The sequence below is a fragment of the Prionailurus bengalensis genome, chromosome A3 (assembly GCF_016509475.1).
Source record: "Prionailurus bengalensis isolate Pbe53 chromosome A3, Fcat_Pben_1.1_paternal_pri, whole genome shotgun sequence".
Lineage (NCBI taxonomy): Eukaryota > Metazoa > Chordata > Mammalia > Carnivora > Felidae > Prionailurus > Prionailurus bengalensis.
The window spans coordinates 140,512,865-140,657,043 of NC_057354.1; the positions used below are offsets into that span (position 1 = coordinate 140,512,865).

At 44.9% G+C, this 144,179-nt stretch overlaps 3 protein-coding genes across 5 annotated transcripts; 2 read left to right on the forward strand and 1 right to left on the reverse strand.

Moving 5' to 3' along the window:
- Positions 1–18,950: 18,950 nt before the first annotated feature.
- Positions 18,951–27,401, forward strand: ALKAL2 (ALK and LTK ligand 2). The gene is made up of 5 exons (XM_043604664.1): positions 18,951–19,417; positions 20,756–20,809; positions 20,891–20,971; positions 23,713–23,778; positions 26,778–27,401. Exons 1-4 carry the CDS (start codon positions 19,186–19,188, stop codon positions 23,775–23,777), a joined length of 432 nt encoding a protein of 143 aa, XP_043460599.1. The 5' UTR covers positions 18,951–19,185; the 3' UTR covers position 23,778; positions 26,778–27,401.
- A 1,328-nt stretch (positions 27,402–28,729) lies between these two features.
- On the reverse strand, positions 28,730–43,740 carry ACP1 (acid phosphatase 1). 3 transcript variants are annotated; one of them, XM_043604666.1, is made up of 6 exons: positions 42,559–42,741; positions 38,351–38,424; positions 37,989–38,102; positions 32,001–32,062; positions 29,853–29,958; positions 28,730–29,667 (listed from the first exon to the last, which is right to left on the reverse strand). In XM_043604666.1, exons 1-6 carry the CDS (start codon positions 42,599–42,601, stop codon positions 29,590–29,592), a joined length of 477 nt encoding a protein of 158 aa, XP_043460601.1. In that variant the 5' UTR covers positions 42,602–42,741; the 3' UTR covers positions 28,730–29,589. The 3 variants fall into 3 exon arrangements, with proteins under 3 accessions (XP_043460601.1, XP_043460600.1, XP_043460602.1); XM_043604665.1 differs by lacking the exon at positions 37,989–38,102 and adding an exon at positions 38,150–38,263 and having other exon boundaries at positions 42,559–42,738; XM_043604667.1 differs by lacking the exons at positions 28,730–29,667; positions 29,853–29,958 and adding exons at positions 42,912–43,063; positions 43,635–43,740 and having other exon boundaries at positions 32,011–32,062; positions 37,989–38,263; positions 42,559–42,767.
- SH3YL1 (SH3 and SYLF domain containing 1) lies at positions 43,128–83,895 on the forward strand. The gene is made up of 10 exons (XM_043604662.1): positions 43,128–43,766; positions 56,629–56,739; positions 59,558–59,671; positions 61,387–61,451; positions 66,241–66,353; positions 67,264–67,392; positions 69,694–69,862; positions 70,523–70,601; positions 76,503–76,559; positions 83,036–83,895. The coding sequence occupies exons 1-10, from the start codon at positions 43,583–43,585 to the stop codon at positions 83,224–83,226; spliced, it is 1,212 nt and encodes a 403-aa protein (XP_043460597.1). The 5' UTR covers positions 43,128–43,582; the 3' UTR covers positions 83,227–83,895.
- Positions 83,896–144,179: the final 60,284 nt, after the last annotated feature.

Here is a 144,179-nt window from a genome sequence, read left to right on the forward strand (position 1 = left end):
GGCTGGTGAAGGCACATACTCCTTGAACACCGACCACTCCCACCGTGTGAATATCTGTTCAGTGAGGAGTCAGAAGCCCATTTGAAGTCTATTAGATAATATGCAAAGCATAAGCCATCATTTAGACTCTCAGTATTCATTCAGTATCGGTGCAGGGTACAGTGACAAATACAAAAATCGGGGCATATAGTATCTTTTGAGTAAGCACTTTCTGGTAGTCCCAAACAGAGAGACCCCCTCCTCTTGGCATACTAACTGCTAATTTGATTACTTAGGCCAGTTGGATAACCTTTCTGTGATAACCATTATGATGCTATTTAAATAGCTTCTTGTATTGGGGTAGCACTTTCAATATCACCTATGCAAGTGGTTTTGATTTGAAAAGAATTAAAAGTCTAAAAATGTCTACGTTGGTGCAGACATTGATCCAATCATTCAGAAATAGTTATGGCGTGTCTCTTACGCTCCAGTATCCAGCCAAACACGGAGCCTACAGAAAACAAAACAGATACACTCTTGCTCTTGACGTGCACAGTCTAGAAAGAGTAACCGGAAGGCTTTTCCGAGTGCATGCCTCATCAGAGGTCTTCACCAGGCAACCCCAAGCTGTGGGCACTTGCGTGTGCAAGCTGAATTGAACACGGCGTCCTTTGTAACACACGTGCACACCTGGGGTGAAACCTGAGGGGCCGGGAATACGAACAAAGAGGTGCTCTGATGTTTTGGACCTGCTCCCTGCACACCCCAAAGGGTCACTCTGCTCTTCAGAGATTACTGGCCTAGGGAAGCATACCTTGTACCTGCTCACTAAATTGAACAGCAGGAAGGGGCCATTTTCTGCCATGCGTTGACTGCGTCCGCACGAGCTACTTGGGGCAGAAACTGACAATGAGATTCGCATTGGATGACCTCACTTTTATGTGCGAAAAATAGTTATTTGTCCTTCTTTCTCCTCCCCTAAATTCAAAAACATCCTTTTCATAAAACACAAGGGGAAAACTCAAGTAAATGCTAAACAAATGCACTTAGGAATAAAAGCTGTAAATGGAAACCAAAGTGACATCTGTGCGAGATTCAGGTAGCCATCCTGGGGAAGCAGCAGGCTCGGCGTCAGAGAGGCCTCTGCGGGGGAAGGAAGGGGCCGGGTGGTGGGAAGAGGAGAGTGGGACCCCCCCCCCCCCCCCGCCGGGTGGGCTGCCAGGCTGCAGACAGACTGGTGTTTTTCAGTGTGAGGGACGGACACTCGCGGGAAAGCTGGGAGTACGTACTTCCCTGGCCACGCAGCGAACCCGCCTCTGGACACCCTTCAGGGCGAGAAGAGGTTCTGAGGGAGAAGCAGGTTCCAGCCTGGCTGCAGCCCCCGCCTGAGGGCTGGCTCACCCAGACCTGGTCACAGAGGAGGGAGGTGTCACCGGGACCTGGTCACAGAGGAGGGAGGGGTCACCGGGACCTGGTCACAGAGGAGGGAGGGGGTCACCGGGACCTGGTCACAGAGGAGGGAGGGGTCACCGGGACCTGGTCACAGAGGAGGGAGGGGTCACCGGGACCTGGTCACAGAGGAGGGAGGGGTCACCGGGACCTGGTCACAGAGGAGAGAGGGGTCACCCAGACCTGGTCACAGAGGAGGGAGGGGGTCACCGGGACCTGGTCACAGAGGAGGGAGGGGTCACCGGGACCTGGTCACAGAGGAGGGAGGGGTCACCGGGACCTGGTCACAGAGGAGGGAGGGGTCACCGGGACCTGGTCACAGAGGAGGGAGGCGTCACCGGGACCTGGTCACAGAGGAGGGAGGGGTCACCGGGACCTGGTCACAGAGGAGGGAGGCATCACCGGGACCTGGTCACAGACAAGGGAGGGGCTCACCCACAGCCCTGCCCAGAGGAACAAAAACAGATTGTCTTTCTCCTCCTGACCCTGGGCCTCAGCTGTACTTTGTGCTTTTTCTGTTTTCTCTGGACTCATTTAAGTGGAGGGGCATCAGGCAGTTTTGAACTGCACTAAACGCTACTTTCAGTCAAATTCTCCACGAGGAGCTGAGGCTCAGCAGCTGACTGTCCAACAAGCCCCTAAACTGAATGTGGCCTAAATGTGTGTCTTCTCCATGTGAATTAAATTCCAGATGTTCTACAAGCACAAAAGATCTGTGTTGTCCCCGGGTCAGAAAAGGGGCAGAGCTGGCAGTGAGGACGCAGGAGCCCTGTGGCGCCCGTGCGCTGACCCCCTACAAGCACTCGCCAGCTCACTTTCTGACCCCGGGGGCGACATAGCTGGAGTGTGGACTGTGTCACCCTCCAGTCCCTGTGACATCTTCCTGGACAAACTCACCGCGTCGCTCCCAAGTGATACATCTCTTGTTAAGACTCACAGAAGGAAGTTTCAGTCCTGCTACTGGCTCCTTAAGGCAGCAAGAAGATGTCATTAAGGCTCCAGGACCGGATCTTCATGTCTGCAAAGACAGAAAATCATTACACACGTGACTTGAGCTGTGACGGAGACCCTGTGACCCCATGTCAAATTGCACACACCCCTCCGTTTCTGTGCTCACGGCATTTCACCGTCTGACACATTTTGTATTTACCTGTTTATCATCGTTCCTTCTCATTAGCACGCCAGTCCCCAGAACAGGGCACCACATAAGTGTTTGCTGAATGAAGGAGCATCTGTCTCTAGCTCAGCACAGCCATTTGTGTGTAGCACACACCTGTGAGTGTTCATGGCTGGGGAACTGGCAGTGGGGCTCAGTCCCCGGCAGGCCCCGCAGCGGGGCTCGGTCCCCGGCAGGCCCAGCATTGGGGCTCAGCCCCCGGCAGGCCCCGCAGTGGGGCTCAGTCCCTCCAGGTGCCTTCAGACTTCGACTGCACCATTCACCTTTCTCGTTACGTCCTGACGTACATCATCGTTGTCTGGCTGGAATGTTACACTTGTAATCGTTCTCCGGATCCAGGTAACCCTCCTGCATCAGTCACAGAGCCCGGCTGGCTTAACGGGGCCCAGGTCACTGGACGAGGCGGCTTGCCTGAGGCTCTCTGTCCAGGGCCGTCGGAGGAAGCAGGGACTTTAGTGCCGAGATGAGGGGCCTTCAGGCAGGAGCTGACGCCCACATGTGCCGTTCCTGCTCCCCAACATGCAGCAAGATTGGCCGGGCCTTTCCTCACACGCAGAAGGACAGGCTGGAGGGAGGTCTGTCCGCTCAGACCTCCAGTCTGTCCCTGCCCAGCTTCCTGCTTCTGTGTCCTCCGCCCCCAGGGCTGCTCTGCTTGGGACCAGCTGCTGTCTTGCTAGGGCCCTGGGGCACCCATGTGGCCAGCCCTCCCCAGGCACACCCCTTGCTGCTGCCCCACCCCTGTGTCTCCCGGGCGTCTGACCAAACAGCCTGCTCTCTGCGGTTGGAGGTTTATCCTAAGTGTATTCCTCAACTATCATTTCAGGGGAAACCAAAAAGAAAAGAAGATAAGTACCCATGTTCATCTGGCCGTCTTAAACCAAAGCCACACCGTTCATTTCTCTAAACTGTATTATCGGTATAAAAATAATTATCTCGGGGCGCCTGGGTGGCTCAGTCGGTTGGGCGGCCGACTTCAGCTCAGATCATGATCTCGCAGTCAGTGAGTTTGAGCCCCGCGTCGGGCTCTGTGCTGACAGCTCGGAGCCTGGAGCCTGCTTCGGATTCTGTGTCTCTCCCTCTCTCTGCTCCTCCCCTGCTTGCTCTCTGTCTGTCTCTCCCTCTCTCAAAAATAATAAACATTAAAGAAAATTTAAAAAAATAATTCTCTCTTCTCATATTCTCTCGTTCTCTCGAGATAGATAGAGACAGAGATGTAGATATGTAGATCCTTCTGTCTGTCCAGCAGGGAAGAGTGCATATAACTGAATTCACTGTTGATAAGAAAGCTATCTTATCCCCTTTCATATCATTTTCAGTTTACATGGGAAGCAACTGGCACACTTATTTGAAAAATACAGAGTTCTGGGCTGCACCCAGACCCTGACTCAGGGGTTCTGGGAAGGCCTGGAAATCTGCATTTTAAACCTCTGCCAATTCATCTGACACTAACGTTTCACAGGGCACATTTTGCAAAATAAGCTCCAATGTTTTGCGCAGAAGATAATAAATACAGGTTAACTGTTTCACATTTAAAAATACCATTCCTTGTTCCTATTTACAAACAAGAGAATAGAATGTAATTAGTTGAAGCAGAAAAGTAGCTCTTCGAAAGGTGTGAGATTGTAGAAATATCTCCCAGACAGCCAGGGTCAGACGCTAAGCTGCGCATCAAGCCGTCTTGAGGCTCTTGAAAAGGTTGCACTGCCTGCAGCCGCTTGGCATCCGGGAGGCTGGGCCTGGGTGCCACCCCCGGTGGGTCGTGTGGGGTCTCACTGACACACAGGAGACAGAGGGAGGCGTCGTAAGACGCCTCACAACCGCAAGCAGTGAATGTCTGCCACAGGGTCTAAAATTACCCCAGTGACGTTTTCCTCACTTTGGAGAGATCATGAGGCACCTCACGCTATTGACACGTGTTCAAAATGGCGATCGCAATCGCTGCCTTCTTACAAGGCACCTGGTTCTCCAGTAGATTCCATCCGTATTCACAGCCAGAATGTATCATCAAACAGCCGGCCACTGGCCATAATATTACATGTGTACTGGGAAATCTAAGGAAAAAAATCATCCCAGTAAATTATAGTAACTATTTGCTGCTAAGGTATGGCAAGAGGTATCTGCTTCCCAGCAAGACTGGCCATCCCCTCAGTGGGACTGAAGGAAATAAAGCTGAACACTTTGGGGGCGCCTGGGTGGCTCAGTCAGTTAAGCATCCAACTTGGGCTCAGGTCATGATCTCACGGTCTGTGGGTTCGAGCCCCTGTGGGGCTCTGTGGTGACAGCTCAGAGCCTGGAGCCTGCTTCGAAATCTGTGTCTCCCTCTCTCTCTGCCCCTCCCCTGCTCGTGCTCGTGTGCTCTCTCTCTGTCAAAAATAGGTAAACATTAAAAAGAATTTAAAGCTGAACACTTTGGGGTGGTTAGAACTTTAATAAAAATGTAAAGAATTTTTAAAAATATGTTTTTAGAGGGGATGTCTGGGTGGCTCAGTTGGTAAGTGTCTGGCTCTTGATCTCAGCTCAGGGCTTGATATCAGGGTCGTGAGTTCAAGCCCTGGGTTGGGCTTGGTGCTGGGCGTGAAGCCTACTTAAAAAAAATTAAAATATCTTTTTAGAGGCATATTTACTTTCATGTTTGCAATAATATTAGGTCTTTAATAACTATGAGCATTGGATTAAAAGTATCATGGGGTGACTGGTGGCCTCTGGTTGGTTATGCCTCTGACTGTTGATTTCAACTCAGGTCATGATCTCATGGTCATGAGATCGAGCCCCTCGTCAGGCCCTGTGCTGAGTGTGGAGCCTGCTTGGGATTCTCTCTCTCCCTCTCTCTCTGCCCCTTTCCTGATTTCTCTCTCTCTCAAGAAAAATAATCTATGATAAAAACAGAGAGGTAGTCCATAAGAGGCCCTTTTTTTAATTTATTTTTTTAATGTTTATTCTTTTCTGAGAGAGAGAGAGAGAGAGCACAAGCAGGGGAAGAGCAGAGACAGAGAAAGAGAGGGAGACACAGAATCCGAGGCAGGCTCCAGGTCCTGAGCTGTCAGCACAGAGCCCATTGCAGGGCTCAAACTCACAAACCGCAAGATCGTGACCTGAGCTGAAGTTGGATGCTTGACCGATTAAGCCACTCAGGCGCCCCCATAAGAGACTCTTAAATACAGAAAACAAACTGAGGGCTGCTGGAGGGGAGGAGGCTGGGGGATGGGCTGGATGGGTGATGGGCATTAGGAGGGCACTTGTTGGGATGAGCACTGGGTGTTATATGTAAGTGATGGATCACTACATTCTACTCCCGAAACCAATACTACACTATATGTTAACTAACTAGAATTTAAATAAATTTTAAAAGGAATACACACACACATAAAAAGTACCCAAGCCATAGCATAGAGACTACCCCGGTCAGTGTGGCCACACAGTGCTGTGGACTCAGGAAGGCAGAGATCTAGTTTAAATACGTGGTACTTAGATACAGTAATGCAACCCGTTCTCTAGATAGAGATGTTACATCACAGGCTCAAGGTTTCCATAGTTGAACTGATATGGATACTGCTGATGTGTACCTAGCAGGTCAAGTCTTAAGACTAACACTGGCAGGTTCTAATCCACTTTAAGGAAAACATTCTCTTCTCTCATCATTTGGGGGAAGAAGGCTGACGTTTCTGTTGAGACCAAACTGCTTTCTGTAACTATTGACAGTCTGAAATAAATTGAGATGTGAAGCAAAGCCTACTAGACCCTTGAACATCATCGTGTTTTTCAAAGGAATCAATTCACTTTGTCAAACCCATGGAATTATATCAAATCAACTATTAGTATAAAGTAATTCATTTAATACACGTTTCATTTTATTATTTTGAAACTGTTATGGAATTATTTAAAGAGATGTTTTAGCCTCTAGTAGAGGAAAATCTTGTACATCGAAGACATATTCTTCAATTAAATGGCCAATCTCATTCAACATGGATTTCAATCAGACTCTGAGTGACCGCCTGCCAAGGAAATATACTGATCTCTGGATAAGCAAGAAATTTTCAGGAGAAACCCTTAGGCAAAATAAAGGATCTGTGTTTTATTTAAAAATGTATAAAGATTCAAGAATCTATACTAGAGACAGCAGCAGAGAGAGCCAGGGACAGAGAGCAAGAGAGCTGTGTCTGCCTCTCAGTTTATATGAAGTGTGTCAAAACAATCGGGGGCTCTCCAAACTATTTCAGAGGCCAAGTGGAACAGGGAGGGGCTCCTGATTTATTCTATATAAACACAAACTGTGTTTTTTTCACAGTGAAGAGCAAAAACAGATACTATATCATACTGTACTTTTAGATGGATATTAGTGGATGTTAGCCATTCATACTGTAAAATAAATGTTTATCTTGAAAAAAAAAAAGAATCAGGAGGAAAAATGCTAAACAGAGGAATGCCTGGTGATAAAAGCCCAGACTGAAGCCTCCTGGCCAGCAGAAAGACTGAAACTGAATGCTAATTAAAGCTCCATTTAAAGGGAGGATAAATTAACAGAGTGGTTACCATAGCAACGGAGGGAATCTAAGGATCAGTGTACCCGCATAAAAACAGGTAACGTTGTGGTTGGTACACTTGGCGAGTGAATTTATCTTGACAGTTCACTGGACAGACTCTCACCTGATCACGTATCACTCTGTCTGGCTAAGACTGGGCCACACAGGACCAATGCATTTTTCGCCAATTACATTGAGAAATAAACTAAAATAAAATGGTCAATATGTGTAAGACAGATTAATTTTGTTGGCCACCCATGGGCACTGAGATTTCCCAGGCAACCTCAGCCCAAAGATTCATTCACTTCACTGAACGTCAGCGACACCAGTAGGCCCTGGGGCCTTGGGTGACCTTGCTCCTGACCAGCCTCCTTCACTTCCCAGACGCTGGGTCTCGGACGGCCCTGCTCAGGCCCCAGCAGTGGCTCAACCCGGGTGGCTTCAGCTTTTACCTTTGCCTTAGTGGTCCTGTGGATGGCACAGCCCCTCCTCTGTCTTTACCCAGTTGGTTCCCCAGGAATGCTGTTAACCACTCAGATACCCAACTCTTGTTTTTGTTTCTTTTTTTTGTTTTTGTTTTTGTTTTTTTTTTTATAAAATAAGTCTATTTATGTGGTTACCTTTAAAAATTAGCATAAGAAACTATGGAGCCTAGTGGAAGAGGCCCTGGACTGCACATCAAAAGCCTGAACCTTGGCTTGATTCTGCTACTTGATAAGCTGTGTGATCTTAAGAGACTTAACCTGTCTAAAGAAACCCTACAAAGGGGACAGCATGAGAAGAGATCAGTAATTTTCAACTTTTATTAAGCAGTGAAACTTCTACATTTTTTTGCTAAATGTAAAATCAAGCAGAAGCCCAATTTGAAAATGAAAGCAGAGTTGTTCTAACTTAAGTGAGGGGGATTGGGGCCCTAATACCAGAAGATGCAGACTTCCCTGGAAATCATGTGGTTCCTTGGGGCACTCGAGACACGGGCACCAGCTGCACGCAGTGCCCTATGATGATCAGTTAACTCAAAACCACGAGTGATAAATGGAGGTTTTCACACAAAGACACGTCAAGCACAAAAACCCCGGTTTCTGTAAAATGGAGGTGCCTCGGTTCTTGATGAAAGACGTAAAAAGACAAGAGTAAGCTGTGATCTGTGTGCAGAATAACCTAGATTCACATCCACAGTATCAGCCCCCAACCACCCCAATTGATTGGCTGGCAGGTTGGTTCACTGATGCATTAAAGTAATCTCTGGTAAGGCCAAGTTTGAATGAAGGGACCAGGAAGGCCAGTGGAGAGGTGGGGAAGTATTTTTGCGTACACAGGCTGGCCACGGCTGTGCCACCACTCAGACGGCAAGCCCACACCACCACCAGGGTCCTGCTACTTTTCTGCTTCACACATTCCAGGTTTCACTTTTGCCTTAATGGCGTCCACATGGCTTTGCTTGGAGCATAAGAAACCGTGTGCGTAGCTGATCCACAAGGCACCACCTCCCTCACATCTCAGTGTCATTTACTGAAGATGCACAGGAGATGTGTCCTGCGGGTAGAAAACAGCTTCTCTTTGGCCTTCTGATAGGCTCTGCATACTTTCCCCATGTCTGCTCCAGTGGATTGAACATAATCCACCTTATGGTCCCTTCCTTCCAGCCTCTGGTGCCGTCCAGCCATCGGGAAGCCCAGTAGGACATCAGACGGAGGAGGAAAATTCGGGTAGGTTACTGTTCCCCTGCTCCCTCCCCTTGAAGTCCCCTCGGGCTGATTTGCCTCTCACCTAAGTTCATACCCTTCTCATTGTTGTCACCCTCAGCCTTTGGGGTGCAGGGGTGGGAGAAGGCCCTGGGTACTGCAATCACCCTGTGATTTCCCTATAGCCTGTCCATAACTTGGTAAATAATCATGTCATCAAACTCTCCCCTCCTTATTCTTTTTTTTAATACTTAAAAAAAAAATGTTTATCTGTTTGTTTTTGAGAGAAAGAAAGAGCATGTGCACGTGTGGGAGGAGGGGCAGAGAGAGAGGGAGACACAGAATCCGAAGCAGGCTCCAGGATCCGAGCTGTCAGCACAGAGCTGATGCAGGGCTCGAACCCATGAACCCTGAGATCATGACCTGAGCCAAAGTCTGAGCCACCCAGGTACCCCTCCCCTCCTATTCTAATGGTAAATAAGAGAGTAAGTAAATAGGCATCTCTAGCATAGTGCCCCCTATTGACTGACCAACTGGCCCTCATGAGCATTGCTCTCCAAAACCTTTACCAAATTCTCACCTGCATGTTGCTTTCAGTTCAAAGTCCTCCTGAAGACCGTGGGGCTCCACCAACCCACTAACCTTTTAGCTTAAAGGGCAAAACTGCCCTGGAAACGTATCCAATACGCACTGGGGGCAGGGGCAGGAAGTGCGAAAGCACACAGTGAGCTCCCAGTCTACGGAGGGGCTGGCCACATGTTACAGACACTCACCAGTACCCCATATCAGATCTCGCTTGAGACGATTCTCTACCTGAGAACGGGGAGAAAACAAGAAAACACCGTCAGTCTGAGGCAGCCAGCTTGTGGCCATGATGAAATGCCCAAGGGAATGACACCCTTGAGCCACTGACTAAGGCCAGAAGCTGCTAACCTAACATCTGCGGGTGTCGAAGTGGGTGTGTCTGTAATCGTATGTAAACATAGGTGTAGAAGTGTATGCATGTGTGTATATGTGTTTCACATATGTACTTTCACGCTGCTTTTGAGTTTTCTATAACTTACTACAAAAATCATTGCTAAATCGTTCACTGTCAACTTTTGGGTCAGCTCGAGCCAGACACGATAGACTCGTTGGTGGTTTGATCAGAGCGTATAAGTTGCCAACTTTGAAAGTAAAAAGTGGAGGCCTGGACGCCGAAGTGGGGAGGAGAGGGACAGGGTGGAAGGTTGGGTGTGATCTGTACCGAATGTGAGATCAAGGCGCACGTGTTGTGGAATTTCCAGTGGCCAACGGAGGAGAAAAGACAAAGAAACACTATGTTTGCCTTGAACAGAAGGGAGGCGAGTTGGTGAGGATCTTTTGCACACCTAGAAATCAGCAGACAATATTTAACATGGTCTAATGTCCTGAAAACAAGGTCGATTGGTGCTTCTAACCTTTCATGTGAATGAGATGTTACTAAAACACAGACTCAGACTCTCCAGGTGGGTGGGGTTGGGAGGTTTCCCAGAGGATGCCAAGCTGGTCCAGGACTGTGAGGAAGCAAGGTCCCGACTGGTGTCAGCAGCAGCCACAGGAGAGGGGTCTCAAGAACTGAACAGCCTCTAAGTCACGTGCGGAACGTAAACTGAATCAGGGTATGTGTGTGTTGGCTTAGGTCTCTTTGAGACTCGTTGATTTGATCTGACTGATACAAGTCAACAGTTTCTGCAAAGGGCAGCGTATAGACAATGTGTGCATGATGTGGACGGGGTCCCTCCTCCAGAGAGGATGTTACAGAAAATGATGGTGATGATGATGATGGTACGGGTGCATCTTTCTCGAGCAGCAGAAAGGAGGTACAGTAGACTTTTGCATATTTTTCCCAAACCCCTTACCCTCACTGTCCTAGTCAAGTCTAGCTAGAGTCTGCTTGTGGTGAGGAGGCTCGAAAATGCAGAATTCCACAGCAGTGAACACAACATCCTTGTTCATCTGCAAATATCACAATGTTCTTATACAGCTTATTATAGCTTAAATACTAGCTTTTAAATAACTACTATTGAAATGTCAAGACATTATCAAAATAATTCTAAAGCGTCCACAAGTGTTTTAAAAATCCATTTCTACAGTGACATAAATTTAAATTTACCAAAAAAAATGAACAGTGATTTTCCTTATGAAGTGTTTATTTGCTTTAAAAATTAGCCACAGATTCTTTAAATGACCAACATCCTCAGCATAGTTAAGATTCAAGTCAACTTAAATTTCACCCATATTCTCAGGAATATACATTAGCAATTACAAGCATATTCTCAGGGTCAGCCCCACAAAAACACTTTATAAAAAATTGAACCAGACATTCAGATGGAATTTCTGCAGATGCCAAACATTTGGAAGCATCTGAGTGATTGACTCCATTTTTCACTTTTCATCTAAATGTTTTTGCCTTTTGCAGAGCAGATATTACCATAGCATATATCAGTTTCTCAAAATTAAATGCATTTTAAAAGATGGAGGGAATTATAATCGCCAAAACCTACACGTGGGACTGTTCTTTGACAAAGCTGCTAACGTAAAGGTTCAAATAAAAGTCAAAACTGTAAAGAGCTCTTTTACTTCTTGTACATGCAGATTATACTAGAAAACAGCGGGACCCAGGCAAGGCCTTGGGATTGGCTTATTTTGTACCCACTGTATTCCATCAGTCTGATTTCAGTGTGCTGACAATGAAACAGCGGTAACAGCAGTCATGAGGTCTAAGACCTGCCCACTACTTCAGCATCTATATGCTAGTTTTAGCAAAACAGATCCCTTGAAACTGTGTACTGCTAACACTCCAACTAGAAGTGCCTTTAAAATGACAGCAATCGAGCCCAGGAGTGGCTGTGTCAACCTAGACCTTCATTGGATCGGTTATATCTTCAGGAACATTATGGTTATTGATAACATTTGATAACATTTAGTGAGGGCCCCATCTGAAGAAAGTCAGATATCAAAGATTCTAAATAATGACAATTACATTTGCTTTCTGCTATATATACATTCAGCTTTTATTTTATAATATAAATGAGATACAATATCAATTATTAAAATGTGCAAGGTTTTGATCTTAGTAAAGTCAAAGCAATTTAAAGACCCGAAAATAAAGTGCCCTTTTTAAAGATGGGATCTCTTGTCAAACTCAAATGTTCCCACTCTGTGGGGAGAAAATAATCACCCATTGCCATCTGCCAAAACCCTGTTGTACAAGATAGTGTTTAAATTTTTGCTGGAACACTATTAGAATAGGCCCTTCTTACCCTACTCTGTTTAATGGGCGCTTTTATAAACAGGTACTAACAGTTACGTGCGAAATGACAACAGTATAATACATTGTGTTGCATACATAGCAGCAAGAGTCATTATCCCAGCATTCGGCTTCTCAGTAAAACTTAACAAGAAAGTCAGGACGCCAGTGAAAGCGCATCACGCCCAACTCATGAACCAGGCGTCCACTAAAGATGGGGGGGAAAACCTGTTGGCCTTTCGACCCTTTGGATCTTAAAGCCTTCGAAAAGGATCCATCACAGGTACTGTAACTACCATCTGACTGAGGTCGTTTGTTCATACAGAGGAGAACAGGGTCTTTTCTGAACACCCGAACGCGAGCTGAGTGGGGCCACAGCACACCAGTTACCAAGATTTCGGATCCACGTGACGGCAGAAGTTCCAAGGACTTAGGAAGACCTCTCTGTCTTCACTCCTCTCTGACACCCGGGTGTTGGAAATGTGCCACGTATGCCTGCCGGGCCCCTTCCCATCCGCACTGCCCTCCGCCCTGGGCTCACCGAGAGGCAGCAGCACCCACACGTTTGTCACCCCGATGACACGGAGTCTTAGAAGACACGGATTCTCCCTCTACAGCCTGCACATCTAGGAATGCAAACCAGCGGCAGCTGAATGTGTGAGCGAATCGAAGGTTCTCAGCACCCTGCTTGGCAGAGAATAGAGCTGCTTCTGTTTGACGCCCATTGAAACTCGAAGTTCGGTCAGCAACAGAGCTTCACCTGTGTCTGAGGGCTGCTGAGTGTCCTGAATCCACTTTGCCTACTGGATCCCACGGCGACAGTGGCAAAAAGAGTCAAACGTTTCCATGATCGTCAGAGGTTCTTACGAGTTCACATCCCTAACCAGCCATACATATATCACTTCACCCAGAAGCAGGTTGTGTTCTGCCTCAATTCCAGCAGTAACCAACCCCCCTCACTGGTGTGAGCCCCCACATGCTGCTCTGAGCCCTCACACTGGTGTAACCCCCTTCACTGGTGGGAGCCCTCACACTGGTGAGAATCCACACTCACTGGTGTGAACCCTTACCACTGGTGCTCTGAGATCTCACTACTCTGATCGCCAGGTCTGTGGAAAAGCATATTTTTCTTACTCACACCGATTCCAACCTACCTGTTGTGATAGAACGTGCTTGCTGAGGGGCACTTGGCTGGATGCTGACCAGGGGAGCACAGGTCTGGGTGACACGGGCCATCCCCAGCCTTGGCCTCCAGGCCTTAAATAATTTTAATTTAATTTAATTTAATTTAATTTAATTTAATTTAATTTAATTTAATTTAAATAACCTTCCCCCCCAGGCCAGCTGCAGAGGACCCATGGGGACCTCCAGGCTCTTAGAAAGGGCAGAGCCTGAGCGACAGCACAAATAGACCCCTCCCCACCACTAACTTAAGGGAAATTAAGTTTTATTTCATGAAGATGTATGAATTGGTTGATAGAGTAGTTTTCTCACCCCCAAACAACTATGACTTGCTTTGAGAGTATCTTTGGAATACAGCACTTTTATGGCACTTTGAGAGTGCCTACATGACACCAGTCATTACATATGTCACTTTTGATCAGGATATTAGATGCACAGAGAAAAAAATATGGAAGTGGGTACATTGGTGTGTTCCTCGGCATATATGACTCCATTTTGGTCATATATTCCCAGAGACCATTTGGTCATGAATTTGAGATGGGCTGTTACCAAATAGGATGCTCTGTTTTCCCATGCTGGTGTAGGGTGTGGACATTTAAATGTACTCCTGTTGTTGCCACCAGAAGGTGTGATATTGGAGCCTCAAATGGCAGGTAAGTGTCACTAAGCTTTAACACCTCTTCTCTAGCTGGGTTTCGTGACTAAACCAGCTCCAGGAACAGTCAAGGCCGTGCTCCCTTAAAGCCTCCCCGCTAATAGTCTCTTCCTCTTGGCCATGGGACAGGAAAACTGAGCAAGAGTAAGCCAGTCAAGTTATAGAGCACCCCAAGCCTTCATACAAGACCTTTGGCTCATCTCTTGTGGACTTGCACTGCAGTGTGGCTTTGCAGACGCAAAAACGTGCATCGGAAAATGAAAAGGGGGGGGGGTGTGCTTCCTCTAGGTACGAGGGAAAGAATTTAGTAAAGGGCTGAATTCCATTCATCCAGAATAAATTGCTAGAGAGCACGCACACACCATAACTGACTAGAGATGACACTGGTTACACTTGCACCAGAAGGATAGGTCCTGTTAGAGATCTTGTCTTCCGAAATGCTTCATATGCTTTCTAGCACATTCCTAGCACACTAATAATGTATTCTATAGCAGCAATAATAGAACACATGACAGTTAAGCATTAAGTTACATTTCTTTATAGCACATAAAGTTAGCCTTTATTAAAGATAATTGTTTTTCTATCTAATGGTCTTAGTTAGATTGTTAAATGATCAACATAATAGTTCAATTCATGTAATAGTTCATTTAAAAACATGTGGTTAATATATATCTATTTTATCAGTTTTGAAGGCAGTTAACGGTCATCTCAAATAAATGTTATACCTTTTCAGGAAGAGAGAAAAGTCATTGTGTTGAAACATTGGAGCTTTTTACTGTTTATAAACTGAAAATGTAACTTGCCCCTCTCACAACATAGATCTACAATAAAAGTAGGTTAAACACAACTCTTCCCTCTCTTGTTAGTTTTCTTTCTAGGATCCAACATACTTTTGTCAAAAAGGAAACAAAACTAAATCAAATGTAGCAAGAGTTACTTTGCCAATGATGCTTAGAATACAGCGTTGCTGTCTTGTCTTTTGGCTCCTTCATGATGGAAAGTTGTTCACCTGCTGAAGTAGGGAATTAAATTATTTAATATGAATATATCACCTATTCTTGCACAGAAGCAAATGATAAAACTCATAGTGAATATTTCAGTGAATTGTCTTTAACTCTTTGTAGGAACACTGAATTTTTTGTTTTCAGACTATTTTTGGTAACAATCATAGAATTTTACAGCTTCAGACTCCGGAGACCATCCAGTCCAACCACTTGATTTTACAGGAAAGAAGTAGAGAGACTAAGCCATTTTTCAAATACAACTTCATATTTTCTTCTTCTTCTTTTTTTTTTGTGTAATTTTGATGTTTTTATTTTATTGTTGAGAGAGAAAGTGGATGTGCACAAGTGAGGGAGGGGCAGAGGTGGGGTACAGAGGATCTGAAGCAGGTTCTGTGCTGACCTCAGAGAGCCCGAAGTGGGGCTCAAACTCAGGAACCAGGAGATCATAACCTGAGCTCAACCAACTGAGCCACCCAGGAACCTCACAGCTTAGCATTTTCGTGTAAATCAGTTTACATGTATTTTGCCTTAAACAGCACAATTAATTTAGCCAATCAGCATGTGTTAACAACGGCTATAATACCCATAATTCTGGTGAGTGAACTCCAAGGAGTTCTTACTGACAACACCATAAATTGAACAGTTCAGTAGACCTTATAAATCAGTGCACTTTTTTATTAAGTTGAGAAAGTCTGTAGAAGCGATTTATACAAAATCAGTGGTTCCTGGAGTCATTTCAGCACAGAGCTTTGCAAAAATGAATGAATTAAAACATGATTGTCTGATTCTTAATTGCCAGATCTCACGAAACTAAACACCAACCAGGCACCAGTTCTCCTGCTGTGGTTTATGCACGTAAGTATCTACTGAGATGGGCTGAAGTGTTGGTGCATACAGTTGGGCAGTAGAATTGAGTCATTCAGGAAATCCATTTGTCCCATTGCAAACCACAAAGAAAAAAGGATAATATTAATTGCTAGCAAGGCCTCCTTGGTTGGATGGTCGGTTGGGGAGGGGGAAATAATCCTAACAGGAATTATTTAGAAAAATCTTAATTTTAAAAATTAATTTTAAAATTATTTTTTATTTCTAGAAGTGTAGTCGACATATAATATTAGTTTCAGGTGCACAACACAGTGATTTAACAATGACATACATTAGAAAATGTTCACCTTGATAAGTGTAGCCACCATCACAATATAAAATTTTTACAATATGATTGGCGGCATTTCCTGTGTTGTACCCTTTCATCCCCAGGACTTATTTATTTTATAACAGGAACTTGTATCTTTTAATTCTCTTCATCGATTTCACCTGATTTTGTAAAATGGTATTTAAAAGGAAAGACGCTGTATAGATTTAAAATAATATGTGACTGAGCTAATTTCTTGTTTTTTTTTACCATAGCATTTTTTTTTTTCCAAAAGCAGTTTTACACCAAAATATTTTACAACAGAGGCTTCACGCGCTCCTGCTGTTAGGCGGGTCTGGGCTCCTGCAGCCCGGGCCAGTGCTGAGTGCCCACAGAGGGAATTTTTGTCACTAGGCGGCGCTCCTGCAAGAGAGTCACCCCCACTCCAAGGGAAAGGCAACAAGGAAACAAAATCCCATTTTATCTGCCTAAGAACTGTTTGGTATGAGTTCTCTCTCTCTCTCTCTCTCTCTCTCTCTCTCTCCTCTCTCTCTCTCTCTCTCGTATATCTTAAAAGAAACGTTCACATTTTAGTCATAGTGCTTGCCAAAAACAACAACACCCTATTTCCTTTTAAAGAGAGAATATAAACGCATCCCCCCAAGAGATGCGGGTGGGGGGGTGGGGTTTAGGTGATCACATTTTAGTATCTTCTGCGTCTATTCTATTTACCCGGGGCTCACTTGTGTTCCGGAGGAAACAGAACTAGTGAAGGGAGACAGAGACAGAGACAGACGGAGAGATAGAGACAGAGACACACGGAGACAGAGACAGGGAGATAGTGACACAGAGAGACAGAGACAGACAGAGAGCCAGAGAGAGCAGAGACACAGAGAGACATGGACACAGAGAGACAGAGAGACGTGCCCGGAGACCCGGACGCAGGCAGAGTTCTGGGGGGCCCGCCCCCGCGACGCCCCAGGCCGGCCAGGAGTCCGCCCCCGGTGCCCCTCTGCCCCCACCCCCCGCCTCATTCCCCCCCCGCCCCGCGCGGCATCTGTGCGCAGCGTCCCAGGGCGCGGCCCCGCGGGTGGTGGGGGCCCTTAATCCCTGCGCTCCCTGCCTTCGGGTTCGTGCAGAGAACACCTTCCCGGTCGCATCGCCGACTTGGAGGGCGTCCAGCTCTTGCCCAGAAAGCGCCAATAAAATGGGAAAGCGCGCAATTGATTGATAATACATTTTACAAGAAAAATATTACATTGTTGAAGCCTCCCCAAAGCGCCTGCCTGTCCCCAAAGAACCCGAACTTTCGGAACGACCTGGCCTGGGGGGGGGCGGTGCCCCGGGGGCTCCTGCGGGCGTGCGCGAGGGAGGGGGCGCGCGGCGCTGTCCCCCGAGGGAGGGTCCGGGCAGGTGCGAGGCGGGGAGGGGGCCCCGCGCGTCCCGCCAGGTGCACCCCGAGATTCCTTGCCCCCGGGGCTGCCCCGCCTGGGACGGCGCAGGCCTGCGGGGTCCCGAGAGTGGAGCCCCCATAGAGGGCAGACGCTAATCGACTTATTAAATGTGAAGCGATCAGGCAGCTCGTGTTTTAAGCCCAAGATCCACATTTAGACAAAAACAGAGCCGAGTTCCTGGTAAAGGCGTTTCTTCTCATCCTGTGACAAGTGACAGGAACGGAGGGGAACAGACTGGGGAGGGAGGGGGGCCGAGGGGCGGGGGAGGGGCTAGGGAGGGGCGGGGGAGAGGGGAGAGGCGGGGAGGGAGTGCAGGGTGGAGGGAGAGGGGAGGAGAGGGGCCTGGGGAGGGGGGGGGCCCGGACGCGGGGGGAGACAGGAGGGGGCGGCAGGGAGGAGGGGGGGCGGGAGGGAGGGGGGTATCTGACGAAGATCCGCACGGGGGTTCGAACACTCGAGCGGCTTCTAATTAAAGACCCGCGCGGAGCCCTCGGGGACCCGCCTGACGTCGGCGCGGGGATAAGAGGCGGCGGGTCCAGCGCCCGGGGCGGCCGAGCCACCGCGTCTGCGCCCCGCGCGTCTGTGCGCTCCGCCCGCCAGGTCTGCGCGGGGCATGGAGTAGCGGGGCGCGGGGACAGACGCGGGGACAGACGCGGGGACAGGCGCGGGGACAGACGCCGGGACAGTCGCGGGGACAGACGCGGGGACAGGTAATCCGGCCGTGCTCCGACGCGCAGGTGGACCCCCGGGCGGCGCCGGCAGGTGTGGGCCGGGGGTTTCCCGAACCCGACCCTGCGGGCGGCTGGAGCGGGGGTCCCTGTCGGGGACTCCTCGTCGGGGTTCGGGGACGTCCGGCCGGGAGGAGGGGGCGACGACACACAAAGGCGCCGCTGGGAACTCGGGCGCGGCCCCCACTCGCCGGAGGGCGCGGCGCTGCCCCGGCGGGAGGACCCCAGTCCACGGGCCGAGTCCTCCCAGGATCACCCCTCACTCCCCGCGGGCCGGGGTCCTCCCGGGGTCCTCCCGTCTCCCGTGGGCCGGGCCCTCCCGGGGACCCCTCGCTCCCCGGGCCGGGCCTTCCCGGGGTACCCCCGTCTCCCGTGGGCCGAACCTTCCCGGGGTCCCCCTCGATGCCCTCGGGCCAGGCCCTCCTGGGGTCCCCCCGTCTCCCGTGGGCCGAACCCTCCCGAGGTCCCCCTCGCTCCCCGCGGGCCGGGCCTTCCCGGGGTCCCTTCGTCTCCTCGTGGGCCGAGCCCTCCCGGGGTCCCCCTCGCTCCCTGCGGGCCGAGCCCTCCGGGGTCTCCCCCCCCCCCCCCCGGTCTCCCCACGGTCTCAGAGGTTAAGAAAGTTGCGCCGATGTCTCCCGCAGCCAAGTGCAAGCGGAGGTGCCATTTCTCCCGAAAGTTGGGAGGGCGGGGGCAGGACCCGGGGCGGGGGGCGGGGGCGGCGCCCCGAGTCTCAGCTCCCAGCATCTCCGCGCCAGGGCCTCCGCGGGTCCCGGGGACACCGCGTCCCAGCCGCCGCCGCGGGCTCCCATCCGCTCGGGGTCCCAGGGGTCCGCGGCCTCGGGCTCTGCCTGCCCCCCCCCCAAACCCCCGCCGACTTTCTTTCCCGCCCCCGCCCCCCACGCCCTGCCCCTGTAGCGCGCGGATCTCCCTGCGGCCGAGCGAGCGCACGATGCGCGGGCCGGGACGCCCCCTGCTCCTGGGGCTGCTGCTGGTGCTGGGGGCGGCGGGGCCCGGGGTCGCTGCGCCCCGGGAGGCGGCCGACGGACAGACCCTGCTGCGGCTCATCGCGGAGATCCTGCAGGAGCTCCGGAAGGGCCAGGCGGGCGAGGCCAAGAGGCTGCAGCTCGCGGGCCGCAGGGAGGCCTCGGACTCCGCGCTGGACCCCGAGGAGCAGCGAGTGGGTGAGTGCGCTCCCGGGGTGTGCGCGGGGCCCGGAGGGCCCGGGGGTCCGGGGCGGGGCCCGGGGGGATCCGGGGCGGGGTCTGGGGGGGGGGTCCCGGGAGCCCCGGGTCGGGGTGGGGACCTTCCGCACGTGTGCGGGTCCGCCGCGTCTCCGGAGACACTGAGTCGTGTTTGCTGGGAAATACGGTCCTGGAGAAAACGTGTATTTTAACAGGATAAACCCATTTCTGTTGTTTGGGGGGAAACAACTAGACAATGTGTTTTCATAAAGAGAAGCAAATGGGACTTGGGTGACCGACAGCCCTGCTCCGCTCCGCTCCAGGCGCGGGACCTGTTGCCCAGGTCGGAGCTTGGCACAGAACTGTCATGTGTCACTTCGGAAATGGAAATACTTTCAGCAGAGCGCTTTCAACTGAGGCAGAAGTGCTGCAGAGCGGCCCCCCCGCACCCCCGCCAGAGGCACAGCCTTCCCAGAGTGCCTGCCCCGTGGGAAATTTCCAAAGAAAGCTTGCGAGCTTTTAATGCTTTCATGACACAATTAGGTCAAGTGTGATAAGGTCAGTTTGATAGAGGCTGACGTTCAGACCAAGTGGGCAGGGTCCGCAGGGAACGTCCCCCCCGACCAGGAGTATCTGTGAGAAGACAAAGTGCAACCACACGCCCTCCTAGCAAAAGTTACTACCCAGAGCGGACGAGTGAAAAAGCAGAAACCAAGCCTGGAGTCAGAAAGAGTGTCAATGGGGCACTGCCTGTTCCCCCAGTGAAAACTGACAGCTGTCTTTCCCCGGGAACTTTACCTTTTATCTTATAAACGAGTAAATGGCTATTTCCATGCATGTACATCAGCCTTGGCAACAGGTGGTTTTGAAAGCATTTAGTCCTTTTCCTAAATACATACCTAGAAAAAGAGAAGTTTCATGACATTGTTTTTGGTTGCTGTTTGAGGGACTGGGTTTTCGTTTTAGAACTTTGAGAGCTTGTGGGATTTGATTCCCAAGCTCTCCCAAATGAGAATGTCTAAAGCGATTTGCTGCGGGAAACTAACCGCCACCCACACACATTTCTTCACCCTGTAACTTTGCCGTCACTGTCTTTTCCATCAGGGCAGAGACCAGACAAATAATATTGAAGCTTTGTGAACAGTTAATAGTTTATCTGGAGAAAAACATGTCCCTGATTACAAGGCTTCACACAGCCATCAAGGGGGCTCCGATCGGCTTTATCTAGTGCAGGGTAACCTGCACTTTCCAGCAACTTTCCTCAACTTTCGCTTAGATCACGTGACAAAAATGCTTCTCTCAAGCGATGCAATAATTACCTCCTTTCCCTTCAAACAGAAATCGTCCCTCGAGATCTGAGAATGAAGGACAAGTTCCTAAAACATCTCACAGGTAAGTGTCCTCACCTCTCCCCTGCGCCCCATCCCTGGCGCCCTGCGAGCCTCATGACATGCTTCTCCTTCCATGTTCCAGGTCCTCTTTATTTCAGTCCAAAGTGCAGCAAACACTTTCACAGACTGTACCACAACACCAGAGACTGCACCGTCCCTGCATGTAAGTGACAGCATCCGGACGGCTTTGGGAAAACAGCACATGTAGATACGATTCTCATGTCCTTCTGTGTATACAGTCCCCTCCTTCTAAATCTCCTGTGTGCGAAGATATTTCCCCCTATTAACTGTGGAGTTAGGGCGAGCAGACCATAGAAGAAGGTAACTGCGTTCTGTAGCAGCTAGTGCCAAATGGAAAATTATTTACATTCGCTGGAATTAATCACCTCTTGGAACCGGCTGAGCTCTTCCATTCACATTCTTGTTTTGTATATGAATTCTGGCATGATGTCTGTGTTTGTGTCCACTCAGTATGACAAACGAGCGCTAAGAACGAGTTGCTCAGATGACTAGGCTGTAGTTCTGTGCCCTGGGGCATAAAGAATGTGTGTGGGGCCCCCTACCCTGACCAGAGACTTCCTTGTTTCCGTTAGGGATTATAACCTCATTATCTAAGGAAGGACTTCATCGCTGTTTCAAACTTCTGCTCTTCTGGCTGGTCTGTCACTAACCCACAAATGCAGAGTTCACGCCTCAATCTAGTGCTCAGCCGCAGCTCTCTGATCATTCGTCTGTAACAAAATGTATTCTATTTCTCCCAAAGTGGCTGCTAGTGCTCCTCACAAAACATAGAGTGATGACAAGTGACTTAGGAGCTAGTGACGTCTTCGTTTGCAGGGACTGCACCTTGATTTCATGTAAGGCTCTCGGGAGGGAAGTGTGCAGACACCAGGTGTCTTACTGGCTGCTTTCGGAGACTGTCCGACCAGACTTTCCCGCCCTGCCTTCAAAAGACAAAATGTAAACACATAAGCCACTTTACAGGCAGTGGAAGTTTTTTTCTGCTTAGGCAGCAAAGTTTGCCCCAACAACAGAGCTGCCAGCATGGAGGTCCCCGTCTAGGCACGCGTGACGCGGCCAGTAAGACCAGGAGCATCACCTGATGCGGGAGGCTCCCTGTTGAGGCGGCGGGTGGCGCCCGGGGCCTCACGGGCTCAGCCGAGGCAAGCAGCACGTGGGCACGCAGCTCGACTTACTTTCCAGCTCTGTCTCAGCCCACCCATCGTCCAGGCCATTCGCAGCTGGCACGCGTTCTTTTCCCAGTTCCTTCCTCTGAAACGGCATCACCTTCCGTTTGAGAGTAGTTAAGTACTCCAGGGACCAGAAAACCTTCTCGTTTTTATTGTTTAAATGTGTGTATATTTTTATATTAAATCCCATCTTAAAATCACAGGGTCACAGGTTCTAAATTTGCAGATGGCCTCTGGGGCGGTCACTCCTGATCTTTCTTTCATTTATGGACGCGCAAGCAGACGACCTGCTTCAGTTGCTTGCGCCCTGACACAGAGACGCCACCGCTTGACCTGAGGACACAGTGTGTGTCCACACCCACTGCCTCCTTCGGCTCAGAGCAACTCACCCGTTCTGCGAGGTGGCCGTCAGGGTTCATCACAGCTCCTCTGGGAGGCGGGGGCGGGAGGCGCGAAGCCCACAGACGCGTGCACTGGGCGAGCAGCTGCTTGTGCCGATGTGGCTTGCACCTCTCTCTGCCCACACAGAGCTGGAGAAACGAATCCTGGGAGGTCAGGACTGAAAGGAACCAGAGCCTTCTTACTCAAAGTGTGGTCCCAAGGGGGCGGGGGCTCTTTGGAAGAGCAGAACATGAAGTTTCTCCAGACTGCACCCTCATAGGACCCCCAGATTATTTTAGGGTTGGAGAACATGTGGGTTGGTGGGAGGCGGGGGTGGTGGTCCACCTCATGGCCTCTAGATGTGCTGCAAACGGGAGCCCTTACCTTGAGCGCACACAACACTGCGCGCACGTGTGCTGTATTTGGGAATACTGCACCGGAGATGACTTGGTGTGCGAGGGAAGAGGAAAAGAATGCCAGGAACCCAGATGCCCCAGCCTCCAGCTGTTAGACCTTTCTTTTTTTCCCCCCTTTGAGCACAAACTATCATGTCCTCTAAATATTTAAGAGCGTATTTTTGGGGGTAGGTTAACCGCTTGTCCAACAAGTTGTGTAAATTCATTGTTGTCAGTTCACTTGTTTATCAGAATTTCAGTTAAGAGTATGAATTCCTCCATTTCTAAGTAGGATTTTGAGACTCTTGAGAAGTAATTTATAAACTGCTGTAGCTTTTCCACAGAACTTCAAGCTGAGGAAAGCCCTTTACGGCCATGGTCACTAAACCTCACTTGGTCCTTCTGAGGTAGCACCTATGGAATAATTTAATAGGAAATTAAGTGAGATATTATGGAAAATCAGCCTGTACTCAGAAATTAGCTCACTGCTTCCTTCTGTTATCCAGCCCAGGTCTTTCTGCTCTGTTACTTGAGTTTTGACCCACTGTCTTTAAGTAAGAGGGTTTTGTGTATGATGAACCCAGGTGGGGACCCAGCCTGCACATGCCCTGGAAGGAAGCTGCACAAAACCAAAGCCATTTTGAGGAGCTTGGGAGCCACCGCGGGAAGAAAATGGGCAGAAGACTCTGCATCTGGCCTCCCACACGGCTTCCCGTTCCACTGATCTCCTGCCCTGTGATGCTAAAGCCCCTGAAATACCATAAAAGATGAAATCAATGACTTAGAGCCCATGATTTCACATGACAGTCTCCGCATCGCTTCCAGGGAATTCAAAATATTTAAAGAAATGGCTTTAGCAGCTGATATTCTTGTTAAAAAAAATGCTGTAAGGGTTGTTGACGTAACTGACAAGGGTCTGTGATTTATTTTCACTACAGACTATAAAAGATGTGCCAGGCTTCTTACCCGGCTGGCTGTCAGTCCTATGTGCTTGGAGGGATAAGGTAAGCCGACCACAGAGTCACTGGCACACACACCAAGGACCGGAGTCCGGTTTGCGATGTGAGAAATTCATGGGTGTTTAGAAACACCCCCCCCCCCCTTTGGCCTAAGTAGCCTTACTTTGAGTCCAGTGACACTCAGAATATCTCCAAATAACGGCCATCAGTGTAAGGTACCCGGCCACCTGCACACAGTACCCCAGGCAGCTGTTGTGAATTTTTCCCGTGAGGGCTCCGTTGGCAGAGTGCTAACTGGAAACAAAACCCATTAGTGGACTAGTTTCAGCACGTTAGTGCATAAAACAGGAGGCATGTCTAAAATCACGCCTGTTCACTTTTCGGCTTTCACTCATTCACTTACACTCATAAATGAGTGTATGACTAACCATATCCGTGCAACTTTTATAGACATTATCTGGCAAATGTTTGAGTTGGAGTCTACCATCATGCCAGTTAGCTTATAAGGAATAGCCAAGAATAACTATTCTCTTCATATGTTTCTTTCATAGGCTCCAACGGTAAAAATATAAATGCACATCAAGAGCTTATGAACTAAATTTTTTACCTTGGCCTCTTGAGGGCTGATGTGCAACCTGTAACACCAGCGGTCAGCCACACAGATGGCTGAAAGGGCTTATTTTCCTGATGCAAATACCGTGGGTTTCAGTCGCAGAATCTTACATTCACCGTGTGTCTTGTGGGTGACTTCTGAAGCCAAGTCTACCCGCACCAGACATGCTTCTGGTCCTCACATGGCTGTTCCCAGACAATTTATCTGCTGTCCAGAAGCATTAATAAAAAGGGGGTAGGATGCTGTGTTTGTCCAGGGTTACCCTCATTTGTCTCGTGTGAGGGGAGAGAAGTCCTGACGCTCGCTGTGGAAAAGCCGGTGGTGATAAGTTAACGTCCAGACAGTGCGGAGTGGCTGAGCCAAACCTGGGAGCCGGGACTGGCCAGGCAGGCACAGTCAGCCCCGTCCCCAGCACCACGTTGTCCCCGCCAAACGCCCACGGTAACCAGAGGAGCAACATGGGGGTCGGGTGGAGCATGGGGTTGAGCGGGGGATTACGAGGCCACGTTTTGTGCCGGTTCACTGACACTTGTGTGGCACTCTGCACTTGGGGCGAAGGAAAAGCATGGTTTTGAATGCCAGAGCTGAGAAATGTCGTGCCCTAACTTGACCTCACCTTCACTTCCATCTGAGTCCTATCTGGTTTCTTCCACTGCCCACAAGGCACACAGAAAAGGCTTCTTTTTTAAAGCAGTGGATGCACTCTCCTGTCTCTGCAGGCGATATGCTCGGGAAGAGGATGTTGTTGTTCGTATTAGGCCTTGCTTCATAGTGAGACCACCAGTGTTTGCAGAGATGAGCCAGGCACGTCCTTGGAAAACAACTTCCATTCACTTAGGGGCAGGGAGACCAAATGCCCTGTGGCCATCTAATCAGGAACATGCTCCCGGTCTCTACACCCATTAACTGTGCCCCCCCACAGTTGGTTGCTCCTAGAGGGGCAGCAGGGTGTCCTTACTCGAGCAAGAATGACTGTCGCGACCTAAGGAATGACGTGGGTGTGGAACTAGAACCGAGCGTGGTTCGACCCCTGCATCAGTCTCGGGATGGGCACGTCAGGGTTTGGATACTCATGGCAACACCGAAGAGGGAGGGAGTCCTGGCGGGAGGAGATGTGGTCTCGGGAAAGGTGCTGATAGTTGGTGCACTTCCCCACCCTGACCCACCGAGTCAGGGTCCGGCTGGATGGTGGGACAAGGGAGACGAGGATGGTGTGTGCCCACAGGCCACTGCACCCACTGTCACACTTGTCACGGCTGTAACTGTGTTCATTTTGGTCAAGAAATGGGTAAAGCTGGAAAAACACAGACATTTCTGCTAACTATAATAATTTCCTAATATTTTTTAAAGATTAATTTCTGCTAATTCCAGAAGTTTTAAACTGCAAGAACAACGTTGGTCACAACAACGTAGACAGGCAGGGCCCTGCGGGTTGGGTGAGGACATCAGTGAGACACAGGAGGGCACTCGCAGGACACACACTCCTGGTCAACACAGCTGCTCTGGCGTGGAGGAAGCGGGGCTCAAACACCTGTCTTCTGCTGCCCTGGCAGCTGCACGGGACGGACACGGCTGCAAAACAGGGTTCCTCGTCCGGCTCCAGACCGAAGCCTCGTCTTCTCTGAGGCTGAGCCTGGAAGCAGCCAGTGTGTACGGGGTCCGAGCACAGGGACTCTTCACGTTTGTGAGCTGAGCACAAACCCCCTTGCCTCTTTCTTTCTGAAGCTCATTAACTAACTGATCCCCTCCAGCCAAAGGGAAACCACAGGCTCCCAGCCACTCTCCCTCATAGAGACCCACTCGAGACCCTCCCACACACACTTCATCACCTGGTGCTGCAGCTCAGGGAAGCTAGAACCCTGAGCTCTGGAGTGTTTCCAAAGAAATGTAGTTCTGAGCAACAAGGACCTAGTTCAGTCTACAAAATGCAGCCTACTTTCAGTAACCCTGAAGCTTACCATTATTTTTTAAATTAACGAATGATACACCAGTGGTTCGGGTACACTGCATGGAGTGCTAGAATAAAGAGTTTATTCTTGGTTATCGGTTTTGCAAATGCTCATGAAGATGGAAGTGTGAAGGCCAATCGACCGTGTCTCAGGACTGCCACCAACTGTCAATCGGTGTGGTGGCCCCAGTTACCGAGGACTTGACAACACACACATCAGGAGTAAGGACTGTCTTCAGACTTTAACAAGCGTTTGGTCGTATTTAGGGAGGTTTTCACCCCTTAGCACAGTGAGCCTGTAACAACTGTAGGACCCGGTTATTTTCCACAATAAATGGACTATGCTTTTTGGAACAGCGAAATATACATACATGCAGCCCTTGATCCTTTGTGTTTATAAACACATTATGTTACATAATTCAACATCTAGGTCTTCTAGAAGCGCTAAATGTGGATGGTTATATCTGAAACTATGTTTTTCAGCCGTGAGCATAGGACAGAGGGACGGCAGCCCGTGAACCATGAGAAGTGCCTTGGGAACCAACAGGGGACAGAACCTACTACCTTCACGAACACATCCCCTTGTGAACAAGAGATTTATTTTTGCAGACAGACTCTTCCATAATTCCTTTAACTTGAGTTGTGTATGTCGACACTGTTGGCGGATATGTATTCAGCAAGTCAGCGTACCTGACGTTAATACTGGCCACTTGTGATTTTGGAGAAAAAGAAGGAAGGATCCACGTTTGATGAGCAGGGCTACAAAGTGACAGAGAAAGCGATTTCCTTTTCCTAATTAGGTGAAATCTCAAAGAATATTTCTTTAGAAACATAAACAGAATCCGAAACTATATTTTCATACAGCATATGGTATGATTTAATATTTTTATTACTTTTACAATTAAATTCCCAGAGTATTATTTGGAATTGCATGAACACCCACAAAAAAATGTGCCACGTTTTGGAGACAGTGGAGTGTAAATCTGTGAACATACCCAGGCTCATTTCATTTGTCCTTTGTACAATAAATGTAAGATAGTATCAGATATTGTGCAATATGTAAATACTGTAAAGGCTGAAACAAGTAATAAACAGTGTTTATTATAATGAAGTCTTAAAAGTGACTCTTTACCTCTGATGAGTTCACTGGTGAGAATTCATGATTTACAGACCTATGAAGAGATTGCAACACTGGCAAGAATGTCATGGAATACAAAAGCCATGAATACATGAAGTGGGAAGGCTATGGATTCTTGGAGGGGACAATTGACTTTTTTTTTAAGGAGATGCTACTATGGAATCGTGGTATGTCTTAAGATAGAGCCTGATATGGTGATGAGTATTTAATAAATATTTAAGTAAGAATGCATTTCCCGCGTGACATGGTAATCATGAAAACACTAAGAAGTAAGACTTCCAAGTGGCTCTAGATTTTACAGGTGATCTATTTTGAACAAATGGTCGCATCCAATTTAACACAACTGAAATCAGCAGGAGTTTCTCTGTTCACATGACTTCTCGCCTGGATACAGCCGTAAGGACAAAGTAGACCTGAGTTGTGGGATGTGTCTGAGGTTCATATTTAAGATACGTATTCAAACGGTAAAGAAACAAACTTGTAGGGATTCATTCATGATCACGAAGGCACAGAGTATGACATTACTTTGAGATTATTCAGCAACTACTGACTGATGAGGGCAGAGTGTAACTCTGAAGTGCTCTTTCTTATTCCTATTTTCTAATGGTGGTGAATTACCTGATCTTTCCATCTCAATTCTTTACTTTTTAGGGTATCATCACCAATTTCTCAATACATTTAACCTTGAGAGGTTCCTACTTGTCTGAGGAAAAGTTTTCAGGCAGGACTCTCTTTGGGTGACTCCACAGGGAGGCGGACACACGTCCTGCCAGGGTGGTGGGAGAGGCGGCCTGCACATCCTCCAGGTGGGAGGAGACTCCAGAACTAAATGCCCCCCGCTCTGCCCCCAACCCTCAGGGCACCCTGATGGGGCAGCTGTTCCTCTACACTTGTTCTACTGCTGAGCAGTGATCCACTCAGACTCTGGGTGAAGACCGATCGGTGAGTGGTGTTTCTCCCAGGACTCCGGACCACCAGCTACGAATCAGGGTAGAGGCCGGCTGTAGAGCAAGCTGTCACCCATCTAGCCATGCCACCCAGGAGGGCTCCAAGGAGCAGACGGTCTCACTCCACAGGTGGTGGGGTCAGGCAAGGACATTTATGGCTGCAGGGGCCTCCTATTTCTTTCACAAACACTTTATCATAAGTGGAAGCAATACACTTATTTTTGTCATTTTACTTCCTAACACTGAAGATAAACATGCATAGATAGCATCATAGACCATCTGAAAGGGACAATAAAAGCACTGTTTTCTAATTCTTCACTTATCAATAAAAAAGCAGGCAGACTTCTATCTTAGTTGTATTTTTATAATCTCCCCAGTTTATTTTGAAAACAATCTTTTCTGCCACAAATCCATATGAATTTTAGATTAGTTACCTCAAAGTGCACAGAAGTTACCTGTATTTGTCTATAAATCAAACAACAAAGAAAGAATACTTGACGTATCAATATTTAAGCATTCCAACATAAAAGAACTTTTCCCAACTTTTTAATAATTTTTTCCCCACCTGAGCTCATCTACATTTGACATTTGGGTCACATAGCATTTAAAAGGAAAACCAGCATACAGTGACTTTCCTTCTGGATGGAATTAAATTTCCAGAGGCAAAATGGTTCAAATGGAAAGAAGCTGACTTCCCTGTGAAATAAACCGGACAGACAGACAGACAAAAACTAGCAAGCATTAAATATCCTAAAGATGGACACCTAACTCTCTTTCCCACTTTCTACGTCAACGGTGTGCACTGTGAGCTGGGGTGAGCTCCCACGGATGGCCCGCTGGGCTGGATGGGGGCCCTGGCGAGAAGGGGTCATGAGACAGCGGAGGGCATCGTCCCCGTCGGTGGTCCGCAAACTCAGGGAGGAAGAGGCGGAGCTCGTGTGCCCACACGGCCTGAAGGGGATGCTGGAGGTCTCTGTGCTCTGGGGGTCGTGTCCCACGATTTTTGTAACCGGGGCAAAGTGGGAGTTCAACTCGTCAGGAACGCTTTGTGTACCCCACAAACTGGATGAAACATTTCTATTTATTTGCCAAATACAGTAACTGATTTCCATCTACAAGCATTTAAGAAACAGGGTCAACCGAAGAAGCAGCTGCGGCCTCACTGTGGCTCCTGTGGGGCTCGCCGGGGGCCGGGGGCACGGGTGCGACATCAGCAGGCCTTCTCCAGGAAAGCTCTGCAGCACCTCACACACTGCTGGTAGACGGTCTCAAAGTCGGACTCGTTCCCCTGGAAGCACAGGGGGAAGAACAAGTGAAAGCCGCATGACAAAACGCCCTTAGGAGAGCCTCATCTGGTGCGGCACACGGCAGGGCAGGGCACGGCAGGGCAGGGCAGGGCAGGGCGTGCACAGGGGCTCATCTCTGTGCCACCGCCACACAGCAGCGTCACAACGGAAGGAGAGGTGTACTTACATAATAGGGGTCTTCAATAATAAGCTGTTTCTGTGGATCATAGCTCCCGAGGAGTTCAATTTTAGCTTTGCAGTTTTTAATTTGATTACTCTTTCTATTCAAGTCTCTGTAAAATTGAAACATGAACTTAGTTTTCTGATCTATGGTTTCAAGTTAAACAGGGACATCTGCTAGGGTTTTATGAAACATCCGTATCAAACCCCAGCAAGAGTGACCTGATTTAGAAAGGAAACCAAACCCTCGGTCGACCCGAGTGACCCTCCATATGCCAGGGTTTCTGACTCAGGCGAGAGGGTTTGCAACAGCAGCACATTCTCACGAACACTCTGACGCACGATATGCGCTGCGAGCCGGGCAACAACTACATATGCCCTGTGAAACACATGTTGGAACGATTGAATCAAAAAGCTCCTACTTCAGAGACTAAACAAGGGTGGCAGAACGGACCTCAAAGAGCCACGTGAACCAAGTGCCCAAGGGCCGCAGATCCCACCTCAGGTGTCCCGACACATGCACCGGGTCTCCCTGTCTAGCCCCTGCTCCTGCGTTTGCCCCTCCAGCCTCTGCCCAAGCTGCAGACACAGCTCTCCTGCCACCGCCTCCTCCGCTCCCACCGCGGCAAGAACAGCGGCGACTTTCCAGGCTGCATCTTGATCGTTCCTCCGTTTAGTTAGCAACCCCCACTGAGCACCTAGGATGAGTCAGACCCCGTGCTAGCGAGGGGGAGGCAGACCCCTCCAGCAAGCGAGCGAGCTGGCCTGAAGCGTGGGCTCCGCCAGCTCCGCCCCTGCGCTGGGTGCCCACCGACCCCCGGGACTGTGCCAGGAGACAGACCGCAGGAAGTTTCGGCCGGACACCGCTGATACGGTCAGTACTGTGTCAAGTGAGAAAAATGAGAACAAATCGCCGAAAAACAAAAATAGAAACCATGTATCTCAGTGATGTTCCTGATTCACGGAGACAACAGTAAGGCTGTGAATCCTATCTGTCCGCCACATGTGGAATACCTGTGAATTCGCACGGACTTAAGGCAGTAGGTCCCCGAGGCCACACTGAGGCCACGTCCCAGCCCTTCCGTGTGCTGGTGAGTGCTGACGGCAGCAGGCGGCTGCGGTCTTGGTTCTCAGCGTATTAACACGAAGTCAGTAAAGCTGGCTGTGTGACGAGGGTCGCAGTGCCCTGGGCTTACAACTGGGAGTTCTTCATACTCTCTTGGCTCATCTAACCTGCAGTGGCTTCAAATTTCTAATGTGCATTGTATTCACTTATTTTGGGCATGACCACATTGTATCATGTTGTTTGTTAGGTGTAATTCTGTGTTAGCACACGCAGCCCACACTAGACCCTGCGGCCCCGGGGGCAGGCGGCATGAACGTTTTCTCCTTAGCGTTCCCCAGCACCTGGCACTGTGCCAGGCGCACACATCTCAAGAAACACCGAATTCCTTGCTGCCCAAATGCATGCATGTCCCCTGGGGTTCAACAGACACGTAAGGAGATGGGGCACCGTGGGGACTGCGGCTCACGTGAGACCCACAACAGGCTCTGCTGAGGGAAGCTGAGCTCAAACCCCCCCAGCTCGGCCTGCGCCAGCTGTGAACCCGGGAGCCACCCTCTCGGTGCCTCTCCGATTCGACGCGGAACGACGATGTGCAGGGCCCACAACGCACCACATCAGTTGGCCACTGTTACTTAATACCCCAGCCTGTCTGCTTCTGCTTTTCAATCAGTTAAGGCAATCAACAATTTAAACAGAGTGAAAAGTTTCCTTGTTGCTGAGTTTCCTCAGTCTTCCTTGCTGCAGGATGGGGGACAGCAGGTATGGGGAGGTTAAGAGGAGAAACACAGTGAAACACCCGTGACCCAGGAATCACTACAGAGGTGACAGCTTTACCCCACCCTCTGGCAAAACCAGCAATGCCTGACGCGGACCAGGCTGTCCCTTATCTGAGGGCGTGTCTCTTGGTAAACACTCCGGGGAGACAATTCTCAGTTACCTTCTGGTCTCTTACTATTGTAAACAGGTAATTGTATATATTGTGACCATCATTTCTATGAAAACTTTACTAAAAAAGTCACTTTAGACAAGTTATCTGACCTATTATTAAATCGACAGTTGAATAAAAATACCCTTAAAACACGAGATTACCTTAGATTGCTTTCATCCATACAAAGTATATAATCAAACGTGGCAAAGTCTTCCTTGGTAACCTAAAATTAAATAAGAAGTCAAAAAACAGTGTTTATAACAATCAAGTCTAGAGGACCCAAAGCAGTACAAAAAAATTTTGCTGTGTTTGAATTTGGTACCCAATTAAGTTAAATAATTTAGGGTACTTTAAAGTTAGAGTTAATACTATTAAGTTCCTTGGAATAATAGTAACATAGTATAATATGTAAACAAAGTTTATACTTCATCTGCGATTTCTTAGTGACAAAGTATAATTCACTTCACATATTAAAATGTCCTACGTCCAACCCCCCCTCAGTGTTTTACTCTATTTTTCCTTGTGTAGGAACGCAATATCCTAGGCCGCAGTGACAAACACCAAACTATAGAGATGGATGGCTGTCCCTGTGGGGCCCTGTGCAGGGCAGGTAACACGCCAGAGGAGATATAAACCAGGCCAGGCCAGGCCAGGCAGAGAGTTCTGGGGGAGGGAGGAAGATATACGTTAAGTAACGTGTTCAGAGAAGAGTCCCTAAGAAGGAAATCTGTGAGTAACTGTATGTAGGACTCGGCTCTCCCGTGAGAACCCATGATCTGAGCAAGACACAAGAAAGGATGCCACTCGGTACTTTTACTGATTCTAACCTGAAAACTTACAAGTTTTCCAACATCACACTCTATCAACGGAAGCCCACTACGATGTAAATGGGAAAATTATTTTAAGATTTTTAACTATTATATATAATGATGCAATAAGAAAGAAAGGAACATAAACAGGTCACAAAATGAAGGTGAAAATAATTTCTAAGAATGCAATTTCTCAATAATAATCTTCCTCTCTAAAAAAATCCTCTAAAATACAGGAGTACCAGGAAACTCAAAAATAAGATATCAAAACCCTGGTTAAACAGAGCAATGATGCTATTTAACAGCCAGTGTAGTGAACGAATAATAAATATGCTCCTTATTCTGTTAAAAATGTAAGTTTTGGCTGTTAGTATGCACTTGATTAGTTTCTGATACAGTGTGTTACTCAAGTGCTGAGGACTACAAGTTGTTAACATTCCCAAGGTACTATGTTATTTCAAGTTCTATTAGAACAAATACTACACGCTATTTTCACAAAACGGTTTTATGAGAAATTTAATTTAGGATCAAATATTAACATTACTTTTAATTTTAGAATTATTGCAAGTGTAGATAAGACAGTCTTAGAACTGACATCTACCTATAAAATGCATACATGTTTAGATATTAAAATACTTGAGAAAGAATAAGAATACCTATAATTAATATCTTATAAAAAGCCATTTGGGGGTGCCTCGGTGGCTTGATCAGTTAAGCGTCCGACTTCGGCTCAGGTCATGATCTCACGGTCTGTGAGTTCGAGCCCCATGTCGGGCTTTGTGCTGACAGCTCAGAGCCTGGAGCCTGTTTCAGATTCTCTGTCTCCCTCTCTCTCTGCCCTCCCCTGTTCATGCTCTGTCTCTCTCTGTCTCAAAAATAAATAAACGTTAAAAAAAAAAAAAAAGCCATTTGTGTGCTCCTGTGACGAGGTTTTGAGAGGCCAGAACCCCAAAAGGAGTCCCCGCCATGGGTTATGCGTGGCAATATTTACCACTGAATATTAAATATTTAATACCACTATTAAAAAATGAAAATGGTGAAGAGTGGCCTATTCTGTATTTCTGCAAATCTCTGTAATGTCTGCTTCCTGGAGGACAGACAGGTTCTCCTCTGCACGTCTGTTACCTGATGTGCAACGTGCTGAGTGCGAGTGCACAGTGAACCCAGCCTCACACAACATAAAGGGAGTATTTTCACGGCCACTATAGATAACTGTGGATGCTCTGTGATACTAAAACTCAGTAGTGGTAGTTTCTTAAAGGTTACTTGCAATATAGAACATGGAAACATATCAGTAAATTTTTATTACTTTGTTCAAGTCTACTGGTCTACTGGTCCTTGAACGGACTCCTTAGCATGTCCATTTTTTTTTAAGTTTACTTATTTATTTTGAGAGAGACAGAGACAGCACGAGTAGGGGAGGGGGAGAGAGAGGGGGACAGAGAATCTGAAGCAGGCTCCGCACTGTCAATGTGGAGCCCGATATGGGGCTCGAACTCACAAACCATGAGACGGTGACCGGAACAGAATTGAGAGACAGACACTTAAGCGCCTGAGCCACCCAGGCGCCCCTACGCATGTACCATTTTGACCTCATGGACACTTTGAGAATTTGAGGGCAGGGATTCTCAAAGAGGGGGGCAGATGGCAATGTCTGTGGACATCCTGATTGTTATGATGGAGAGGAAAGGGGTGCTCCAGTATCTAGTGGGCAGAGACCAAGGACGCTGCTGAACATCCCAGACCACAGCTGTCAGTACCGCCAAGGTGGAGAGCATACTCTAGATGCGGAGAAGCCTGGGCAAAGGGCCACTGCTGGAAAAGAGAAGCTCCAAGGACCAGGGAGCAGAGAAAAACTGGACAGAAGGGCTGACGAGACAAAGACCCCAGAGAGCAGCGAACCTGACGCTCAGAAGCTTTCTTCTCAAACCATTTGCCACATTCTTAAACGACTCACGGCAAAAAGCTAAGAAGCCCCAGGGGGAGGCTGCAGCTTCTCAGGGAGGTGGCAGCTGTCAAAGAGGGGCCCTCGGTAGACTCCTGGAAGGTTCCACAGAGGAGGGACCAGTCCCTCAAAGCCCAGCCTCCCAGCGGGACCGACAGTCCATCACAGCCCAGGCCTCACAGGGGGGACCAGTCTACCACAGTCCAGGCCTCACAGTCCAGGCCTCACAGTCCAGGCCTCACAGGGGGACCGGTCCATCACAGCACAAACCTCACAGAGCCACGACCAGCCTGTGAGAAGGGTAGAAAACGGAGAAGATGACGTTAGAAACTTATGTTCAAAATACACGTAAGCTGAATCTCTGAAGAGAAAGCCAAGAAGAAAATGTAAAAAGAAAGTAACGAGAATTTTCCAAAACTAACAGAAACCACCACGAGGCAAATTCAGGAAGCATACTTTGGCTTACCATAGTAAAAGTGCTGGAAACAAAGAATCCATAAGGAAAAACCTAAAGACAGCAGAGGAAAATAGAGCAATTTCAAAAAACAGAGACAACTGATTCGATGAATCCAGCCAAACCATTAAAGCAGAAATACTATCAGTATTTGACCAACTCAGGAGAGCAGAGAAGGAAGGAACATCGCCCGGCCCGTCTCAGGAGGCTACACAACCGGGCCGTGTGTGCTGCTGGGTGTGCCCCCCACCCAGGCCTTCCCCAGCAGAACCCCGTGGGTGCTCACCGTGGCATCGCCGACCTAGAAACGCCGCGAGCGCCCATCCGTGGTGGGACGGACACGACTGCGGCGCGACTGTGAACGGCCCCGAAGCGAGAGCAGGGGACGGCCGGAGAACCTCCCAGAGAGGAAGGCCCACAGAAAGAGCACACGCTACAGGTCCCACGGCCACAGACATAAAAGGTGGCAAGAATCTGAGCGGTGACCTCTGCAGTGGGGGGGGGGGGGGCCCAGGCCCCGAGGACCACGGACGGCCACGCACGGTCAGGGCTCTGCTGAGAAAAATGTCTAACAAACCAAACGTCCCCACAGACTAACCAGATGTGCGTTCACACACTCAAAAACAAACGAAGCACCCTAAATACATTTATTAAACCCAGGTGGAAAATATTGGGAAAACTAAAATTTTAAGCAATATGACAGAATAGTTCTCACACAGATAGTGACAACCGCTAAAAGAAAGCCTGTAAACAATCACAAGATGCTAAAAGGTAACAAAGACCTGAGGGGATGCTAATTTGCAAAGCAAATCTCACCGGTGTTACCAACCAGACAAAAAAAAAAATCACCCTTGAGAAAATTTTCTTAAAAGCACCAGGGAAAAATAAAAAAGCAAAACAAACAAACAAACAACAGATGATGTGTGAATATTATTCCTAAAACCAGCAATTACAATTCTCCTTTCAAAATTTAAAGTTTCTAGCTTTGTTTTTTAAGACGTGTATTTAAATTCTTCATTTGTACCCCAAATTATATACTCGTATACAAAAAATAATCCAGTCTTAAAAACAGAAAACATGAAAGTGTGATGGCCCATAATTATGAAGGACTTTGAAATCAGCAGGTTCTGTCAACCCTGGAGATTAGAAGGACATGTGATACAAAAAATGTTTTCCTGGGGCGCCTGGGTGGTTCAGTCGGTTGAGCATCCGACTTCGGCTCAGGTCACGATCTCGCAGTTGATGAGTTCGAGCCCCAGGTAGGGCTCTGTGCTGATGGCTGGGAGCCTGCTTCAGATTCTGTGTCTCCCTCTCTCTCTCTGCCCCTCCCCTGCTCATGCTCTCTCTCTGTCTCAAAAATAAATGAAAAACATTAAAAAAAATGTTTCCTGTCCAATGAAAATTCCATTTAAGAAAACGTCAGGCCCTTAAGGAAGTTAATAACTTAAATAGTAAACTGTTAAACACACAATCAGCTAAAAGCCAGAAATGAGCAGTTCACAGATTCCAGAGTAAACTTATTTAAGCCAATATAACGTGCATACCCCTGGCTTCTGAGACATCACTAATGCACCAGAAGTGTTTCTACGGCACTTTTGCGAACTTTCTGGCTCACACCTCTGCATGTTTTTATTAAAACAAACAAATAAGCCAATGATCAAATTCCTGTTCTACCACTTTGAAGCTGGGTGACCTTTGATAAGTATTTTCTCTCCAGAACTCAGTTTCTTTATCTGCAAAATGAGTTTACCAAAGACTCCCTTCCTAACAAGGTAATGGAGAGGACAAAAATTGAGATGATCAAAATTAAAAATACAACGCTGTGTGGCAAAGCAATTTGAAAAGCTTTAAGTAAAGACATGACTTAGTATAACAATGATTAAAGAGTCTTTGTCCTGTCTTATACAAGGTTCTCCTCCAAACGCGAAGACTAAATTATGGCTCTCACACTGCCAGCCATACTTCTAAATACATATGTTTGACAAGTGATTTTCAAAACATTCAGTGGCTTCTCATTTTAAAGGCTGTGTACGCAGCCTGTACATTTTGTTAGGTTGGATACAAAAAGAAGTTAGAAGATTGAGCCAGATGTTTTAAAAATCCAATGAATTCTCCATAAAATAATCACAGTGATAAAGTAGCTTCTCCACGTAACAATGTATGAAGCATTTTGTACCAGAAATGAAGCAGATCTCTTTAGCAACTAGTCCTTGTGGTTGTGGAAGGTTCCAGAGCACACACCTGCAGCAGCCTGCTAGCGAGGGAGCACCACGAGCCTGCCCTGACGGCTCACTGATGCTGTGGCATGGAACCCTCACAGTCTCCCCTGTGGTTATGCAAGAGTCCAGAACTGTGCAGCTCAGCTAGCCGCTTACCAGTTCCAGGGGGCTACTCAAATAAGTTAACACGTAAACTCCACTTCCTCTGTCACACTGGCCGTATTTCAAATGTACCACAGCCTTTACTGGCTTCCACACCGTCTGAGCGGACACAGGAGGGTTTACTGCCCAGCACTCCAGACTCTGAACCCAGGAGTCCAACCGCTGGGATCAGTAACACCCCACATTTCTAAGACACTTCACAGTAGAAAATACATTGCTGTATATGTTCTAGTACTTTATTCTAGCAACAAACTTGGAATGTAACCAGACTAGTCACCAGGAAGATCTCAGAAAATAAAAAGGAGATTCTAACTCCAGCCCTTAGGGAGGGCTCTCTCCAGTATCAATTGCGTGATGATACATGTATTTCACTACGTAAATTCCAAGATCACGCACATCTTTCAGAACGGTGGAGTCAGCAGCGAAACAAGGAGGACACACTGTGGCTACTTAAACGGGCCTCAAATAACTGCTCATGCACACGCCAGTGTGGTTAAGCCGCTCACAACTTCACAAGTCACGGGACACCAATAATAGAAATTAAATGAGAGCTCTGCTACCTGTCGTGCTTTATGGGCTGTGCTAATGGCATGATTTCTGAGGCAGCTCACAGCTCTTGGATCTGGTGACCGGCCCACGTTCCAGTCAGAAACAGCGCCGCTGTCAATGACCCACTGCAACACAGAACACACATGTGCACTTTCAAGTTCCGATACGGTACCTGCCGGGCAACGTGAGTCATGGGAATACCATGCTTCCTCATGCAGTTCTGCCCTCGATAGTCAGGAGGGTTCCCTATTTCATATGTGGATGTCGCTGCACTGTCTATCCTCCACTGCAGGAGAAAAAAAGAATTTTTTTCACAATTTTCTGCCCCAAAGGCATTCGGGTTGGCCTCTTTAAGACAGAGAATGGTACTTACGTTATCTGAAAGATTTTGCTCAGTTACAAGCTTTCTGAAAACTGCTTCTGCGATGGGTGACCGGCAGATGTTACCTTGAAAAGAGGGAGCGCAGAAAGTGGGCATCAGGTCTGATGCAAGGGCAGATGCTGGATCCCCGCAAGCACTTCACCCCGACACCCAGCAACGGCACCTCCCCCAGGAGAGACCGCTGAGTGGCAGGACCTCTGGGGAACAGCCGGTCACTCTCCATCTGTCCAGGTGCTCAAAGTACAAAGAGCCAAGATGTCAGAAAAACAATTACCGCCCAAATCATCGTTTTCCAGGTTGCTATCAGTAGCCCAGAAGTGAGTCGTGAAACCAATGAAGTGGGTTGCAAGGAGCCTACTTTAAAATGAAATACAGTAGCATTAAAGATACGGATATCCAAGTATATCGCACATAAGGAGGGATCCTGTTTCATAAGATACACAAACAAATGGATTCAGCCATAACGGTAGTTCAGCACAAGATTTCACTGCGCGGTCTGTTGCAGGGCCTGCCCCAGTGCCACGGAGCCGGCCGGCTGAAGCAAGGCCGCTGCCCTCCAGGCCAGCAAGTCTGCTCGGAACTTCCGACATCGGCTGCAAGCTCAGGGACCCCCAGGGCCACCCTCGCTTCAGAGCAGCCAGCTACAGACTCAGGGTCCCCACAAGTGCAATAATTCTCTAGAAGAACACGAAAAACTCAGGAAAATGCTAGACTTGGGATTATAGGTTTATAACAAAAAGATTCAAAGCAGAACCAGCCAGAGTTAGAAAGCAGAGGGCAGATTCTGGAGGAGTTTCACACGTGAAGCTTTCTGGTCCTCGGGCACGTGTCACTTTCTCGTCATCCGTGTGGGACAATACCCAGGGCACTGGGGCTTAGCTCACCAGAGCTCCAGTGCCAAGGGCTCACTGAGTGTCATTAAGTAGTCGTGACTGATGAAACTATGGGCCTGAAGCTGAACTCATTCTCTGGCCGTCCCCCACAAGTGCTCACACCCCCAACCAGACTCCCCCTCTCAGTATAAACTGCACAGGGACCTCCTGGAGTAACAAAACACTATTACCGTAGGGAATTCCAAGAGGTTGTACGTTACCACCCAGGACCCGGGACAAAGGCCAGGGAGGGCCTAATTCCTTACTACACTGGGGGAAAAGATAAAAGACATAAAATCTACTCTCAAAATACTTCTACATGTGCCAAGCAATGTGTTACAGAAAACTCAGAGTTAGCTATAGCAAAACAAGAAAACAAATGTGGACAGACAAGCAGTATACCACAGAAGCACAGGAAATTAAAGATTCTAAAAGCATAAACAAGATAGTAAGAAATTTCTTACCAGGAAAAAAAAAAAGGAAGATTGGAAGGGAGGAGAAGGACCTTTCTGGGCATTTAAGTTAAGGGTTGTATGAATAAGAGAGCAGTGAATGTGTGCCGGAAGGCCTGGTTACAAGGACCTTAACTGTGCCTGGGAGGTGGGCCCAGCAGGTCCAGTGGGAAGGAATGTCCAACAAACATACTCTGCATGTGTCCCACACAGGAGCCCAGCGCTGTGCAGGGCCTGAGGACAAAGGCTCTTCTCACAGTCAGGCAGACAACTGCAAGACACTCAGCCCACAGAGGCCAGCACGAAAACACTAGGACTAGACAGGAACTGAGTTAACAAAACACACACCACTTGACGCATATTAGAATCTTGGGGTTTGTGTTAAGCATGTAGAATTGGATCTTGTAGAGTGTTGTGAAGCACAACTAATTCCCCATTACACGAAACCGACACTGACTTTACTACAATCTTCTTCAGTTTCCACATTAGTCTTCAATCTAATAACGTACTTATAATATTTTTCCCCATAAAGATTGTGGTTTCCACAGCAGTGAAAAAAATCTGTCAACCACTCAACCATGAAGGGGAAGAGAGGAATTGATCCCCAATGTCCTCTGTAAGCTAGTTTGTACTGTGAAGTTTTTCCTTCACACATTCTGAATTTTGTAGAGTTTTTAAAACAAGTATCATCCCCACTCTGTTAATTATTGTAAGGCTCTGATAGATGTGTCATTGTTTTACTTGTCCCCATGTACCCTGGGAATACTTCTGAAGAGCAACCACTCGACTCAATTTAAGACAACCCTTGTTATTTTGAAACTCTAGAATAGATGCTTACAATCTCACATCTAAAGACATAATTAAGACTAGTCTCACCCCTTTACAAATAATTATTAAACAGCTTAGTTTCCCCACAAGACAAAACCTAGGATTATTTGCTGCCTTAAAGTTAAGGCATATTCACCCAAAATTACTTTTTTTCCCCAGAGAGTTCTATTTACAGCAAGGTATGAATAAGTATAGATGGGAAAAAATTACTACTACAAAAATTAGAAGTCATACTACTTATAAAATCAGCAGAATCCTGCTTCCTTGTAACTTGCTCTATTTCAAAAGTTGATATCACCAATTATTTAAAAACAGAGCTCATGAGTAAAACACAGTAATGCAGGTTTCATCTATGGAAAAGTTCTAAAAACTTAAAATGTCATCTTCAGATTTCTTTGGAAAAAAGATCTGTGAAGTCTCAAGTTTTGTTGGTTTTTTTTTTTTTCCCCAAATTAGGCAGATAATTCATACTCGTACTGCACACCTTTATTTCAAGGACTGAGACTCACAAAAGAAAAAAATGAAATTCTCCAAGGGTAGGGGCTGTGTCTCTTACCTTGAGCCACACCCCCCCACGGTGTACAGCACAAATGAAGTATCAATAAATGTCAATTAATTGTTTGAAAGAGGTAATCTGGCACCACTAACGTTATCACTTCCAACCACACTGGCGGTGGCACAAACACCAGTGCCTTCGACAGTAAGGCACCATCTCTACCGCACAAAACACGGAACGTTCAATCATCTTTCCAAACTAAGCACTGCAGTTCTTTCTTGCCATTAGCCTTACCCATGAAAACATCTGACAGTTCTCTCTACACTTCAGTGTGAAAAGAGCCTTACAATTAAATGCTTTGAAGGAATACATTTTTTACATTTCAAAAACATACCATTCTTATTGCTCTAAGTACAGGCCATCATGGGAAAAGGCCTTCATCAGGCCCTCAAGTCTGCCCAGAACTTGACCCCTCCCCCGCCCCCACCAGTGAGGCCCTCTCTGGTCCAGCACATGCCCCTCTGCACCCCTGGTCTCACCCCTCTCCAGTGTAATCTCAACACAGCAGCTGAACACTTCTTTCTAAGTGTCCCTCTGCTCAATGGCTTAATCCTCCAGTGGCCTGTGTCCTTCAGAGTAAGCCCACGTCCTCACAGGCCTCACCAGATCTGTCCTGTGTAGGCCCTAAAACAGCATCTAAACACTAGGATTCATTGCTCATCACCTTTATTATGTATGGCTCCCGGAGCCAAGAATAATTTTTACCTTTTTAAACAGTTAAAAAAACTCAAAAGTAGAATAATACCTTGTGACACGAGAAAATTACATGGAATTCAAATTGCAGTGTCCATAAAGTTACACTGGAACACAGCCAAATGTTATTGCTTATGTATTGTCTACGTCTGCTTGTGAAAAGTACCAAATATTTACTTTCTGGCTCTTCACATAAGGGGTTCACAGACTCCTGCCCCCGAGCACTCATTTTATGTAAGGAATTCGCTTTCCTATGCATCCAGAATGGTTCTAGTTATGTATTCATGGTGGCATTCAAATTACCTTCAAGAGCCTTCAGGTACAGAGGAAGGTCTGGCTGAAAAGCCTCCTGGGTCTCCAGGCCAGTGTTTCCCTGCCAGTGTGAACAGGACCAGCACTCTCACCGCAAAACTGTCCACCCACTTTCTCCTGGGCCCAGGACACTTTTCCAAAGATCCAAGGCTTGTGTTCTCACCTCTTCCAAGTCTTTGCCCAAATGTCACCTTATAGATGAGGCCAACCCTGACCTAGGCTTGCAGAGTGGGCCGGGCAGGTGAGAGGGATCATGGCAGAGAAAGGACCTCGCTTGGAGAGTGGGCTGGGCACGGGAGGGGACCCGGCTAGGAGAGCGGGCCCAGCAGGTGCGCGGCGCGGAGAAACAGCCCCGGGGCGCTCCATCCCACCCTCCCCGCCCTCCTCCCGATCGCCGTCCCTGGCCCAGCGACGAACCCCAAACAGCACGAGACCCACCCCGACCCTTCGGGAAAGCCAGAATGGGGCTAGATCACGTCGGCTCACCCAGACACACGAACAGCACAGACTTGGACACCGGCTCGGCCATCTTCCCGCGCTCACACCCAGGCGCCCACTGAGCGCGTAGGAACTCCTCCCGCGCAACGCAGGCGCACCTCGAGCGTCCCGCCCTCCGCACCTGCGCAGTCCTGCCTCCCTGGGCCAGGGTCCGGGCCGTGCGCCTGCGCAGTACGGAGGCGGAGGGCGGAGCGTCACTGGAGGACGGAAGAGGTTCCGCGGTGAGGGGGCGGTGTGGGGGCGGGGCCCGGGGGGGAGGTCAGGAGGCGGAGGAGGGACCTCTGGGAGGAGGACGGGCTTCGAGCGGAGGGGCGGAGTGGGGGGGCGGGGCCGTGAGTCACCTGGAAGGGGGAGGGCCCCAATGGGGGCTGATTGAGGTCCCGGGCTCTGCGCACGGATCATCTCGGGGTGGGGGAGGGCGCCCGGGACGCATGGTGAGGGTGCGCGGACGACTGACCGATGCTAGAGGGGCCCTGAGCGGGTGCCCGAGGGTCTGCGGAGTGTAAGGGTCCCCGCGGGGCGGGTCAGGCCTCTCCCTCCTTGGCTTCAGGTGAAAGACCCCCCCAGACCTGGGCTCCCTCCCCAGACCTGGTTCCACCGCTCCAGACCTGGCCCCCCAAGACCTTCCCCCCCCCCCCAGACCTGGGCTTCCCCCAAGACCTGGGCCTCCCCTCAGACCCGGGCCCCCCAGACCTGGGCCTGCCCCCAGACCTGCCCACCCCCAGACTTGCCCCCCCCCCCCCCCAGACCTGGGCCGCGCGGCCCAAACGCAAGGCCCGCGATCAGGGGTTGAGCGGAGTCCGCTCGGGACCAGGGAGCACTCCCCGGGCCCCCGAGACACCTGCCTCGCCCTGACCCCCAGTGCTCAGGTCACACACAACCCTCTGCCTGGCGACAGGGCCCTGGGCTGGGGGACCCAACTGTAAAAGACTGGACGCCTTAGAAGCCGCCCTGGGAGGGACGCGGTGAAGTCAGAAATCCCGTGACCGCGCCGTGCTTTCGTCGGGGGTGTATGTGGCGGGTGCTTCGTCCTGGCAAAAGTGGAGTGTTCACCTGCCCCTTACCTGTGTCAGGTGTGCACCTGGCCAGGCGGTCCCCGCCCCGGGAGGCGGGGCCGAGCCAAGGGCGCTCTTCCTCTTCCTGGGGAGGTGTCGGCCGCTCGAGGGGCGCCGGAGGACCAGGCTCTGGGGTCACAAGTGAGTACAGGTGTGGGTGACGCCGCCCAGCCGCACCTAGAGTCGGGACCCCCCCCCACCTCTCCCCTTTAGAAAGTTTGGCTGCAGAGGGTCAAAGGTTGGGGAAGAGGGCGGGAGAAAGGAGGGCGTCCGGGGATTTTGCTGTTGCGTATTATCAACAGGTCATGCCGCAAACTGTCAAAAATTAACCAATTCTGTAGACTCGTCCACAGGTGTTTCCGTACACAGAAAAACTCTTGCTAAGTTTTAGTTTTGGCTACTGTAATTCATTTTATGTTATTTGTAATTAATGTTTGAAAAGCACTTACTACTCTTTTTCGTCCCAATTTGTTTCAATAAGTGACTCTCTAGAGCCCTGCGGTGCTGTGGGTGTGAGGTGAGCTTGACTGGCGGGGGCAGGAAGTCAGCAGGGCGCCCTGGGTCCCCTGTGAGGTTCCGGGCCCTGCATGCGACCACTTGGCCCTCCCTGCGATCAGCCAAGCCAAGCCGTTTGGGGCACCTCCTGTGGTAAGGGGATCTCTGAGCAGAGAGGCGGTGGATAGCTCCCTAGCTCTGGGGGCACCGGAAGTCTGCGGGGCTCCCTGCCGCGGTGGGCTTTCCTATTTAAACAAGTGCGACAGTGCCCTGAATGGGTAGGTGACCACAGGGAAATGACATGTACCTGCTGGCCTGAAACATACCTGTTTCACTTCAACAAATGTTTCAGTGTTGTCACTGCTGCCAGAAGGGCTGAGTTGGAAAGAATGACACAGACCTGGGCCCCTTGCCCCCAGGGAGTAATCTGATGGGCCCAGACAGTTCTACTGGTAGGAGAGAAGGTTTTCAGGTTTTGTTCTGCTTACAGAACATGCGCGTCCTGCATTCTTGTTCTCAGGAATGTTTTTATTGAGATGTGGGAGATGCCTAGTTAATAATAAGTTAGAAGATATGTATTACATGCACAATGGAGAAATCACAGGTCTCCGGGTGCCCTTTCCTTCCTTGTGTGGGCCTGCTCTTGGAACACCTGTGGAGTACCTTACTTCTGAGGTGTCCGCAAATTACTATGTTGGAGGTTAGAATAATCAAATAAGTTATAGCTTCCATCCTGTTGATCTTGTTTAAATTAAGGAGAATTGGTTGTTTGGTTTACTAACGTCCTATTTATTTTTTTAAGTTTATTTATTTTGAGAGATAGAGGGCGTGTGTGTATGTGCACCAGTGGAGGAGGGACAGAGAGAGAGAGGGAGAGAGAGAATCCCAAGCAGGACCCGAACCGCCTGATGCTGGGCTCAAACTCATGAAGCATGAGATCATGACTTGAGCAGAAACCAAGAGCTGGAGGCTTAGCCGACCTAGCCACCCAGGCGCCCCTACCGACATTCTAATTAAACAAAAGTTTCTGTAAAATGAGAAAATGCTAACCTCATCTTTTGTCAGATTAAAAAATAATCATCTTTCCTCATCAAGAGTGATGTGATGCTTTTATTCCACTTAGGAAGCATTTACTCTCAGGAGAGCTCTCACTCTTTGGAAATAGGATGCGGGGCTTCAAAAGGGAAGCTGGTATGGGTCCAAGGGAAATAGGGCTGGCTGTGTTGCTGGAATGACGCTGGTCACAGAAGTCCTTCTGCGTATTGCCTTGTTTGACATCGTCGTATGCAACTTAAAACCTAAGCACACTGAATTTTCTATTTTGGGAAGAGTCCATTTTTTTTCACCAAATGAGCAGACCAGAGCGGCATGTGTAGTCCTGCTCTGGATGAGGATCACTTTTTAGTTTGAGAAAAGATAAAAGTGAGTGTACATCGAAGGTTTCCTAAAGCTGAAGGTTAAGTGCTCACCGCTCCCTACCCTTTGTCTCCCATCTGCAGCCTGTGGTTGGGGGAGGAGAAAGGAAGCTTAGGGTACACTAATGTTCGGGGTTCAAATGCTCAATTTGGTTTAAGGTTTGGACTGCAAGGCTGCTGATGTGAGCAGAGAGACCGGTTTTGATTTCTAGAACTGACAAGTTTTGTCCCTTGAGTCAAAAGAAGAAGTTAAACCAAGGCCACAGAAAGATAAGAATCAGTTGAAGAAACAATGACCGGCCTTAGTTGTCTGGCGGTGGCTTTCAAGACCACAGTGTTCTAACAAAGCTTCCAAGCTCAGGTCATTATGTCAAAGCCCTTTAAAAAATTACTTGGTTGCGTGAAGGTTTTTTTTTTGTTTTTATTTTGGCAAAGATGTGATCAATTTATTCTATATATTTCCTTTGCAGCTTTCTACTTACTTTGATTTTGGTTGGGGTTTTATCAATTCAGTGAATTAACCTTTATTTCATGTTAGTTATAAGGCTTAATAATTTGGTTAATATCTAATTAATGGACATTTGGAAAACCATTTCTAAACTTGTAAACTTTTCCTATAGGTACCTCTCTCATAGTCCAGAGTCCATTGGGGAAAATATTTTAGTGGACGCTGGCTGATATGAAGGAAAGTTGGGAAACCCTGGTCCTGAGTCCACGGCGGGGGTGGAAATGCTTGAAAGTGGTCAGTTTCTAAGTTACTCTAAGCAGGGGTCTCAGGATTCTGTTTTGCAGGGATCCAGCCCCTAGTTTATGGCCCATGATCAATATGGAAATTATTTCCACAGCTTAAGCTTGTTTCAAGCTTTTGAAGTTTCCAAAGTAAACATTTTCTCCCCAGTATCTTAGAAACTCTTAATTAAAAAAAAATTATCTTAGTATAGACATTTTCAAATATTTTAATCACTTTTTTTTAAAGCTTATTTATTTAGAAAGAGCATGTGCACAGGAGGGGCAGAGAGAGAAACAGAGACAGAGACAGAGAGAGGGAGAGAGAAGATCCCAAGCAGACACTGTGCTGTCAGCGTGGAGCCCGACTCGGGGCTTGAACCCATGAACTGTGAGGTCGTCACCTGAGCTGAAATCAAGAGTCAGACGTTTAACCAACAAGCCACCCAGGTGCCCCTTAATCACTTTTTCAAGAACATTTTAATCTAAATTTCTTAGCTTGAGGTGTGGCAGCCAGTCACTCTTAGGAGGAAACTCAAATATTCATGGGGAGTTTGCTTTGGCTTGGGATTCAGGAGACAAGACTTTTGTGCATGTCCAGTCCAAAGGCTTCTTTAGCAACGAATGACCTGTATCGTTATACCTTTAGTGGTATAATAAGGCCAACATTCTGCCCAGACCATGCTCTCTCTATACCTAATGGCACAGCAGAGGAAAAGTGGGTGAGCCATGAGTTGATGCTGAGGACAGGAACTAAGATTTATATCTAAGTTGTTATTATTATTTGTTGCTCTGACAGAGAAATTCACTATATTTAACTATGACTAAGCAATATGATTTTATCAGCAATTTAATAGGATCTGTGCTATTAAAGCAAATTAGCCATTGTCTTCCATAGTTCAGCCGAACACGAAGGCATCCTGACCAAGACCAGGCCTGTCAACCCCTGGTTCACGGCTACGAGGGCTCACAGACCACACTGCATCTGAATTCCCGAGTCTGATAGCCCCCTTCCCGTGTTTACAAAAAAGGCTGCGACCTTTGCCCACAGCAGGATGTTTGCAATAGCAGCTCTCAACTGTGGAATTTGCTTATTTGACTGGTTTAATTCTGCTTGCTTGATAGGGTTCACAGCAGAAAGTCTTCTGGGGGTAAGATTTATGTACTATTTACTGTGTTTTAGTTGCATGTGTCAGAAAATCTGATCCAAATTGGCGTTAGCAGAAAAGGAAAACATACTGGTCCATGTGACTGAACAGTCCAGAGCTGCTGTGGCTTTAGCTGTTGCCCAGTCCGAGGCTCCAGCAGGGCCAGCAGAGCCCAGACTCTATCTGCAACTCTGGTCAAGTGCCCTTCTGTGTGGCTTTGCTCTCAGGCTCTCCCCTTGTGGTGATAAAATGTTGTAGCAGGTCCACATGCAAGCGCCTGGGAGAGGGGAGTTCTGCAGCTCCGCACAAGCACTTGGTGAGATGCAGATAGCAGATCAGCTTTGGTTTGAAGCTCTGATGTGGCAGGAGATTTGTTCTGACTTTCAGACTTGGGTCACCTGCTCAGTGCAGGATCAGTGAAACAGACAAACCGTGACGGTTCTGAAATAAGAGACATAGATGTTCAGCAGCAGAAGGAACCCATTTCTGCCACAGGTTACCGATCGATTTCAGTAAGTTGTATGGAGAATCGAGACATATGAACAAGGCACTGTAGGGTGCAGAGGTCAGTGACATATGCTGCTTCTGCCCTGGAAGGATTGTAGGTTAGTGGTGGAAAAATGAAAAGGTGAGAACATGAAGTGGGAAGAAAACCAGTTGGGTGGGCGTAAGCCTCAAATCACAAACTCGAGTGCCGAAATGGGAACATGTATCACGAGCCTTCATTTTCTTACTTTTTTTTTTTTTTTTGAAATTTTTTTTTCAACATTTATTTATTTTTGGGACAGAGAGAGACAGAGCATGAACGGGGGAGGGGCAGAGAGAGACGGAGACACAGAATCGGAAACAGGCTCCAGGCTCTGAGCCGTCAGCCCAGAGCCCGACGCGGGGCTCGAACTCACGGACGGCGAGATCGTGACCTGGCTGAAGTCGGACGCTTAACCGACTGCGCCACCCAGGCGCCCCAACGAGCCTTCATTTTCTACCAGGCGTGCTGTCTTCGTTCTCTCTGGTGGCAGTCACGTTTTAGAGTGGCCCCAGGTCTGGGCTACCACTGCCCACTCATTTAGCTTTTGGTGTTCAGTTACTACTAATCCTGAAGATGCTGCTACGCTGGCCCTTGCTGCATTCGAAAGGCTCTGACAGTCCAGTCTGCTGGAGCATTGCCCAGTTTCCTCCTGGGAGCAGAACTGCCTGCCCACGCCTTCTGGGTCAGCAGGACCTTGGTGCGGGAGCCACATCGGCCCTGCGCATGCACGGAGCTGAGGCACTCTGCCCACTGGTCTCGTGGCGTCAGCCCTCCTTGGGTTTCCTTCTCTTTTCTCATCCCCCCGTTCTTTAGAGGACCTGGAGAGGACGGACCTGGAGAGGACTGCTTTAGGGTGCTACACCATCAACCTGTCCCTTGCTTCCCTCTGGCCCCCTCTCTCATAAGGTCTGGGAAATGCTACAGAGTTTGAGAGGCAGGGAAATTTTGCTATTACTTAGCACATTTTCCTCTAAACCCATTGTACTTTGTATGCAAGTGAACTGTGTCTAGTCCTCACAGGGATTTGACCTTCAGTTCCCAAAAGCCACACAAATACTTTATCATTTAACACATATTTATTGGGCACTTAGCTATATGTCATTGTGGCATGTGCTGGAGATATTACAGTTAATAAAATAAAATAGTCAATGTGCTTACCCCATGGGGCTCACATTGTAGTGAAGGATATGTACAAGAAAGATCAGATGGATAGGTGGGTGTGTAGGTAGGTAGGCAGACAGACAGACAGATGATAGATACAGACAGATAGATATAATTGATTGACAGATAAATAGAATAGATAGGGATGCAGACAGATATATATGGTTAACAGACAAAGCAGTGATATAGGCCATGGTGCAGACTAAATATGATGGGAAAACTTTGAGGGGTGTAAGCAGTGGGGGACTGCTATCTTACCTATTACTTAGACGGAACATTTTTTTGCAGAAATTACCATAGGGGCTCAAGACTGGGAACAGAGAAAGCAGCCAGGAGACTTTGAATAGACACAAGAATTTATATTCTTTGGGCCAGGCTGCTGGTAGGGAGGAGTGAGATATAATCAGATCTTGAGCATATGTTGAAGGCTTATATTCTGATAGGGTGTGCCAACGGATTGGTGTGGCTGTGAGAGTGACAGAGAAGTCACAGTTAGGCCAGGTTTTGAGTGTGAGCTCCTGGAGGGATAAAGTCTGCCTGGAGAGAAGGCTCAGGGAGAAGGTGAGGAGAAGGGAGGGCATCACAGGCAGCTTTGTATAATTTGAACTGCTTACTTGACACTTCATGCCAAGATGGAGAAAGTAATTGATGATATCGTGAGTCTGGAATTTAGGGGAAGGTTAAAGAGTAGATAAAACCTGGAGATTGTCAGAGATAAGTGGTGCTTACAGTTACAGGACCTGAGCTCTGAGTGTAAATAGAAAAGGATGGGGCCAGGGGGACAAGAGGGTCTTGGCGTCAGGGGATCAAGGCAGCGCTAACAGCCTTGGTGGCTGCTGGGTCCTTGTGAGGCCACCAACCAGTTGTGGGGGCAGGTGTGTTCCTGTGCTCTTCAGCTGATGGACTGGTTTGTGTGAGCCACAGTGGAGAGGCTCTGCCTGCCGCCTCAGGAAGGGACAGTCCCTCCAGGACAGCAGGAGACAGGAACCCTGCTGATCCAGAGCAAGCACTGGGACCCTGCTCAAATGGCAAGCCCACAAGATCAGCCTGGTGACGGGTTAGTCATTCGAAGGGGTATGCAGAATGGTTTCACTTAGAAGCAGCGTTTTAAACTTGGTCTTGAAGAATGAGTTGTATTTCAAGAGGTCAGAGGTTGGCACTGTTTTTCCTTAAGGGGCCAGATAGCACATGTTATTAGGCTTTGTGGGCCAAGAAACAAAATTGAGGACATATGTAGATACTCATATAAGAGAGAAAACAAACTACCACAATTTTTTAATTGATTAAAACTGAAATAGAATAATTGAGAAGTTTTGTTTTTTTTTTTTTTTGTAATACAAATCTTGTGATGAGACAAATGTGATTCTCTTTATGGGAGAACATTTTGCTACTTGAGATTCGAAGTTAGTGTTACTTATCATGAAAATAAATTACAAATGTTCAACTGTTATGCTGACTATGATGTAATTTTACCTGTAACATCTTTGAAAATGTGTTTTCACACATAATATTATTATTGTGTTTTAATTTTTTCAGCCTTTAAAAATGTAAACACTGGCAGTGCCTGGGTGGCTCGGTCGGTTAAATGTCCGACTCCTGATTTCAGCTCAGGTCATGACCTCACAGTTGAGAGGTGGAGCCCTGTGTCTGGCCCCTTACTGGGCCTTGAACCTGCTCAAGATTCTCTCTCCCGCTCTCTCTGTCCTTACCCAACTTGTGCTCACACATGCGTGAGTGCGCTCTCTCTCTCTCTCTCTCTCTCTCTCTCTCTCTCTCACACACACACACACACATACACACACACACACACACACACACACACACACAATATTAGAAATGTAAACACTGTTCTTAACTCCTAGGCCATAGGTGAACAGGTGGTGGCTGGACTTGGCCCAGGGCCATGGCTTGCCAACCCCTGCGGGGTCCCTCATCAATTTACTGCCCCTTACCTCCCAGGGTGTCCTTCAGTGTGGGCTCTGGGATCCTTAGCAGAGCTCCTTAAAGTATTACTCCTTTAAAGCGGGCACAGTGATGAGCTTCCTCAGTACAGGGTGCAGGAGGAATGTGACAGGAGGGACAGGCAGGCGTCAGCCATGTGCCAAGAGGACCCGGGTGGATCCTACCCGCCCTCCCACAGGCCCAGGAGAGGACCCCTCTAGGACCAGGAAGCCTGGGCCTGGCCAGATACTCCCCCCTTGGCCCCTCCACTCAGAAACCAGATCTCCTCAGCTCTTTCTGGTAGCCAGACTCCCACGGCTGGCCCGTGCCACCAGCTGCTGACTGCTTGTACCCCAGAGGGTGGCCCAGCAGCCCCCAAACAGGCCCAGCCTGGGGGAACGTGGCCCCTCTGCCACCTGCAGGCACCACATCCTCTCCAAAGAGGTGTGCACCTCTTCCAAACTGGTCCTTAGTGAGGGCTGTCTCAGCCTAGGGTGCCATCCAGAATGGGTAATTCTCACAGCCGACCTCCCTCTCAACCAGCTCTGCGCATTCCACCTCCTGCTTGGACCCAGGCTCTGCACCTGCTCTAGGTGAGCAGGGCGGGGGTGTTATAGCTGTGAAAGACAGCAGAGCTAGGCAAGTGACGGAAGCGCAGGATAGGACCCTAGCACCTTGAATTGTTCCAAGATGTACACTGATGGGTGTTGTCGGCATAGAGAAGATAGATCTTTTTTGCTTGAGAAAGAACGTGCATGCTCTCGAGTGGGGGATAGGGGGTGAGAGAGAGATCCTAAGCCCAGCTTGGGGGGTTGATCTCAGGACCATGAGAGCATGACCTGAGCTGGTCAAGAGTTGGACGCCCTAAGCGACTGAGCCACTCAGGTGCCCCGAGAAGAGGCATCTTTTTAAAGGTTTTAACATTTCATGAAAAAGCAAAACACTGCTTTGCTTTTTTTAGAAGGACTTGCAAATAGCGTATTATAAATACTATTTAATCAAAGAAGTAAGAACGTTAACATATAGTATCGTATTTGATAGCATTTTTACCCATGTTTCCACCTCTCCAAACTACCTAAGTGATTAGAATATACGTATATAAAACAAGTCAAATCTAGCCCTAAGTTAGAAAATGAAAATTACAAATACTTCTCCCCCATCTTTCTTCTTCAAAATTTAGAATTAATTTTTGAAATGTAATAATTGGGTAATATTAGCTGCAATAAAAAGCCTCCATATCTCACTTACCTAACACAGTAAGAGCCACTTCTCCAGCACGTAATAGTCTAGTGTGGATGTTCCAGGTGGCGAACAGCTTTCCCCAGGCGGTGACCCAGCTGGTGACCCAGGGGACCCATCCTTCCCCCCTGTGGCTGTGCCATCAAAGTCCTCTTCAGCCAGCCAGTGATGGGAAAGAGAGGGTGGAGAAAGCAATACGTCTCAGCTGTCGTGGCATAGAAGTGACACACGTCACCTTCTCTGGGCACCTGCCTCTCGGGGACAGTGCTCCCTGTAACACAGGAAGCACACATGTGTGTGGGCAACTAGCTGTCCAGACACAAAACCAATAAAGCCAAACCCTCTGTATGCAATTCATTCAACCCATGAAGAGTAAGGTTGTGAGGCCTCATCTTAGAAACCAGCAGAAATTAGGAGCTCAAATAGTTCGTCTGGTTATAATGCAAATTACAGTCAATGCATGTACCTTATGAACAGAGGAAGTTGTATTAGTCAATTTCGTAGTTCTACTCCTGTTTGCTGACTCACATACCTTCTCCTTAGCAACCAAAATGGAAATGAAGTCACTCCTATCTCAGTATATGCTCACCAATCATGGCTTTTAAAAGCTATCAATTGCATCAATACTGTACTGGAAAGTTGGAAATGCCCTTTACCATATATGTATTTTCTTGATCACTGTGGAATAAATATCAAAAAACAATCGTACGTCATTATTGTGTCGCCTGAAGTCATGGCTTATAGAACCACCTCCATAACATGTACTTTAAAGGGCCAAATGTTGGGGTGCCTGGGTGGCTCAGTTGGTTAAGCATCTGACTGTGGCTGAGGTCATGCTCTTGTGGTTTGTGAGATTGAGCCCTGCATTGGTCTTTGCACTGACAGCATGAAGCCTGCTTGGGATTCTCTCTCCCTTTCTCTCTGCACCCCCTCTGTCTCAAAATAAATTAAAAAAACATTTAAAAAATAAAATCAATAAATGAATAATTAAAAAATATTAGGTTCTTCATATTTTATACCAATATAACTTTGAGATGGGTCAAATATTTAGTATAAAATATAAGCTGTGCCTGTATAGTTCTTTTTTTTAAATTAAAGCCTTTAGTCACAATAATAGTTAAAAAGATGATAACAGTAGAAAGCCCAGAGACATGTTCCCATATAAATAAAAACAAATGCTGAAAAATAATAATTGTTTTAAAAAGCAAGCAGAGATACAGATTTGCGGCGTGAGCACAATTATAGACTAAAGAATATGATGCCAGAAAAACAGGCAAAGAATATGAACAGAAAATGTGCAAAACGGGACATGTAAACAAACTAAAGAAAAATTCACTGGCATTCAGATAAACTCAAATGAAATTTGTCACCCTGTTTTTCTGACGTATGGCCTTTGCCTTTACCAGTGTCCCCCATGACAGTGGACGTTTTTTATGGTAATACCCAGTGATCTAAACCTGGGTGGTACTTTTCAGAGGCAATTTATAAAGTAATATAAGCTAACAAATTATGGGTTGTTTTTATTCATCGATTCCCAACCCCTAAGACTCTACCCTAAGATAACTGTCATCCAACAGTGGTATCTCTAAAAGCTAAAAATGGAAATAATCTACATATTTGGCAATAGGAATCAATTGAAGCATACACTGAAATGCAGACAGTAGTATTGGGGGATATTAACAGCAGGGGTGGCTTTTCCCCCAACATTTGCATATGTATACTTTTTCCATTATGTTTACAATGTGTTTATGCGTAATTTCTGATCATATAAAAATATAGAAGTTTTTTGTCATACTTGGTTGGGCCTTTTGTACTATGAATTTGAAAAGTAATTCTCCCATAATTTCTGGTTCTGTTATGGTTTGATTTCTGGCATTTCAAACTGTTGATGAATTTGGAGTTTATCCCCATGTAGCATGAAGCTGTGGATGAATTTTCATTGCTCCCCCCCCGGCAAAAGATCACTATTTATTGTGTAACACAGCTTTTCTACATTGATTTAAGATGTTATCTTTATTATACATCAAGGTATTTTATATATTTGGGTCAATTTCTGAATTTTCTATTTTGTAAAATTGGTTTTCCTGCCTATATTTGCATCTACTATCAAGTAAATTATTGACACTTTATTTTATTTTTAATTTATTTTTAACGTTTGTTTATTTTTGAGAGAGAGAGGCAGAGTGCGAGTGGGGGAGGGACAGAGAGAGAGAGGGAGACACAGAATCCGAAGCAGGTTCCAGGCTCTGAGCTGTCCGCACAGAGCCCGATGTGGGGATTGAACTCACGAACTGTGAGATCATGACCTGAGCCAAAGTCGGACGCCCAACCGACTGAGCCACCCAGGCGCCCCAGTGCAGAGCTCGTCCTCTCATTATTCTTCTTTTAAATACTTTCCCTATACTTTCTTGCTTATTTTTTCCATATGAAATCGAGCATTTCATTTAATTAAAGATACTTGTAAAACTTAGAAGATGAATTTGATTTCATTAAGACAAAAAGTAGAAAAACATAAGAAAATTCCAAAGACAAGTGCCAAACAGCGAATCAATATTTGTAACTCATGTTCCAGAAAAAGGTTAATTCCTTTACTTTATAAATGAATAAGAAACAGAGAAATACCCCCCAACAGGACACTATGGAGAAGACTTGATGGAAATGGAAAGATGTGTGACATCACTCATCACAAAAGAACAAATTAAAGTACACTGAGAGCTTCATGCCAGAGAGCGTGGTGCTGGCACTGCCACTGACTGTAAACCCTAGAAATTAGGCAAACACACCGAATGTCTGCTTTCACATATTGGGTGATGGGTGAGTGTGCCCGAGATCTCAGAGAGGAGGGGAACCCCGTGATTGCCCCTTTTCCTGCACTTTCTGTTCTCTTGCTGAATGGAGGAGACAACGGAGTTTGGGGAAGCCATGCATCTGAATGGCAAGGCAGCCTCACGGAGGGGAGTGGGCCCGAGAGATCTGCTGGAGGACCCATGAACCCTTGGCGAGTCCCAAACCCTACGTTTACGCGTAAAACTTTCAAGATGGCGCCAAGAACAGCTACCAGGAAGCTGTGAGGTGAACTGTTTTCAGTTCAGTGAGGGTTGTGGGATAACAGTTCCCACCGTCTGCTCATTAAGCCCTGAGCACACTGGGGAGCGAGCCCAAAGAATCACACCACACTTGGAGGGCTCACATCAAAACGACTGTACACGCACCGAAGCAAAACACAGAGGCAGGCCTTGGAAAGATTGATATGCAGGTCAGTCCCTGCATGGCCTGCTGCTAAGGGCATCAACTCTGTTTAAGGAAGACAACAAAATCCAGACATTCAATGTGGTGACATTCACAATATCTAGCAATCATCAAATTTTACCAGAAATAGAAAACAGGAAAGTCTAACCCATAGCAAGAGAAAATTCTGTCAAAAACAGATCTGGAAAGGCCAGAGATGATGCAATTATCAGATAAGGATAAAAAAAGCACCTTTTAAAATATGCTCAAGTATTTAAAGAACAACATAAACATAATGAGAACAGAAATGGAAAGAATAAAAACAACCAAATGGAACTTTCAGAGCTGAAAACAATCTCTGAAATGAAAATTTCATCCGATGGCCTGAATAGCAGACTTTACATTGAAGCCTCTTGGCTTCTTTGGCTCTTCTGATTCCTTTCCCTGTGATAAAGAGATGGTCTATCCCCACATACTTCAGGTCTGGGAGGATTATCTGCACACTTGTTGGAACAAGTACATGCTTGCTTGCATGAGTTTATGAACACCCAGGAAAGCCTGACGGGTAGAATGCCGTACAAACACATTGGAGTAACCACTCAGTTCCTGAGTCTCTTAGGATTTTACTAATAAGGACAATCTATACAGACAGTTCAACATTTTTGACAAAAGTATCCAGATACAGTAAAGTTCATATTTTTTATTTTGGACAGTTGCAATAAATTATATATTTTTATTATGCGCAGTTATAAATTACATCTTTTGTTGATTCTTTAAATTTTAATATTTTTAAATTACCATTGGGGTAAATTAAGAATTACACAGAGAAGGTGTCTAATTGAGAGATTGGACCATATTTTGTTTAAGATCCTTTAGAATCCCATGATTTTATAATTTCTGGGATTTTGAGAGTTTAGGGTTTCCCAATCTCAGAATGAATTTAATTTATCAGGAAAATAGAGATGAGACAATAATTTCAGGATTTCCAATTCATTTTATTTGTCTGGAAGGATACAATTTATTAATGCTCAATTGTGCATGAGAAAAAATGAAATTATAATAATTTTCTAACTTGTATGTACTAGATTTTTTCATTAAAATCTCTTTTTTTAATCTTTCAGTGAATAATCCCATACCTTCCAATCTGAAATCGGAAGCAAAAAAGGCGGCTAAAATTCTAAGAGAATTCACAGAAATAACTTCCAGAAATGGACCTGATAAGATCATTCCTGGTAAATAAAATATATGCCATTCATTTCTAAAGTTGTTTTGTTGTTTAAGTTACTTGGTGCACTTCCTGACGCCAGGCAGCGGACCCCCTAAGAGCAGCAAGCCCACAGAGTAGTGTTGCCCTCCTTCTCTGGGGGCCCCCCACACCTCCCTTTGCCTTCTGCCTTTGTGGAGGCGGCCTCTCCTGCCTCCCCTTCATGGTGCCCACTTTGGTTTTCTCCCAACTCACCTGTTCTTGTCCTCCGTTTCTGAGGCCTTGTAAGTTTATCTTGCAAACTCACTAGCCAATCTCATAAATAAATTTTAATTTTGGGTTTTCTCTTTCTAGATAAGATATTTACACTTTATAGTGGTTTAACAAGACATTAATCAATAATTCCCAACACAGCTACATATCCTATTCCTTGGCTCATTAAAATACAGTGCTTAAAGTTCCTGCAAACCTGCTGAATCAGACCCTGGGAGCAGTGTGGCAGGAATGCGCATTTTTAACAATGCTTCCCATGTGATTCTAGTGCGAGGCTGACCACATAAGACCTGAGTCTAGAGATGACCTTTTGGGAGCCACTACCTGCCCATTGCCACTAGCACTTATCTCTACAGGGTGTTTCGTGGACTACTCGTCTTTGCCACGAGGCAAAGAAGGTTCACATGCCGACTATCTTGGGCAGTGCTGCAGACTAATTTCCCTCTTGACCACCACGACTCTGATCCAGCATGACAAAGACTACTTGATTTTTTTAACTACTTTAACTTCTTAAGTCAGATGTTTAAAGTTATTTAGCAGAACTTTAAATATTAAAAACTTTTAAATTTGTTATATTATTATTATTATTATTATTATTGTTATTTTGGCCCAGCCACCACTTCCATCATAGGAAAACAGTGCTTCTTGGAGCCTGGCTACTCAAAGTGCTGCTGGGCATCACCTGGGGGCGCGTTAGAACCGCAGGACCTCAAGGCCCCACTTAGACCTAGTGAGTCAGAATCTGCATTTTTTACAAGATCTCCAGTGATCTATATGTACACACAGGTTTGAGAAGGACTACTTTAGGACTTGAAGAAAATTCAATCAGAAAAACTGAATTTTCAGTAGCAGTATTCTGAAGCAGGAGATAGAAGACATTTCTTGACATCTATCAGCATCTGCGTATGTGGCCCGCTAGCCCGATTTATGGCAAAACTGGATTTCCTAACACAGAAACATCTGAGTATGGATTACCTCTCATGGATTTTGTGCAGTAAAATTCCATCATGACTTTCTTCTGCCTGCAAAGACCACCTGACTCCCTTTCAGTGAGTGTAGCTGGGAAAGGGAAGACCAGTTTACGTGGCAGCCTGGGTAAGAGCTGACTCCCAGGTGTGCGGGCTGTGTGTGGTGGGGAGGAGAGGGCCCCAGGGGCTGCCAGAGAGCCAAGCCTCTCCTTTCCTAGAGCCTTCCCTAGGATGGGGGGGGGGCATTATGTTTAAATTAACACTAGGGTGATCTATTATATAGTGGAGGATAAAATCTACAAAAAACAATTTAAAACAAAACATCTAGACTGTAGACCTTAGCGGTACGAGGTCACACTCGGGTGTGAGGGGCCTGAGATCCGTACAAGGACATTTAGAGGGTGAATCTGTACTCAGTGCGTCTCTGCCATCCATGAAAAGCTACTTGGCAAATCAGTTAGGCATTACTGGTATTTTAGTGTTCCTGAATTTGGGTAGAAAATCTATAACAACAAACCTGATACTTAAAATATGTTCATCTACTTTTGCTGTATCTAAATAGAGGCAATCCTGACCATACACACATTGGGAGTGGACACATCGAGGTATGGACGAAGATGTTCTACCAAAGTGGGGTTGTAAAAATAAACCTATGTGATATACAATACAGCTTTCAACCGCATTACAATATACTTCTAACGTTTTGAAATACAAAAAGGAGGCACTGGATGCCTGGGATGAGCACTGGGTGTTGTATGTAACTGATGAATAACTAAATTCTCCTCCTGAAACCAATATTGCTCTGTTAAAAAAAAACAGGGACATTGGGGTCCAAGGGTAATTTCAAATGTTGAGGCTTCCCTTGTTATTTGAAGGATATGCTGTTTTGTGAATAAATCCACAGAAAAGGGAGGCACAGTGTTTACTAGGCACATATATTAATAACTCGTTTTATGTGATGAACTTCCCTGAAATGTGAATAAACCAGTGGTTTCTAAATTGAGTTTTATTCTCAGTACACTAGTAGTTATGTGTTACTCGAATACTCAAATAGATCATTTTACAAAGTTAAAAGTCTTTTAAAGTGGCAAAATCACTTGGTTTTTCTGTTTGAATCCAGATTTCCATATTAGTAAAAGGTGAACTAACTGTATGGATTTCAGATCAAAGTTCCACAGCTTGCAGCAAGTTTCTCCTTAGTACTTAGTACAGTATGGATCTTTATATTATGAGTTATGTTCTCAATTAATTGAAATCTCCAAATTATTTGTCCTGCTGGTAGATGTCACTGAAAAATCTCATCTGTATATCTCATTTATCACAGCGGTTGCAGGATGTTTGAGCACTTGTGACGTTAGGTGTAGCATTGGAAACATACAAGGAAGGAGGTGGGGCAGGGAAACATACAAGGAAGGAGGGAGGCCCAGGTGCACGTGCTGCGTAACCGAGTTTTTTTCAGCTCATATGTCCCACTAAGGCTCATACTGAGAGCCCTGGGTCCTGCCAAGGAGACTGCTGTGTGTACTGAATCTGCTCAACCCCTGAACATCTGTCCAGGAAAGTCCATTAAAAATGCTCACCTGCTCGTTATCTTTAATTTTGCAGCCCATGTAATTGCTAAAGCCAAGGGCCTTGCGATATTGTCTGTGATAAAGGCTGGATTTCTAGTAACTGCTAGAGGAGGCAGTGGGGTCGTGCTGGCGCGTCTTCCCGACGGAAGTAAGTTGATTGTTTTCGCTTTGAACACAACTCACAGGAGCGTGGTAGGTTTCTTCATCCTTCTTTGTTCAGCCCTTGGCTAAGAATCAGAAACAACCAAGTTCTCTTCTCAAGCACTACCCACGTTTTCACGGGCAGACTTCCCAGCAGTACAACCAGCCCAAGTAGAAGCACATTCAAAGGCACTTCCCTTCTGTGGGCTCAAAGTCTGTGAGATGTTCCCACAGTGGTGACAGGTAGCTCTCTGTGAAGGTGGGGATCTGTCAACCTCTGGGGTCTCAGAATCTCAGGAGGACTTTTCTACTGGGCTTTTCTGCTGTTCTTATTTCCCTTGTATTTCTCACTTTTGAGTCCAGATGCTCAGTCCACAGAGGGTAATTTAAATTTTTTTTTTAACATTTATTTTTGAGACAGAGAATGAACGGGGGAGGGTCAGAGAGAGGGAGACACAGAATCGGAAACAGGCTCCAGGCTCTGAGCTGTCAGCACAGAGCCCGACGTGGGGCTTGAACTCACGAACCACGAGATCATGACCTGAGCCGAAGTCGGACGCTTAACCGACTGAGCCACCCAGGCGCTCCTCACAGAGCGTAATTTGAAAGCTGCCCAAATGAAATAGCAGATTCCCTGGGGCACCTGGGTGGCTCAGTCAGCTGAGTGTCTGACTTCAGCTCAGGTCATGATCTCACAGATCTTGAGTTCGAGCCCCATGTCAGGCTCTGTGCTGTCAGCTCGGAGCCTGGAGTCTGCTTCCGATTCTGTGTCTCCCTCTCTATGCCCCTCCCCTTCTCATGCTCTCTCTCCCTCTCTCTCAAAAATAAATAACATTAAAAAACAAAACAAAAACAAAAGAGAAGCAGCAAATTCCCCAGATCCTGGCCAGATGGGCAGTCTTCAAACAGCGACAGCTCCTAACATAGGAAATGGAAAACAACTTTGGGGTTATATGACGCTAATTTCTGTAATACAAACTCCCCTAAGCCTGGGTAGATTAGTTCTAAATATATTCAAGCAATATCCTGTTACCTAGAACACAAATTAGGTTAGGAAACTAATAAGCATCTACAGAAAGGACTTTATCTAGACTCTCCCCCCCTCCCCCCATCAGATTAATTTTCTCCCTAATTCAAATGGAATTATTGTACTAAGTTTAAAATGTAAGGAAATTTATCTTGTTAAAATCTTAATAATCTTGAACAGATACCCTATTTCTTGTGCTACTATGCAAAAAAAGACCAGTTTTTGCCCTCAGAGATTTACAATAGAAACGGTTTATTATTGTGTCACCCTTAGAAGTGATTATAATAAACTTTTTTGAATCCTTTCGCTCTGTTATATCTATGATAGAACTCTAACTAAAAACTAGAATTACAGCTCAATTATTTTGTAAAACGTTATACAAATGTTGATAGTTAAAATTAGATATGTTTAGTAGGTGAGGATTCAGTAGTTTGGTGTTATGCACGTTTGTAGAGAAAGATCAGGGGGCATGAATTTGTGAGTCTGTGGGACTCAATATCTCATACCTTTCAAATATTTTTAACTTAAAATTATATAGGCTTATTAAAGAACATTTTAAAACACAGGGGGAAATACCAAAGTCTCATTATTTTAAAAGAAATGCTATTTGTTCACATTTTAGCATTTTCCTTCCCATATGTGTGTGCCAAGCAGTTTTAATGTTAGAGTAACGTTTGCTTCTTTGTGTTCGTTAGAGTGGTCTGCACCGTCAGCCATCGGCATAGCTGGGCTTGGTGGAGGGTTTGAAATAGGAATTGAGGTAAGTGTGTGAAAACACAACTGTGACTTACTACGTGAAGCTTGAGAGAGTATCTACTGTTCTCATTTCACCATCGATGGAATATATTTTATTCCATGTATTTCCCTTTCTGGATTAATCCCCACTGATAACATTCTAATGTTTACCGGTGTCTTTCATCGAGAGTGGCATTTTTCTGGGTCCATCTTTAGCATGTCTGGGGAGCAGGAATGTCTCAAAGCAGATGAACTGTACTTGGCCACTTGTGACTTGCTCATTGCAAAGCTGCTAACCTCTGCAGCGGGTTGTCGAACAAGCCAGAGCTTAGATCCTAGGCTTACCTGGCTTAATACAGTGTATCTTCATGGGTGGCAAAATCCAGTTGTGTTATATCTTCAGGTTGCTTCAGATGCTTGGAGTAAAGACTGCCTTTGCATGGTTTCATGTTGTGACTTGGTTCCTGATGACCATGGCCTCTCAGGCAGGCCCTGAGCACACCTGTTTGCAGAGGTCTGTTACTTAGAGATTACCTTCTGCATGATGCTAATCTTTCATCCATGGCGGTGTTGCTAAGTCATGGGCAAATCGAATCTCCTAATATTCTCAAATCACTTTCTTCTCAAGTTCTGGTCAGTTTTGTCCTAAGCCATCTTTTTATGCATTTTCTCTGTGGCCACAGTTTTAAATTCCCTTGGCCTCATTAGACACGGGCCTTTCCACCACTCTTATTTCACCTTTATGTGACCTTCTTTACTCCCTGTTCCATTAATCTGTATTATAAAAAGAGATATATATTTTAGCTTTCCCTATCGTAACTGCCTTTTTGTTGGATATTCAACCAGACCAAAGCCATACAAAGCATCGCCCTGTGTGGGCAGTACATTTTCATCCCTGTCTGCACCTCCTTGCCGACAGGCGGTGCTCTCTGCATGGATGATGCTCAGCTGGTGGTGTGAGTGCCCCCCTCCCCCCCACCCCCCACCTCATCACCCCTCTCCCTCCACTGGAAGCTGGGTGGTGCTCTGGGCCTCAAACAGCATTTGTTTCCAAGCTGATGAGAGATGAAGTAAGGGTGACTGCAGGAAGTTTAGCATATGAAAAACTGAAAATGTGAAAATGGGACTCCCCGTGATGGCTCCTTGGAATATCCGGGTTTGGGCATGTTAACAGCCTTGAAAACAAGTGTAGTAACGTGTAATCCTATCATTAATATGTGAAATAGAAAGATTCAAAGTCAACATTTTATAGAGATATACTCGATTATCTTCCAAAGGCAGTGTGGGGTAGTGGTTGGGCTGTAAGAGCAGAGACTGTACCAGACCCGGGAGCACCTGCAGCCCTGTGCACTGAGCGGCCCTCTTCTCCCGGGATCTGCGATTTTTCACTTGTAAGATAGAGGCAACAGTAGCCTTCCCTCTTGGCTTATTAAGTGAGTGCATTTAGAGTGGCATAAACTATTATCATTTTTATTGTGAATGTCCTCTTTACCTTTGCAATACTTACTTGTGCTTGCGATTTATAGAAACTTTTGATCTTACCCTCATGGCATATAGAAGAAATTAACCCTGGACTTTCATTTAACTAGCATACATGGAGGAAAATCATTAGCTTTTTAAAATGCCTATTTCAAGTAGAGATTAGAGGAGTTGCCTAGGGGTTAGAAAGACTGGCTTTATACTTCTTAAACACAATCTGACTTTGCCTCCCTGAGGCCCACAGATATGTCCCAGAGGGTAATCATAATGCGCAAGCAGTCAGTTCCTTTTCAACGTTGGCAAGAAGTCTTGTGCTTCTCCACAGAGCATTCTCAGACTTAATCATGAGCACGAGTTTTCTGCTGCTGCTCTCACAGAGCTCTCCGGCCCACCTCGAGTGAGCGAGGAAGCAGAGGTTCCCTTGATACAGCAGCTCTTGTGAACCACGACCGTTCTTGTCAGCAGCGGCCCTGGCTTCCAGTAAAAGGGCAGCAGACCTGTGGCCAATGGCGAGCCAGATAGACACCCTCAGTCTGGAGAGAAATTAGTCCCCAACCACCTAGGGCTGATTCAGTTTCCTCTTCTGGCATTCTTCTTTCCAGCCGTAGGTTCCCAACTTGACAGAATGTTCCACACAGGTGTTAGCCTGTTGGTTTTCTGGACCTTAATGTAGATTGTGAGTACCTTGAGGGCATAGATGTTCTCTCTTCATGCCTAGTCCTCAGACTGGCCAAGTATCGAGCACAAAGTAGAAACCCAGAGTGAGTCTCAATGTCTTTATCTTAAGCTTTCAAGGACACAGAGAGCACTCACATAATCAATTTATGCTAGTAAATATTTGTTGAATAATGTAATTATCTGCCATTCCGTTTTAGAATGGACGAACAATAGCAGTTAACATTTTTGTAAAACTTTTGCATATATTCTTATAGAATCAGTTCCATCCCATAGCCATGGAGAACGGTTATCACCGCTCTCATTTCGCACATGAAAGAACTGGGTGATGTGAGTTCCCCAGTAGGAGGTAGCCAGACAGTGACAGATGGGCCATTCAAATGGAGGGTTCTGGCCCTGAAACCACTCAGCAGGCTGTTTGTGGCATTGGGTGCCATGTTCCTTAGCGGTCCTGGTGTTCAAGCCTCTGTCCATAGGTAGAAGGACTATGTGTTCTTGGTTCCATGGATAATCAGGTGAGAAGTCAGCCCTGGGTCTCGTCACTTGTAGTACCCTGTCTGTTCCTGACTGTGACTTCTGTCTACATAATTTCCCATGGATTTTAGGCCAGGTAGGCAGGGCACATGTGAGTATATTCAATATATGGAGACATTAAGCATCTTGCCTAAGATCACACAGCTAGGGTATGGTTGTCCTTGGTTGGGTTCACTAGATATAGAGCCTGAGACAGGGCTTGGGGTACATGTGATTTCTTGAGCAAATGTTCTCAGGGCTGAAACCGTAAGGGACTAAAGAAGCAGGACAGACAAAGGGTAGAGTTGGAGCAAGGGATGGTTCCAGGTAAACTCAACCTGGTCTGACAACAGGAGAAGGCCAATCACATAACAGCCTTGTTAAGCCTCGAGGCAAGCAGGGTGGCGTCTGGGCACCACCACTCTCTCCGTCCGCGGGCAGCAGGTGGTGTGCCTCTGGTACAGGGCTGAGGGAGCCAACAGCACCAACCACAGCAGGGGGAGCCAAAGCAGATCTCTTGCATCCAGGACACTCTGATCTCTCAGCCCACCATGCTGCCTCCTGTAGGCGACAACATCTTTAGGACATGTGAAATATGAATGTGATCTGCAGGAACTTTAGATTTATGCTCTGTTTTGGAATCCAGACCAGGTTAAGGTTCTGAAGGTATATGAAGTTAGGGACTAGGTCATCTTCTGACAGGATCTGGTGGCCTTCCTTAGCTCAGACATTAGTTAACACTAAGATTGTAGTACTGATTCAATTATGTGAACTACAGAGAATTTCCAATGTTTTATAATTCACACACAATTCATTAAAAACAAAAACGATCTGAAAGTCAATGGTCTAAGCAAAGATAATGCAAAGACTTGGTTTAAAGACTATTAGCATTTTCTTTTCAGGACAGTCGTAACAAAGCCCAAAGCTCTGAAAACACCCATATATGGATCACTCAACTGTTTGTTATAGCAAAGGCCAGAGTTCGCCATGGGCCAACTCTGATCAGTCTTGCTTTCACCCAATAGTGAGATTTGAGAGAAATGATTTAGCTTTTCCAGAGAGAGTTTGGATGAGCTCTTTTACTTTAATAATGAGGAGGGTGTCCAGGTGTAAGCTAAGGAAAAATTACTGTTAGAGGCTAGGCTCAACTTCTGAGCCCACTAAAGTCAATGTGCAGAGAAGGGCCCAGTGGTGTAAGGGGTGGAAGTTGTCTTGGCATGCAGAATGTCAACACTCGGTTTGAATGTTGAGGCTGAGGGCTGTGTCCCAGAGGGCTTTGTCCCCTGAGGGCTGTGTCCCCCCCCCTCCCCCAGAGCTATGTTCCTGGAGGGCTGTGTCCTCCCCAGGGCTGTGTCCCCCCAGGGCTGTGTCCCCAGAGGGCTGTGTCCCCCAGGGGGCTGTTCTCCCAGAGGGCTTTGTCCCTGGAAGGCTGTGTCCCCCAAGGGCTCTCTGTATTTCTGGGCTCTCATGGGGCTTGCATACAGCTCCGGCAAACTTGAAAACCAAATGCCATCCTTGTTGGCATGTCTTGAGCCGTCTCACGTTCTAATTTTTGCCCTTAGAGAACTAACTTAGTAGGAGGCACTAACTAATGGTTAACTAGTTTCCTTCTGGCATTTCGAATTCTGAGGCCAAAAAGAAAGCGGACGTGCAGTTTACTGGTGGTAGGCACGTGGCCTTGCCAGGGATTTCAGGGTGCAAACGTCATTGAGAACCCTTGACCTTCTGCCCTCACTGTTAGCTGTGTGGTCTTTGCTTGGCTTTCTTGATGTGTTTAGTTTAAAAGAGTACTTTCGATCTTTCTGATCTACCTATGTTTGATGTGTTCTGGCTATCACTGTGACAGTCCTCTTAACCTTACTAGACCTTTGTCGTCACCCGCATTACCAGCTTGTTGGGTGGACCGGGGAGGTTTGTATGGAGCCCCACAGCACATGGTCGGGGGTGTCTGCCACACTGACCTGTGCAAATGTCCCTTGTGTGAATCCTCAGCTCAAAACAACAATGACCTTTCCTTCATATTCTTTCATTGTCTACATTGAAATTCTCGCTGCATTATATGGTGTATATTTGAGTTCTAATCAACATGTATTTTAAATGAGATTTAGACAATTATTCTTAAATGAATGGGCTTGTTTTATTTTCAGGTATCAGATTTGGTAATCATTTTGAATTATGACAGAGCAGTAGAAGCTTTTGCAAAAGGTGGTAACCTGACACTTGGAGGGAATTTTACTGTGGCAGTTGGGCCCCTGGGAAGGTGAGTACTACGACATAGTTTCTGAACGGCTGTTGGAGAGTAATGGCTTAAAAACTATACAGTTTTGCATTAGGAGGAGCTTTGAATTGAAATGAAACTGATTCATGATTTACATATGTCCCAGAGGGTTTGAGGCTCTTTAGAAGAAATAGAAAACATAGGCAGTGTGATAAAATGAGAAAATTTAAAACTAGAACACACAAAAGGAAACTAAATATTTCACAAATGAAGGCCATCGTATCTACGGGAATTGAACATAAAATGTACCTTTCAGCTTTGAAGGAGCCAGGTCAAATTGAATTAACTGATAAAAGACAGTATTGATCAAGAAAGAAAACAAAACTTGTCTTCAAACTAGTGAAAACTTAAAATGAAAGTGTCTCACTGGCGTGATGTTTACAGTATATATGCTGCATTTTCCCTCTCGGTTAACAAACAACTATTCTGGGGTCAACTGAGCAATTTAGAAATTCCGAAAGCTCAGACTGTTTACAAAAGCTAACACAGTACAATCCTCTGAAAACGTTTCTAAATTCCATGAAAATAGTCAGTGTAAAAAGAACCCACAGTCTTGAGGACTCTTGAAATGTACGTTGCTGTTTTACGAAAGGAAGACAAGGTTGGTAATTATCAGCTTTCCATGAATTGGGTACAAGGCGGTCCCCTGTATTATCACATCATTTTTTAATGGTTTTAAATAACAAGTCCTTCCCCTGCCCTGTCCCTGCTCCAGACCACTCTAAACACATCTAGCTCAGGCCAAGAGGAAGTAACGAGTGAAAACAAGTGGCCTGAGATTAGAACGATGTCACTCTTCGGAGGGAGAAGTGCAGTGCCGTTCAGATAGTCGTCTTTAGGACCGGTCCTCTTGCCAGTCTGGCTCTCTCCTGCAAACCCTTGCATTTCACAGGAATTTGGAAGGAAACGTTGCCCTACGGAGCTCCGCTGCTGTCTTCACATACTGCAAATCTAGAGGACTCTTTGCTGGCGTATCTCTAGAAGGCAGTTGTTTGATTGAAAGGAAAGAAACTAATCGAAAGTAAGTGCAAGCCAAATAGTTTTAATTTGAGGAAAGTGTGATGAGAAAAATAGTACGTCATAGATTCACATAGTTCTTTGGAGTTTACAGAGTAGTTTCGTATATTCTTTTTTTAAGAACATATTTTAAGAATACGCAACATTTGACTCTATTTCTTTATTTAAAGATTCAATATAAAGCAATATGTACTTAGACAAAATCTAGAAAACACACACACAAAATTATAAGGAAGGAAAAAAATCCCATTCTACCCCTTTGAGATTAACACTGCTCAGTTTGCTTTATTGCCCGACAATGTTTTCCTCAGCATAACTTCCCTTGTTTTGCCACATATGATTGTAATCATAATAGATAGAATTGCAAATCCTTTTTTCCATCCAGCATTGCAAGAATCATAAGTGTAAGTTAATGGCTACATAATATTGTATTAGTTGGCTGTATCATATTCAGTATATTTTTCAAACATCTGTAAAAGTACCTAAGTTACAACTTGTAGGTCAGTCAAAATATTCCTCATTATGAGAGGCTGTCTATTATGACTCTCTGCCTTTGTTGTTTTTCCATAAAATGGAGATCAATTTTGGTTTTTAAAAAACGGATTTAGAAGTATTTTGACAGGTGGAGAAGAACTTGTACTTTATTTTTTTTAATTTTTTTTTTCAACGTTTATTTATTTTTGGGACAGAGAGAGGCAGAGCATGAACGGGGGAGGGGCAGAGAGAGAGGGAGACACAGAATCGGAAACTAGCTCCAGGCTCTGAGCCATCAGCCCAGAGCCTGACGCGGGGCCCGAACTCCCGGACCGCGAGATCGTGACCTGGCTGAAGTCGGACGCTTAACCGACTGTGCCACCCAGGCGCCCAAGAACTTGTACTTTAAACTGGCATCTGGCTAAGTTTTCCCCAAACTGCTTCTCTACATCACCACTAAAACATGTCTGGCTTCTCAGAGGAAGATAAAAGGTTGACTGACAAGAGAAACTTCCTTCAGAACGTGGCAGGCAGAGATCCCACTAGCTGGGAGCTTGGCAGGAGCCGACAGTGCTGTCTGGTTACAGCAGAGGAACCCCTGCCCCCCAACCTCATCTGCCTGCTTTCCAGGGAAAATCTGCACAAAATTTACTGATCACTCAAGAGTTTGCTAGCACACTGGGGCACCTGGCTGGCTCAGTTGAACAGCCAACTTTGGCTCAGGTCATGATCTCGTGGTCCGTGGGTTTGAGCTCCGCGCTGGGCTCTGTGCTGACAGCTCAGAGCCTGGAGTCTGCTTTGGATTCTGTGTCTCCCTCTCTCTCTCTGTCCCTTCCCCACTTGCACTCTGTCTCTCTCTGTCTCTCAAGAAATAAACATTAAAAAAATTTTTTTAGGGGCGCCTGGGTGGCGCAGTCGGTTAAGCGTCCGACTTCGGCCAGGTCACGATCTCGCGGTCCGTGAGTTCGAGCCCCGCGTCGGGCTCTGGGCTGATGGCTCGGAGCCTGGAGCCTGTTTCCGATTCTGTGTCTCCCTTTCTCTCTGACCCTCCCCCGTTCATGCTCTGTCTCTCTCTGTCCCAAAAATAAATAAACGTTGAAAAAAAAAATTTAAAAAAAAAAAATTTTTTTTAAAGAGTTAATAAGCACATGTGACAATATTCAGTGTGAGCCACAGAAACTGGAAAATAGGAGGAGTGGGGAAAAATAAAGATTTGCAGAGCTCTGTGTCTTATAAAGTCAAGAGAGATGTTTCTACTTCTCGTTTTTGAAGCATTCTTTTAGAAACTTCTGATTTCAGGCCTTCAGAAGACTTTCTCACTAAAGTTCACGTGAATCTGGATAAACTAAACAAACATACTTCTTAATTAATTGCAGGGCTTCCAAACATGTAAGGCAAATCTTTATATAGTTTTGATGCAAATAAACAGTTTTAAAGAAATTACAAAGCCGTATTTGTTGGCCCCATTTTTGTAAGAAACTTAAAAAATAAAAGCCTGTAAAAATGTATATGCTTGTAGGTATATTTGCATAAGCGTAGATGTATTTGCATACATGTGTTTATATAGATGTGTTTGTATATGTGATTTGATTTTTATATTATTGGAGAAAGAGTATGTGTATCAGACTATTTATGGTGATTGGCTCTACAGATGATCTTGGGGGAGTGAACTTAGGGGCTTAACGGGTTATAGCTTGTAGTTAGTGTTGGAAAAATAGTATATATGAAGTATTAGATGTGAGTATATCCCTACACACAGGTATGTGTCCTACTTTTAGCTCTAGGAAAGCTCTATGTCTATGCATGTTCTTAATTTGATATTCCTTATTAGGTTTTATTGTCAAGACATCCGAGCTTATGACATTTTATTTGGAGACATGCCGCGGCCTGCTCAAGCGGAAGATCTCTATGAGATTCTCGATTCCTTTACTGAAAAGTATGAAAACGAAGGGCAGCGAATCAACGCAAGAAAAGCAGCAAAGCAACAGAGGAAGCCTGCTGTAATGCGTGGTTTTTTTTTTGTGTCTCTTAGCAGTCGCAGGAAATAGCATATTCTGCCCTTGATATCAGGTTCCCGATAACCAACTCCACTTCCCTTATACTCTCATTTGCGTAAAGTCCTTGTGAAAATGTCATACACCTCTGATGTGTCATCTGTACAAACCTCGAGGAGAAACATAGGTTGTTTTCCATACTTGCATCTCTGAGGAGAGGACTTTGTACCAGTAGCCGTGCTAACGGTAGCTGCTGACACACAGGTCTCAGGCCTCCGAGCATCGATCGTGCGCACCAAGTTCCACGACACCCTTCGGAGTCGCTTGATCCCCATCACAGGGCACGAAAGCCGCCACAGCAAGCCTACGTTGTCACGGCCTCCCAGGGGCTGCCGAGCCAGTCACCAGGTGGCTGTGCCCGCGTAGGTTGTCAGCGGCGCCTGGATGAGGCGAGGTACAGAAGGGCACCCACTGTCAACCCCTGCATGTGGCGTCCGTTTCAACTGAGTGTGGCCCGAAGCACACTACCTGTGCTCACGTAGGGTGTTTCGTTAATAAGTGCATGGGGTAAAATAGGCCACATACATTCTCCAGAAGAAAAAAGCCTCACATGCTCCATGGCAATAAAGTATTTTAAAATCATGTGCATTTTTTTGTCCCTCCCAGGCTAAAGAATTACCTCCGAAACCATTGTCAAGACCACAGCAGTCATCTGCACAAGTCCCGCTCAACTCTGGCTCCCAAAGTAAATATTTTTGTCATAATTCAAATATAATTATAATTAACAATTGTTAAACTTTAGTATCAAATAGAACTAAAATGTGTTGAAGAGAAAAACAAATGCTCAGACTCCTCTAAATACAAAGGTATTCTCATGACTGTAACTTGTGAAAGCTTCTTCTCATTCAGAAGAGGCTTTCTCTAATTTACAAAGGTTTATCTTTAAAAATTTTCTCATTTATTTTGTCATTTCTTCCAAAGACTGCTATCCTGCTGATTTGAAATAGGAACAAAATAAGCCATTTTTCTTGTATACTCATAGATTTATATTCTGAATATTGATCTAAGCCATATATTCTTAGGAGCTCAGGATTTCATAAGGCTGGTTTTAAACTAGACTAAATGTTTAAAGCACCAGGCTCTGGCCTCCATCCCTCTTTCCATTCATCGTTTGTATGACAGTCACTCTTGGAATTCTGCTCTACGGGCACAGAGGGTAACAGTACCTAGCAATATGGTAAAGGAGGTGATGCTTCATATAGTGATCCACTATTATTCAAGAGCATTGTGCAGTGGCTTTTGCGAGTACAAAGATGAATCCACCTTACATCCTGTCCTTGAAGAACTTTCAGTCTAGTACAGGAGGTGTCCCATGGGGAGAAGTAACTGCCATCACCAGAAGGAAGCATGTGATAAGGTCTGGGAGGAGGAGGAGAAGTGTCAAAGGCTCTAGAGGGCAGGAGGATGGCCCCTCCTTCAGGCTCTGTATCCACCGCCCTTCATCTGCGGACCCACACGCAGTCTCCGCCCTCATGCTGGCTCCTGGCTGTGCCGTTAGCTTGCCTACATGTCCCCTCCCTGGAAGACACTCAGGAACCAAACCTGTCCTTTATTACCCACTCTTACTGTGTGACCCGGCTGTTTCTTTGTCTCCTGGGATGCCATATTCTTCTTTCAGTAGGGATGGTCTATTTCTGATTCATGTTCAGGTGATTAATTTGCGTACACTCATATTTCCAGTGAGTAACAAGATGTGGGCACTGGAGTCTATTTTTATTTTAAAGCTGAGTGATTACATAAAATTTGACCTCTGTAGTTTTGTCTTAAAATACATGACGTTTCTGAAGTCTCCTCACTAGGAAAATACATGTCTGTAAGATGCATGTGTAAAAATCTTATGAGGGCACCTAGGTGGCTCCGTCAGTTAAGCCTCTGACTTGATTTCTGCCCAGGTCACGATCTTGCAGTTCTTGGGTGCAAGCCCTGCATCAGGCTCTGCACTGACAGCGTGGAGCCTGCTTGGGATTCTGTCTGTCTCCTCTGTCTCTGCCCCTCCCCTGTTCTCTCTTGCTCTCTCTCTCTCTCTCAAAAATAAATAACTAAACATTAAAAAAAATTAAATCTCAGGGCACCTACCTGGGTGGCTCAGTCAGTTAAACATCTGACTCTTGGTTGTGGCTCAGGTCATGATCTCACAATTGGTGACTTCAAGCCCTGCATCAGGCTCTGCACTGACAGCGTGGAGCCTGCTTGGGATTCTCTCTCCTTCTCTCTGCCCCTCCCCCGCTCATGCTGTCTCTCACTCAAAAACAAATAAATATTTTTTTTAAATAAAATTAAATCTGACCTATAAAAATAAGTTTTTTATTAAAAAACAGAATCTTAGTTCTTAATTACGTATCTTCACATATGTAATTTTATATAAATGCATAATAGATGGTTTTTGATGCATTATTTTCTTTTTCTTTTATGAGTTGCTGCCTTTCCTTCATTTCACCCCCTAACTCACATGGTGCCCTCCCCCATACTCATTTCAGGAAATCTATGTTGACAACATGCGGTGTAGACATCTGTATTTCTCTCCACATGTATCTTTCTTTGATAGTCCTACTCACAGGCACATGTGTAAGAACATATATACACATGGAAAGAGTATTTTGTCTCATAAAAATGCTGCCATATTATACATGTTTTACTCTATCTTGCTTGTGGGTTTTATTTATTTTGCTGAAAAACACCTCATGGAAACATCTGAATCAACTGGTGCAGCTCCAATTAATTCTTCTTAATGGCCTTTTAATATTCCATGGGGCAAAAAACTTATTTATTCAGCTGCTCTCCTACTGATAGGTATTAACATTATTTCAGTTTTTTTCCCATGCCAACCATCTCCACAATTTACATCTTTGTAAATTTGTGTGTCTACATATTGATACTTTCATTTATTTCTTTATTTATTTTTGGAGATAATTACCAGGAATGGATATAGTAAGTCAAAGGACATATTTTTAAAATTTCAACAGATTAGGTAGATTGTTTTTTAAGTTTTTACTACTACAGAGTCTCATCAGCCATTGCCCACTGTATACACTTCCCAGCATGCACACTCCCCACTGTATACACTTCCCAGCATGCACACTCCCCACTGTATACACTTCCCAGCATGCACACTCCCCACTGTATACACTTCCCAGCATGCACTCTCCCCACTACATACAGTGCCCACTACATATATATATATACTGCCCACCATAAGCACTCTCCCACTTGTAGCTCTCTGCATCATATATGTTCCTCACCACTGTTAGTGTTAGAGTATTTGCATGTGTTAGGGTTGGTTATATCTCCTTTTTATTTGGATTGTGTTGCCCCTGTCAGTTAGTGACTTAAAGGTTTCTTGATATAATTGCTGGAGTTTTGTCTTTCATCTTTTCTGAAAACTTTCTTCATTTCATTGGTGGATTTTTTTCTATTGGAGTATTTGTTGCCTTTTCCATTTGTAGAAGCACTTTGTACATTGAGGACTTTGTCATTCGGGCTACAGTTTTTTTTCTACATGAATCATTTGTCTGTTGGTCTTGTTTTTCATGCAGAGTTAGTCCCCCCTTATCCGTGAGGGCTAAGTTCCATGATCCCCGTGGATGCCTGCAACCATGGATAGTACTGAACCTCATATAAACTATGTTTTTTTTCCTATACATACATACCTGTGATCAAGTTTACCTTATAGATTAGGCACAGTAAGAGATTAGCAATAATAAAATAGAAAAATTACAATGACGTACCATAATAAAAGTCCTATGAATGTGGTTTCTCTGTCTCTTAAAATATCTTGTACTTTTCTCCCCCTTCTTGTGATGATGGGAGGTGATGAGATGCCCACATGAGACGCAGTGAGGTGATTGACACAGTTGTGAGGTGGCATTAGGCTTCTTCTGACCTTCTGACAGTAAATCAGAAGGAGGATGAGCCACTTCTGGGCTGTGGTTAACCGCAGGCAATTGTGAAACAGGAAAACTGTGGATAAGGGGGTCTGCAGTACGCAATGTGCAATTCCAAAAAATAATGCTATGAACTTAGAGTAATTCTATGACTTGGGATATTAATCACAATAACATATAAATTAACTAATTTGGCGTGTTTATGATAATCTTTCCATTTTATGCTTTCCATTTGCTGAGGCATTTTTCTGTCATTCCTAAGATTTCATAGTGTCTGTGCCTTTCTTGTTAAATTTATTCCTAAGTACTTTATAATTTTGGTTTGCTGGGTGAATGGAATGTACTTTCCCATTTCTATTTTGGAGTGCTTATTTTTATGTTGAGAAAGTCCTAATTTGCATGTATTTTGTCCTATATCTGATCACTACCCAAAATCTCTTATTTCTAGTCAGTTTTTAAAATTAGACTCTTTTGGAATATTTATACCCTCTTCCCCGTGCTGCCAATGTTTATTTCTATATTCTTATGTCATAAGCTTCTTAGGCCGCAGCCTGCATATTGTACTTGTATCCTCAGGGTACCCGACACTGCCTAGGGCATGAGAGCAACAGTGTGAGAGATACACTGTCCGGCTCGAGACATGTTCCCTCTGAAAGCCATTTCCGTTCACAACGGGACGTACAGGCCATCCTCCCCTGGCCTTCCTGAGGGTTTTTGTTCCACACCTGAGTAAGAAAAGTAACCCCCAAGTCATCCAAATCACACCGTGCTACATTGTCTCCAAAATGTAAGAATGGTGATGTAATCTGAAACATAGATACTGACGTAGTGAGTGAGTGACTGAGGAGTAGCAAGTCGAGTCGTTTGGACAGTGGTTCTTTGTTTCTCTGCTTTCCACAAAACTGAAGAGGGACGATGGGATTGTCGCGTTAGCTTATGTAACAACAGTGATTAGTATTATCACTATATATTGCTTATTTTAAGAATCACGTAGCTATCTATCACCAAAACAGAAAGTTATAAAAGTATCTTATTATCTTATAAATATTTTATTATTATGTTTTAATTACAGATAACCATGTGATTTTTTGACCTCTCTCTCAGAAGGAACATCAAATAGTTCTGTTACATTGCTGTCAAATGTATCCTTCTAGCCCTCTCTAGTTTTTATAAGAACCAGCCTTCATAGCACCTATACATTTAAAAAGGAATATTAAAATACAACTTGACGTTGAACCTCTGTCATTCTAGAAATAAGAAATAGTCATCCTGCTTAATGAGCTAAAGTCTCATCCATGTACCGAGCTGTGTTTCAAATAAAAATTTACTTTCCTGTTTAGTAAGTTAACAAATTTATAATATATTTAAGATTTTGGTCAATTGTGTACCAGTAATGATTACAATAATAACTCGATCTGTAAGAAATTATTTAACAGTCTTGTGCTTACTTCAAATAAAATTAAAAAATAAATTTCTGTACAAATTTTTGTTGTAGAAACTGTTCCATAAAATATAATATTAATATATTAGTATAAAATCTTTGGGACAGGGTGCCTGGGTGTCTCAGTCGGTTAAGCATCCGACTTCAGCTCAGGTCATGGTCTTGCAGTTTGAGTTCGAGCCCTGCGTCAGGCTCTGTGCTGACAGCATGGAGCCTGCTTCCGATTCTGTGTCTCCCTCTCTCTCTGCCCCTCCCATGCTCATGCTCTGTCTCTCTCTTGCCTCTCAATAGTAAATAAATGTTTAAAAAAAAAAAAGTTAAAATCTGTGGGACAAAGGGAATGGAAATATGACTAAAAGGTTAAAATGAGCATTACATAATTTCTGATATCTGCAAAAGCTTGGTGCTTTTTTCACCGAATTCTTAATTTTGGCTCAGGTCATGATCTCATGCTTTGTGAGATCGAGCCCCACGTTGGGCTCTGTGCTGACAGTACAGAGCCTGCTTAGGACTCTCTCTCTCCCTCTCTCTCTGCCCCTCCCCCACTCATGCTTGGTCTCTCTCTGTCTCAAATCAAATTTTTAAAAAACTTTGTTTTTTAAACTCACGATGGTGAGTACAGATACAGTATTAATGATGTGTATTTTTACTGTGATATTTATATTCTGTTATCCCTAAAAGGAGAGATGTAATTATTTAATTTAAATAATTGATATTGAAATATGCTACAAAGCATGCCCTTTAGAACTTTTAGGCTGATATTGAGCAATTTTAGGTGTTAATTTAAAAATATGCAAGTGAATACATGCTGCTTAAAAATTATTTGAGGAGTCAAGCAAACAAGAACGTTTAAAGTCACTGGTTTGGGGATTACAAACTTTTTTGAATTCAGGTATTTTACGATTGCTCTGGAAAACAGATGTGTGTAGATTTTCCATGAACATATATGTCCAAGGTCGTGAGTTGTAGTGCTTCTGGTCATGTGCATATCACGTATTTACTCTCTGCCTATGCTCAGTGTATTTCCTGGGTTTACTCAGGCTCCTCTTGATTTAAAGGGTGATAAAATAATGAGAGTTCTATCACTGAGCAATTTAAAGTATTTGCTCTGTTGTGCTCGCTTCAGCAGCACATATACTAAAGTATTTGCTTTGCAAGGGCAAGATTAGGCATTCTTGGCTATTTTATATATGCTAATATTTTATGTTATTTATCTTTTTTAATATATGTGAATAAGTTTTCTAATTTTTTTTTTTTTTTGCAGGTAATGGAAACAAATATAAGCTGTACCCTGAACTTTCCAGCTATCAGGAGAGAGTTGGTAAATAAAATATCTACATGTTAAAAATTACTCATATTGATCTTATAATCACAAAATTTCTAATTAATCCGGCAGGTTGTAAAAATCTCTAGGAAGGCGTACATCACTTCTTTGACTTATAGCATGTGCACGTTATTCTGAAAAGTACCTCATTTAAAAAATGCTGTGGCTTTGCTCGCTTACTTGCTTGTAATCTGAGATTAGCAGCGTGGTGGGGAACCCAGGAGGGACAGTCACCTGGTATGACGCGCCTGGCTCAGGAGGGAGCTGGCTCCAGGGCCCACGGGCTTGTCGGAGGCTGAACTACAGGATCTTGTAAAACCTTGTCAGGAAAGAAAGACAAAGTTTGCTCACTGTGAATTACAGCTTCGTCATCATCACATTTGCTCTGGGTTTTAGCCCCATGAATATTTTTATATGTTTAAGGACTTTTAAAATTTTTTCGTGTTCAGATATTGTGCCATTATTGGGAGCTACTTCATAAAACTCATTAGGATTTGCTGTGATAAAAAATAGTCCCTCAACCTGTCTTACTCTAATCTTTAGAAAATGTTCTTTGAAAGAAGTAAGCAATTATTTAGAAATGTGAACGGGACACACAGTGAAGGCAGAGGTTAACCAGCTGTAAAATAGCCTATCTGTCACATCATCTTGTATCACTGGAATCACAGAACCATATACTCCTGGGTAAGCAAACTACCTGGGCATTATCTGTGTGGTGGAAACAGATTGGCAAGGTAACGAAGTACCCATTTAACAAAAAATTATAAAGATATTTCAAAAGTGTCTCTTAAGCAGGGTTCCTTGAACAGAAGTCAACCTTTTCCTGCTAGATTAGATTTTCTGACTTTCCTCTTTCTTCCAGCCTGGTTTCAGTTGTTTGGAGCCCAGTTCTGGCCATCCTCTCCCAGGTAATTCCCTTCAGGGAGTGGATGCAGAGGCCTGTGTTCAGAGCCAGTCGGATGGCCTGGGCTTGACTTTGGGAGAGTGCTGTGCTGTGGTCTCAGGCATAGTGAACAAACCCTGACAGGTTTTAAAAAATGTATTTTGTTCTTGAAAATGTGATTTACAGCCGTGGTAGAGATTACCGAGAGTGTTAAATGTGACCTTTGGACACATCCTTCGGAAGCAAAAGGGGTCAACATATAAATGTTTATGCCCAAGTAGCATAAACATCTAAGACTTTATGTTGTGGTCTTTTATTTTTAAAGACTGTTAGAATTAGACCCATACTTAGGTATCCTGCAATTAAAGAGGTTCTTACATTTGAGGTCAACAGACAAGCTGAGTTGCTTGGGGAGGGGGCCCAGAAGGGACGCTGAAAGACAAGGGATGACAGACGCTGTAGACTTAGCAAGGGGTGCTTAGTAAGGTGACGGTGGGGACTGCAGCCCTTTCCTAGGGATCTCTAGAGCTCATGCCCATAGCCCAGGTGCCTAGAGAATGTTAGAAATACCCCCCAAAAGGCACGGAGGGAAGTGTCAAGTTATAAGAAACAAAACCCTGAGTGGGCTCTGGAAGGAGACTCAGACTTGAATTCAATACTTTCATCGCTAGCTGTGTGATCCAAGGATAACGTTACCGGCCCGTGGTTGGTTGGTTGGTTGGTTGGTTGGTGGGATTTTGTTTTTATATTTGAGGGTAGGATGAGTTAAAGTGTACAAACAGTGGGCACTAGGTTAGTATTAATTTATTTTGTCCTTTCTCCAAATAAAAGATTTTGAAGAAAAAAAATGAAAGGGAAGGCTTAAAGTCTATTTTTAAAATAAAACTTACTTCACATTATTGTGTGTTTAAAAAGCAGCTGTGAAACCAGTGAAACTCTTGCCAAGGACCTTCTCACATCCTGGCAGAGCATTCCTGGAGAGAAAAGTCACAATGCACAGGCCTGAGCTGAGGTTCAAGCCCATTCACCAGGACACCCAGGCCCCATCTTAGCCTGTCCCATGCCCACCGCCAAGCTGTAGTTCTGCATGGGCTGCTGGGCATAGCAGTAGTTTCCAAGCTGCACGTACTTCTGTTTCGTACCCTTTGGAGGCTCCGGCTACGTGCTGCTTGGGCCTGTCACAGAGACAACCGGGAAGGTCCACAGTCTCTGCGACAGGCTGTGTCCTTCGACGTCAGTATCCGTTGCCTGCCTCCTATCCGCCCAGTAGTTTGCAGTGACAATCTGGGCACACCCATTGCACGGGCCACCCTGTGCTGCGTGGATGGCCAGGAGCGCCCCGGAACTAAGTCTCTGGATGCCAGTAGCACCCCCCCGAGTCGTGACAACCACAAATGCCCAGACATTACCTTTTGAGAACTGCATGTCTGGTGACCCCACCTAGTGGCCTAATCTGCCTCACTCACCACTGACTCTGACTCTTCTCCAGAGACCATGGTCCCCAAAGTGACAGACCCCACACCTGGCCTGAGGCGATGTGGGTGTGAGAGTCAAATCAGCATGCAATTCCTCCTGCATTAAATGTGTCACAAAACCAAAGGTGTGTTCTCCTACTTCTGCCTGCCTTGAAATGGGCCTCCCAAGGCTGAGATTCCTCTCCTGAATTTTGTCTGGGGCCAGATGTAGTTATTGGCTGCACATGGGTTGCATTATGCAGCCTCCCATCAGAAAGCCACTGGGAGTGACTAGTGAAGTCCTGTAGACCCAGTCTTGCTAATTAGGAGCCTCAGGGCAGCTGCCAATCACTCGAGCTGATTGTAATCTGTTTCCTGTTAAGCGTAGTCCTGATTTGGGAGAGAAAAATAAGCTGTATTTGAATTAAACTTGAATTATGATGAAAATGACTAATTGTTTCAAAGAGCCTCCATATTTTTTAAACACGGGAATATAAAACTTGAAGTCATGTAACTCAGAAGAAAATGCATCCGTGAATTCCAGACATTTTAGCAATTGGTGGGGTCTGTTTCCAAGGTCCCCAGAGGGCTCTCCCTTCCTGGAAGGACATACCTCCTTTCAGAGAAAAGGCCCGCCTATTTTTAAAATAAATTATTTTGTGGGCATTAAAATTTTCCTCATGGAAATTATCCCTAGTATATCAGTAAAGAAGAACTTTAAGTCATGTTGACTGAAGAAAAAACTAACAGGTTACAGCATTGAATGGCCTGTGGACAGTCACCTCCAGGGAGCACCTGCCTCCCCCCCCCCCCCCCCCCCCGCCCGCCTCTGTTTGCATGTGGAGGAATTTCCCAGCAACCGCTTGAACTGCTAGACTCTCCTAGGGCACACCGTGTCTGCCTATCCGGGGCACATTCTTCTCTAGATGTGCCAGCAATCTCGACGTACCGACCTCCTCAAACCCCACAGCACTGCCTTGTTCTCCGCTGCATCTCAGAACCACCTGCCTTGCCCTTCTACACCTGTTCCACCACCACTTTGTCTTTAGTTCATTTGGAAACTGCAGTCCAGAGGCAAGTGGACAACACCTGAGTGAGAGGGCAGGGACTGAACTAAGTCCGCCGTCCTCTCTTTCATTTAGTTCATAATATCTTTCTTCCTCTAAGTATTCATCATCGTGAAATATTTTCCTAAGACTGGTAAAAATCAGTTCTGTTATCAGTGATTACCCAGGGCCATCATCCAACATTCTTATCATTTGGAGAGTCCTGATAACTCAGTGATGCAGAAAAATATGCCAATTCTCCCTGAAAATTTGCCTAACAAAAGTAAAATGCCCTGATAAATCCAAGTTCAGTCTGTTGAAAACAATTTAATACTTTTGTGGCTGCCGAGTACCTTGGGGTATGATGTCAATGGTGCTTATGAGTAGCTGGGGACAGACTTCTGGGATTCAGATCTCAGCTCCCTGGACAAATTGCCTAACACCTTCCACCTCAGTTTAATGTTCTGCAAAGTGGCTGCCTCGCTGGAGATGAGACCTAGAGGGGCACATGTCTTGTGCTGTTACAGTGCCCGACTCTGTGAACAGGAGGCCGCTCGTATTATACACTCAGGGCTGTTGCCTGTTACCACTGTGATCCTCTTTTAGTGCATTTCCACTTTTTGTACCTAGTGCTACAAACACACACCTGTATGGCTGCTAAGATGGCTATGACTTCCAGAACATTCCTGATGTTTACTAGCACTCTTTTTGCTTGCTTCTTTGTATTATCAGATGTGTCTGACAAGGAGAAAGGAGGAATTACTTGAGGGTTTTCGTTCATTGTTTGCTTAATAGAGGTTGAGCTTTATGTATGGAGGTGATAAACACAACTATTGGTAAGAAACTGATTTTCAGAATGATTTTTTTCTCCAACATTAACCTACATTCCACTGATCTAATGACGAGGAGGCCTGACACGAGGACTTGCTGTGTGTCCCACGTCCATGCAGCCTCTCAGTCACTTGTCACTTGTCACGTAGGCGGTAATGACCAATGTGTGTTGGCTGCCGCACGCACTGGCTTTAGGAATATGCAGGTACAATATCACCATTTTACTCTTCTGTGACATACTTTTAACTTCTTCCTTAAAGTGGACAGACGAAAAGTTAATACAGTAAGAACCTACAAATATGCAGAACATGTCTGTATTATAGAGAGAACTAATGCCAGTAATATCTGTAATGTCATTATATTAGTTGTTATTAGGGTTATTTCTCTGGGAGAACTCGAAGAACCACATGCCACGTGCTTTACAGGAAGAAGTGTGGCCCCATCTTGCGTGAGCTACAAATTCAGTGTTTCAGTCAATGTGGCTTAATTAAAGTGCTGATTACTTTTATTTCTTACTGACAGTAAGGGTTAGTTTTTTATTGTAACAGTATAGGTTGAAATAAGGAACTGGCTTGTAGAATTCGGTTATTTATGTTTTCAATGTATCCGCACTAAAATGCACTTAACAAGCATCTAATTGCCTAATAAGTGCACAAAATACGTGAAATAGAAACATAAAAATTCCAGGGAGATGACTACACAGAAAGTATGTTTCTTTTTATTTCTTATGATGCTCTACAGTTTCTAATCTTTAATGTCTTTTCCTCATATTAACTCCTCAATTCTCAAGGTATTTTTTCCTAATACAAAAGATTCTACACATTGTGTCGAAGCTCTTGTGCGTGTGCAGACACACGTCTTGCTGTGCTAGTTTATCTCTGTTTTGAGAAAAAGGATATAGTAAGCACAGAAATGAAAACAGCCGTGAAGCCTATGGGGAAATGTGCTGAATCAGCAAAATTTGCATGTCAGCTGGAACCCTCAAAACCAAGGCTACACAGCATGATTTTTCTTTTTAACATTTTATTTTATTTTATTTTCATCATGATAAGTCTAATCTCGACCCCTTTTTTCCCCCATCCCTCTACCCACATCTGCTCTGGTGACTGTCAGTTTGTTCTGTATAGTTAAGAGTCTATTTCTTGGTTCTCCCTCCCTCTCTCTCTCTCTTTTTTCTTTCTTTGCACATTTGTTTTGTTTCTTAAATTCCACATATGAGTGAGATCATATGGTATTTGTCTTTCTCTGACTTATTTCGCTTAGTATTATACTCTCTAGCTCTGTCCTGGAGTATGGTTTTCCAGTGAAATCATGAGCATAGATGTCTAACAGCTACAGTTCAAGGAAGCCATAATGGTTGCTCTGTTAAAAGGGGGGAAGTGTGGGGCATCTGGGTGGCTCTTTTGCTTGAGTATCTGACTCTTGATTTTGCCTCAGGTCATGATCCCAGGGTTGTGGGATTGAACCCTGCTTGAGATTCTCTCTCTCTTTCTTCCTCTCCCTCTCCCTCTGTCCCTATCTGCAGCAGCACCCCCCCCAATAAAAAAAATAAATAAATAAAAGGGGAAGAATGTAAATACAGTTGACCTTTGAAAAATGGAGTGTCGGGGGTTAGGTGCACCAAAGCCCATATAGTTGAAAATCCACATAAAACTTTTGACTTCCCCAAAACTTAACTATTAATAGCCTATCATCGGCCAGAAGCCTTACCAAAAGCATAAGCAGTAGATTATACAACTATAATCTACTATCTATGTAGTACAATCTATGTAGTACAAAATACAACATATTTTGTATGTTATAAGTATCATATGTTGTATTCTTATAATAAACTAAGCTAGATAAAAGAAAATGTTATTAAGAAAGCAAGGAAAATACATTTACAGGGCTATGCTGTTTATCAAAAAATCCACATGTCTGTGCACCTGTGCAGTTCAAACCCGTGTTATTCCACAGTTGGCTTGTAGTGTTACCTTACAGGTTATTCAAAATGCAAACAATTATAACCACAGATATTTGCTAAATACATAGTTAACTATATAATAACATACAGTTTGACTTGTGTGGATTTAGGAAATGTTATTACCAAACATTTGCTCTTTTCAAAGAAGGAAATCATACAGACCACATGCTGTGAATTCTGCCAGAACATCAAGTCCTAAAAAAAAGTTAACTCGTATCTTGGATACACACTCTTCTCAGGGTTTCCCATTAAAAATGTGAATAATTTAAGTAATTTTGTTTGTTTGTTTGTTTTAGGCAATTTGAATCAACCCATAGAAGTGACAGCACTATATTCTTTTGAAGGACAACAGCCAGGGGATTTGAATTTTCAAGCTGGAGACAGAATCACGGTTATATCGAAAACAGATTCTCATTTTGATTGGTGGGAAGGGAAGCTTCGAGGTCAAACTGGCATTTTTCCAGCCAACTATGTTACCATGAATTAAAGTTTATATTGTTTTATTCTTTGAGAATTACAAAACATTTATTTCCACACTGATAGGATTTACTATCCAGTTAAGCAATGTTTAATATATACTTTAAAAATACTTCTCTTTATTCCATAAACTTTTATCCAGTATATAAAAGATTTTTTCTATCAATAAGTGGTTAACTTACATATCTTTAAATACTTTGTACTAATTTTATAATACACTATTTAATAGTTAATATCATCCATTCATCAAGGTCACAGCCCTTTTGTGTTAATTATCAAACATCAATAAACATATGAGCGGCTATGTATACGGTAATTGCCATTATAATTTGAGAATCTTAAAGGTCGGAGCATGAATACCAGTTCATGTTATTTCTATTTGCAAAGTGACCAGAGAAGAAGAAATTAGCTTAATGAGGGTATTAAGTAATCCTTCTAGTTGTAGATACGAACTAGATATATGAATCCTGAAAAATGATCTTTATCTCTTCAAAAATTGCATATATGTGTATTGAAAGCAGAAACCTCCTATTGCAAAGAAGTTCAGCCATTCTGCATTCCACAAAGATGACATTAACTTTTCTTCTGTGTGAGGTTATGTTTGTGCATTTCTGGAAGAAGAATCAACTTATGTTGACATGGCCCAGTTGTTCCTAAATAAATGTTTTTTAAATGATAAGTTAATGACTTGATTTTGGTTTCTTTACTTTCTCTGTGTAAAGTTAGAGGCCCTGACGTTTGCCTGAAGGTTAAATAAAACCCACCAGTGCGATTGGCTGCCTAACTTGTTTTCTTTTTGGCTTTACTAATATATACTTAACAAACACAATTATAAAATATTTAAAGGCTACAATGTGATGATACGTATACATACATATACACTAGGGAAGGGTTACCAATGAGTTAATTGGCACACCTGTCATTTCACAAGTTTTTTTGTTGTTGTTTTGTTCCTTCTTTGTTTGGTTTGGTGAGAACACTGAAGTTGTACTCTCTTAGTAAATCCCGATTATTTATGAATATAATACTGTATTGTCAAGCATGGTCGACATGCTGTACGTTAGATCCCTGGAACTTATTCCTCCCATAGCTGGGAGTTTGTATGCTTTACCAATATCTCCTAATTTTCCCCATCTCCCAGCCCCTGGTAGCCACCTCTCTACTCTCTGTTCCTATGAGTTTGGCTTTTTTAGATTTCCATACAAGTGAGATCATGCGGTATTTGTCTTTTTCTGACTGATTTATTTCACTTAGTATAGTGCCCTCAAGGTCCATCCATATTTTCGCAAATTCCAGGATTTTGTTCTATATGTGTGTCTCACATTTTCTTTATCCATTCAGCCATTAATAGACACTTAAGGTTTTGTATATATAATAACATGTCATCTGTAAACAGTGACAATAGTGTTTGCCCTTTCTAATGTGGCTGCCTTTTTATTCATTCCCTAACTGGAAGCCTGTATTTCTCACTCCCCTTCATGTCCCTTTATTTCTTTTTCTTTCCTAATTACACTTCTAGGACTTCCTATACTATGTTGAACAGAAGTGGCAAGAGCGAGGATCCTTGTTTGTTCCTCATCCTAGAGGAAAAGCGTTCGGATTTTCACTGTTGAGTATGATGATAGCTGTTGCTGGTTACATGTGTGCATATTGTCTAATCTCCACATAGTTTTGAATTTTCCAAGTTTTTTCTTCTTGTGATTTCTTGTGACTGTATTCAGAAAAGATTGCTTGATATAATTTCAGTCTTTTGAAATGTATTAAGATTTGCTTCGTGGCCTGATGTGTGATCTGTCCTGCAGAATGTTGCATGCACACGTGAGCACAATGTGTATCCTGCTGCCGTGGGATGGAATGTTCTGCATGTGTCTGTGGGTCCACCCAGTCGACGTGTAGCCTGGGTCCGGGGTTTCCTCACCGATTTTCTGTCTAGATAATCCACCCACTGTTGGAAGTGGGGGATTGAAGTCTCCACCACCACCACCCATCCGGACTGTATTGCTGTCTATTTCTCCCTTTAAGTCTGTCAATGTCTGCTTTATATAAAACCCTTTTTAAAAAATTTTTGTTTATTTTTGAGAGAGTGAGAGAGGCAAAGCTTGAGCAGGGGAGGGGCAGAGAGAGAGAGGGAGACACAGAATCTGAAGCAGGTTCCAGGCTCTGAGCTATCAGCACAGAGCCACACTCAGGGCTTGAACCCACAGACTGCGAGATCATGACCTGAGCTGGAGTTGGCCACTTAACCGACTGAGCCACCCAGGCGCCCCTACATTTATTCATTTTTGAGAGACAGAGAGAGAGTGTGAACAGGGGAGGGGCAGAGAGAGAGGGAGACACAGAATCTGAAGCAAGCTCCAGGCTCCGAGTTGTCAGCACAGAGTCCAACATGGGGCTCGAATTCACAGACAGTGAGATCATGACCTGAGCTGAAGTCGGACGTTCAACCGACTGAGCCACCCAGGCACCCCACTCATGTGCGTCTTTTAAAGTCTGTTCAGTCACTTATGTCTTTTGATTGATGAATTTAGTCTATTCACATTTGAAATAATGTTTTAATGTTATGGATGTACTATTACCATTTTGTTCATCATTTTGGGGCTGTTTTGTAGTTCTTTTGTTTCTTTCTCTTCTTTTGCCCTCCGCTTTAAGATGATGGTTTTCTTTGGGGCTCCCGGGTGGCTCAGTCGGTTGAGTGTCTGACTCTTGGTTTCGGCTCAGGTCATGATCTTACGTTTCTTGAGTTCAAGCCCCATATTGGGCTCTACCACTGATAGTGTGGAGCCTTCTTGGTATTCTCTCTCTCCCTCTCTCTGCACCTACCCCACTGGCGCTGTCTCTGTCTCTCAAAATAAATAAATAAACTTATAAAAAAAAAGATGATGGTTTTCTTCATGGGTAGTATGTTTGGGTCCTTTCTCTTTGTATTTGTGCATTTACTATAGGTTCTGCTTGTGGTTTACCTCAAGGCTTACACACAACTTCTTAGCGTCACAACCACCCATTGCAAGCTGATAACAAATTAACTCTGAATGCATATAGAAGCTTTTTTACAACCCCCCCCCATTTTGTTTTTTATGTCACAATTTACATCTTTTTACATTGCATATCCATGAAAAATTATTGTATTTATAGTTATTAATACTTTTGTCCTTTAATGCTTATACTAGAGTTCTGTGACTTTCCCCACCACTATTACAATATTAGAATATTCTGAATTTATATATTTACTTTTACCAGTGAGTTGTATTCTTTCATATGTTTTCCTGTTATTAATTAGTGCCCTTTCATTTCACGTTGAAGAACTCCCTTAAAATTTTTTTTTTAACCTTTTATTTATTTTTGAGACAGGGAGAGACAGAGCATGAACAGGGGAGGGTCAGAGAGAGGGAGACACAGAATCTGAAACAGGCTCCAGGCTCTGAGCTGTCAGCACAGAGCCCGACGCGGGGCTCGAACTCACGGACCGCGAGATCATGACCCCAGCCAAAGTCAGCCGCTCAACCGACTGAGCCACCCAGGCGCCGCATGAAGAACTCCCTTTAATATTTCCTATTAGGCTGTTTAAATGGTGATTAATTCCTTCAGCTTTTGTCTTTCTGGAAAGGTCTTTCTCTCTCCTTCAGTTCTGAAGGACGACTTTGCCAGATACTATATTCTAGGTTAGCAGATTTTTTTTTCCTGTCAGCACCTTGAATATATCACTCTGAAAATGCCCTTCTGGCCCACAACATTTCCGGTAGAAAATTCACTGATAATCAGGGGTTTTCCTTCTACCTAACAGTTTGCTTTTCTCTTGCTACTTTTAAGATTCTGTCCTTGCATTTAATTTCTGGCAATTTAATCAGAAAGTGTCTCAGTGTGGGACTCTAGATGCGTCGCCTTTGGAACTCTGTGTAGGTGTTTCTTTCTTCAGGTGAGGGAAGTTTTCAGCCGCCATTGTTTGAATAAGCATTCTGTCCCTTTTCTTCTCTCTTCTTCCTGGAACCCTCTAATTCATCCATTGGCCTAGTTGATGGTGTCCCATAGATCCTTAATCTGTCTTCACTCTTTTTCATTCTTTTTCTTTTTCTTCTTCTGATTGGAAATTCTGTCGCCCTGCTCTCGAATTTGCTGATTCTTACTTCTGCTTTATCTAGTCTGCTATGAAACTCCTCTATTGAATTTCTCAGTTTGATTACTGTATTCTTTGATGAGGAGAACAAAGGCAAAAGAAATGTAAGTAAAATGAAAGTTCCTTACAATTTGCAGCCCTCATATGTCTTAACCGACTGAGCCACCTAGGTGCCCCAATATTACACTATATGTTAACTAACTAGAGTTTAAATAAAAACTTGAAACTACAACAACAACAAAAAAAGATAAGGTGCAGAATTTCAGCACTTTGACACTATAGGAGAAAACTAAATGGAAAACTTGGAATTGAAAAATAAACCAAGAAGACAATAGTAGAATTAATAGTCATTTTGACACAGCAAAAAGAGAATCACTCTTCTGAAGGTCAGAAACAAATATGCGTCAAAAGCACAGGAGAGACCTATCTGTGTGCTCATGTCCTGCAGCACACCAACTGGATGACAAGAATTGAGGGTTTAAATGTGACGGGACTGGCGATACTTCTCACCGCTTTCTTTGCAGGTTTTCACAGCTGGTTTTTGTTGTTCATTGTTTATTTCCACATGCAAGCTTTACAGTCAATTTGACTGTCTTCAGAAAAAAAAGACTTGACATATTGTTTTAGTGGCATTGTGTTAAATTCTTACATCGACACCGGAAAATTGGTACCCTTATGATGCTCAGTTGCCCGAAGTGAGGGTAAAGGATGCCTCTCCATTCGTTCCAGGCTAATGTGGTTATTTTAGGGATGTTTCAAAGTGCTCGCATATGTAACTTGCAAATCTCTTGTTAATTTTACATCCTGGCCTCGATCATTACTGTGGATATTTAAATTTGTCACCTACCTACCTTAGTTACAGCACCTGCACTGCTCCTGCAAAGAGCCCTGATGGGGAGACCGAGTCTTGTCTAGCTGTCTGCTTCCAGTGCCCAGCACAGCACTCTGTTGTTGAATGAGCTTCTGTTTCTCACTGAGTAGAAAACAGAGAGAAAGCAGAGAGAATGGGAGTGTGCCAAGGTATCCATGGTCTTACAAAGACCTGGAATCTAAAACACATTCTTCTGATTCTATAGTCTACATTCAATAGAATTAAATCAAAATCCTCCACCTCTGAACATGTTTTACATTTTAGACTTCACTAAAAGTCAACTTTTGTAAAAAGATACACATTTTTCTCATCCAAAATTCTCATGAGCATTTTTTAGATTTTACCCACAATTTGGAAACTTTACCAAGGGCTTCCATTAGTATTAAAAATACTTGGGGTGCCTGGGTAGCTCAGTCGGTTAAGCAACCGACTCTTGATCTCAGCTCAGGTCTTGATCTCAGGGTTGTGAGTTTGAGCCCCACACAGGGTGTGGAACCTACTAAAAAAAACTTCGAAGACAACCCACAACAACCTAGAGACACTAAGCACCTTGCGAATTTTCCTTTGCCATCTGTGGTACAAAACATACGTTTCCCACATGCTCACTCTTACATTTCAGCATTCCCAATTTCCTACTTATTTGATCACTAAAACAATCTAAGTTCCCATTCAGCTGGTTAGGACATTTGAGAGTCAGCACTGCATGCTGTCCGTCAGAACTGCAGACATTTACAAAGATTGTAATACATCTTGGCAACTACCTCCTAAATGTTTCCAGTATCAACAGGCCAATTCTTTTTGTAGAACCGACTTAATTTTGTTTAAATGTGGTTTGCCTTACTGCTTCTAGGAAAGTTAAAATGAGGCCATAGGATTTCCTGAAAACATCTCCAACAAAGTGACAGACTCAAGCGATCGGGTGGGAGAGAGACAGCAGGCAGGTTCAAATGAGGAACCAGATGTTCTACCCTCTGCTCTGCACAAGAGCTCCAGTCAGTGATGTGTTTTCCACCCAAAGGTCAGATCACTCTGCCTAAAACCGGGCACGTTTTATATCTGACTGTCATGGAATTTATTAGATGGCTACCCTTCCCAAGAGTTTCAAGTGTGAATATTGGCCTTAGTTCAGGTCCCTCACTTCCTTTGACATGGTTCTGTGGGCAGATAGTGGACTCTGGGGAGTTAGCCCACCACATATAGGGTTTGGCAAATTACTCACTATGACAGTTTGGAAATTCATTCTGCCTCTCCTGAAAATGCCTGTTTTGCAGGATTGAATGGCATTGCTCATGAGCAAAGAAGTCAAGTGACTGGCACTTTGTGTGTATTCAATGAGTATTAATTTCCTATTCTTCCCTGGAACACTGGACATTTCACTCAGCTATTATGGGTACACACTGTTTTCCATGCAAAGGCAATACACATATTTTTTTTAAATTTAAATAATCCTCATGTTGTATAATGAAAAGTCTTGCACTTGCAGCCTTTGGGTGCCTCAATTGGTTCAGCATCTGACTCTTGATGCTCTCCTAGTTTGTGAGTTTGAGCCCCGCATCAGGCTCTGTCCTGACAGTGCAGAGGCTGCTTGGGATTCTCTCTTTCCCCTCTCACTCTGACCCTACCCTGCTTGCTCTCTCTCAAAATAAATAAATAAACTTAAAAAAAAAACAGAAAAAAAAAAACCTTGCAAGGTACCTGAAAATACCTGCAAGAACCTCCCCTGCAATCAGATTTGCCCTAATGTAATGATAAAAATGTAATGCAATCTGCAGTATCTCCTACTTGGATATAACAGCTCATTTCCTGCCCCCCCCCCAAAAAAATAAACAAATTCTACAGGCTACAAAGAAAATCCAGCCCATTCCTTAAAATAAAATGAGATAGTAACAAATGTACCACACTGATGCAAGGTTTTCAAAGCAGGGAAAGTTGGGGGACACCTGCGTGGCTCAGTCGGTTAAGCATCTGACTTCAGCTCAGATCATGATCTCATAGTTCGTGGGATCGAACCCTGCGTCAGGCTCTGTGCTGACAACTCTGTGTCTCCCTCTCTCTCTGCCCCTCCTCTTCTCATGCTCTGTGTCTCTCTCTCTCAAAAATAAACATAAAAAATTTTTTTTTTAAAAAGTAAGAAAAGCTGGTGGGAGAGATGAAGGGGGATTTGGAAACTATTAGCTTAAATTTTTCTGTAAGCCTAAAACTGCTTAAAAATAAAGTGTTAGTTAAAAAAATAAAATGAAATCAAGCCATTTGATCTTATTATTTAAACTACTTATAAATAAAACTTTAATAGTTGAAGAAAAACATAATTTCCATTTTTATAGGGCAGTATTAGCCCATGTGTTCAAGATCAAGCATCACCATATTTATGTCATGTAATTTAAACTGTTCAGGAAAAGCACAAGTTACAGACTGACGTTCTCCGGTGCCTCCCAGAGGTGCCTATAATCGCTTCCGGGAGAGAGCCAGGATCTTTCTCATCTTTTTCATGAGCAAGAGCTCCTAAAGGGCACACAAACAAAAGCATATATTTTGGAAGAATGTCCAGTTCCATGTGGGGTTGGATCACGGAACCTCTGAGTCTCAGGAAATTGTTATCATAGCCACCTGGCCAGGCTTGGGGAGGGCTAAAAGAGCTGACAAACATGAACAGTCTGGACACCTCCCACAAGAGCGGGAGCAGGAAAGAACTGGAAGTGCTGCTCCTTCCTCCTGGGCCTCTGTCCATCTGAACCCATGCACATGGCGCCTCCCTGGGTCACCACTTCGAAGGTCCAACCTGTACAGCTTCACAACCAATGTAATGTTGGGTCCGAGGTAGGGAAAAAGTGTTTGAAACACTTTGAAAGACTATTTCCCACAAGCACAGAGAAGATGAAAATGGTGATGAGTGTCTGGTTTTTAGTCACACACATAAAGAATTTTCAACTGGAGGTTACCGGTGAAACCATCTATTAGCCAACTGATCACTACACTGGGGTTGGGGAGAAATGCACTCAGCAAACAGAGTGGCCATTTTGGTCATTTCTGTGAAGATGGGTGGTCCAGTCTTCTTCCTAAATGATACAGTGGGTGCCTGTCCTGTGGAGATTCTTCTAGAACAAGAGAGGGACTGGTAGTGACGACTGTAAGCTTTAGGGGCACCTGGGTGGCTCAGTCGGTTGTGGGATCAAGCCCGTGTTGGGCTCCCCACTCAGTGCAGAGCCTGCTTAAGATTTTCTCTCTTTTTCTGTCTCTCTCCCTCTGCCCTTCTCTCCTGTGCTCATGCTCCCTCCCCCCACCCCCGCCCCCCCCAAAAAAAGAAAGAAAAAGCAAGTTCTGGACCCAGGCTCCAAGACTGTGTGATTTTGAAGATTTTACTCAGTTTCCTCATCATTGATGATCACATAAAACACTTAGAACAGTGCCCAGCAAGTTAAGAGCTCATGGATGTTAGTTCAAAGAATATTAGCAATTATTAGTCTATTTCTTTGCCACCAGAAGAATTCCCAACACACTGGCTTAACCCACTTTTTCATCTATTCACCTGTACTGATCGTTCAGAGAAGGTATATCAAACAGGGAAGAAGCAATTTTACTCTGTGTGTTGCCATATGCATGCAGGAGGTGGCTCAGCTTCCACAGATGCAGGCAGGGCTGTTTCCTCTCTGGTCACAACACCTCCTCAGGATACAATTCTGCAAGGCTGAGTCCTCCCGGCTCTCTCCTGCAGGCTCCTCCCCGGACCTGTGTCCGCAGCTGCACCTGCCCGGAGACTCTGGTTGGTTACGGCTGCAAGAGGAGAGGGCTCTCATGGTGAACAGGGTGGTCGGGTTTTCTCCGCTCTTTGGCAGTTTCCCTCATCAACAAGTCAAATGGAAACAAATCCCAAGGAGGACTCGCTTTGTTTGCGGAAAAACTTTTCTGAGCACTCCTGTAACTTAATATCTGGAGTTCTGGGGATACTGGAGTGAATGGAGTTATCCTAGCGGACAGAAGCATAGTTCCTAGGAGATAAAAGATGGACAACTACAACAATTTTAGATAGTAATAAATGCTACAAAGAAAAAACTGAGTTCTGGGATGGGGCGAGAGTGCTATTCAGGGGGTCCAGACGTCTCTGTGAGGTGAAGATACTCAAGTGAGAAACAGAGAGGGAAGAGAGGTTGGTACTGGAGAGGTGCACACGGAAGGTCTCCCGAGCTGAAGCACCGGCGGACACCAAGCCCCCGAGCAGGACGAGGACGGGGAGCAGACTGCCCCGTGTGACCGTCACACAGGGCGCCTCGGGATGGGAGCGTGTTACAGAAAGAGCGCTGACCACAGGGCGTGGGCTGGTCCCACCCTCCTGCCTTCTCATCAGAGGAAAGCCTGGGAGGATTTTAAGCAAGGTGTAAAATGACCCAATGTGATGTTCAAATAGAGTATTTTGGCTATTACGTGGAAAAAAAAGTGCAAGAGGGCAGATGTGTGGCCGAGAGCCTGGCAAGGTAGCAGGAGGAGAGAGCTGGTTGCCCAGGGGCTCGGAGGAGGAGATCCTGCCCCACGGGCTGTGGGCCGAACGGAGGGAGGAGGTGGGATGTCCTCTGGGCTTGGCCCTGGCTGCTGCCTGACCCTTCCAGATGGGAAGGCCTGGTGAGGGACAGGGGCAGAGCCAGGACACCCCCCCCCCCCACCCCTCCTCTTAACATCTGGGATGTGAGGACAGGAGACTCCGATGAGGTGGGGAAAACTGGGGGCTAGGGGCAGATTTGGGGGGTAACTGCTGTGTAGGTTGTGAGCACCGACAAGACAATAGGCCAGGAGAGCACTTGGTACGCCCTGGAGGAGAGCTTACAGGACAGGGAGTGGAGACCAAGAGGGAGAGGTCAGAGGACAAGGGTGTTTCTGGACCGGAGGGGATGGCTCAGTGGGGTGAAGGCGTTTCTCAGGCGAGGAGACAGGTTCCGAAGCCCTTAGCAGGGTGAGGGGGCTGGTGTGCTGGTGGGTGGGTGGGTTTGCTGAGGAGGGGCCCTGAGGGGGCAGGTGCCTGCGGACGGGCACCGCAGAATCAGGCCCCCAGCCTGAGCCCCGCCCCTGCCCGGCGTCGGCTGGGCGTCAGGGCCACCCAGGTGGGCAGGTGCCCACCAGCAGGAGCGGCCGAGCAGTCCTCACCCGTGAAAAGGAGGGAGAAGAAGCGACAATTTGGAAAACACCACAATACTGAATTTTCCAATCAGAGTACCAGGCAGTGACAGTACGATTCCACTTTCCTTGAAGAGAGAAAAGGAAGCGCTGAGGGCTTTGACCTGGACCGTTTGTTGCCCTGTGTCGGCCGGAAGTCGGTATTATATTAACAGAGGGGTTATTTGAAGACATCGGACCAGCCGCCCATGACCACGTGGGGGGCCAGGCCTCCGGTCCCTAGGAGCGGGCACGGTGATGGTGTCATTGCACACCCAGCACACTCTTGCAAAGAAACGCCTTCTAAAGCGGTGAAAATGCGTGCTTAAATAATCTTGTGGGGCACCCGGTGGCTCGGTCGGTTGAGTGTCCGACTTCGGGTCAGGTCGTGATCTCGAGGTTCATGGGTTCCAGCCCTGAGTCGGGCTCTGTGCTGACAGCTCGGAGCCTGGAGCCTGCTTCGGATTCTCTGTCTCCCTCTCTCTGCCCCTCCCCTGCTCAATACGCTCTCTCTCTCTCTCTCTCACACACACAAATAAACACTAAAAAATTAAAAATAAACAAAAATAATTTTACCACTGCAAGTAACAGCAAATAACAGAAGACATGGGAATATTGGATTCAATGTATCCGAATTTCTTTTTCTTGAATGACAAGAAGTGGGGGTAGGAAATCCAGAGAGGGCGGGCATGTCACCGATGGCATCAGAAACCCTGGAGCATTCGCTCTGGCTGCACGTGCAGAGCTTACTGTCACGGGCATTCACGCATCCATCCCTCCATCGTCAACACACATGCACTTAGTAACCACCACGTGTCAAGCACTGTTTTGGGTCCCTGGGGATACAAAGTGGACAAAGAAATTTCTTCACGGAGCTTCACTCTTCCCAGGAAAGACACACAATAAGTGAACATAAAAATATTCAAATGATGTTTAAAATGGAAACTATAACATAAATAAATAAAAACAAATATAAAATAAACAAATATAAAACATACATACAATAAACAAATGTAAAACCACAACCACAGTATATCAGCTTCTGACAAGGGCTGTGGAGCAGCGGTGAGGCTGCGAGGCACAGCCCGTGGAGGGCGTCTGGCCCCTGGACACACTGTTCACATAGACGCAAGTTTCTCCCGAGTTTTCTCCTGGGTTTTGTCGTCTCTCCTCTGCCCTTTCTGATCCTCTTCCCCGGCAACCGCTCATCTGCTCTCTGTCACCACGGAAAACTTTCACATTTTCTATAATTTTAATAAACAGACTCCTTAGTATGAGCTCTGTTGGGTCTGGCCTCTAGAGTCAGCATAATTTCTTTCCAGATTCACCCACCAGTAGCTCCTGCTGTTTCACTGCGAGCGCTGCGTGTACCCTGCTGTGTGGTTGCCCCGAAACTCTTACCCTTTTGCCATAAACATGCTCTCCCAGTTTCTGGCTGTAACAGAACCAAACAAACGGTGCCATAGACATTTTCGTACAGGTGCTTTGCATGGGCACGTCCATTATTTCTCTTGAGTCGGCGGGCAGGGACAGAGGTGGCCACAGGGCAGCTGGTGAGGCCCCCGCACCACGCGGGTCACAGTTTCCACCACCCAGAGGCTTGCAGTTTGGTGCCACGTACTTTTAACTTCATTGCTTCCGCTCCCATTGTTTCCCTGGTGACCCATCAAGTCGACCATCTTGCTTGTGCTTGTCTGCCGTCATTTATCTGCTTCAGTGAATTTTCCAACTCAATTTCCCCCATTTTTATTTTGGCTTGCCTATTGTTATTGAGTTCTGCGACATCTTTCTATGTTTTGGATAAAATCAGGTATAACATTTTCAATTATTTTCTCCCAGTCTGTGGCTTACGCTGTCGTTCTCTTCACAGTGTATTTCAGAGAGCAGATGTTTTAATTTTTATGATATGTCCACTTCATCAATTTTTCTTTTGTGAATCTGAGAAGTCTTTGCCTAACCCCAGCCTCAGAGAGTTTCTCTGATGCTTTCTTGCAGCATTTTATAGTTTTGGATTTTACATTTAGGTCGATGATCCATTTGCGAACATTTTTGTGCATAGCGAGAATGGAAGGAGCAACATTCTTGTGGCTTTTTTGTTGGCTTGTTTGTTTTCTGTGTTGATTCTTTTCCTTGTGTTACAGCAGGAACTCACTGGGCTCCCTAGACCCAAGGGCTGCCTTTCCAACAGCTCTGAAGATCTGAGCAAACCCCCTGTGTGCATTCCCTGTCTCCCTGTCTCTTCCCCTTGAGCTCGCAGTAAATGCCACCTCCTTGCTTGACCATACTTCTTACACTCCTTCATTTTTCCATCCTTGGTCTCATCAGACTGTAGTTTGAATAATTTATTCAGTCATATCCTTCTGTTTCCGATTCATCTTCAGTTGTGGCCAATCTGCTGCTTAATGCACCATCAAGTTTTAAATTTTAACTCTCACACTTTTTATTTATTGAAGTTTTACTGGTTTGATTTCCAAATCTGCTTCCTTTCTTTCTTATCTCATCCTTGCTTCTGCTTTATTTGTGTGACCATGATTATTGTATATCTTAATGTCTGATGACTCCTATGCCTGAAGTCCTTGCAAGTCTGGGTCTTTGCTTTGTTCAATTCCTTGCTGTTTCTTATTTGTAATGCCTTGTGTCTGTGCTGCTTTTGTGTTTTTTTTTTTTTTTTTTGATAGGAAATGGATCAAATTCCTGGCAATTGTATTTATGTCTTGGCTTCAAGTGGCAGACCTCCAGAGAGAATTTGTTTCTGCTAATGGCCTGGGGGCTTTCATGGCCCAGAAGTACTTCCCACTAATCGGCCCCATTGAGGAGTTTGGACCACACAGGTACCACAAGCCTCCACCCCACGCCTGTCCGTGTGACCAAAGTGCCCTTTCTCTTCTGTGTACAGACCCAATTTCCCATTTATCCTTACAGGGAATGCAGAACTTCACAGAGTTCCGAGTAATTCAGGGTCTCCTGCAAGCCTCCTGCCCCACAGGCCTGGCTGTGTCTCCCGTGTTTTGCTCGCTGTTCACCGCTCACACTGGAGTCTGACTCGGGCCCGGGTGGCCCACGTGGCCCACCCAGGAGGATCCCTCACCCTGTACTCCTCCTTTGTGCCCCGTCACCATTGCCTCCACAGCACTCCTGCTTCTCCTCTTTTTTCTGGTTGACGAGGTCACCAAGAGATTGGAGCTTGACTTACTGTTGGAAATGGAGTCTTTTAAAATGTTTTTCATTTGTTTTCATCTTTAAGTTTCCCGAGGTGCCTCGCCGTGATGCTGCCTCTGGGTTTGTTACCATTTTGGAGGTGAACTTATTTTTCCTCTACTTATTTTCTGATTTCTGTACCCATTCGTGCTTCATCTTCTCTGGTATCTCACCATCTCTTACTTAAGATTTCACTTTTCTGCTTCATGACCATCTTTTACTATAGCAATTATTCCTTTGATTTTTGTGATTGATAAAATGTTTAGTTGCAATACCAACCTATCAGAAACAATTTTGGATATTACTTAGTTTTGCAGTCTCCTCCCTCCGTCCCCCCTTCCTTCCTTCCTCCTTCCTTCCTTCCTCTCTTCCTTCCTCCTTCCTTCCTCTCTTCCTTCCTCCTTCCTTCCTTCTTTCCTTCCTCCTTCCTTCCTTCCTCCTTTCCTCCTTCCTTCCTTCCTTCCTCCTTCCTTCCTTCCTTCTCTGCTTCCTTCCTTTGTTCCTTCCTTCCTTCCTTCCTCCTTCCTCCCTTCCTTCCTTCCTTCCTTCCTTCCTTTCTCCTTCCTTCCTTCCTTCCTTCCTTCCTTCCTTCCTTCCTTTCTCCTTCCTTCCTTCCTTCCTTCCTTCCTTCCTTTCTTCCTTCTCTCCTTCCTTCCTTCTTTCCTCCTTCCTTCCTTCCTTTCTCCTTCCTTCCTTCTTTCCTTCCTTCCTTTCTCCTTCCTTCCTTCTTTCCTTCCTTCCTTTCTTCCTTCCTTCTCTCCTTCCTTCCTTCCTTCCTTCCTTCCTTCATCCCTCCCTTCCTTCCTTCTTTGTTATGGTTTTCCATTTTCTTCTATGTTCCTAATCACTGAATGAGTGAGATGTCATAGGCCAGTATTCTCGAGAGTTTCCTGTGAGGTGAAAGGAGCTGTTCCTTACATGGTTTGTACTCTGCAGAGACTCACTCTTTTCTTCTGTCACAGAAAGACACTGCTTTCTGCATAGGTGGTTGGTCTCTGACCCCTTGTGCACACCCATCATTTCTGCCATGTGAAATGAGCTGGTAAAGGGTTCGGTGCTCAGCAAACCTCCCCAGTGGCCCCTGTCTAACTTTCACTCCTCACCATCAAGAAGTGGGTCTGGGGGCGCCTGGGTGGCGCAGTCGGTTAAGCGTCCGACTTCAGCCAGGTCACGATCTCGCGGTCCGTGAGTTCGAGCCCCGCGTCGGGCTCTGGGCTGATGGCTCGGAGCCTGGAGCCTGCTTCCGATTCTGTGTCTCCCTCTCTCTCTGCCCCTCGCCCGTTCATGCTCTGTCTCTCTCTGTCCCAAAAAGAAATAAACGTTGAAAAAAAAAATTAAAAAAAAAAAAAGAAGTGGGTCTGGTGGTTCCTCCACACCTGCCTCCACGTTCTCTCTCCTCACTGTGGCTTCTCCCCACAGAGCTGTGTCTGACCTCAGTTCTGTCTGACATTCCCTAGAATTCATATGGAGAATGAAGATTACACCTGCCCCCTTGTTTGTTGAAAATGGAGTTTTCATCAGGTTTTAAAAAGGCATTGCCCTTGTGGCTTTTCAGTGATCTCCCAGGGAGAGGGGGAATCCTCACTTATTCAGTTACCTTCAATATGGAAGTCTGGACTGACATGTTCAAATGTTAAGGTGGCAGTATTTTCATTTGAAATAGAACAAATATACAAATGTTGCGTCAAATGCATTGTTTCATAAATTGTATTAGTTAGGATCAGGCAAAAGGTAGTCTTTTTGTAACAATCTATGTTGTGCAGACTCTACAAAATATAGACATGAGCGCTTACAAATATAAATATTTCAAAACTTCAGTAACTAAATTTTGGTTAGTAGGAATAAAACCAAATAAAAAACTGTATTATTTAACTTTCATTTCCATGCACACCCTGAGATCTGTATCATGATGTGAAGGACAAATTCTGGATGTGAGTAGTTTTCATCACAGATACTGTTTCACAATTCTAAAAATCCACTAACCTTTGGATACACAGAGATGTCCTTGCCACTGGAAGTAGGCTGGATATTTAAAATGAGAGTAAACGTAAGAGTTTACCAATTATGGTAAGAGCAGAGGACTACGTTATCAGCTTTATAGAAAGTCACATAAAATATTTCAAATTTGGACTTCATAAATATTTTCTCAAACCAGGTGGCAGTAGTGAGTGAAAAATAGGTCTTTCCTGCTCTCTTTCTGGACTGTGTGAAATAGATGAATACAGCAAGAGAACAATCCATTGCTCTAGAAGGCTTTGAGAGATAGAAGTAGTTTTTTAAAATACTTTCTTGATTTTGATTATAAACGAATGAGAATTTAATAACGAGAAGAGGTAAAATAATTATGATTTTTCAAACACATGAGTTGGTATTTGGAGAATGACTTAACATCAAAACCAAAAAAATTAAATTCTCTTCTGAAATGATTGATGTTTGAGAAATAGTACTTAGGAGATCTAGACACCCACTTTTAAGAAAATACGGCAAATATTTGTGATTCATGTGATTCTTTTTATTTTTTATTTTTATTTAAAAATTTTTTTTTTCCAACGTTTATTTATTTTTGGGACAGAGAGAGACAGAGCATGAATGGGGGAGGGGCAGAGAGAGAGGGAGACACAGAATCGGAAACAGGCTCCAGGCTCTGAGCCATCAGCCCAGAGCCTGACGCAGGGCTCGAACTCCCGGACCGCGAGATCATGACCTGGCTGAAGTCGGACGTTTAACTGACTGCGCCACCCAGGCACCCCATGATTCATGTGATTCTTAAAGCTAGCATTACAGGAGAAAGATGCTGTTAGTGCCACAGAGTGTTACAGAGATTCCACAAAAAATGGATTGTATAGATTGCATAGATCAATCTGGAAGTCAGGTTCAGTGTTTGACGGATCTTCTCTAGGCCACAGAACAATGCTACATACAGTCAGTAAGACATTGTTGATTTAATTTCACTTAAGTTAAATTTGGGAGGCTTATAAAATAAACACAATCTGAGAAGTGCAATGCTACCCTGTAATATAAATACTACGGAAAATTAGAATAACAATTGGCCTTCCTAGGCCTATGTCTACTCAAAATTTTCATTAGCATGTTGGGTTTCACTATAAATGTCTTGATTATCATATTCTTAGATTAAGCAAATTTGGCAGGGATCACAAATATTTAAAGTGACATTTCAGTCTTCGAATGTCTTTCCAAACTAGAGGACAAGGCCAAACCTATTATGATTTCATTCAACCAGGGGAAAAATAAGCCAGAATTTTCTCCCCTCCCCACAGCCCACTCCCCAGATTGAATAAATTGCAGCAGCAAAGGGATAGTTTAAAAAAGCAAACATGGTGGTTTAGGAATTTCCAAACCCTCAGGTCACAGTCAGTCGTCAGTGAAATATCTATTTTAGGCAAAGGAAAGAAAACGGTTTTGTGTTGGGTGGGGATTAGCAAAAGGGCAGAGTAAGACGCTCAGCATAATTTTCTCTCCAAAAAGCAATGAAGACGCTTGACAGGATGATCACAAGCGACCGTTGCTGAACTCTGAAAATTAACCAAAAGCATAAGACAAGCTGAGGAGAATTTATTCAAGGAAAGCCACTGAACCTTGGTAAAAGCAGAGGATTTCTGTGTTTGCATGTAGTGATGCCCCTGCCACCCCTCTCCCCCAGCCCGAGCCTCCCCCCCGTGCCGCACCCCCCCCCGACCTGCACCACTGGAGCCCACAGAAAAACCTGGAGTCCAGAGCCACACTGAAAACAGTCTGAGAAGGTTGCACCCCAGCTGCCTGAGGCTAGGACAATGGTGGGAACAACAGACAAGTCCCACCCGCCAAAGGGAGATCTTTGGACTGACACGGGACTTGACAAGCCCCACGCATTCCTGCAGAGCCGAAAGTCTGTGTGTATCCGCCCCCACAAAGTGCACTTCTCTCCTCTTGTACAAGCCCGTCGCTTCTGTCTCTGCAGGAGCTGGGAACGAGGGTGTTTACATGACCAAAGAGACAGACCACATGGATTAAAATGTCTGTGGTGACTTAGGTATTTCTGGGGTGCAACCAGGGAAAGGGGGGACGTGCCCAACTTGGGACGGTCTGGAGTTAGACTCTGTGCCTGCTCAGAGTATTTTCAGAACTGCCTCCGCATCACACAAGACCCCAGAGGGACAGCAGAGGTGCCAACACTCACTTCTCCAGAGCGGTTTGCACCACATTCCCCAGAGGTCTTTGGAAAGCCACCATGCAAATAAAACCTCACTTTAAACAGTACCAAAGAACATGAACGTGACGTAAATGAGCAGAAAGCCACACAGCGCATCCACTGTCTTACGAGCGAATGGTGTATGTGAGCCGAAGGGTTGGGAGGAGAAGGAGTTGGCCGGAGAGCGCAAAGGTAACAAAGAAGTTCTAAAAATAGAATATAACACAAGTACTACATTCTAGTTGGTAAATTTCCTGTTTAATGGTGTTGGATAGCTATTAAGGAACGACTTTACGTGCATACGGAGGTTGAACAAGCAGGAAAATACACTGCGAATATGAGAGTCATGATTCTCATCCTTAGAAAAAGAAGTTACAAGTACAGGCCAGGGCACGACAAGAGTAAACCCAAGTCTTGGATTAAAATCAGAGGCATCAATATGAATTCATGGCTTTTAAATATGCATAGGGATAGTTAAATGCAGGAATGTGTGTACCGTGAGTTAGTCAGTCCACATACCTGATGACAAGGGGGAAAATATAACCTTAGTGTAGAGAAACCCAGCACATGGTACATTAGCAAGCGGTCAGGGCTAACACCCTCAGTGATAAGATATTGAGGGACAGTGTCCATAGGCACCCTCTTCTCATGAAAGACGTGGAGACACTGAGGGACGGTTAACAGGGAGAGACCAGGGCGGTGCGGCAACTAGAGGCCATGTGGGACCCGCACCTGGATCTTGGAACAGTGATGACAACCACAGAAAAATATGAAATCCATATAAAGTCTGTAATTCAGTTACTAGTTTAGATAAGTGTACTATGGTCACATAACATACTAACATGAGAGGAATGTGGATATACGGGATATCTATGTATTATTTTTGTAAATTTCCTAGAAGCCTAAAACTATTTCAAAGTAAAAAACACAAAATTGCATTAGAATTTTTTTCCTACAGTTTTTTTTTAAAGGTTTGCATGTTTAAGAGCTGCTTGAATATGCCTTTCAGGCCTGAGTCTCTGTCATTCTTAGGGGTCATGGCTAAATGCTGTACTTGGCTGGGTCGCTGTTGTGTTTGGCTTTTCTGTATGTTTTATATGCACATTTACATTATTTCATAATTGTGTTTTTATTATCATAACAGTGAAAACAAAGCTGCCTCTCTTCAGATATACATTCTGCGGCCACGTCAAGCCAAGGATGGAAGGTGGAGACAGCAGACTTTGCTGGAGGCAAGGGGCCCTTCTCTCTGGGTTTCGCAAGGGCCACCTGAAGGTTATATGCAGCCCTTAGGCTGTTGGCTCATCAAATATTAGACAATATTTCTGGGAAATCTACCTAGACTTTGACATAAGTTTGAAGGAAAAGGAAGTCGGTCTTGAGTGATTTCTTTCTTTTCTTGACCTGGTCCAAGCCATGCTGGGAACACACTGTTCCTTGCTCAGGGGATCCTGCCGGTCCGAATCTTGAGACTTCATCTGGAGTCACATACGAGAAGTCACATATGAGAAGCTGGCATTCCTCGCTGGTCAAGGCCCACACTCATGTAAGTTCTGTGGGGCCAGCGTACGTGCTGATAGGCTGATCTCTTCGTCGGAGGCCTCAGAACTTCCTGTTGGTCACAGAGTAAGTCAATGGACTTGTGTCATGAAGAAAGTGGATTAAATAACCCAAGTGAAACAACGAACGAAAGTTTAAAACTCCTGTGATTATATTAGCTAAAAATGCAATGTTTTACCTTAACATGTAAAAATGTCTACACTTTCACATAAATCAAAAGTATGACGCGTGTTTTGGGCTTCGTGGCTTACCAGGCACTTTTAAAACCGTTCCCTTCCTTAGCGCTTACAGCTGAACCAGTGCAGTGCTGCTGTGCAACTCCTGCTGGTGAGGAAGCCGTGTTCACACACCGCCTGACCTCACACCACCAGCCAGGGCACAGCCAGAGCTGCAGGACAGGTCGCTGTGCTGTCCAGAGCCACGCGGGGCCACAGAGAAGGGTCAGCGGGGACACCCGGGACCTGCTCTTCTCAGCAGGGATTATCAGCCAAATCCCGCCAGGGGCCGGGTTACCAGATCCCTTCCGGGGCCTGCATTCCAAGTGACTGGAGTCTATGCATGTACATTGTAAGTCAACATGACATACTGTCATCAGACAAATCCCACATCTGGAGCGTGAGTGCTGGGTTGCATGCCGGCCCCACCACCTACCAGCTCCAAGATTCATCTAGACGACTGGCCATCTTTGAATCCGGTTTCTCATCTGCAAAGTAGGTACAAGACGAGATAATGAACATAAAAAAATCCCACTGAGTGCTGGGCACACAGGAAATGCTCTAAAGCATTGCTGAAGTATTATTACTATTGCCCTTGTCACAGAAAATGTCCAGCTTGCGCTGGTGATCACCTTTGCCCCACATGCTTCAACACAGCAGGTTGTTCGACTCCAGTCACCAGTGGACACGGAGTGTTTAATTCAGCTTTTCTGCCTTCCAGCGTCCCGGAACATGGGAGGGGGACCCCCTGGAACGTCACACAGAGTTGTTATTTCAGGAAACCGTGCACCCACCATTCTAACTGCAGCTCCCGTCACACGTTTAATGAGGACAGGCCATGAGCTCAGTCCTTGGAGGGCCTCACTCTAACTTAGCTGACCTCTAATGCGCACTGCATTTTCCGTGCCGGCTTCCGCCTCGCGTCTCCCACCAGACAGCAGTTGCTCCCTGCGGGGACGGAAGCTGTGTTGCGCTGTTCTCTAAGCTCAACGTACCAGCTGAAGAGCAGTAGTGAATGCCAGTTAGTAACTGGGTGTTGGGTAAGTTTTGTAGCTCCATGTGAAGATTTTATACCTACATTATGTATTAAGATCCCTTCCTCCGAGAATTTAATACAAGAATCTGTTATGTGAAATGCAGATTCGATCATCCATCGTTCAGTCGACATGTGCTTATTGAACATCTACTGTATTCCAGACAGCATTCGAGGCAGAGAATAGAAGAGACGAGCACTCCTGCCAGTGTGTGTTGGTGTGAGGGTTACTGAGGAAATGACTGGAAGCCGTATCTCTGGTGCAAAACAGAAGTTGCTTGCTTTCCTGTAATTTACCAAGGCCTAGAAAAATAGACAAGAATGCGTTAGGGGCAATATTCAGTGGAACTACCTCTTGGTGATGCCATACCATGAAATAAAAGTGAAACTCATCTTTTTTTAATCACTTAGGTCTTAGCTTCCATGAAAGACCCTCTCCTTGCTGCCCTGGACACCTGGAGGCCAGGCGTTTCCCACAGCCGAAGCGCAAACCTGCCAGATGGCGGCCTTCCTTATGTCTGTCTCCCAGGACTGGGCTCCTGGTGTCAAGGCTATGCCCATTCTCCACTCTGTCATCAGTGCACAAGTCAGGTCAGCAACCTGCTCAACTGAACTGAACCAACTGGGTAGCTTGCTCACATCCTTGCAAAAAAGTCAACAACCAACTTAATTAAGGCTGAAAAAGACATTAACATATGGAGCATCTTTGAGCCCCTCAAAGACAACCAACAGGCTGGCAAGGCTCAATTTTACTTGGTGTTTTGGATTTTTATTTCCCTAACTATTCTAAAATGATATTGCTTTATTCCCAGAATAAGCACATGCAGAGAAAGAATCCCTTCCTCTACAGACCTCAGCTGCTCTGCAATGTACCCGTCCATGCAAACACAGCCTCCATCTGAACTTATTTTCCTAATTACACACATGTAATCTAAAAAAAAAGCAAAGAATGTGGGAAAGGATAAAGTTTAAAATAAACTTTAAACGGTAGGAATGCAGGGGACCCTGAGAATGGTGGGGGGAGTGAGTTTAACATCTCCGTTTTAACGTACTAACCTGGTAGGACCCAGGCAACCGGGAGTTTATGCTGCAGACATGAAATTGAGGATGCAGCAAAGCAATGAGATAAACTGATTTTATTCTAATATAGTTAGTGAATTTTATTTTTTATTTATTTTTTAAATTTTTTCCTAATGTTTGGTTATTTTTGAGAGACAGAGAGACAGAGCACAAGGAGGGGAGGGGCAGAGAGAGAGGGAGACACAGAATCCGAAACAGGCTCCAGGCTCTGAGCCGTCAGCACAGAGCCCGACACGGGGCTCGAACTCACAGACCGCGAGATCACGACCTGAGCCGAAGTCGGACACTCCATCGACTGAGCCACCAGGAGCCCCGTTAATGAATTTTAAAGTATGTGAACTTAGAAAACTACAGCTATGTTGGCTGTACATGTAATAACATTTAACTTTTGCAAAACCTAAAGTTCAGGGTTGTATTTCTTCCATTCCGATAGTGGTATTTTGTTCACAGCCATGCTAACATTTTACTTTTCAGTATTGAGAAACTGAGATATTCCTCAGCCATTAGAATTTTGACTATAGCAGCAAAATAACAGCACGGAAGGGTGCCTGCGATACACTGTTCAGGTGAAGTCGAGGACCCACACCCATGTGCGCTGCGGCCAAAGCTGAGTAAGCTGTGTGCATCTTAAGAAACTGGAAGGAACGTGGACGTGGAAATATCTCGTATGTCAGGGTGCTGAGGGTGTGCAATGAGACTTTTTTTGTCTAACATTTTATATCACGTCTTATTTTCTTAGTAACGCTGAGAACTAGTATAAGAATTCAAGTACAACTTAATTTTTTCCCAAGGAGTAAATATAAACGTAACCATGGTATCGCTTCTTCTTGCTTTGTTCTGGCTTACCTTTGCCAAACTAGCTGCAATTTCTCTCCTAGCACCTCCAAGGAGATTATAATTATACTGTAAATCCTGAAAAAGAGACCTTCTCATGAAATTGTACTGGTGACCCCTTAGAAACAAGGTCAGTGCATTACAGTGTGGACGGGTTAGTGTTACCTAAGTCCTACAACAAAGTTAACGTAGAAGTCCGCCCATCAGTCCACACACCTAGAGAATAACTTTCCTGGAGCACGTGTTAACAGATAACCTTTTATTTTAAGTCTTTAAAAGCAGTTGTCTTTCACCCCGTAGAAGTAACAGCAAATGTCACGGGAGTTGTTTGCCTCTCCCTGGTTTTGTATGATGGACTGAAAAAGGAACTCTTGCCTGGACCCTCTTCCGAAACTAGCAACGCCCACTGCCCAGGCCAGACCTGCGGCTGCAGCACTTAGGTGGTGCCCAATGGACCAGGTTCTTCGTTTTCAACAATATTTGAAGGGTTTCTTAAATACAGGACTTTTACAAGTTTAGTTGGAAAGGATTGAGTTCATGATATATGCCTGCAGGCACAAACCACATAATTCTAGAAACAAAGTGATTAAAATCCCTAACTTCTGCTTCCTAGGAGATTATGATGGTTTCACTAAGGTGCCTGTGTTCTGCTAAATGAAATACATTTTCAGTTTAGACCTTGAGAAGCAGCCACTGAAGAAGATGCCCTCTCCACCCACCTCCTCAGTGAGCACAGCTGACTACGCAGAGGTCACACACCCGCCAGGTGGGTGACAGACGGGTCTTGGGCCAATTCTACTGTGGTTGGTGACAAGAGATTTGAAATAAGAACCAACAAAACCGTAGCACAGTGAAGGCCACAAAAGTCAGACTTTGGGCCCAGAAAGAAATCTACCCTGGACAAGTTATTTCTCTGCTGCTGACCATGTTGCCTTTGCTGCAGCCCAAGCTCCCGGAAAAGAGCAAAGATAAGGCACCTGCCTCGTATCCCAAGGAAGAGCTGCCTGGTCGGACTCCTTCCCCACATTCTCACGGGAGACTCAGCCCTTGTTCACCCACGACAAGGACAGACGCACATCCCCCAGGTCCTGGTTCTTTGTCCCGTGAACACTAGGCTGAACTGCTTGCTCTCCGCTGACCTTCAGAGCCAGTGCTTGTTGAGCCAGACTTTGCCTGAGATTCTCCCTTCCCCCAGGCCCTGGCCTTCCGCCCTCCTTTGAGTGTGGGAAGAGGAACAACGCAGCGACCACTTCCCTGGGGAATGGTGACCTCGAGACACGATACCCTCTGACCTCCTGCCCCTCCCTCCCCCCCCCCCCCCCCCGGATCGTCCGTCCGTGGCCTGCCCAGCTCTTCCCAGCCTGTTCCTTCCTCCTCAGGGCGGAGGAGCCCTCCTGTGCCTGACCTGAGATGTTCAAAGTCTCCGGTCCAGAGAACCTCCCCTCTTGCTGTAAAGTCTCCTCTTTGTGAAGTAAGCTTCTCAAAGCCCGTCCTTACCTGTGTTGGGATTTGTTTTATTTTTGTTTTGTACATTTGTAACATTCTGTTTGATTAAATTGGTTGACAGTCACACAAATTCCTTAACCACAATGAGGAATGCATGATGGAGGCTCACTGTCTATAAGGCGGCAGGTATGTGGACCAGGGACCCTCCCGCACAGAACTCACGGAGACGCTGGAAACAAATAAAGCCAACAAATCATTTGAAAGTGTGCGGATGATCAGGGCGCCTGGGGGCTCAGTCGGCTGAGCGTCTGACTTTGGCTCAGGTCATGATCTCGTGGTTCGTGAGTTTGAGCCCCGCATCGGGCTCTGTGTTGACAGCTTGGAGCCTAGAGCCTGCTTCCGATTCTGTGTCTCCCTCTCTCTGTTCCTCTCTCTCTCTCAAAAATAAATAAACATTAATTTTTTTTTATGGCTTAGCATATGGAAATACAGTGAGCCTTGGAAGTCTGATCTGCAAGAACAGGTAAGTCTCAACTGGCTAAACGGGAGTGCTAAATCTTGGTGCCCAGAAGTATGGATTTCATTATAGAGGCAGGAGGTGGAAATAGTTTTTGTAAATTCAGGCCCTCGAAAAGTGACGACTGTAGCACTTGGAAAGGAGACCAGCCTTGCTGAAGTGCACACCTGTCTCTGGTGGAAGGAGGCAGGCTGAAAGAGAAGAAATCCCACGATGCTTCACCCTGTGGTTTTAGTTCACTCGCCTCTGTGGCCCCCAAGCCCCAGTTCTAAAGGGCAAGCCTGGGACCAAGCACAGCAAACACATGTCCTCTTTGGGACAAAGGGCTGTAAATATGGCCTGGGTTTAGTGTCACTTAGGCCAAGGTCCAGAGCTTCAGGACTTTACACGATTCTTGGCAGAATGGTTGGGGAGTGGCGGTCGTGGAAGGGTGACGGGGCAGAGGCTGCAGTGGAAACCCCAACTCCCAGTGGATGGATCCCTGAAGGCAAGGGTGAGGGAGGGGGAAGGACCCAAGCAGCAGGAAGAAGGGGCGCATTTGCTTAAATATGGGACTTGGAGAGCAGCCCTCTCTGGGAAGTGCCGGGTGCCCATTGGCAAGGGGATCTCGAGGGGAGAGCTGGGTCTGCAAATCAAAGGCCAGGAAGACACTTGCACTGACCCGAAGTAAAGTCCAGAAGAAGAGAGAGAGGCAGGTCCTGGGGAGGGCTCTGTGCTGGACTGAGCACAGGACCGCTGTGTGAGTGGTCAGCCGAGGAGGGAAAAGCCAGGAAGATTTGGTGAAACGAAATCTAGGAGAGAAAAATAGTCAAAATGAGAGCACCAGCGGTGTGACCAGCTGCCACCGGGGTGTCAAATAAAGCGAAGACGGAGGGGAGGTCACTGGCGTGGAAGTCGTTGAGAGTCTTGCCAACTGCTGTCCCAAGGGTGAGTTGAGGGCAGGATGAGGGATCCCACAGGGGGAAGCAGGGAAGAGCCAGCTCTGAAGGTGACGAAGGGAAGTCAAAAGCAGTGGGCACGGAAGCGGGAGGCCTTTCTGCAGGGGTCGAGACTGCCAGGAGGGGGGCATAATCGAGGGATGGGGGCCCTGGGGGGCGGCTCGTCTGGACAGTCCGGCTGCTTCCCCGGGAGGCAAGATGCGCAGGTGTGGAGCGCGCGAGGCGGGGGCTGTCCTCGCTACCTGACTTCTGTTCTCTCAAAAAAGAATCAGCACCATGTCTGGTGAGATGAGGAGGCTGAGAAAGAAGGGCAGCGGTTGGTCACTGTGGAGACTGGACGGCAGTTTTAGGGAAGTGGACGCAGCTGCCAGTGGCAGTCTGAGACTGAGTCCCCAGTGGGTGGTGGGGGAGGCCCCCAGGGTGAGGGGCCTGGCAGGGCAGTGAGGCTGGGGTCCCTGCAGCCGGGAGCGCCAGTCCTGAGCCAACAGGAAGCGTCTAGGTGATAAATGTGGAGCTCTGAGGTGTGCAGCGTAGTCACGTGACCTGATCCAGTTAGGCTGTGAAGTTTGGTGAGTGGCTATTTGCTAAGCCCCCCTGCAGCCCCCCTGCAGGGGCCAGCTTCTGCTCAGAGAACCTTAGAGGTGTGCAAAGAGCAAGTGTGGGTGAGGTGCCAGGCCTGCCGTGGGGCTGGAGACAAGCCAGCCTCCCAAGCGCAGGGGAGAGGGGGGAAGGGGTTAGAGAAGAGCTGCTGAGAGAGACAGAGAAGCCCCACGTTTCTCTCACCCAGCACGAGGGTGGTTCAAGTCCTCAAGCCCCAAATGGGCATTAGTTTCTAAAAGCTAATAACCATCTCGATATCCCCTGGCTAAATATAGGGATGTGAACCCCGAGAAATAATCTAGAGGGAGAATGAAATGTAATAAAAGGTACTCATTTCAGTATGAATTCTCATACTACGACCTACGTCCAGTGATGGCAGCGAGTGTAAGAGAATTGCGCAAAGTCACTCTTTGCAACGTTGAGCAATCATCCCAACAAAGCGCTAGCATTGGGGGAACACATCATACCACCTATACGGAGTATCGAGTGAAGGCTTGCCCTGTCAGAGTATTTTCTCTAAGCAACGATTAAGGTGAGGCAAACATGATCTATACATATGAACGAGGACCGGATGGGGCATGGAGATACAACCAAATGTTTGGGGCAGAGAGAAGGTCGGCCAAAAGAGGAATTTTGAGTTTGGTTCTTTTTTACATTGTCGTTTCGGCATTAGATGTTGTCTCTAGTTGGTTAAAGGTGCACGTAATCAGCAGGGTGTCACAGCCGTGCTGTCCCGTGAATATCTACACAGGCATGTGTGTGTCTGTGTCTACACTGCACGGGCTTCTCCCTTTGAAAACCGATCGTCGTGAATCCATTGAGACACGAGTGCCAGGCTCCTGACCCTCGAGGAGCTGCTCTTCTGTCCATCTTCAGTCTCTGAACCGACAGAGAGAGAGTCACCGTCTATGCTGCCCTGTCTTTTGTTCCTGCTGTGCACCCAGAGCCAATCAAAATACCCACAGGGTCCCAGCGAAGAACTAATTTCTACTGATTCTGTTATTCGTTAAACATAGGTTATGAGCTAGTAAGTGAAAATACATTTTAAGTCTTGGGGATTTTTTCAAACCAACCTTCTCCTCGGGCTCATGGTATGTTATTAGTTATGGGAAAATGTCTATATGGGCCACAGAAAGGCCAAGACTGTGTAAAATTGGAAGGTTAAAAATACTTTCTAAAATAGTCCTCTCTTTCTTTGCCTCCCCCAAAGCTAGAAAATTTTAGGAGTCAGATGTTTTCTGAAGGGAAATAATGTCCCTGGGAGCACTGTTTATAATTCTGAGTAGCAGAGCTGAGCCTCTGTGGCCTATTTATAGTCACTCTGAGCTCTGGGTGGAGGTCGGTGTCCTGAAAGGGGCTTCTGGAGGCAGCCAGGAAGGTGTGAGCCTCCAGGCCTTGGGAGGTATGGTGAAGGCTTTAAACGTTTTGCAGAGGCAGAAAAAACTGGTGTGTCGATGTGTTGCCGTGGAACACAGTCTGGGGGGTGAGGGGCAGAGAGATCTGCTTGTGATATGGTCAAGGAAGTGAAGGTCGCTACATGAGAGCCAGACTACAGTATGAAGACCCCGGGGTCCTAGAAGTTGAGGACATGCACCCCGCCAACCCCCCCCCCCTGCCCCGGGGGGCTCTCTCTCCAGAAAGACCACCGGGTGTCCACAGCGAACACCAGAGCTGTCCACTCTCCTGCACGGCTGGGCTGGCGAGAACAGTGCAGCCAGTTCAGGAAGTTGTACCCCCATTTCTCAGAGTGAAACGTACCAACCTAATGACCAACAGTTGACCCCTAGATATCTCCCTGGAAGATGGAAGACTGTCATCTGACACTAGGTAGGGTATGCCTGCGAGCACAGAAATACTTATCTCAGCTTTGTTCACATTGGGCCCAATTTGGAAACAACCCTGGGGGTGGGGGGGGGGGTTCCTGGATGGACACACTGTGTCATACATACATCTGATGGTAATGATGGTGTGTGGGAGAATGTTACCACCAGGACACCCTCCCTGGTCTGAATACCAGATCTGTAACAATTTGGTTAGAATGGAAACATTGCTAACAGTGTTCAAATAGCCTGAGGCCCTTGGTGTGGGAAAAGCCCAGATACAGGATTCAGAGAGGCTGGCCAAGAAGCAGCGAGGCAGCAAGGAGGCCTCGGGAAAGACTCTTGACGGTTTTGAACACCAGGTTTCTTCACAGGTGTGTGAAGTACCTGTGTACTTTTGTATGAAGTACCCAAAAAACGTAGGCATATAATTGATACTCAATAAATACCTCTGCTTTCCTTCTTAGTTCTCTTGCTGAGAAAGCAGTGCCACGTTTCCTTTGTTTATTCCCTACCAATGACTGCAACAGTTACTTTCTCTCCAACTTAATTCTCTGGATAAGGGAGCTGGTCCTTCCAGCCTGTGGCCCTGCTTCCAGAGAGGCTCACAGGGCTGGGTGCTCGCTCTCTGTACCGGCTCAAGGAGCTTGGTTCTGGTAGTTACAGACGGTTAGGGATGGGGTTTTGAGGGGAGGGAGATAGAAGCAGGTGCGAATAGAGGAGAGAAACTGGCTCCACCTGGCCATACAGGCAGTGACAGCAAATCTCCAGGTTGTGGGGAGGATGTCAGAGGACCCTTGGTCCCACCGCTGGCCTTCGACCTGCCATTGCGAAGGTTCTGCTGGTCTGGGAGATTATGCCCCATGGTGAAGTAAGCACATGCACTCTTTAAAAGCTTTACATTTTATTTTTAATTGTGATTGAACCACACGATGTGAAATTTACCACCTCAAACTTTTATAAGTGCGCCGTTGAGGGTGCTAAGTACACCTCTGCTGTTCTGCAACACATCGTAGAGTTTCGTCTTACAAAACTGAAACCCAGCGTCCACCAAACACTAAGCTGCCCTCTCCTCGCCAGCCCTGGGCAATCACCTTTCTGCTCTGGGTTTGTGTGACGTTTGACTCCCTGACACTCCTCATCTGAATGGGATCACCAGCATTTGTCCTTTTGTGACGGGCTTATTTTACTTCGCAGACCATCCTTGAAGTTTATCAACGTTGTACCATGTGTCAGAACTTCCTTCTTCGTTTTTAAGCTGAACAATAGTCCGTTGTACGTTCAGACTGCGTCTTCTTTATCTAGTCCTCTGTCAGTGGACCTTGAACTTGCTTCCGCCTCTTGGCTATTGTGACTTCGGCTGCAGTGAACGCATGGGAGTGCAGTGTCTTGGGGCTCCTGCTTTGCGTTCTTTTGGGTATAAACCTGGAAGGGGGATGCTGGGTCGTGTGGTGTTTCTAGTTTTAATGACCTGAGGAACCTGCGTACTGTTTTCCACAGTGGCCGGGGTAATTTACAATCCCACCAGCAGTGTAAATGGTTCTGATTTCTCCACATCTTTGCCACCATTTGTTCTTTTCTATTCTTCTGATCGTCATTACCCTAAAGAGTAGGAAATGACCTCTCGATGTGGGTTTTAGTTGCGTTTCTCTAATGATTCGTGATGTTGAGCACACTTTCCTGTAGTTATTGGCCACTGTGTATCTTCTTTGGAGAAATGTCTATCCGAGTCCTGTGCTCATATTTAGCCAGGTTATTTGTCTTGTTGTTGTTGCTGCTGAAGCAAAGTATTTTTGAAGACCATTAAAACCCATTTACCTTAGATGCATATGCCTATGGTCTGTCATCTGGTATTCACGAGTACACACGCGTGTAAAAAGAGAGAGAGGAACCTCATCTTGCGGTTTCATTTAATTCGGTGTTTCTCAGCCTCAGGACTGCTGGCATTTTGAACTGAGTAATTCTCTGTCGTGCAAGCCGTGCACTGCAGCACGTCTGTCCTCTGCCCGCTGGAAGCCGCGTCGTGAAAAGCGTGTCTGCGGACCCTGGCACCGGCTCAGGAGTGAGGGCAGCGCACCCTGGCTGGGAGTCACTGACCCAGTCACGCGAGGAGCCAGTGGCCCTGTGATAGGGGCGGTGTCACTGCGATCGCTCCTCTGGACGTTGCCTAGCACGATAGAGACTTTCTTAGGCCAGCGAACCCCACTCGGAGGGGAGGCCTCGTGCGAGAAAGTCAGAAGCAAGGCAGCACCAGGGATGCTTTTGAAGGTTGTCCGTTGGCTACACTTTGGGTACAAATGGCTCGGAAGGAAAATTCTGATACTGTGGAGGAATTTAAGCTTTGTTTTTACCCAAAAAATATTATCAGCAAATGGTTTGGAGCCAACGGGGAGATACAATTTGTTCGTAAAACAGCCGGTTTAGTATTATTTCCATTACATTTGACATGTGTACTGTATTCTAAGATTATAAAAATAAAATCTCTCTCTAGACTACCTATAAATATTCTTAGAAAAAATAAACTCTGTATGTAATTGCTCTTGAATTTTGGCACACACAAATATTCTCCAAAACTGAAAACACAAACGCTTTTTAAAATTTTTCCCCGGTGCCCACTTCAACAAATTAAGTCTATTGTTTACCAAAAAACTTTTTAACACAAATGCCATGTCTTCTTACTTGCCTTAATTATTAAAGCAAATACCAGACGAGCCATTCTCATGTGGCCTCCAAGATACCTCGGTGTTATCATCGTGTGTTCATTCTACAGCACATACGTGTTGTGCAGTGTGTAGCGTAAGCACGTGACTCTATTACTTGCATAGGTAGACTTGGAAGTATGCAATAGTATTAGCAAAAAAATAGTGTTTCTTCCAAGGCTTTATAGGAAATGACAAGGGATTGAGATTACATTGTGCATTAGTATTTTATACGTTGCTTTTTTAGATTTTTAGTGGTTCCCCCTTTTTTCCCACTTTGAAATCATTTCTCATAGTTACACATATAGATTATGTCCAGGCTTTGCTGTTCGGTGCATCAAGGTCACGTACAACTGTGGGTTTATGATTTTCTTGTAGCACCCCACTCGGCCAGAGAAAATGCCGAAATACTAAGTCAGAGGTTATATTTTAAAACTTCTGATAAGTATTAACCAACCATTTAACAAAGTCGTACAAATGTGTTCAACATCAGCAGACACATATGTATTTCCAGTAAGATAGGTTTTCAAAAAAATGACAGAGGAATGCTGCTAATAGAATTAGGTAGGGGTGGATATAAAGGTGGGTATATTTTTGTTCATAAAAATGACTCCGATAAACAAAGTAGTTGGAATAGCCAATATCCATGTGTTTCTCAGAGACTTTTTAGATTTTGCAACAGAAAGCTACTAATTTATTCATAAAATAACACTAATGCTTTTGTCTTGTACAATTTTTCTTATTCATGCAAGTGAGATTTTTTCTTAGTAGCTATTATTACTGTAGACTAGAAAATAGGGCAATGTTTTCAAAATCTTGTTATCTTTGGTATGTTGGTTACAGAATTCCATATGCTGTAACATATTCTTATCTAATCAAAAATAAAAGCTCACTTGTTTTTTTAATGTAATTTCTTTAAATTTTTTAAAGTATTTTTTATGCCCAGTGTAGAGCCCAGCGTGGGGCTTGAACCCATGACCCTGAGATCAAAACCTCAGCCTAGATCAAGAGTCGGACATTTAACTGACTGAACCACCCAGATACCCCTCTTGAAATTTTTTTTAAATTAAAAACGATTATTGAGGTATAGTTGACATAACATTATATTAGTTCCAGTGGACAATTTAATGATTTGATATTTGTAAACATTGCAAATGATCTTCACAGTACATCCGGTTATTTATTACCTCACATAATCACAAAAATTTTTGTTTTCTTGTGACTTGTGTTGTTTTTGTATTTAGTTTATTCACATAACTTTGTTAATCTTCATTTTTATAATTTCTAACCATTCTCCTCTTAAACTGGTCTCTTTTTTAAAACACTTTTTAATGTTTTTATTATTTATTTTTGAGAGAGAGACAGAGCACGAGCAGGGGAGGGGCAGAGAGAGAAGGAGACACAGAATCCCAAGCAGGCTCCAGGCTCTGAGCTGTCAGCACGGAGCCCGTCATGGGGCTCAAAGCCACTAACCATGAGATCATGACCTGAGCGGAAGTCGGACGCTTAACTGACTGAGCCACCCAGGCACCACTTAAACTGGTCTTTTCTTATTGACCTCATTGGTGATTTTTTATTGCGATGGAATTGAAATAACTCTGAGAACAGTGTAAGGAGTTCTCACCTACCTCTCACCCTTTTACATCAGTTGCTTACATTTTCTCCTTTTGCTTATTATTTCAGTAACTTTATATATTTTCATATATGTGTTTATTATTGTTTCTGAACTTTTGAGAGTAAGTTGAAGATGTTGGGTCACTTCATACCTACATATTTTCGTGGATATTTTTTAAAAGTGAGAACTCAGAGTGGAGGACTATATTTGTTACCTAATGCTATATAATGGATTACTCCAAAGCTTTGTGGACTAAAACAACAAACATTTCTGTGCTTTAGGAACCCAGGGATGACGTAGCTGGCTGCTTCTGCCCCCAACGCTTGTGCAAATCCGCAGTAGTCTCATCAGGCAGGGATGTGGTCTCATCTGAAGGCTTGGCTGTGGTCTGCTTTCATGCTCACTCTGAGGTTGCTGGCCAGGTCTGCTTCCACTGGGGCTGCTGGATTGAGGGCCTCAGTGCCTTTGGCTTTTGGCTATTGCCAGTGGCCCCTCTTGGCATCTTGACCTACTGGCATCTCCAGAGGTTGGCTCACAGCATGATGTCTGGCCTTCATCAGAGCAAGCAAGAGAACGGGAGAGCCAAGCAACGTGGAACCCAGAACCCTGCTGCAGCCTCAGCTTGGAAGGAGCCTGCCCTCACTCGTGCACATTCTGCTTATTAGAAGCACGGCACTGGGTTCAGCCCACTCTAATGAGAGTTTGCACAAAGGCACGAATACCAGGACCCGGGATCACCAGGGGGCCATCTCAGCGGCTGCCTGCCACAGGAAACATTCAGTCACTTCTGACCACTGATCTCCAGGAGGCTTCTAATAAAGCTTAATAATTGCCCTTGAGAGCTGAAGGCTACCACACACCCAGGTCAGCTTGACCACGTGTGCTTATGTTACAAAAAGCAACAAAACAAAACCCAGTAATACTTTCAAGTATCTACGATAGAAACATGTTTCTACTGGTTAGTTATTTGACTGGAGTATTAGTTCTTCTTTAGAATAGTTTGCATTCAGCTTCCTGGAGCCTCCAGAGCACAAAGCACATGCATACCAGTGTCTCTTCCAGAAACAAGAACAGTGAGGCAGTGATAAATAAGAAATAGTGAAGTAATTTGCACATTTTCTTTGAAAGATGTAACATCCTGTTTGTTTTCCTGTCAAGGAAATTTCTGTTAGGGAATTCTTGAGTAAGACCCGGTGGGCTGTTCCTGTACCTGAATTGCTCTTAGGCCAGTGAAGGAAAGGAGGAATGTTTACCCATGACCGCCCTGCAGGGTTGCAGGTGTGCACAGAGGACCACACGGAGATAGAATACAGAGGTCACAGGCATGGGTCCGGCATGCTGGGCCCCTCTGGACCTGACTCCTGCTTGCTCCTGCCACCATGCCTCTCCTCACACACTCCTGGCATGCTGCTGTAGGGAACTATGTGTGGCTCTCAAGTTCTAGTATTTTCTGCCTTAGCCCTTACTAGCCCAGCACCCAGTTTTGAATGAATCAATGTATTGATTCTTCTTTTTGGGTCAATCATTGCTCTAGGCATCTCACCAGGCAACACATTTAATCCACGCATTGGCCCTAACAGGTAATAGTGTTATTTTCTGTTACCTAGAAGAGACTGAACTTTGGGAAAGTATGTCCAAGCTCTGGAACTGAGTGTGGGCGGAAGGGGGCTGTGATTCTTCCCATTCAAGTCCAGCTGTTTCCTGATGGACCTGCTCTGTTTTGAGCTCTCAATGAGCCAAGGGCACTGAGAGAGCACAGACCGTCGGCAAGTTTCTTCTTTGAATCAAGATCATCTTTTTGTAATTTTTATTGCAAGAGAAATGTCTGAGGCCTTTGTCAGATCAAAATGTTGATGTTAAAGGTGTGTCTGTTTTTCTGGAATACACTGCATTTAGGAATTTATGACTCAGTAATGAAAACTTCATCTGGCATAGCCCGAGGCGTTTGAGCTCCCAGACCAAGAAAGATTTGTTTTCCCACAGCTGACACAACCTGGCTTGATCACGGTTTAGAGGAACGCAACACCCCAAAAAGGACCCTAGCATTTTGGAGAATTTCGTTTACATGACACTAACCCCCAAATGACCTTAAATTCTAAATAAAAGTTCCAAGGGCAATTTGTATAAGAAGCTTGTTTAAAAAAAATAAATTATGTGACAGGTTTATTATATATATTACACACTAGACTGGTGAGCATTTTACTCAACATTTTAAAATCTTTAATTAAGACATTGCAGTACATAAAGCTTACATAACAAAATCTACCAACAATCTTTAAAATCCAAACGTGTTTCTGAAAGAAAGCATGGTGCCACATAGGTTTACACGCTGAGGCTGTCAGGGCGGTCACCCTGTGCTGGGATGCGTGATACTGTCTTTCAATGTCTCATTGTTTTGCTTACACAACAGTCGCCGCTCACAGGAACTTTCAAAGTGCCATGTCCTGTGGCGTTTGGCAAGTGAGGTCTGTTCAACAGAAGGTGTCAATAAAGCCAAGGTCATGATATCCAAAAATAACCAACACTGCATATTTTAGTTAGTGTTTTCTATGCCCTTTGCTTGAATCCACCCTCCTGGGGTCTCGAGTCTGGCAAACGGCACCCCCCCTTTTTCCAAAAGAAGAAATAAGCAGCCTGAGGCAGGCAACGGGCTGCTGCTCATGAGGATCAGAAGAGGAAGAGCAGAGAGCCTGCCATGCTGTTCGTTACACAAGTTGGGGAGTGCTGAGTGCGCCAGAGCATTGCATCTGAAATCATTGGCATTAACAACCCAACAGGCCCTAGGTGGCGAGGGTTGTCTGCTGACATTGAATGTTCTTTCTTGGGAGTCTCAGAATTTCAGCTTGTTTTGTTTCTAGACATTTCCAAACAGATCATTTGAAAGATCAAGGAAGTTTGTATTCATCGGGAATGAAAAACCTGACGCACTTAGGCAAAGCTGGGTGTCAGAGCACAGCTTTTGTGACCGTCCCTGGTAGCCTCACTGGGCCGCACGGAGGAGAAACTGCCCCGTGACCCCAGAGGGCCTGGACGGGCCTGTGCGCTGAGCCCCCCCCCCCCCCCCCCCCCCCCCCCCCCCCCGCTGACCTTCTGCAGCGCCTGGCCAGGCGCGGGAAGAGTGGAGCCCCAGCCACCTGCTGGGGTGGAGACAAGGCAGGTGCTGGTTCCACGGCCACGCCGAAGGCACTGCTCGGTCTCCAGTGGAGTGTCTGTCTTCTGAGCAGAGGCTTCAGCTGGGGAGGGAGCACAGAGTGGTGTAAACCTCGGTGGGGCTGCACCAACCGGGGTGAACGGCGGGCCTTCCGCTGGGTCTGCTTTCCAGTTGTAGCCATTTCTTTAACTGTTGCCTCAATATTTGCAGCAGTTGGTACTTGGGGCTTCTGAAAGTTACTCTCCAGGCACCGTGTCCATCCATCTCCTGTGTACATTTTCTTTCTCTCTCTGTCCTGCATGCAGAAATGGAAATGAAGTCAGGTCTGAGGGGTCACAGGTTTCCCTTGGTTCCCTGGCAAGCTCACGGCCCTAGTAATGGGATTCAGCTCTAGACCGAAGAACAGGGGGGCGGGACGCAATCATCGTCTTGCCAAGGGCACACCCCCAGCCGCTCAAGTGCCTTGTTTGACCCTTTTTTGCATGGCTCACTGTGTGTGCGTGCACATGTGTGCGGGTATGCGTGTACATGCACGTAGTCAAACGTGTGCACACACAGGTGTGTACCTGTGTGTTCATGTGAGTATGTGTGCACACACGAGCGTGCATATTTGTGTGTGCCTTGCACAAGTGTGCACACATGTGTCTGTGCTTGCACATGTGTCCACATGTGTGGGTGTGTGCATATGCACATGTCTCTGCGTGTGTATGCGTGTGATGTGTGCGTGTAAGTGTGCCGCATTTGGTGATTTGGTCTCCAGAAATCTGACAAGAGTTTGTCTTTTCTTTCCTATATTTTTATGTGGGTATGTACGTTTTAATTTCTTAACACGGACATTTTGCAGTTATCTGGGTCACTCCTTCCAGGGAGGGTTTAATTGCTTCACATCTGGAATATCTCAAGTTCGTCCTTCTTGGATTCAGTGTCGTGAGGGCTCTTCCCCAGGGTCCGTTCAAGTGTCTGGGGCCAGCATGATGCTCTCCAGTCACGTGGTTTCAGGCGAGTTCCGGCTCAGTGAACTTAAGCTCCTGTGCTTCAGGCTTTTTCTCTTACCTCTGTTTGCACGTCGTTCTCTCTACTGCCTTCCCACCCCCTCTGTATCGCGGTGCCCCGAGATTCCATTTGGCTCATTTCGTTTGGGCGACGGAAATCAAGGGCATGGGGTCGGTCAGCTAGAGCTCTGGTGCCATCTCCATTGATTATTTGCCAAATTAAAGCTGTGTTCCCGCAAGCAGCTTCCTTTATGTGGTCTTGGATTTCTCAACAGTTAAATTTTTACATATATTAATAACTGTAATTACAGAGTGGTTTAAAGTTCAAACAAGACACCCTGTATCAGCCCATTTTGTAAACATTAAAGCTCAAATCCTGCTATTATCTAGTTATAAAACCTTCCATTCCTTGACTCTTCCTTGGTTGTTGCACGAGATACCACATTAATTCCATCCTTTCTATTTTTTAAAAAAGTCATTATGTTAAACATGTGACATTGGTCACGTTTGACTATTTTTACCCATGAGAGTGGCAATTTCATACAATTTAAAAACATATCAAAGTGATCCATTGGCTGAAACTCGAAACAGAGCCAGTAGATGAACAATAGCCCACGAATGCTATTTGTGTCGCATTTTGCTAGGGGCTTGATTACTTGAGAATAATCACACCTGCTGGTTTGTGTTCATGTCTTTTTCACCAGGAGGTAGTTTCCCTTAAAAGTCTGGTGATGCTTCATTTTCTGTTCACACTTAACAGTGTCCCATCAGAGGGGCACCTGGGTGGCTCAGTCGGTTGGGCGTCCAACTTCGGCTCAGGTCATGACCTCGCGGTCTGTGAGTTCGAGCCCCGCTTCGGGCTCTATGCTGACAGCTTGGAGCCTGGAGCCTGCTTCGGATTCTGTGTCTCTCTTTCTCTCTGCCCCAACCCCACTCACGCTCTGTCTCTCTCTCAAAAATAAATAAACTTTAAAAAAAAAAAAAAAGCACACAGTGTCCCATCAGAAAGGTGAATGGAATCTTTGTAGTGACAAAGCAAGGCTTGTTCCGGGGTTTCTTTGGGGTAATTTGACAGGGAGTCAATCTTTATGCTGGAGATTTCCTGAACACTGGAAAGTGGGGTCTTTGGTCTAGACTACGTCCTTTTCTGGAAGAAAAAGCTCCTCCCCTCGCTGGATAGCAGGTGCTCGCTTGCTGGTGTTTTAAACGCCGTCTGTGTTCTCCTCTGTGCTAGGGTCCTGGAATCTCATCGCCTGGGCTTCTGTGCCTCGTCTCCACTGGCCTCTGACATCTACAGACTGTGGCTTCCTTTATTTGGTTGTTCTGTTCTATACACTGATGGTTTCTTGAGAGGGAAAGGTGACTGACATATGTGAGCACTGGTCTGTCATTAACTCAGAAGGCTTTTTCTTCTAACAGCAAAGCTTGAAGAAAAGGGTTAAAAATATTCAGTGACTCAACTTTCTGGGGCAATATGAACATCTTAAGGCACTAATTTACTGAGTTTCCTGAAAGTGATAAGGGAATAATTAATTATTTAATCTCTGCTTTGTTTTAAACATATCATGCAGGTTTGTGTGGTATTTAACACTCAAAAAGTGCAGATCACATTTTGATGTTTTCTTTGAAGGAGCCACTTAACTACTTTTCAATGCCATAAAGTGCCACCGAATCTTTATTTGAGAAAAAAAGTTGGACTCTTTGTCTCTATACAAATGAAGATATTGTACTTCGAAAAAAGTTATTTGGGAATTCTTATATCTTTTTTGGTTTTCTTGACGTTTTTGGATAAGAGAAAATGACCAGATACTTACCATATTGTTCCTGTTTAACGTCTCGCTGGGGCAGGAAAGTGATGGAGTTCTGTTAGCGGGAAACAGGAGAGAGGGTAACTCTCACTGCTGCCCTTACACAGAGGAGGAAAGTGAGCTTTGGAAATATCTTTCAGTGGCTAAATTGAAACCAGAACCTAATCTCCTATTTAATAATGTAATATTCTTTCTCTCATACCATGTGGTAACTCTGCGTACTGTATGGTGTGCCAGCGGCTCTGAGGGCTCTGGACGGCCACCGCCCCCAGGGGCTGGCAGACGGGTGTGCACTGTGATTTCACTGCACTCCTGCCTGGGCCCGGGTCCTTCCCCTGCAGTCTCCAGGAGCCCCCTGGCGGCCGGGATCCCAGCGCAAAGGCAGGTACTCAAGGTTCCCAGTAGGACCCCTCCTCTTCGTCAGACTCACTCACTTCCAACAAACTGGCTCCCAGAGAAAGGTAATATTTGGATATTTGAGAGGCTGGATGCCTGTCTCATCACTGGAGTCAGTGGTTTTCAACATGTGTTGAGGGAACTTCAAGAAGCTTCGTAAACTATTAATTTTATATTTAAATTCTGTCTAAATAGTTTAACCACTATGTCCTCCATTCTGAGGCATAGTTTTTCATGTTTCCGTATTTCTGAAGTCAGGACACATCTTACAACTGATGCTCTGCACTTACTATGATGTGGTCTCTTATTGTTCTGAAAAACCTAAGTTTATCGGTGATGAAGTTTCAGTTAATAGGGTCTCAGAATCAAGAACATCCAGGCTGTAATCATTAGCCATTCCACAATGTTTAAATGCAAGAGGATTATATATTTTTTTGTAAATTAAATCGTATCTAGCAGAAGGTCCCATATATCAAGATGTGGGAAATCCCGGTTCACAGCGGTTCCTCGATTCTGTGAGAGCACTGGACGTGTGTGTGACCTTCAAGCCGGCAGGATCCACTTCTGCCAGCCCTCCTGACATTGTCCCCTTTCTTGTGCTATGCCTGCCCGGCGGTGCCTCTCTGGTTGGGTGCTGCCCCTGGTCTTGTGGGAGGGATATTCCTTGCAAGACTCCACAGCAGTCAGATGCTGGCCCCGCAGCCACGCAAACCCATCTGGGAAATGGCATTTGACAAGGGTTTAGACTGCGGGGAGCCTTGATACGAACTCCTCTCTCCTGACAAACTCCACCTCAAGACCTTCCTTTGGCTTTCCCAGTAGACGGTCCAGCTTAATGCTTTAGATTATTCCGGGTCTTCCCAGGAAGGACCTTGGTGAGAGTCATACAAGCAAATTGCTTTTTCCCACATAACTCTCCCCAAATCCGTGTGTGTGTGTGTGTGTGTGTGTGTGTGTGACAGAGAGAGAGAGAGAGAGAGCCCCAATCTACAGAAGTATATCCTGGCCTTTAGGAAATGGGGTGGAGAATGGGAAAGGAGATGTTTTCTTCTTTCCTGTGCAAATCACACACACAGATTGTGAATTAGTAATTTCTCTAATAATTCAGTCTGTAACACTAGGCATTTAAAATTGTAATGGCTTTAAAATTTGTGTCTTTTGAAATTTAGCATCAATGAAATCATCAAATGTTGTCAATTAAACCCTTATATTTCTGCAGGCCATGGAATATATTTCCTCACCATCTCTATGTACATATTTGCTGCTGAATAGGAATTGTAGGCAATTTTTATTTTGACTACAATCCCCTGGCAACCACCAATCATTTTACTGTTTCCATAGCTTGGGCTTTTCAAGAATCTCATGCAGTTGGAGTTACACAGTATGTGGCCTTCTCAGATTGTCTTGTTTTACTTAGGAATATACATTTGCAGTTACTCCACATCTTTTTGCGAATTGGTAACGTGTTTTATAACTGACAGATGTCCAGTTGTATGGCGGACCACACTTCGTTCATCCATTCAACTATTGACGACAATTTCATTGCTTCTGTTCAGAGATTATGAATAAAGCTCCTCTAAACATTTGTCTGCAGGTTTTGTGTGGACATGACTTTTTAACTCAATTGGTTAAATACGAGCACAATGACTGAATTGTACGAGAAAACCATTCTAGCTTTGTGAGAAGCCACCAACTGTCTTCATGGTGGCTGCGCCACATTGTGTCCCCACCCGCGGTGGGGAGAGTTCCTGCTGGGCCACGCCCTCACCAGCACCTGCTGTTGTCAGCATTCTGGACTTTGGTCATTCTAACAGTGTGTAGTGCTATCTCATTGCTGTCTGAATTTGCATTTCCCTGGTGACAGCTGATGTTGATTATCTTTTCACAAACTCATTTTTCATCTGCACACTTTTGCGTATCTTGCAGATTTCTGTTCAGGTTTCTGCCCACTTAAAATTGGGTTGTTTGTTTAGTTATTGTTGTTTTAAGGGTTCTTTGTATATAGATACAGATCTTTTCTTAGATATGTTTTGCAAATATTTTCTCCCGTTCCATGGCTTGTCTTTTCATTCTCTTAATAGTATTCTCAAGTCAGAAGTTTTTAATTTTATTTTTATATTTAAGTAAATCATAAAATGTTGAATTTTGGAAAAGTCTCCAACAGTAGAACTCTGAACTATAAAACTTTAATTTTCATTCTAAAGTGTGTGGGCCTTTATGCTATTTATTTATCTAGAAGTATAAGACATTTCATTTGGGGGTCTTCATACAGTGGGAGATGTGACACTGACATCAGGATATTAGGTACTATCACAGATGTCACACAGACTTTTTTTTCACCACTAAACAAATATCAGTGAAATGTAACTGGAACTTAATCCAGAACTTGTTTAAGGGTACCATGACAAGCTTCTCTTTTGCCGCACAAGGTTTCCTAAAGCAATTTCACGGGGAGAGCCACTGCCTGTTAAGGCGGTTCATGGCCTCTGTTAAGTCTAACTATTGGGAAGTTTTCCTTGTGTGGTGGCATTGAAGCTGGACGCCCTGTGACAGGCATCCATGCTTCCATAATATGAACATGTGACCTTTCTACATGACCACACTTTAAGTCTCTGGGTGGCTACATGCTTCTGCAAGAAAAGTGTCATTTTTATGCTCCTGATAAGTCGAATATTCCACTGCAGTATTAAGTTCCATTCCAGTGTGGAAATGTGTTGAAATCAGATTTAAACCACGGAGCTTAAAGTTTAACTTGTTGATGTGTAGCCATTTCCAGATTTTGACTGCAGTGTTAAAAACCACCAGTCATACTTTGGGGGAATATTATATTAGAAATGAATCATTGTTTTGAAACTGATAAAAAAAATGGAAAGGAAAATTTCACCATCCTGTCTAAATATTCCAGTGGAAGGAGGATTCCTTACGGCATCTGAGGAAACACTCTCTTCCAAACTTTCTCAGCATTAAAAAAAGTTTAATGTCCTTGCAAAAAGTAAGCTTTGATATACTTCTTTGACTAGTCAAAGGCTATAACTAATATATCCCAGGACAGCATTGTGAACAACACCTATCCCACCTCCATGAAATCCTATTTGTTAAAGATTTTGAAAAGCCAAACTATAAAGGAAACATATCAGATTTAGTGGCCAGGGGGGTTTCCTTTCATTAAAATCCCACTGCTGCAAGGCAGTAAATTATGTACCATTATTGCTTTAGTTTAAAATAAGCTGTTTTTTTCTCTGTGCAGTTTTGTGATTTTTAGAACATGGATTTCATGGGGGCGACTGGTTGGCTCAGTCGGTTGAGCATCCGACTTCGGCTCAAGTCATGATCTCGCAGTTTGTGAGTTTGAGCCCCGCGTCGGGCTCTGTGCCGACAGCTCAGAGCCTGTTTCAGATTCTGTGTCTCCCTCTCTGTCTGCTCCTCCCCCACTTGCTCTCTGCTTCTGTCTCTCAAAAATGAATAAATGTTAAAAAATTAAAAAAAAAATAACGTGGATTCCTTGATCATTAGTGTCAAGTTACAAGCTCAGTGGAACAGGAAAGAAAATGACAAATATGCTGTACAACTACCAGCCAGTGAGACTCATGCCTGCAAGATGTGAGGAGCAAGCCAGCCCAAACAGGGTGTGGGAGAGCAGGAAAAAGGACCAGTGGCTTGTGATATTTCGGCTTTGAGGGTATTACACGTGTCAGTACTTCTATCTTCACAGACCTCATCACGGCCTCATGGACTGGAGCTCACGGCACACCCTCACGGGACAATTGGGGAGGTGGTCACGAAACTGAAGGATCAAGGTTAAGGGAGCCAGCACGGAGCACACTCACATCTCAAGGAGGGTTCCTGCCCACCCATGGACACTTCTTGTCCTGTCTAAAAGGCGGCGTGCAGCTAGGCACTTCTTTGAAAGAGTGACTCTATGATTAGCAAATTATAGCTTTATGTCAACATAATTACATTTCATTCTGGGGAAATGCCCATTGTAAATTAAAATAGACTTTATACACATATACTAATTTGGTGGGTATTTGATATTCAGAATCACTTTGGCCGTTTAAATTAATTAGACGTGTGTGCTGACTTGAAAATAGATGATCTAGGGGCGCCTGGGTGGCTCAGTCGGTTAAGCGGCTGACTTCGGCTCAGCTCATGATCTCGCAACCCGTGAGTTCGAGCCCCGCATCAGACTCTGTGCTGATTCTGTTTCGGATTCTGTGTCTCCTTCTCTCTGACCCTCTCCCATTCATGCTCTGTCTCTCTCTGTCTCAAAAATAAATAAATGTTTAAAAAAAATTAAAAAAAAAGAAAATAGATTATCTATAATAGACTCAGTCGTTCTTGTTTGTAGTATTATCCCTGCTCACGTTCACATGTGTGTGTGTTCTCTCTCTGTCTCTCAAAATAAAAAAATACGCATTAAAAGAAACAACAAGAAGAACACACACCACTCTGAGAAAGTCTGAAACAGAATCACTGATGCTCCAACACCCACTCCAGCCAGGCCTGCCCCATACACTTGTTTGGTTATTCCGACTTCAACACACAGCACACACTTCCAGTTGCTCAGGGGGGAAACTGGGAAGTTGTCACCGTCCCTCCTTTCTGCATCTTCCATATCCAGTGTATAAGAAAGTCCCTTGTCTCTTCATCTGAAGAGTAACCTGAATATGATCTCACTGTGTCCACACAACAGCCACCGCCCCTTGTCATCTGGACTATTGCCACTGTTTCCAAACAGGTCCTTGCCTTTCCTTGTATGTAAGGTCTATTCTCCCTCAAAACGCCCACTCCGCCTAAGCACTTTCCCCAGACCTTTACATGGCTGCCCCCTGCATCATTCATGTTTTGCCTCAGGTGTGCTTCCTAAAACAAAACTCCTGACTGACTCTAGATTAAATAACACGAGAATACCATCACTCCATTTCCCCACATCACTCGTTGCCCCATTGCTTTGTTTTATTTCATACAGAATGATCACAAAATCCGTATCTACTTGGACATTATTTCTTATGCTCTACTCTCATCTGCTTCAATTTAAAAATTTCCTGCATTCTCTTGAACATAAATTTTATGCTGAGGGAAGCATTCCCTAATACTTACTTTAGGCTGAACCATGAGAACTACTCTGTCCAAGGCTCATTTCCTGCCAGCTGGCCTCCTGCAAAGCCTCACGATGATAGCCAAGTACTCGAGAGCAGGTAGGGGGACTGTTTGGCGAGTCAGGTCACGTCAAATAAACCACCACTACAAGGCTGGGTCCTCATGCCCTGACCACAACAAGAGAGGGGCCACTGCTCTCTTAACCCTGCAGCTTCGGGAGCTGGGCCCCTTCCTGGATTTCACTGCTACTCCCTGTGCTGCACACCTGTGCACGGGCTGCCGCTGTGAGGTGGTGAATTTCCCCCAGAGCCCTGGATGCACCTGTTAGCTTGACAAGGTCTGTACTTCCGTTGAGATGCAGTATCACATGACGATTTTGTAGCCACTCTACGACCATACTAAATTATTTTTATTTGTTTGGTTGTTTTCACCCTGAAGTTCCCCATTAGGAATCCTTCTCTATTCTTAGTGACCATAGCAGTAAATGGGGAATAGTAGGTGTGAAATAGTATTTGTGAAATAAAAAAAGTATAAATAGTAGGTGTGAAATAAAAAAGGGATGAGAGACAAAGTATGGGGAGAGAACATTGTTACGGCTTTTGCCTTTTCATTTTCCTTTGTGTATAAATAAGAGAAAATGAAACTATGAAAAACAGTACTTGAAAATTATTATATATACTTTTTAATATACAAACTTTTTCTAACATATTATTGAGTAAAGAAAGTATATTCAAGCATATTCAGCTATATCTGCAGTATAAATGCATTAGGGTAAAGTGCGACATCTATCATCTATCTATCTATCATTTATCTGTCGACTATCATCTATCTATAATCTATTTATAATCTATTTATCTATTATCTATCTATCTATCTATCTATCCATCTATATCTATCATCTATCCTTTATCTACACACACATACACACACATCCGTAAGAGTGTTACCCCAATCTAATAGGGGTATTTTTGAATGGTGAGATTTTAGGTGAGCTTTTCTTTCTTTGTATTTGATTGAAATTGTTTGACCTTTTGCAATAATATGCAAAATGTCACTTAAAAAGAAAAGTTATTTCCAAGTTTTTCCTCTGGTATGGCAGAGAAAACTTCAAACAGACTAAACATCCTGTAGAAACCTCAGATTCTGAACATAATACATAAATCAACTACTTGAAAGCTCAGAATAATTAAAAATGCCCACGGATTTTTAGAGCAGCAAAATATATCAGAGGTTATGGCACCAGGTAAGTTTCCCATTTTTCTGGTTTGATCTAAAGAAAGGCCATGAACATAGTATGGTGCAGAGTGCCTAAAGTTTCATTAGGAATCTCATTGTCCTTCTGGCCTGAGGAAGGTCTCAGGCTAGAAACAGCCACTGGGAAGTGAAGGTGAATCCAGGAGAAAAGAGAGTTAGAGAGGCAGGCCCTGGTTTGATGATAAACTCAGCCCAAGTCTCTGGTTTGCATGTGTGGGAAGTTCAGTGCAGGTAGGTCTAAGAAACTAAATTGATGCTTGAGTCACTGTCCACTGCAGTTGAGAACAAGTTTGTAATTTGAGTCAAATCAACTTGTTAACCTGCTAAATTAAGAAAAAAAAACCCAACACTGTTTGGATTGTAACAGAATCTGATCTCCCCAGCATAATATTCCAATGCCCAGGATATGCACCAAAATTACTCAAAATAGAAGGAGCATGGAAAATGAACCCATTATCAAAGAAAAAAGATAACCCAGAAAAGGTCAATATCAAGGTGATGAAGAGATTGGAAGGATAGGGACTATGAAGTCGTTACTCTATACTCAGTGAGGCAAAGGAAATTAAGCTCATGACAAATGAAAAATATGAAATCTCAGTAGAGAAACAGAAAATATGAACAAAAACCAAGTGGAAGTTTTATAATCAAATATACAATACATGAAAGAAAAAATTCACTGGATGTATGTACTAAAGTAGCAGAATGAAAATGATAGATTAGAGTCAGATAACTTGAAGACACACAAATAGAAATGATCCAATATGAAGAAGAAGTAAAGGGAAAAAATGATAAAAATGTGACTAGATGGTGGACAGTAACAAACATAAAATTCATGTTTGAAGTTTCAGAATGATAGAAAGGAGAATGAACAACAATATTGAAACAAATAATTGGAAACTTCTCAAATTTGGTGAAAGACAAATTCACAGATTCAAGAATCTCAGCAAACCACAATTGAGATAAATACAAAGAGAGACATTAGTAGGCGTATCATAAGAAACTGCTGAAAATGAAAGATAAAGAAAAAACTACCAGAGAAAAATAGTGCATTATGTACACCTAACAGTGGTTCAGAATAACTATGGACTGTTCATCAGAAACTAGCTAGGCCAGAAGACAATGGAATAGCATGTTTAAGGTTCTAAAAGAAAGAAAAGTCCATCTGTAATTCTATATTCAATGAAAATATCCTTTAAGAATGAAGAATTAGCTGGGGCGCCTGGGTGGCGTAGTCGGTTAAGCGTCCGACTTCAGCCAGGTCACGATCTCGCGGTCCGTGAGTTTGAGCCCCGCGTCCGGCTCTGGGCTGATGGCTCGGAGCCTGGAGCCTGGAGCCTGTTTCCGATTCTGTGTCTCCCTCTCCCTCTGCCCCTCCCCCGTTCATGCTCTCTCTCTGTCCCAAAAATAAAAAATAAAAACGTTGAAAAAAAATTAAAAAAAAAAAGAATGAAGAATTAGGAATAAAATATATGTTGATAAAAGTACACTAAGAGAATTCATTGTCAACCAATCCAAATTACAATGAAATAGAAATTTCTTAGAATTCCCAAAGTAAACCATGATCTCTCATGCCACTTAAGATTTATTCATTTATTAAATAGTCATGGAAACCTTCTTATGGGCCAGGCAGTGTGCTAAATTCTGGAGATAAATTTCTTTCTCTTTGCTGATTACATTGGCCTCCTGACAAACATCTATTCATCTCTTAGGTTTCAGCTCGAGCAGTGCTTTCTTGCTGAACCCTTTACGGATTACCTTTTAACAGCTAGAATGAAACTAATCAGTAGACTTCTTGTTTCCGGCCAGGATTTCCAATCAGGTTGGTAGAGCCACGCAATTAAATAAGAATGGAGGCCAAGTATCACATTTAAGGAAAGCCTTCAACGTGAAAGACAAAGGCCAAATAAAAAAGCAACAGAAAAGGTTCACCACCCAGAGCTCACAGTGCTGCTGTTGCCTCTGCGCCCACTCCACACAGACATGGCAAAAACGTCCAGCCCTACTGAGACTGAAGAGTCTCTACTGTTTTCTGGAAGTGTGCTGGAAAGGAGGGCAACAACTACACACGCAACAACAGCGCTCCTGTCAGAAATTAGCCCACGGAACCAGTCCAAGGAGGGACGCAGAGATTCAGCACAGTGAAGAGAGGCTTGAATCAGCATTCTTGCGAGAGCAGGTGTCTGAGGGACAGGCGCACTCAGGGCACTTACAGAAGGTGATTTCTCTCCCAGGCTGCAAGTCCCTCCCCCGGTTCCTCATTGTGGATACTGCAGAGGGTACAGTCTTACCTGGAGGTCGCCTGTGCCGATGTCAGGCAACAAGTAGTCTGCTTGGAACAAGTGTACATTCCCTGAGGTGATGCAGAGCCTTTCGGTCCCTCCTCCCTCTGTTCTTTGGCGCGTGCTCATTGTGAAGCCTGTGCAAATATGTCCATGAAAAGGAGAGGGGAAGAAGAACCAGAAAGTGAAGTGTCTAAGGGTTTGGGATATTGCGGCGGTTGTGGGGGGTTCATACATATTTCCAATAGGTTGTAAACCTGTTGTTAATTAGAAAGCACAGATTTTACTTATTTCTGAAGATGAATCGTCTCCCTTCCTTCTTACAATCCTAATCTTCATGAATACAGAACTGGTTGCCTTCACAAAGAACCAGAAGGACCCTGGTGTCCTTGACCACGTAATGAAGAAACTGGACCTCAGTTCTGAGGGCAGCTAGATTTCCAAGAGTTTCTTGATCTTATTGGCTTGCCATGACTCCTTTACAACGTCTACCCCTATGCGGAAGTAAATCTGAGGGGAGCTCCTGGGCCTGGCCTCCAGAAAGAGAGAGAGAGAGAAAAAGAAAGGCCTCCCCTTTCCTTCAAAACAGTCTCCCAGTCATTATCTCTTCTTCACATCCTACACATACCCTGAGCCCAGAGCGTCCACTGCCTCATTCAGGCCAGATCTTGCTGGTAATAAATAAAGCACACACACACACACACACACACACACACACACAAGAAACAACAAAGAAAACACAAAAGTTAGGAGGAAAAAATGGAAAGGAAAAAGTTCTGTAACATTCTAAGAGATTGGAATGTATATTCCCCTCACTGAAACAATAATAGAATGTTTTCTGGTTTTTTTTAAGAAACAAAGGGAAAAGGGGCACAAGGACATTTTGATACAATATCTGTTTTTTTTTAAATACAGAGACTAAAAAAACCCATGAGAGTATAATATTAGATTCTCATGTACAATAGAGTGACCCAACTCCTCCGTACATCTCCTGGCACTCATCATAACAAGCGTATTTCCCACTGTATGCTAATTGGAATTTAAATAGAAACTTTTAAAAATAAACATAAGAAAATTTTCAAAAAGTTAGAACCCAGACACAAAGAAATGGACAATGTGAACATTGGATAAGGATAAGGGAATTAAATAATTTGCCAAGAATATCCAGTAATGGCAACTAGAATAGAGGTAATAGGTAATAAAATAACCAAAGAAATAAAGAAATATAATCTCTCAGAATGAACAATTTCAAAATTGGCGTGTCTTAGTATCCTGTGTAATGAATGAAAAGGGCAACACCAGGGTGTTATCACCAACTATCAGAATATCTGGCAAAATAAGATCACCCTAAAAGTTCAAAGAGAGAAAGAAAAGAAAAGGGGAACAAAACGTCATGTACAAACATCGGAGAGTCATCCAAATGACCAAAAAAAAAAAAAAAAAAAATCTCAATAGTAATGTTAGAATCCAGAAGTTAGTTCAGAGTTTTAGGAGAAAGTCATTTTCAACCTAGGTTAATTACCCACATCATACTAAATTTCTAGTCAAGTGAGAAGTAAGAATAAAACCAGTTTTAAATATGTAGGGCTTTCTTAGAACGCTACTGAATTTTTTACTTCAGTGACAGTTGGAATGAGCCACAAAAAAAGCAAGACGAGGGGCGCCTGGGTGGCGCAGTCGGTTAAGCGTCCGACTTCAGCCAGGTCACGATCTCGCGGTCCGTGAGTTCGAGCCCCGCGTCAGGCTCTGGGCTGATGGCTCGGAGCCTGGAGCCTGCTTCCGATTCTGTGTCTCCCTCTCTCTCTGCCCCTCCCCCGTTCATGCTCTGTCTCTCTCTGTCCCAAAATAAATAAACATTGAAAAAAAAAATTTTTAAAAAAAAAAGCAAGACGAGATTCAGCACACAAGTGTCCAGTGCCAGAAGGAGGGGGAGGAGGCTCTCGGTACCATCACCTGGGGAGCAAAAAGTCAAAGTCGTTGCTGGAACTTGCCAGCTATACTTGGGAGGCTTTTAAGGTAGGAAATAGACATATACCTTGAAGAACTGGTTTTGAACATTGAGAAATATTTTGATGGGCAAATAGATCAGTTGGAGCATTTGTGAAAGAAACTGTAGTTTAATAGAAAAGTTAGGCAATGAAAATTAAGAAAGTATTGAAGAAAAACAGTGTTATGAGAAAGTAAATGTAATCACATTACATTTGGCTTAGCAGTCAATGAGTGGTATAATAAAACAGAGTATAATTAATAGTCATAGTAATATAAACACATGTTATTGGTGCCACAAAATGGTAACAATCTTGAGAAGACATAAACAGGAGAGATGAACATCTCTCTTCCAGAAGAAAAAGACGATAGGTAATATTTAATAATGATAAATCAAGAAGGAGTACTCCAAGCATAGTATTTAAAAAGTAGGGGGAAAAAAAGCCAGAATATAATAGTAAAAATTAGGAAAGTGGTTGCCTCTCGAATGGGGGTTGGAACGTGCATGTAAAGGTGGTTCAAAGGACTCCTATATATCATAATAAACCCTGTGGTTTTCTTTGATGGTTTACTGTGGACATGTAATATTTTGACTGGAAAAGATCTTTTCCTTTGGAAGAATTGTTTGAGACGTGTGAAGTACCCTTTTAAAAGTCAGATAAAGGAGTTCGGAACTATAATCTTAATTTAGCCCCAAGATAATCTTTATTTGTTGAATATTTGGAGTTAAAAATATAATAAAGTATACACTAGTCATATCCCAATTCACAAAAAAATAATTTTTAAAATTTAGTGAAGAAACACAGTTTACACAAATTAACTCAAATGGATCAAAGACCTAAATTTAAGACCTAAAATATAAAATCTTGAGACAAAAATAGAGTGAAAGCTTCATGACATTGGATTTGGCTGTGATTTCTTAGACACCAAAGGCATAGGCAACAAAAGAAAAATAGCCAAATTGAACTTTATGAAAATTAAAAGAAATTGTATATTAAAGAGCGCCTGGGTGGCTTGGTCCCTTGATTGTCCAACTCTTTTATTTCGGCTCAGGTCATGATCTCAGGGTCCTGGAATTGAGCCCTGCATTGGGCTCTGTGTTGAGTGTGGAGCCTGCTTAAGATTGTCTCTCTTTCCCTCTGCCCCTCTCTCCCACTCTCTCTGTCTCTCTCTGTCTCACAAAGAAAAAAAAAGAAAAAGGAAATTGTGCATCAATAAAACTATCAACAGTAAAAAATCAACCCTCGGAATGGAAGAATATATTTGTGAATCATATATCTGATAAGGGATTGATATTTAGAACATATTCTAAAAACTCCTAAAACTCATCAACATAAGAAAACTTGATTTAAAAATGGTCAGATGACTTGAAAAGATATTTCTTTATAGAAGATATGCAGATGGTCAACAGACACATTAAACAGTAGCCAACATCACTCATCATCAGGGAAATGCAAATCCAAGCTGCAGTGAGCTAACACGTCACACATAAGATGGCTACAGTTAAAACCAACAACACCAATAGAAAACAAAACAAGTGATGACGATGTGCAGAAATTGGAACTGGAGAAATCGTACACTGTTGGTGGAAATGTAAAATCACTCAGCTGCGTTTGGTGGCCCCTCAAAAACAATAAAAATGGAATTAGCACTCGATCCAGCAATTCCACTTCTGGGTGTAAACCCAAAATAATTGAAACCGGAGTCTCAAAGTGATGTTTGTGCGGCCATGTTCACAGCAGCGTTAAAATCGCTAACATGGGGAAGCAGCCCAGGTGTCCACCGGCAGATGCGTGGATAAGCAAAACATGCTACATACATATGATGGAATATTCTTCAGTCATCGAAAGGACAAAATTTGATGCCTGCTACAACATGGATGTACTTTGAGGATGTTACCCTCAGTGAAATAAGCCAGTCACAAGAAGACAAATATGTATGATTTTGCACTATGAGGTACCTAGAACGATTAAATTCATAGAGATAGCAAGTAGAACAGTGGTTGCCAGGGGGTGGCAGAGGGAAAGAATAGTGAGTTATTGCCTATCAGGGACAGAGTTTCCGTTTTGTAAGATGAGAACAGTTCTGGAGATGGATATAGTTATTCTCGGAAAGAACAGACATGAGAGGTTTAGAGCTAATGTACACTGTATAGGATTACTCTCACTGCTATTGATTTAGAATTCCTGTGAAGATTAAATTCAGAAATAAGATTGATGGCGATGTTCCATTTGTTGAAGTGTCTGCTTTTTTAGGCTGTGGCTGGGCTTACAAAAACTCTTGTTTTCTATTTAAGTCTGTAATATCTATGTTATTACTTAAAAATTTGAAGTTCAGTAGCCAAGAAGCAATTATTTCTTCTTATACTCTTTATAGTTAATAGTCACACAATATAGCAACTCAGGAGTAACCCTTAGCTTGGATTTCACAGCTAAGATAACACATGCTATGTGCTAACCTGTTCTTCGTGTCTTACAGATATTATCTCATTTTGTCCTCATTGTAACCCGTTTACTTGTTATCCTTCTTTTACAGATGAAGGTGGGCTTATAGTATTCCAAGTAATTTAGCATTGAGCAAAAGAGGTGGAGTTTAGGGGCGCCTGGGTGGCGCAGTCTGTTAAGCGTCAGACTTCAGCCAGGTCACGATCTCGCGGTCCCTGAGTTCGAGCCCCACGTCAGGCTCTGGGCTGATGGTTCAGAGCCTGGAGCCTGTTTCCAATTCTGTGTCTCCCTCTCTCTCTGCCCCTCCCCCGTTCATGCTCTGTCTCTCTCTGTCCCAAAAATAAATAAACGTTGAAAAAAAAATTAAAAAAAAAAAAGAGGTGGAGTTTAAACCCAGTTTAGATAGTTTAACCTAGACGAAAACCTGACCTTGAACTCCATATTCTCCACGTCAATTCTCATCTTTCGAGCCCAGGGCTTTGAGGTGCTACCTTGACTAAGGTGTGATATTAGCAAAGCGCCAACCATGTGCAGAGGCTGCGAGAACTTTCCATGTGCTGAATGGAGGGAACTGGAGACGCTGATTTAAATGGCATGCCAGGGGCGCCTGGGTGGCGCAGTCGGTTAAGCGTCCGACTTCAGTCAGGTCACGATCTCGCGGTCCGTGAGTTCGAGCCCCGCGTCGGGCTCTGGGCTGATGGCTCGGAGCCTGGAGCCTGTTTCCGATTCTGTGTCTCCCTCTCTCTCTGCCCCTCCCCGTTCATGCTCTGTCTCTCTCTGTCCCAAAAATAAATAAAAACGCTGAAAAAAAAAATTTAAATGGCATGCCAAATCCCTGTCACCAGCAAGAGCTGGAGCTGGCATGTGGAGGCCAGAGACGTGGTGCTAGAGCTGGCACACATGGCCGCAGGCTCACCGGCATTCAGACTGTCATACTTATATCTTGTGGGCTTTGGTCCAAAATACACTTGAGTGAGAATTCACCTGGGTAAGACGGAGCCATGATCCTGCACTTTTTTACACTTAAATGGTAGGACCAAGATCATCTCAAATTAATCGACAGACTTTCCGTGTGTGCGAGGTAATGTGCACTGTGTGGGGCAAGGACGCGTTGGCATTTACATGTCTGTCCCCAGAATTTAGTGTGCTCCTCATTAGTATTAGTTCATGAAAACCAGCTAAAGAGAATTAAAGCAAATAGGTCACCATTCCATATTCACAAAAGGAAAAGGTTTCCAAGACAAAAAAGTCAACCAAAAATTGATCTAGAAGGAAAAGATGGGTGGCACTTTTCTTCTTCAACCATGACCAGCATTAGATTTGGAGTTCTGTGTTTGCATGCAGGTGGTCTTTCTGTGTCTGGTTCTTACTCTGGGACTCATGGCCTTGACTCATTGCAGCAATAGCCTTGCTTCTGGGGATCATTCTGGATATTGGCCTGCATGAAAAGTTCACTCCTGTGTAAGAACCAATAGAAAGTAATTAGCTAGATTGTAAGTTGTATTTTGTGTGGCTATTTAATTGTTATAGCCTATTTATTCTTCAGTTTGGCCAACCAAAATAATCCTGGTCCATGGAATAAACACCGAAATAATCCCAGTCCATGGAATAAAACACTGAACATTTTAGCAGGTATTGGGTTAGTTTTATGACTTTTCTGATACAGGTTGAACTTTCATTATTTACCTTCCGCACCTGCTTTTATGTAATGTCTGCTTCTCTAATTAATAACCCCTGATGGTTAACTTTACGTGCCAACTTGATGAGGCCAAGAGGCACCCAGTTAAACATTATTCCTGGGTGTGTCTGTGAGGGTGTTTCCGGATGAGATTGGCACTCAAATCTGTGAACTAAGTAAAGCAGAAAGCTCTCTCCAGTGGGTATAATCCAATGTGTTAGGGGCCTGGATAGAAGGGAAAGCAGAGGAAGGAGGAATTTTCCATTATGCTTCCTGACCTCCCAGATGTGGCAGGGCAGGGATTCCCCTTGAACAGGGACCCCCATCTGAAAAGTAATTACCGTCAGCATTTGGCAGGATTTCTTCCAGACTACACTTTGTATTCTATTTTGTCTCTTGCTTTCTTGCTTCACATTATGTTATGAACACTTCCTATACATCAAAAATATTAACAATATTTATTGGCTAAATCAAATATCATTTAATAAGAACATAATTTATTTAAGCCACTTCTTTATTTGGGGGGAGCCTTTAATAACTTTGCTTCTTCACTTTCTTTTTGCTATATATCTTCATATAAACATGTGTAAGCAAATCTGATCATTTAATTTGGATTGATATTGTGGGGTGGATTTAGTAACCCAAAGAACATAAACATTTTAATAGTTCATATTTATGTTGCTGCTTTGTTTTCAGATGCATCACACAAGTGGACAGTTCATCATTAAACTGTTGACAGTATTGCTTTCTAATTTTTAAAAACTCATAAATATTATTCTCATTTTTATTAATTTTTTATAAGTAGATAGGTTCTATATATCTGCTTAGATTTATAACATTTAAGGATTATTCTTAATTATAAGTACCTGACTTGGAGGTTACTGTCTGGAACATTTAACCTGGAGATACTTAAAGGGAATTATAGCCACTTGTGCCAAGTTGTGTGTCTCCTTCACTTTGGTGTTCATGTGAGTTATCAGCACCATCTAGTAGGGTTTATCTTATCCAGCCTGTCACTGGAGCCACTGTGTGTAACCTGGCTCTCCCAGCCGTCTCCGGGGGGAGACTTCCCAGCATTTGGCCAAGTGATGGCCTCGAGAGTTATGGAAACAAGCAGACTTGTAGTATATGATCACAAGTGTCTTCCCTTGTATCAGGTAAGGAGTATAATTAAATTCTGAATTCATAGATCTCCAAACATTGACTCAGAGGGAAAGGAGCGAGTGTATTTTTATAGACCCAATAGCAACACCCTGGGCCACCATTAAGTCATTGGCTTGACATTCATTAATGAAAGAATTCTTTAGGGTATATGATTTAATCTTTCCAACTGTCCAGATCCTGGAGATGATACGGGGTATGGTAAGTTATAGGTATCTTTAGGGCTTTAGAGAGCCCCTAAATTACCATAGAACCAAAATTACTCCTGCTATTGGATTCTAGGTAATTAGAATGATACAGTCATCCCCCTTATCTGAGGGACAATGGTTCTATCTAATACACTCAGTGGATTCCTGAAACCATGGCTAGTAGCAAACCTTATGCATATTCTGTTTTCCCTACACATACACATTTATGGTAAAGTTATTATTTATAAATCAGGCACAGTAAGAGATTACCTCCTGAATTACTTTGACCCTATTACAAGTGTGGTAAGATTCCAAGATTTCCAGTATATTCTTTTGTATGAATGAGTTTGTTGGTTGTTGGTGTGAAAAAAACCACGAAGCATTCAACAGCTGGGAGGCAGGACTAATCCCATCGGGTAATTCCTGTTTTCCTCTGGTGTCCACCGCTCCCCTCGGTTTCCACCTTTCTAACTCCGGGATGGTTGCACGTTGCTGAAGCTAATGTAGAGTGCCTGAGCAGAGGGAACGGGGCCTCAGTTTCTCCAGTTCAAACCTTTTTGGGCCCTTTACGGCTTGTTCTGCAAATCCACCTCCTTTAGCTTCTTGTCTTCTCTCCAGCATGCATTATGCAAATCTCTTTGGGAAATTGCAATGACTCTAATAAATCAGTAATTTCCCAAGTAGTATTTTAGTTCCCACCAACATCAGAAAGTCTATTCTTCCAAATTTGGCTCATGGCGTGACAGTTCCCAAACATATTAACCATCCTTGTAGGTTTTCACTGTAAGACCAGTGGCTAATGTAGCGGCTTGCATAACAGCTGGGAATTCTGGCCCTTGTGCTGATTTTATGTCGAGGAGTACATAGCCCCCTAAAGCCTCATGGAGACTGACTACTGCACTATGTCCTTCTCTTTCCCTGTGTTTCTCACAAAAGACCCACCACTGAACACTGTCAAGTCAGCGCTGGGACCAGGAACATCAGGGGAGCCAGACCAAGGGCTCGGATCTCCCTTCAGGGCTATGAGGGGGTCAGGATCTGGCAATATCACGCTGGGTTCAAAAGGAAGCACCAGGCTGACCGCAGACCGGTTCATAGCTGGTCCGGAGATGCATGACGAGTGTTGTCTTATGAACATGTCAATTAGAAGTAGCCCCCTGTGGCATGTGTGAGTTAAACATCCCAGGGCTGAAGCCGGAGGCTTTGTGGGCAGAGGGACAGCTGCCTTCGGCCCCTGAGCACCCAACAGAATCTAGTCACACAGAGAAGTGAGCTGTGGTTGTGCACACACCTGCAGCCTGAGAGGGTTAGTGGCTCTCTTGTCCTTGTGGCGGGAGAGAGGTTTACCAGAGTCAGGCACTCCCAGCACAGGGGGAGCAATTACACATTTCCACCCACTGTTTACTTTACATTCCAGGTATGTTTATCTATCAGCTCCAAAACTACGTAAGGTGTTACATAGAACAACTTGTCAAATATTGTTTGTGTTCCTGACCCAAGACGCAATCCTAGACCCTGGAATGCAGCATGGGGAAGTGAAAATGCTCAGACAATCTGGAAAAGCATCCTAACACCATCTCCTGGCAGCTGCTACCTGGCCTGGAGGAAAGCTTGCCCAAATCATTAGGGCCCCAGTGTTCTTGGTGCAGGACGGGGATAACTTGTACCCCTGCTGTGGGGTTGCTGTGAGGCAACAAAGGTATCAGCACAGAGCACATCCCGAAATGTGTATTAGTTTTTCAACAAGTAGGGGCTGTCGTTAGAGCGGAGTAAGTGAACAGAAGCTAGATTTAACAATTCCACTGAGTCAAGACTGTGACCGTCTTCTGCAGGCACATTTGAAATTTAAATATCACTGGCAACATCATATCAAGAGTGTTCAATAATTTCTGTTGCAAAAGAATGTTTTAAATGTGAGAAACAACCCTCTCACCCAAACACAAAATAAATGAAGCTGTCAAGGATTTCTCATGCAGTAAGAGTTTGAAGCACTGAATTCATAAACTGCACTATTTTATATGTTTTCCTTTTGTACTTCAGTCTGTCTACTATGGACAAAAATGGAATAGCAATGTTTTAAGAAATCCACTAGATGTAGTTACTGAGTAACCTTGCTATGCAGTGAATATAAAATGATATTTGTCTTTAAGAAAGACAACGCCTGCTGTTGGACTTATTTTTAGCAAAACAGAAGACACAGGAACTTGATGAACTAGAAATAGAACTCTAATGAGTAATGTAGATAATACTCAAATTCTGATTGTATCCAGCTCATATCTAGAAGAAGAGTTTTGTAGAATCAGAGCCATGAAAAGAACAAAACTGTTTTCATCCAAAACCACCTAGAAGAGACACGTTTGCGGGAAAGCACAGAAGAGTGCTGTGGAGTTCAGAATTGCCAGCTCACTATTTCTGACCTTTCAACGTCCAGAGTCAAGCATGTTTTTCGAAGTCCTCTTAGCCATTTTTTTAATTTAAGTTTATTTATTTATTTTGAGAGAGACAGAGACAGTGTGAGTGGGGAAGGGGCAGAGAGAGAGGGAGAGAGAGAGAGAGAGAGAGAGAGAGAGAGAGAGAATCCCAAGCAGGCTCCATGCTGTCAGTGCAGAGCCCAACGGGGTCTTGAATTCCTGAAACCGTGAGATCATGACCTGAACTGAAACGGACAGTTGGACACTTAACCAACTGAGCCACCCAGGCGCCCCTCAAAGTCCTCTTAGCCATTTTAATAGATATCCTTTATACTCATCAGTCAAATAATTCTAGAAATTTTAGGTAGGAAGACTTGTGAGGAAAGTCTTTCAACTCTTTCCTTTGACAGAAGGCCAAGGGATTTGCCAAAGTCCTATAATTATTTAGAGACAAAGCTTGGTCTGCAATCCAGGTGAGTTTGCCCTCAGTCTATTGTTCCCTGAGAAGTACAATCCTTCACGCAACTCTTTAGCAGAGGTCTCTCTTCTCATTCTCTAAGTTCTAGGCCATTAATGATGTTAACCAAAACTCAGTTAGAAGGACTCTTATTTATATAAGAGCAAAGAAGAGAAGGATAAGTAAATACTCTAACTTTCTGCTGAAAGAGACGATCTCTGGGGACTCTGGCACAGTCTCCCTTCAGTTAAGAAATCTCTTTTACACACAGCAAGTCACAGCAACCTGTGCTCATTTGATATTTTCTGGCTCTTGGTTACACTTGGGCACAGTCTGTGTGAGTCGGCCCAGAGTCGAAACTCCTTCCAGAATTGTGTCTTGTTTTCCTGTCTACGTCCTGTAAGATCCACAGTCTCTCATCTCTCCCACACCTGACTCTACAATAGGCTCAGGATATGAATGTAAGTAAGACGTGGTCCCTGACCTCACAGGGGTTAGAATTCCACGCACTCAGTGAACAGTTATTGGCTTGAAGGATTTAATTTCATCTTTGGACATTTTCTCACAAGACAGTAGAGTGGTTGAGAGAGACTTCTCTGGAGTTGGACCTCCTGGGGCTTAAATTTTGGTTCTTCCCCTTCCTGTCAGTGTTACTTTGGGCATGTCCTGTATGGTCTCAGCTTCAGGTGTCTAGTAACTTTCAACAGCTTGTGGGCATTTTCCAAGTGCTGTACTTCTGTTTACTCACTTCATCTTTGTATCAGCTCTTTGAGGTAGGGAGTATTGTTATCCCCACCTTACAGATGAAGAAACTGAGACTCCACGGTTTTGAGCAGATAAAAGGGGCAGAATCTGAATGCTCTATGCTTCTAACCACTGTTACACAGCCTTGAAGTAGAGAGCAGAAAGCAGCAACAGGTGACTGTGGGCATGAAGTGAAATGACTCACAGTAAACGTTCAGTGATACTTGTGCTGAGAGTAATTGTCAGATGTCGATGCTTCTCAGTCACTGGAAATTTCCTACGAAATCCTTCATCCATCCTTCAGGAGGCTTAGATCCTAACAGTTCACCTTGGTTTGGACCATCTTTCTTCAGGATGCTTCCTCTCTGCTCATTGCCTAATCTCGTGGTGTCCTATTTCTGTCATTGTGCTAAATGGCATGGAAAGTTCCCGGACATTCTCCAAAGGGAACTGTCAGAGTTGACACTTGCTAAATGATATATTTCTGCTCAGAACAAAATAAGGGCTGGGCTTCTTACTCACGATGCATTGCAATCACAAATGTTGCTGGCAGAGGCAGGAGGGGCCTGTGTGCTCACAAAGGCACATTTTTGTGGCTCATTGAAACAGGATATTTCATTTCATACTAAAATTGCCTATTCTCCAAAGAAGCATCACACAGACTTTTTCTTTCTTACTGCAGTAGGCACCTGTTTTCACACTTCCTTGGCCTGTGGTAAAACTGTTTTGTACTATGAGTGCTCAGGCTTTGATCTGCTGGGATGGCCTTCTCTGAGGCACCTCACTTCACCCACCTATGCTCCAGGTGTCCTGGTCTTGGTGGCCCAGGCAGGCTGTGTCCCTGGTGGCTGTAAGTCCTGCTGATTTCTGGCCACAGTCAACCTTGTGAAACTAAAGGCAAAACAAGGTGTTTTCCCCACAGCAATTGTTTTTAAGTTTGTTTTTCAGAAGTGGCAATAGTTACAAAATATTGCTCAGGGCTAGTGCCTAGCAATTTGTCAAACAAATGCCACCAGACCTGTGCTGTTAGAGAACAACTTGCCCTGGAAAGCGTTAATGAATGTGGCCAATGTCTTTCTCTGAATTTATTCACTGAAATAATGGTAACTGTGTGAAAGCAGAGCTGATGTGCATCATTAGCTACAACTAAAAGGTACTACTATGTGGCAAGCCCTATGCTAAGCAGCTTTCAGCCCACACCTCATTCGGTCTGAAAAACAACCCGATCTTTCACTTCACCAGTGAGAGCCGAGAGGGTCTCTGGCGCTTACCTAGGTCCACACAAGAGAGGCACAGCCATGCCAGCAAAGCCTGTGTTAACCACCTCTGCCCTGGAAAAGGCAAACACAGAGAACCAACAGGACCTGGGCAGTGCTAGGACCAGAGAATGGGGAGAAAAGAAAATGATCCTCTCTTCTCCTTCTGGAGTTCTCTATCACCAGGTATTTTAGAGAAGTTTTAATAAAACTGGCAGAGGTATGGAGGGACAATAAAAAAAAAAAGCAGCCTTATCCCTCCCCCCCACCCCTACCCAGGCTGCTGACCATGTAGATTCTTCAGACTGGCTTTCCATGACTTTTTAAAAACCTGTTTATATGCTTTTCACCTTTGGAGGTTTATGTCTCAACATGCGAACACCAGTTCTGATCATGTATTCAACCATCCATTTAGTTATTCATTCTGCCATTCATTTCTCAAACTTTTCTTGTGTCCCACACCAAATGGCGTCCTGGGTGTGGGCATCGCAGACGTGAGCGAGCAGTGGACGTCCCCTGTCTGAGCCACCGTTGCCTGGGCCACCTCCTGATTCTGCACATCTTCCCTCCTGCAGCTCCCTACTGGGGTCACCCTGTTGACAGCTCTAGACTCTGGTGGTCTACTTCCTTGACTGCACTTTCTTCTGTCTTCTACTGGATAACTTTTACTTATTTTATCTCCTTCTTCTCAGCTGGGGGTTCCCTTAGGAAACTGTCCATGACTGCCTCCTCACTCTTACCTCAGTTTACATGTGTACCTTTCTTGGAACCAACCTTCACCACAACACACCCCAAATGAGGCTGTGATTGCCTCCCTGGTTGACTGCCCCCACTGCAGACACTGTGCCTTCTTGAGCAGACAGAGCCTGAGAACTTAGCGGAGCTCATGGAATATAGTGAAAACCAAATACCTGGTTATTGAATGAATGTTTAGGTTCTCATCTCTACCCTGATTGCTGGCCTTCCTGAAGCTTGCTTGTTCAACTCTAATTTCTGTGACCTATTAAATTTCCCTCCAATCTCTTTTCCCGCACTCTACCTCTTTCTTTCTCTTTCTCCAATCCTTCCCATCCAAATCCTGACTTTATCACTTACCAGATCTGTGATGTAAGGCAAGTTGCTTCTCTGAGCCTCCTATTCTCACTTATGAGATGGGAATCATAGGAGCACCTAACTCATAAGCATCACTGTCAGGGTGAATGAGGCCAGGCACATGGAACACTCACCAAATAGCCTAAGGCAGGCACTAGTACATGTTAGCTCCAATTATAAGGCTACTATCTTGGAAGAATCCAAATTAAGAATATTTGGGGATTCCAGGTGAGGAATGTAGCTCTAGTGAACTACATTTACTTTCTACTGAAAAGCAGTCCTCCAAACTTCAGAAAATGGTCTTCAGAAAATCCAAGCCCATGACTCCAGAGGAATTTGCATGGAGCAAGAGACCCAGAGAAGCCCCTCCTTGTTCAGTCCTGTTACCAAATGAATCCTTGCACCAGTGGGGGTGAAGCTGCCATGGCCTGGATCACCTTGCTTCTGCTGAAACGTCTTTTACCCACAGACCTCTCAATGGTGCTGAATATTTTGAAATCTACAAAATACTTTAGGAATAGCGTGACCAAATAATTTGTTGTCTAAACCAGGAGACTTTAGAAAGTGAAAGAGGCCACATGAATAATTACACTTAAGACAACAGATATAAATGGGGACTCTCTGGGCAAACCAGCTTGTATGATCTTACCTTCAGCTGCCAGCTTTCTGTTTTGGTGATAAGACGTCATACCTCCTAA

Bases quoted from the DNA above. Each gene is read 5' to 3' on its own strand.
- ALKAL2 (XM_043604664.1), top strand. From the start codon at position 19,186: ATGCGCGGGCCGGGACGCCCCCTGCTCCTGGGGCTGCTGCTGGTGCTG. The intron at 19,418-20,755 runs GTGAGTGCGCTC...CCCTTCAAACAG, and splicing joins CCCCGAGGAGCAGCGAGTGG to AAATCGTCCCTCGAGATCTG. The intron at 20,972-23,712 runs GTAAGTGACAGC...TTTTCACTACAG, and splicing joins AGACTGCACCGTCCCTGCAT to ACTATAAAAGATGTGCCAGG.
- ACP1 (XM_043604667.1), bottom strand. From the start codon at position 43,003: ATGCGTCCCGGGCGCCCTCCCCCACCCCGAGATGATCCGTGCGCAGAG. The intron at 42,768-42,911 runs GTGACTCACGGC...TCCGTCCTCCAG, and splicing joins TGGGGCCCTCCCCCTTCCAG to TGACGCTCCGCCCTCCGCCT. The intron at 38,425-42,558 runs GTGAGCCGACGT...CCTCTTTTCAAG, and splicing joins TGTGCTGTTCGTGTGTCTGG to GTAACATCTGCCGGTCACCC.
- SH3YL1 (XM_043604662.1), top strand. From the start codon at position 43,583: ATGTGGCGGGTGCTTCGTCCTGGCAAAAGTGGAGTGTTCACCTGCCCC. The intron at 61,452-66,240 runs GTAAGTGTGTGA...TTTTATTTTCAG, and splicing joins GGTTTGAAATAGGAATTGAG to GTATCAGATTTGGTAATCAT. The intron at 67,393-69,693 runs GTAAGTGCAAGC...ATTCCTTATTAG, and splicing joins AGGAAAGAAACTAATCGAAA to GTTTTATTGTCAAGACATCC.